This window comes from Magnolia sinica, chromosome 7, assembly GCF_029962835.1.
Source record: "Magnolia sinica isolate HGM2019 chromosome 7, MsV1, whole genome shotgun sequence".
Lineage (NCBI taxonomy): Eukaryota > Viridiplantae > Streptophyta > Magnoliopsida > Magnoliales > Magnoliaceae > Magnolia > Magnolia sinica.
This window is the reverse complement of record NC_080579.1, coordinates 93590154-93734332: the sequence shown is the minus strand read 5'-3', so window position 1 is coordinate 93734332 and position 144179 is coordinate 93590154. Positions and strand designations below refer to the sequence as shown.

Below are 144179 nucleotides of genomic sequence, written 5' to 3'. Positions count from 1 at the left end.
CCACACTAGCCATATTGGTGGTGTGTGGTACACCAGCCAATCCGCTTCCCTGCGAAAGGCTTTCCAGGAACCCCGCGTCCCATCCAAGACTTCTATCAGTCCTATGAAGGTTTTAATGGTCCACATTCAATCCTCATCATGTCCTAAGACATTATGCCTTTTCGAGTTATAGACTACCTTTTAAGCTCATTTCCTAACGTGGGTTGATGAACGACGGACAAAGTAGATGTCACATGGACATCAAAGTGGGCCCAATCAATCTTCATTGTTTCAAAATTGACGGCTTAAACTCAACATGGGTTCATGCATAATTTTAATACATGGCCCTTTGCAAATGAAACAAAATACAAAGATAGTCTCCCATCAGGGAAATGATTAGGCCTACAGCCTTCTCAGCTTCCCTACTAAACCCATGGGAGTGGTTGCCATTTAATGGACGGCTAAAAATAAAAGTAGCCATTTGGTAACCATTGCATGTTTATATAGAATGACCTTCTCACGATTATCACCTAAGGCTTGTTTGGTTCGGGGATTAAATAGTATGGAGTTAAATTAGATGAAATTAACACCATTTTAACCGTTCAATCCAACATTTGAGATCAAGTCTTCTTTAGGAAAAAAATGTGATATTAAATTATGTAACAAACCAGATTTCACATTTGATGCCAGTCGCCTATATATGCATATACAACTCGAATGTTAAGGGTAAATGGCGCATATGGATGGATGGCATGGATAAACATCTGCATCAATATAGGGCAATGGATGTAGTAGATTCGAAAATTTTATAGTCCAATTCCATATTCAGAATCAAATTCTTCCTTTACTAAAAATACCCTATTAAGCGAAGCCCTTGTTTGGTGGACCATAAAATTATAATCAACCTAACTAGTTTCATAACTAATGTCGGTGACCTGCAGGCATATGCAACTTAAATGTCATGTGTAACGGGTGCGCATGGATGACGATGTGGATAAAACACATACATTAATGTGGGATCCACTGATGTAGCAGATTTCAAAATCTATAAGAAATCTCCCCGTATCTACTTTTGGAGCTGAATGACACAATACCTGAATTAATTCAATCATTCCAATCTTAACCAAATGCCAGATGAAATTTGCATGAGACCAAATGCAATTCCATACCACTTAATCCCACATTCTAAGTAGGCACACAAGATTAAATGGTATTTAATTGCATTAATTAGAATTAACTCCATTATTACACAAAGTTTAAATGGTATATTGAGAGTCCAATCCCATGTTTGGGATCAAAATCTTCCTTTGGAAAAAACTATGTATTAAGTGAATCTTACATTTGGTGGATCATGGAATTGTAATCAATGGACTAGATTTCCCAACTGGTGTCGGTCACTTATATGCGTATACAACTCGATTGTTATGTGTAAAGGGCGCATGTGAATAGACCGTGTAAAAAAAAAATATACATGTATCAACGTGGGGCCCACAGATGGAGTGAATTTAGAAATTTATCAAAAATCCCACCGTATCTCCTACTGGGATTAGATGATATGATACCTGAATTAATTTAATCATTCCCATTATTTTCAATCAATATATGAAATTTTCATTGGACCAAATGTAACTCCATACCACCTGATCACACATATCCTAGCAAGGTCAAAGAATTTGATGAATCCCAAATTTTTATGAGTTTGGTACATAGGTTCTAACAAGTCCAACCATGGATGGAAATATCTTGAAAATTTTAAGATTTGGAAGACACTACTGGTGATCTTTGGCATTTTCAAGATTAATATAGATTGTTGCTTCTTTTTAATCTGACTGTATGTTTGTAAGCAATCTATATAATGGTGGCAGGAAATTTTAAATAAGTAGCATCATCAGCTTTGATGCCCCACCTTAGATGCTATCCTTAGATAAAGATTGCACTCTGATTTGTTGTGCTGGCCTATCTCTTTCCCCCCCCCTTGTACTTCTTATGTAGGACATCCCCGGTATATGCCTTGCTGTGAAAAGTACCGATTTAGAAAATTAGCCTTATCTACTTGTTAGATCGGTACACCTCCTAAATGGTACATATGACCCGCATGTACGAATGACAGGTTCAATGGTTACAATGAACTTGTTAAGCATCTAGTCAAACTCACATGATTTTGGTCATACACATGAAACATGGTCTTGGACACTCTTTTTATGCAAAGAATTGCTAAGAAATATTGATTGTTGTTGTTATGGGTAAAAATGGACTGACCTAATAAGACCGGTATAAGAGAATAGCCACCCCATGAAAGGAACTCAGGTTGCATGACCGAGCACGACATCCACGAACAGCTCGACAACATGAGCACAAGCGAAGAGTCCCGCTGCTGCCCAGCTCTCATTGCTACAACCAACGATTTACTGTACGGGTCAATTCAATCTCAGTTGAACACTTAAATTTGTAGAACCAACATTAGGATGACATTAAACCCTTAGACCCACAGCTCGGCCTTAGCTGGTCAGGCTCGACTATCTACTACAGTCCTCTCAGGTCTCGACTACTCACCTTATCCACTAAATTATTCTAAGATCTGTGCCGAGGATCTCGGAAGATAACTACAATACGCACCTGCTAAGTGGAGGAATTTTCCATCTACGGAACTCACCCCATGGCTATAAATAGAGTCCCAATCTAAAGAGAAATGTATGCACTAAAACCCCAACGTAAATAAACCCAAATTCTCTCTCTAACTTTAGCATCGGAGGGTCCCATGTCTTAGCTAGGGTCTCCATTGTCGTTTTACTTGTGCAGGGACTCGAAGGTCTCGTTAGGATGACCAGATATCTGCATCAACAGTTGCTAATACATGCAAGTGTGAAAATGTGAAGTTTTTTAATCCAATAATGGAAAGGATTTTACAAAGATTATATGTATAAGGAGCACAATGTCCCCAACTTGACTTTCAATCTTAGTACCATGGGACTTATTATCAGAGTGGGTAAGGTGCAAGTATTAGGAAAGAAGAACTGAGAACATTTGCTGTTGGAGAATAATTGAGATTCGCTTACCTAAAATGCAATTGAGTTAGTTTAGGACATTTTTCTCTTATAAATAGTTGTTTTAGACATAATCTCTTCATTTCTCTTGTAAAGTAGTTGTCTTACATACAACCTCTCCTTCCAATATGTATATATCTCCTCCTCTTTCAAGAAAATTAATCAGAGTATCTTCTCTTATCTAGGCCCTTTCTGGTGGCCCCCTTTCTCCCCATCACTATTATTGAACCATCATTGCTCAACACATGTGTAATCCAAGTTTGTGATTCTACTAGATAACCATTGTTGATTGTGTGTAAGGTTTATTTGTCGTACATGTGCATACCTGACACGTGTAATTCAGGCCCCACAAGAAGACCTTCCATGAGCATGCTCCAGCCCACAACCTTTGACTACTTTCATTCTAATTGTCCATGGAACTTCTATCAGTAAACTAGTTACAAATTCAAGCAAGTATAGTTTTGGATTTACTAGCCATCAAAATCAAAAGACCTTATATGAACGATTGAATTTGATTATGTTTATGCTACTTATGCAATTTTTTATTGACAATGCATCAACTATCACACCCCACTAGAGTGAAAACAGTACCATACGGTTGAATGAATGTGAGATCTAATGCATTTGAGCCATGTGAGGCCCACAATGATATGTATATGCCATCTAAACATTCATTATATTCACTCCATGTCATATCAAGAGCTAAAAATTTCCAAAACTCATATGAGCCACGCCATGAGAGACAACATGCATGAATGAGGAGGGAGATACCCACTCCAAAAGCTTATATATCGTGTATACAACTGATAAGATTTCACAACTAATTCTAGTCACCTATGTACATATGTAACTCGATTGTCACGTATAAAGGGTGCATATGGATGAACAGCGTAAAAAAAACACATACATCAACATGAGGCCCACAAATGGAGTGAATTTAGAAATCCATCAGAGATCTAGTCATATCTCCTATTAGAATTGGATGATACGTGGCATAGGGAAGAGCTTGAAGGGATAATTAGAAAGATCACCGTTTTCCTTAAGTAATTAAAACCTTGAATCCACAAGGTAACTTCTTGAATCCATAAGAACAAAGAGATAAAACTCGAATAATTTACTTTATGATGTATATTTTTCTCAATTATACCATTAATAAAGAAAAAATAAATAAAAATTCGTAATTACCAAAAATAGCAAAATTCTAACCCAAAGGGCTTGTTTGGGAGCGTGGATTTGGAATCTCCCGGATTTGAAATTCTCCTATTGTATTTGGCGCCCTGGATTTAGAATCCCATAAATCCAAAAGTAGCTATTGACAATGTACTTATACAGGGGTTTGAATTTAATTACTAAATCAACTTTAATATCTTTAATTAGTGTACTTATGTAATGTTTGACACAATAATTGTAATAAGTTCATTGAAATATATACTTTACCCGAAAATGATGAAATTCCAAGTCTCAGATGTGTCACAAGCACAAGATCACATCTGAGTCACTAACCAACGATTTTTAACCATTGATTTACATGGCCAATGTTTGGATGGCATAGATCATCATATTAAAGTAATTATAGTGATACAATTAATAATCTAAATGTTTTGGGATGTCATCAATCCGTCATGTGCCCAATAGATTAATAACCTAATGACACACATGCAACTCTTGGAAGGATTTTAGATGTAATCCAAGCTTTCACCTTGGATTGCAAACTCCTCTTTGAGGGGATTTGAAACCCCCAGACCCCCCCAAAATAAAAAAATAAAATAAAATAAAATAAATAAATTCTAAAGCCTAATTTTCAAAAATAAAAATTCTAGATAAGCTATTTGCTAGAAGAGTCTTAGCTAGCATGATTCCAAGTAATATCTATAATAAAATATGTAAATCTAAAATTCTAAAATTAAGAAAATACTATAAAAAATGGAATTACAAAAAATATTTGATTTTTTTCCCTAAATCTCATTTATTGAGCTGGAATTGTGCATTTTCTTACAAAATGGATTAATGCGGCCCACTTAATGGGTCAGTTCACACCAGATGGCCCATTACGGTAAAGATTGCTAGGTTGTCTATTCCGTAATGATACCTAGATCAAAAGTTATGGCCAATTATAGGCTACACTTCAAACGACAATTTATCTGTATTCGGATTGAATCTCTTTGATCTGGATGTGCTTGGGGGCCAATTACGTCATGGCCTGTGTAAGACTGGGCCTGGATGGGCCTAGATGACAGACTAGTTGTGCTTCCGTTTAGGATTCTTTTGGTATAACTATGCTAAGAGTGCATTTGTTCCACGTCTTACATCAATATGATACTTGGATTAATCCAATCGTTCCCATCGTTTGGATGAAATTTACATTGGACCAAATACAATTTCATACAACGTAATCCCACCTTCTTAACAGGCCCAGAGAATTTGCTAAAGACGGCTCCTATTTTTTATGAGTTGGGTTCATAGGATCCGACAAGCCCAACCACGGCTGGGAATGTCATGAAATTTTTATGATTTTGGAAGATACCACGGGTGATCTTTGGCCTTGTCTAGATGAATATGAAATGTTGCTTTAAAAAATAAAAAATAAAAAATCTAATTGTCCATTTATAAGCAATCTATACGAGGGTAGCTACCAACTTTAAATAAGTAGCATCGTCAAGTTTAATGCCCCAACTTAGATGTTAAGCTTAAATAGAGACTATACTCTAATTTGGCATGTTGGCCCATCTCTCCCCGCCATTCTACTGCTTGTGTAGGACATCCCTACCATTAAAATGGTATATGCCTTGCCATGAAAAGTACTCATTTAGAAAATTAGCCTTATCTACTTATTAAATGGACCACACCATCTAAATGGTACATGTTCCACATGCACGGATGACAGGTTCAATAGTTACAATGGACTTGTCAAGCATCCATTCGAACTCACATGGTTGTGGTCATACGCATTAAATTTGGTGTTAGAGTACTGACACTCTTTTTATGTAGGAAGTTGCTAAGAAATATTGATTGTTGTTAACACATGCAAGTGTGAAAATGTGAAGTTTTTTAATCCAATGATAGAATGGATTCTCCAAAGATTGTATGTATAAGGAGAACCAGGTTCCCAACTTATCTTACAATGTTGGTACCATGGGACCCATTATTAGAGTGGGTAAGGTGGAAGTGCTAACTCTTCTCTCTCAGAACTAGCCTTGTTAGACAGAATCTCTTCATTTCTCCTGTAAAGTAGTTGTGTTGCGTACAACTTGTCATTTCAATGTATAAACATCTCCAGCTCTCTCAAGAAAATTAATCAGAATATCTTATTATTATTATTATTATTAGTATTATTATTATCATCTTAGCCGTCTCCCATCACCATCACTACTCAAACATGTGTAATTCGGGCATGTGATTCCTCTAGATAAACATTGCTGATTGGGTGCAAGGTTTCTTTGCCGCACATGAGCCTACTTGACACACGTGTAATCCAAGCCCACCATGAAGACCTTCCATGAGCATGCATTGGCCTGTAACTTGGGTTAAAGTTTTTGTCTACTTTTATTTCGATCGTCCATTAGAGTTTTTCCAATAAACTGATTACAAAATCAAGCAAGTTTGGGATTTATTGCCCATCAAAATTGAGAGACCTTATGTTTATGCCGCTTGAGTAATTTCTTATTAACAATGTATCAACTGTTGGGACTGGCGGAAACACACAGAGTGAAATCAAGCAAAGTAATTGCAATCGCACAAACAAACTCGATAAGAAGATAATCCAAATTTTACGTGAAAAAACCATTATGAGAAAAAACCACGGCAGAAAGAGATAGATAGTAAATTTTATTGATTCAAACAACCTTCGAATCTCATTTGAAATCCTAATTATGCCCTTGAACCCTTTAAAACATCTTAGAAAGTTATAATCCTCTTAACCCCTTCCCTAATCCTGATCACACCTTGTATATACACTACTTAATAGGAATAGGGAAACAAATCCCAATCTTGTACTTACATAATTTTGCGCGCATGCTCGATGGGGCCTTCAATGGCACTGACCGACATTGAAGACTAGTTGATGACATGAAAGACCATTCGTTGTTATATACTAGCAACTTTCAAAATTGGCCAGCGGTCAAATATGATTTTTTCTGAATTTTCTTAATGGAATCAAGCAGACGGTTGATAACATCGACATCATCCACGTATGCTCGATGGGGTCAAGTGGTTTGTCAATAGCAGCGAAAAACCTTCTTACATACAAATTTAAAACATTACACAACATCAACCATCACGCCCTACCTGAGTGAAAACAGTAACGATTGTGCGGCATATAATGCATTTGAGCCGTGTGAGGCCCACCATGATGTGCGTGTGCCATCCAAACCTTTCATTAGATTCACCCCATGTCGTATTAAGAGACCAAAATTTCTAAAACTAATATGAGCCACGGTATAGGACACAGCATGCATGAACAAGGAGAGAGAAACCCACTCTAGAAACTTCTAAATCACGTATGGGTGGCTTAAATACTCCATCTAATCCATTCATTCTGATGAGCCACTTAAGCATGAAAGTATGTTCCAGATCAGTTGGACCCAATCCCATGAATCCAACGCCTTCAGCTATAACTTCACATTTCCCCTGCAGTGCAGCTTACAGGACTTCCAGATTTATCCAATTTTTCAAATGTACAGTCAAAACAAGACAAATCACCCAACGAATGGTTCAGATTCTCCAAAAAATCAAATGGGCTCCCACATAAGCTCAAACCATCATAGTAACATTTTCCATTACCGCAAGGGTAAATCGGTGATTACAAACAAAACCATGGAAGCTTCGAGGGACCCCAGCTCCACTTTCCTACCTCTTCATTCCGCGGCTGTGGACTCCAAAGCGTCAAAACGCGACACTCTCTTCCAGATAAAAAGTCCGTCAACGAGGTGTCAAATCAAAAAACCCCACTCTACCGCATAAGCTCAAACCATCATACTAACCCCCTCCACGTATCCATCACGGCCGCTATTTCCTCCACGTGTCACCTCCACTCCAAACACAAAGCAATCCACATCTAAGCTACAGCATCACCCCACCTGGCACTTCTCGATACCTTCTGCAATCCACCCACGTTGTCAAACACGCGCTTGTAAGATAGCTAACTGACACCTGGCAGCCACGTGTCAGTATACTACTCAAACGCGCTTCTGTCTTTCTCTTTTTAAAAAACACCAGTATATATAAAAGCCAAAGCACTTCCCGCCATTCTCCATCCAAAAAACACAACCGTTACAAAGAGGGGCAGATGGTGAGACGACCTTCAAAGCAGCGTAGGCCGGAAATAACGGAATATTCCGTTAATAGCCGTTATAAAGGCGTTAGGATGAGGAAATGGGGGAAATGGGTGGCGGAGGTACGGCTTCCGAATAGCAGAGAGAGGATTTGGTTAGGATCGTATGACGAGCCGGAGAAGGCGGCGAGGGCGTACGATGCTGCCGTTTTCTGCTTACGTGGACCGTCGGCGAAGCTTAATTTTCCGGAGACTCCGCCGGAGATACCGTCGGCGGAGAGGCTGACACGGGAGCAGATCCGGGCGGAGGCGGCGAGGTTCGCGCACAGTAGGCCTGCAGCGGCGTCGGAGACGCAGATGCCGGTGGAATCTTCGTGGGCGTCGTCGGCGTCGGAATTTAGGGCGGAGAGTTCGTCTGCGTTGCTGGACGCGACGGCGGCCGCGTTCGATGATATGTCCGTGGAGTGCTTCTTTCCGGCGGGGGAGAGGTTGTTGCAGGATGAGGAGGAGGAGGAGGAGAATTGCGGCGGTGACGCATTTTATCAGTCGCCGGGTCTTTGGAACTTCTGATGCGTACTGCGCACTTTTCAGGTGGTTTTTGTTTTGGAAGCGGATTGGCTGGTGTATCGCACACCACCGACCTGGCTGGTGTGGGTACGTGTCGTGCAAAGACGAGCGTACTCCGAGTTGTACTAACGGTTCAAAGAAATGGGACCCAAAATGATGTATTTATTATATCCACATCGTTCATCCATTTGTAGAGATCATTTTAGGGAATGAGCCCAAAAATGACTCATTTTCAAAGATCAAGTAGACCACACCACAAATAGCAGTGGGATCACCGTTAAAATATTCGTAGGGCCCACCATAACGTTTATTTTCCATCCAACCTGTTCATAAGGTCACACAGACCTGGATGAAGAGGAAAAACAAATATGATATTGATCCAAAACTTCACTGCTTTTTGAAGCGTGGTCCACCAGATCTTTGGATCTATCTTTATTTTAGTCTAAAGCATTACGACAAATGGATGAACGGTTTAGATCTAATACATACCGTGTGATGGAACCCACAGAACTTAGTGATGTCAACACACTAGCCAGGTCAGTGGTGTGTGTACACCAGCCAATCCTTTTTTTGTTTTCTTCACGGTGGGGCCCGCTTTTTCCTTTTTTTTCTTTTTTTTTTCTTTTTTTTTCTTTTTTTCAAGCCCATGAGAGCAGAGCCTTAGCGGAAGATATGAGCGATCATCCTTTCTGGCGGTGAGAATCGTCCGATCGGTACCACCCATCAGGAGTAGGCCCCACTGGATAAACGGTGGCGATCTTGTACTTGTGCGGCAACGTGTACAGGAATAAGGCCCACAATGCCTAAAGAAATAATATATTTTTATAAATCTTACTGTATTTGTAATATGAGATTTGATTAGATACCCAACTGGCAGATACACTCACCCGTCCTTTTTATGTGGGACGCACTATTTGGACGGCTTAGATGCACCCCACACGTCAAGTTTTTCAGTGCATGTGTATGAACCACTATACACAGACAGAGCATAGTGCTCCTAGTTGCACATGGGCACTCTGGATAGTATCATCATCGATCAATCTGGACTGTCCATTAGTTTCACAGCACGTTTCATGGACTAAAGTACAAAAAAACATTCTGAGTTGACGATTTGACAGTCCATTCGTTAATCTAAGAACGGATGGTTAAGATCGTTACTTTATTTGAAAGAGGATGGTTATTTTTCCATATAGTAGATATAGAATGCATGGTGGGATTAATGGACGGTACGGATCAACCGATCAGTCTGTGGGAGGGCCCACATGTAGTCAAGTGTACTATAACTTACATTCCAGTGAGAGCACGGTAGCACAGCCTTTGGGAATCGGATTATGCAGGCTACGTGGCGGAATTTGATTGGTAACGGTTACAGTCGAGTACGTTCTCGACTGTATTACTTCAAAACCTGTTTTGGGTAGCATTCCCGCCGTCGAATCCCGACACGTGGCCGCTGTTTCCGGTGGGTTCGGGCGCGGGCAGTACCAGAACGAGGACATCTCTCTTTCGTGGTTATTTCCACGTGGTCTCATTCTTCACGTGCTATTTTTCACTTTCCTCACGCGCTTAAAACCAGCAAAAAGGCCACGTTTAAATGTCAGTGCATTCCGCTTTCTCAGCTGTTTCTTCGACGCGAGAAAGCGATTCTTACTCGCGGAGTAGAAAACAATCAACGTGACACGCCCGCCATTTGATCGGGGGAACGGATTGGCTACTCCCCCTGACACCAGCCCCGTGGCTGGTGGTCGGTGATCTGTGGGCCCCACCATGACGTACGTATTTCATCCATTCCGTTCATCCATATTTAAAGATGATTTTAGTGTTTTATCCCAAAAATGAGAGGTATATAAATCTCAGGTGGACCACACCACAGGAAAACAATAGTGATTGGATATCCATCATGTAAATCCTACTATGGACCACTATACTGTTTATTTGACATCCAATCTCTTGATTAGGTCATAAAGACCCAGATGAAGGGAAAAAACAAATATCAACTTGATCCAATACTTTTATGGGCCCCAAAAAGTTTTTAATGGTCTACGTTCATTCAACACTCTTTCCTATAACGTTGCCTACTAGAGTTTCACATATACCTATTTTTTGTGCAATACCATAAAATGATCTAGAAAATTAGATGGACGGCTTCGATGAAACACGTACATCATGGTGAGGCCCACAGAGCACTGACCACCAGCCATTGACTGGTGGCAGGGGGAGTAGCCAATCCGTTTCCTTTGATCGGGGACCATCGCCCCTGGGGCCCACACGTCAAAGTAGAGTGTACTTTCCTGCGCGTGTTGACGGCTAGTGCCACGCGAGTCAATCCCTTTTTATTAACTGGTGCAAGTACGATTAGCCGGAGCGCGTTGTGAATGGAAAGGTTGACTAAAACCCGCGTGCGGCGGCTGCGCGTAGTCAGGCGTAAGTGAAATGTGTAACACGTTTATAATTTCAATCTTTGAATGAGGTGGGCCGTTATCACTGAGAAGCCGATTGCGTACTGAGTAACTCAGTGTGATTTACAGTACTAAGGGCCCGTTTGGCCAGGTGGATTGGGAGGGATTGAATGGTATTAGGGTGGATGGCATGGATTTCTAGGTACCGATGGTGTTGTTAGTGGATTGTCTTGAGATCTATGGGTTTGCTCTATCCAGTCTTGCTATATCCAATCTGTTTGGCGCGCCCGGCCAATCCTGGGATTAAACCTTCTCATCCCTTCCAATCCCTCAAACCAAACACGTTCCAGGCAAATTTGAAAGGATTAGGTTGGATTGGATGGGATTTAAAGGTAATGATGGTGTTATCAGTAGATTGTCTTAAGATCCATGGGATTGGGATCAGATCACCGACTCTGTTTGGCACGCCAGGCCAATCCCAGGATTTGACTTTCAATCCCTTCCAATACCATCCAAGCCCTTCCAATCCGACCGGCCAAACAGGCCCTAAGGGCGGCCGGGTGGATTGAATGGTATTAGGGTGGATGGCATGGATTTCTACGTACCGATGGTGTTGTTAGTGGATTGTCTTGAGATCTATGGGTTTGCTCTATCCAGTCTATTTGGCACGCCTGGGCAATCCCGGGATTAAACCTTCCCATCCCTTCCAATCCCTCGAACCAAACACGTCTCGGGCTAATTTAAATAGATTAAGGTGGATTGGATGGGATTTAAAGATAATGATGGTGTTGTCAGTGAATTGTCTTAAGACCTATGGGATTGGGATCAGATCACCGATTATGTTTGGCACGCTCAGCCAATCCCGGGATTTAACTTCCAATCCAACTGGCCAAACGGGCCCTAACTAAATTCTGTTGGGCCCTCCCTGAATGAATGTGACTTATCCTGGCCGTCTATCTATTTTTTCAGCTTATTTTAGGAGTTGAGCCTAAAATTAAAACATATCCAAAAAGTGGACCCACCACAGGAAACAGTGGGGATAATGATGTCATCCCTGGAAACCTTCTTAGGGTCTACAGTAATATTTATTTGTCATCTAACTTATTCACAAGGTCACATTGACATGGTTGAGAGGAAAACACAAATATCAGCTTGATCCAAAAACTTAGCTGCAACCATGTTAAGATTTCAATGGTAAGTGTTCAACTTACATTGCCTCCCATGGTGTGGTCTGCTTGAGCTTTGGATATGCTTCAATTTTGGGCTCATACCCTAAAATAAACTAATAAAATGGCAAGTGTTCAACTTACACGGCCTCCTATGATGTGGTCCGCTTGAGCTATGGATATGCTTCAATTTTGGGCTCATATCCTAAAATAAACTGATAAAATGAGTGGATGGGGTGGATAAGACACATAATTCATTGTGGGCCCTACAGAATTTACTCTTGAGTTACCAATAGCCTAGTGTTGAGGCCATCTAGTGCTTGTTTGGCAACCGTCTATAAATGGCCCACACACACACACACACACACACATGCAAGTAAAAAAGGTTTAATTTTTTTAAGTTAGTTTTTTTTTTTTTTTTGAAGCTAGGTAACTAGGGTTGTCAATGGGCTTGGCTGGGCTGGCCCGACAGGCTTAAAATTTGAGCTTGTTTTTAAGTGGGCCAAGCTTGGAGTTAGCTGTCCAAAAGTCCATCGGCTTGGCCCACCCATTAATTTTGTGAAAGATTCAAAATACTCTCTCCCCTCTTCTCTCTTTTTATGGACCAATGATCTCCAAGCCGTCATGAGGCCCACTCATGATCTCCAAACCCTGAATCAACAAACCAGATCTCTCTCCTCCCCCTTGCATCCACCAATGGTTGGATTTCCTAATCCACCAACGATTTCCGATAGTTGGAAGCTTCTCTTGTGGAGCAAAGCTCCTCTCACTTTACTTCTCTCGTCTCCTAAGGGTGCACATGGAACCACCTAAATTGGACCAGAAATGACCAAACTGCACGGTTTGGTCCAGTTCTAAAGTGCACTAGTTCCAGTTCTGGTTCCAAAATTCAAAGAACTGGTTAGTTCGGTTTGGAGTTGTGTAGAACCAAATTGGACCATGAACCAGACTGTAGAACCGAACTTGAAACCAAACCTGGAATTGGACCATAGAACCAAACTTGGAACCGGACCGTGATTATCATGCTATTATAATGTTTAATTGGATTTGTCTTAAAGCTATTTTATGAGTTTACAATGTATTTTAGTTGCTTATTTGACTCATGATTTATGATTTACAATACGTCCTTTGATTGTTTCTATAAATGTCTTGTTTCCACACCTTACACAATATCTATGACATTCTTCAAATGGACATGGCTGAATTATATATAATGAAAAAAAAAAAAACCCCATCTAATTGAGCTGGATTGTTAAAAACTCAGAACCATAGAACCAAATTGGAACCAAACTAGTTTTTATGGTCCAGTTCCAATTCAATTTTAGGGTGCAAACAGTCTGATTTCAGTTTCAATTTTCCTGAAACCGTTAGGAATGGTTTGGTTCCGATTTCAGCCCAAAACTGAACCGAACCATGTGCACCCCCATTGTCTCCTTCCACTTGCATCCTCAATCTCTTTCTTAAGTTCCTTCCTCTGCTCCTAGGAGAGGCAATTATTGAGCTTTGAAGAGGAAAAGAGAGCCCAAAAAATAAGTAGAATTGGATGCAAGATAAATATGATGGACCCACGCTGAAATTTTCTTTAAAAAAATCGAAATCCAGCATAAGTAGGTTGTGCTCAGGTGGGCCACATCCTCATGTCTATGTGAAATCAAACTGGCCACCAATTATGCAATCCCAAATTAACCATATGGCATAAAAATTATGATGGTACTTGATTCAGGTGGTCTGCGTGATTTCACATATAAATCATGGATGGGTTAGAAATTTGAACCTTGATCCTAATATGAGGTGAAAAACCTAGTGGTCTAAGTGAATTTCACATATAAATCATGGGTGGGCCATTGAAATTGGGAGATGTAGACTCAAGAGACCTGGATTGAATACTATCATTGCTCTATAAGCCCCACTATGATGTATATGTTTTATCCATGCCGTCCATACTTTTTGGATCATTATTTTAGTATATGAAACAAAAAAATGAGGTAAATCCAAATCTCCAGTGGACTACGCCCCCGGAAAACAATGGTGATTGAACTCCCACCACTAAAAACTTCCTAGGGCCCACTGTAATGTTTATCTGCAATCCAACCTATTGATTAGGAAACAGACTTGGATTAAGGGAAAACACAAATATCAACTATATCCAAAACTTCCGTGGCTTCCAAAAAGTTTTTAATAGTGGGCGTTCAATCAACATTATTTCATGTGGTGTGGTCCACTTGAGATTTGGGTCTGCCTTATTTTTGGGCTCATTCATTTAAATGATTTGAAAAAATTGAATTTATATTGCTGTGAATAAAACACAAATATCATGGTGGAGCCCACAAAGCTCCAGTAATGAGTCCCGCACATGCACTCATCAAGCATTGAAATTGGTTCAGATGCTTCTGTACGTTGGAATGTCAGGTTCAGGTCGAGCCCTGTATATATATATTCTAAGTTAGGCTTGGGCTATACTATTTTAACTCATCCCTGGGCATACTTTGAAAATGATCAGTTGGACTTGGACATAACTTGGCCCGACCCTAACCCAGCTCATTGACACCCTATTTATAATCACAATTTCAAGAGTAACTTGATGCATTAAAGTTGCTTATTGTCATAAGTTTTTTTTTTTCCTTGGATTTTTACTTTTCCCCTTTCTTTCTCATCTCTCCATTCATCGGACACTCCGTATCAAAGGTAGTCTTGCATGATGGACGGCCCACATTGAAGGTGGGGCCTACGTGACGGATAATCCACATCAAGGGTGGGATACTAAACATTAAATGTAGGCCTCACATGATGGACAATTAACATTGATAATAGGCCCACACAATGGATGACCCACATCAAGGTGGTACCCACATAATGGGTAGTTCACGACAAAGGTTGGCCCCTAAAGATGAATGACCCACATCTAAGGTGAGCCTCGCATGATGGATGACCCACATTGAAGATGGGATCACATGACGGGTGGTCCACATCAAAGATGGGCTTCCAAGATGGGAAGTGGACATTGAAGGTGGGACCCACATGATTGATGACCCACATCAAGGTGGGCCCCACATAATGACAGTCCACATTGAATGTCAGCCCCTAAAGATGAATTATCCATATCCAAGTTGGGCCCTACATGATGGACGGCCCACATCCAAGGTGGGGCCCACATGATGTACGGTCCACATCAAAGGCAAGGCAATGGATATTGAAGGTGGGCCCCACGTGATGGACAATAACATTAATGGTGGACCCCACATGATAGATGACCCATATCAAGGTGCGCCACATAGAAGGATAGGTCATATTAAGTGCCGGCCCCTAATGATGAATAATCCTCATCCAAGGCAAGCCTTGCATAATGGATAACCCACTTCAAAGTTGGGCCCTACATGGTGGGCAATTCACATTAAAGGCAAGCCCCATGATGGACGGCCCAAATCCAATGTCCAATATGATGGACGTCCAACATCCATGGTCGGCCTTGGATGATGAACGACCCAAATCCAATGTCCAACATGATGGATGGCCCACATCCAAGGTGGGGCCTACGTGATGGAGAGCTCATATCGAAGGTGGACCTTGAAAGGTGGATAGTCCACATTAAAGGTAGGCCCCACACGATGGATGGTTCACATTAAAGACATAACCAAGGTAGGCCAACATAACAGAACAATCAACATGAAAAGTTGGCCCTGGACGATGGACCAAGGATAATTAGGGCGGACCAGACAAACTTAAGGGTTAAGTATTGATGTGATGTTGAAAATCAAATATAGTTTTCTACTTTTTGGCTAATAAGTACGTTATTTACTAAAAAGCCTTGATGCCTTGAGGTATAAGTAACTTATACAAAGTAACTTACAATCCAAACATGCCCTTAATGCATCAAAGGCACTTAGTGCGCAGGGCAGGACAGCTGAAAATATTTCTCTAGACTATCCATTTGTTTACTAATGCTTGGCCACCTTAGGGGTCATGAAACAGCCCATCCATCAAAGGGTCATCGATCAGATAGGATGTTATCACATCAGCATAGTGCAAGTGTAGTCCAGATAATGAAAATAAATGGAGAAAAGATGGGAGATGGGCTGCGACAATTCTCTCGTCTTTCTTTAATTTAAGTTGAACACTTCAATTTTCCCTTTTCATAAAGGCTCATTTAGCTATCAAGGAAGGTTTGTTTAAAGACGTCAGTTTGGACACATGCGCAAATAATGCTCATTTGAATAGGTTTGTATGGATGGATTATATTAATACTCCGATTGATGGTTGTAAAATATCTTATTCAAACAAGCATATGTGACTCTTATATACATTAGGCACATTCACATATGTATACAATGTGAATAGAGTGAAAGTTTGTTAATTAATACTAGCACATGTGATGCATTTAATTCACTTGAAATCCATGGTGACACCTGTGGATCACTTGAACATCATCCATAGTTGTTGAATAAATCTATCAAACTAACGCTTGTATGAACAAGCCTGTATGGATAAATTGCTCTATTGTATAAACTCATAGTTGTCAAACATCTCTTTAATTTTGCTTCATTTCATTTGGGACAACCATATGTGGCACTTGTATATGTTTGGCACATTAGTACATATGGACATGTGGCGAGCTTCTTTGTTAATATTAGTACATGTGGCACATGCACATCGCTTATGGCTTGTTTGATTGTTGGCACCTTAGCTTTTGTTTCGTACAGAATGTTAGAGTTAACTTAGTATTTCTCAGAATGATTAAATTTTATTTGATTGATACACCAAGTTTCCAAAGATACAGGAAAATTTTAAATTTCTATGGCTTGCTTGGTTGTTAGCCAATTTATCATCTAGCATTTATTTTTCCTTGAGGAAGGCTAGATTTAGCTTATTAGTATTTTTTGAGAATGATTAAATTTTGTTTGGTTAATTAATACATCGATGTTTCCGAAGAAATATGAGAAAAGTCTCTTACTTTTAGTTAAATTCTCTAGTTTTTTTCATTGAGCAAGAACTTTAAGGGAAAAAAAAATGAGGAATGAAATTCCTAGAAACATACAGACAATTAAAAAAAGTATGAATTAAAATTTCCTTTTTTAATTAATAAAATACTACGATGAGAAACATAAAAATAAAACTAGCAACCTATCTCCCTTAGCGTATCGCTTAAATATGTACCATGACACATGTTACTAACCCATCAGGTGGACCACACTTTAAATAAATGGCAGGCAAGGGATGGAGGCAATGCAAGCATTATGATGGATGAATTTAATTAAGGTACTCACACCGTGCCATTTATTTTATAAATAGATGATAATTTGATTAGTAGACATATCCAATTTTATTTCATGCCCATTTGGACATCGCTTCCCTTGTGATGGACGGTTTAGATTTCATACCTTTAATCACAATTCAAGTGGCCTCCGTGTACTGCATGCAAGTTAAGGGCTAGACTCCTAATCCTACCTAAATGTGGCACTCATGTACTACCATACAGACTATTTCAAATTGTGAGGCACACTAGATAGAGAATGTGTCCAAAACCAAGAGATCGAAAGTCATAGCCATTTCATCGTTGGGTATTAAAAGGACAGTCAAAAGTAAAATAGCGAGTGGTCCATATTCCAATGGAAAAATCAAATGTTTCTTGTCATTCATGCTGTAAAATTTAGCATTTTAGCTCATATGCAATTTGGAAGGTCTAAGTTGCTAATAACTACACTGTATATGTGGTTGAAGACTTGTTTTCCTTCTACTGCTATTTAACACATGCCAATTCAAAATTACGCGCATTTGTTGTAATGCTTTTAAAGTACGCACATTTGTTCAATATGAACCAATGACAAGCATTTTTAAACCATTCATTCTTTCATACATTGACGGCCCTACTCAATAATTGGACCGGCCAAGGATATGGCTGGGAATTCCTTATTGAGCCAATCTAAATTTAAAGGCCATATTGATGGGCACGGAAGCAACCTCAAATCAAATCAAATAAGTAATAAATAAAGAAAAATTCAAGTAAACTATAGTGAACACAAATTTTATGTGAAAAACTTTTGTAAGAAAAAATCACGATACAAAGTGCTGATTAGTCCACCATAATTAGAAGAAGATTACAAGAGATGAAACAATTTACAATGTAAACCCTAGCTTTCCTTTAAAACCCTCAAGTATTCATGCTAGGCTCCAAAACACTCGTTCTACTTACCCTAATCATGATTGGGAGTCGTATTTATACACTCGTGTAAAACAAGATAGTGTACTCTTCAAGAATCCACCCCTAATTCAATTGAACCGATTGAGACACTCGTTTAACCATAGACTAGATTAGAAGCACTCGACCAACACATACTGTCACGCCCCAAACTCGAAGACCGGGCTCACAAAATTTCTGATTGCCGAATTCGGTGCCTATAACCTCCGTAGTACTCCATTCTTGGTTCCCAGCGTCCATACGCCAAATTCCGATCCTGGAATCCTACAAGAAGGATTTTTGAACGTACATTTAACTCGTAATAAACATAACCACAAATTTACCCAAATCACAAAGGCAATATCATCATCATATATCCATTAATATAAACATTTGAATACAGTGTTGAAAGGGAAATGCATATGACAAAATCAAAGCTCCAAAGGTCCACTTCATGCTCCAAGCTCAACACTGCTGCAACCTAACACCACCTGCACGCATCTATCGTGCATAAGCTTATAGAAAGCTTAGTGGGTGGTAAAAGTCTATGCACAAGGTAAGTGCCAAGTAAGTAATATCAGAGTAAGCGAAAATACTAATAAGCGAATAAATCATACAATATTAGAAATACTAGCAAGATCATAAATCATACGATATCAAAGTAATGCGAAAACATACTGATAGGCCCATAAATACCATCAGCCTTATCCAGGCTATGCGATGTGAAAATATAATAAAAACAATATTATATACTGATGAAGTAATGTAGATCAGATATGCAATGCGGGGACAATAAGCCAAATATCATATGTTGATGATGCAATGCAATATGCGGTGCGAATGAAATGACCAAGCTAGAGTGAAGTCGGGATAATAGTACGAAGTATCGCAGGCTATGGGGTCCATCACAAGGGACTTCTATCCAAACCAGTCTCATACCTAAATTTGGATAGTCAGACTCAATGTAGTAGACTCCTGATCTCAGGTTAATCGCGCGCCCAATCAAAATCCTTATCATTATGAAGGTACACAATAATTAGTTACGCACTACCAACCCGAGTGGATAGTGAATGAATGAATATGCAACTCTTATTCGATAAGTCCATATATCAGTACGGTTTCTCTCTGGGATCATCACCGGGGTCTATTACACTCTACGCCAACTTGTCGCCCCTATCCGAGCACACAACTGGGTAAGTGGAAGAGACCTCACTATTTGCTTGCCAATATCTGGCCCGACCGTCGATAGCGGACCCATTCCTCAAGCTGATCAAACTCAACCTATATATTCCCCTTCACTCAGGCGGGGAAGGTCACACCCCTTCCCAATCGACTACGACACAGTGAGAGACGCGGCCTTCTAGTATTCGGCCCTCATGCGCTCATATATATCCACTCGATCTCAACGTTGGAGTGTCTCCTGACCACGGAGGTTTAGTGATTTCATCCAGGGACATCTATGACGCCCATATGCTAGAACCAAACATTTTCAGTATCCCATCTGGTCATCCACGATATGCCTGTGGAGGCTACGGCCCTAATGTCGGTAGGGCATACAGTAATCACATCACACAATGCAATATGCATGAGTCATACAATCCAGTCATGCATCAATCCTGCACATACCGTGCGCTCATGTGAGATAACCTTCGCCTATCAGGGAGTCTCATAACAACCTGCCCAATGACATATGCAATAGTTAATCACATCTCATAACAAACATGCAGATGATGCATATGGGCATATGTCATGATGTTATGTTGTCACATACTCATAATCGGTATTAATAACTGACATCAATAATCGGCCTCGACAATGTAGATATTTAACCAACATTACCCCCAAAGAATGACCCACATAGAGCCTAACATATAGTGGACTCATGGCCTCGCACAATGGCCTAATATACAACACCATGGGCCTTAATCAAAAGCTTAATACACATCACGATGGGCCTCTCACATGGGCCTAATATACATCACAATGGGCTTCATCGCTTAACCCTCAAATGCATCACAATAGGCCTCATCGCATAGACCTCATATTCATCACATTAGGCCTTAAACATGGGCTGAATACACATCCCAACGGGCCTCAAATGCGGGCCGCATATACATCACATTGGGCCTCAAACACGAGCCGCATATACATCACATTGAGCCTCAAACACAGGACGAATACACATCACAATGGGTCTCAACTACGGGCCGCATATACATCATATAGGTCTTGACAATCGCCTTCAGCAATCGAAATCGGCCTCGACAATCGAAATCAGCCTCGACAATCAGAATCAGTCTCGTCAATCGGAATCGGCCTCGACTAATAGAATCGGCCTCGACAATCGGAATCGGCAATCAGAATCGGCCTCGACTAACGGGATCAACCTCGTTAATCTGACTCAGCCTCGACAATTGGAATTGGCCTCTACAATCGGCCTTGACAATCGGGAATTAGCTTCGTCAATCGGACTCGACCTCGACAATCGGAATTGACAATCGACAATCGACCTCGATAATCGGAATCGACAATCGGCCACAACAATCAGAATCGATTAATAATCGGTCTCGATGATCGGAATCGACAATCGGCCACAACAAATCGGAATCGATCAATAATCGATCTCGATGATCGAAATCGACAATCGACCACAACAATCGGAATTGGCAATCGACATCAATGAGAATGGGCCTAACAAGGCCCAAGGGAATGTCACAATGTACACATTCAACTACCATTGCCCATCAATGTGGACATCTAACCAACATTACTCCCAAGGAGTGGCCCATACAAGTGATTCATACACAATGTAACGAGCCATGTATGCATCACATTGGGCCTCAACCATAAACCTTGAATACATCACATTGGGCCTCCCCCATGGGCCACGAATATGTCATAATGGGCCGCATCACATGGGTCAGAAATACATCATAGTGGGCCTCATAGCATGGGCCGCATTACCTCAAGTGGGCCACATCACATGGGCCACACTAATGGGCCTCAAACACCTCAAGTAGGCCGCATCAATGGGTCACAAATACATCTGGTGGGCCCCATGGATGAGTCATAAATACATCACTGTAAGGCCTACCATATCCTCCATCCAATCTGGTCACAAGGTCATAAGGACCTGGACTACGAGGGTAAACAAATATCATATAGATTCAAAACCTCTGTGACCCAAAAGAGTTTCGATGGTAGACGTTCAATCTCCTACTGTTTATGTCACGCCCCAAACTCAAAAACCGGGTTCACAAAATTTTCGATCGCCGAATCCGGCGCCGACAGCCTCCGTAGAACCCCATTCTCGGCTCCCAGCGCCCATTCGCCAGGTTCCGATCCTGGGATGCTATAAGGAGGATTTTTTTAACATCAGTTTGATTCGTAATAAGCATAACCCACAAACAACAACCAAAAACCTCATCACATTTCCACTATAATCAAAAACTTTACAAGTACAATGAGCATAAGGAAAATACAATGATGAAGACCAAAAGCTCCAAAAAGATCAGCTACGCGTCCAAGCCTTAGCGCTGCTACGATCCAACGTCACCTGCACGCAACGGTCGTGCATAACCTTATAGAAAGCTTAGAGGGTGGTGAAAGTGTATGCTTAAGGTGATAATACAGTTATGCAGTATCAGAGTAATGCGGAACATGCTGATGAATGCTAAGAATACTATAGCCGTACCAAGGCCATGCGGTGCAAAGAATGATGTCGGCCATACCAAGACCATGCAATGCGAAATGCAACTCAAGCATACAAATCCTCATCTAAGTCCACATATCAATACAACTCAAAATCTGGAATATCATCGAGGTCTAGTACACTCCAAGCCAGATTGCCGCCCCATCGCGCACAATAAGGTGAGTGGAAAAGACCTCACTATCCGCCTGCCAAAATCAGGCTCGGCTCGTCAATAGCGGACCCATTCCTCGAGCTGGTCAGACTCAGCCTAGTATTGCCCTCTACTCTCGGGCGGGTAAGGTCGCACCCCCTTCCAACCGACCACGACACGGTGGAAAGCGCAACCGTCTGGTAATCGGCACTCAGCGCTCATGCCTCCACTCGGTCTAAACGTTGGAGCAACCTCCTAGTACCATAAGGGTTTAAGGACTTTCACCCAGGGATATCTATCGCACCCCATATAGAACAGTATTTCCGGTATCCAATCCTGCCAACCACGATACGTCTGTGGAGGCTACGGCCCTGATGTCGCTAGGGCGTACAGTAACCATATCACACAATGCGAATGCATGAATCACACTATTTAGTCATGCAGCAATCTTGCGCGTATCGTGCGCTCATGTAGGGCAACACCCCCTGTACGGGAGCCCCTAAACAATCTGTCCGAAGGCTATGCTATGATCAGTCATTTCTCATATCAAGCATACGTATGATGCATATGATCATGAATCATGGAACTAAACATATTATATAGAATGGATGATGTGCATAACGAAGATGGGCCTAGACGGCCTACACATAACACGTACGAGCTTAACAATGGGCCCTAGGGAAAGTCATAATGCGGACATTTAACCAACACTATACTTGCAATGCGGACGTCAAACCGCCATTGCTCCCAAGGTACAGCCCGATGTAAACATCATTACATAACCCATATTGGGATCGTACATTGCAATGGACCTTAGGTACATCCCATTGGGCCTTAAATAAGTCAAATGGGCCATATCATATGGGCCTTATATTCATCAAGTGGGCCACATCATTGGGTCGCACCAATGGGCCCTATGTGCATTGCAATGGGCCATAACCCGTGGGCCTTAGAATGCATCAAGTGGGCCTGCTCATATGGGCCTTATATGCATCAAATGGGCCTCGCCAATTGGGCCCCATACGTGCATCAAATGGGCCTCGACCCATAGGCCCCAATACATTTTAATGGGCCTCGACCCATGGGCCCCTAATGCATTAAATGGCCTCGACCCATGGGCCTTACATATAAATCAAAGTGGGCCTCAACCATGGGCCACAAGTAATGAGATGGGCCTCCCACGTCAATAAAAATATATATAATATAGTATATAATATATATACAGTACATATAATATTATATATCATATAATATTATATATATATGTGTGTGTGTGTGTGTGTATATATATATATATATATATATATATATATATATATAATATAAATATACACACGCACGCACCACACACGCACGCACTCACGGGCCCACCGTCCCTGGACGGTGGGGATAAGACACTTACATCACTGCTGGCCCCACCGTTCGCCTGGACGTGGCCATTAGAACACATACATCACTCTGGGCTCCATGTGGGGCCCACCATGATGTTTATGCTTCATCCAAACCGTTGATAAGGTCAAGCAGACCTAGATGAAGGGTGACAACACATTTTACCTGGATCCAAGACTTCTGTGGACCCAAAAAGGGTTTCAAAGGTAGAGGCTCAATCCCACTGTTTCCTACGGTGTGGGCCACCTAAGTCTTGGATCAGGCTGATTTTTGGAGGGTGATCCACTGAAGTTAGGGCCCACCGTATGAATGGGTTAGATGACAAATAAACATCAATATGGGGCCCACGGCTACAGCCGTGCTGGGCTGTACGTCGCCCGTCTGGGCGCTGGCGTGCGCAGGCAGCGCTGTTGCATCTGACACAGCAGCAGCAGCTGCTGCTGCTGTTAATATTTTTTTTTTTTTTGTTATTCCATGGTTTTCACAGGTGGGGTCCATCTCCAGATAATCCGCTCCATCCAATAGCCCTCCATGGCCCCTGACAAGCAAAACAAGCCCAATATTGGGCCTGTTTCGGTGTATAGAAGCAATATGGACATTTCAATGGTAAACTCACTGTTTGCCATGTTATGGCCCGCCTGAAAATCTGATCGGTCCCATCTTTGGGCTCAACGCCTAAAAGAAGGATGGGAACGGAATGGGCGGCGTGGATTGAAGACATGCATCAAGATGGAGCCTACACAAGTGGACCACCCCCAAACCAAGCTAATATTTGCATTTCCCATGAAATGTCCAGCGTCCCTGGACGCTGGACTCTGTAAATACACTAGAGGTGGGCCTTGCTTATGTGGGCCACCTCATGGAGGATGGTGTGGATACTACACACAAAGTGGGCCCCACTTGTAGGTGATTTGGATGGAATACATACCCTATGATGGGGTCCATTCAAGTGGGCCACACAACCTCATCATCATACAACAAAATAAAATAAAATAAAATAAAGTAAAAATAAAATAAAAGGGAGAGAGATAGAGAGTGAAACCGTGTGATGGAGGGACCCCGACACTATGGGCCCTCCCTTGCACTAAATCATACATCAAGTGGGTCCCCTTACATGTGGGTCCATTAAAATTAAATCCAACGGTGGAGATCCCTTCTCCACTAAATTAGACGGTCTAGATGACCCTAAACATGCAAAGAAATAAACATCATGATGGGGTCTATGGAGAATGGCCCCATCATGGAATGATCATGATGATCCAAGTGGGCCATCGGCCACAACTTAGGGTCCAAAGCGAGATCCAAACCATTGATCGGTTGGCCTCACTTGGCCCATCTTAAAAATATCAAAATCTACCCTATCAAGACACCCACCACTTGATCTTCTTGCTCCCTTGGCTTCCTTAGCTCCTTGTGCTTCTCTTTGATGGAGGAAGATGAGAAATGGATGGTTGAGATGAGAGATGAAGGGGTAGGAAAGGTGGACCTCACAAATGAAATTTTCTCACCATGGGGGACTCATACGTATGGATTTTGCTTATGGGAGAGTATGAAATGAGAGAGAGAGACTTGTAAGGGAGAGAGAGAGAGAGGGAGTGATGGGTGATGGAGTGATGGATGGGAGAGAGGGATGGGGGTGTAAGAGATTTTTGACTTTTTTGGAAAAAGGTGTAAGAGGAGTTATGGGTTGTGTAAGAGCTTTTTGACTTTGGGGGTTGCTTGGGAAAGAGTGAAAGTTGATGTGTACTTGACATGATGGGGTTGATGGGATTGATTGATTGATGTGACACATCGTAGAGATTCCTTTGGAATTCGCACGCGCGGCGTTTCCTCGCACCGAACGCCAGAGCATCGCATCAGCGCGCGAGTCGTGGCATCGGAACCGCGGCGATGACGCGGTCGTTAAGGTACAAGCCCTGGGTTGAGTCGACTCGAGTTGACGGCATGAGAATCCAGGTCGCGTGCAAATACCGATTAAGGGTCGAAGGTTGTTACCCAAAAGAGTTTCGATGGTAGACGTTGAATCTCCTACTGTTTATGCAATGGGGTCCACTTGGTAGTTGGATGGTGTGGATCACAAATGCATCCCGATGAGCCCCACATAGCCCACTAAATAGATGGCATGGAAATAACACATATATCATGGTAGCCCACAGAGCTGCTGACTACAGCAGCTATATTGCTGGTGAGAGGTACACCAGCCAATCTACTTTATTAAGGTGGTCCACATGTGTGCCCACCGGTCCATTAAAATGGACAGACGGTGTGGATGTATACAGTAAGGTGGGTCTCCACCGTCCTAATCTGATGGACGGTCGGTATAACACATACAGCAAAGGTGGGTCCCACCATCAATGGACAGTGGATATACACATACCGCATGATTGACCTACAGAACTTGTTGGCGTTAATCAGCAAGTAGGTGGGGTCCCAGATGGACGGTGAGGATGGAGTAGATACACGAGGTGGGTCCCACGTGGTGGGCCACGCTCCTTATATTATAAAATAATAATATTATAATACATAATACATGAGGTGGGTCCCACGTGGTGGGCCACCCTTTTTATATTATAAAATAATAATATTATATTACATAATACATGAGGTGGGTCCCACGTGGTGGACCACCCTCTTATATTATAAAATAATAATATTATACTATATATATATATATATATATATATATATATATATATATATATTTATTTTGCTCCAGCGTCCAGGCCTTGGATGGCATCCAGCGTCCTGGACGGACGAGCTGGATGCAAGGCACATGCACGGTGGGTCCGCTGGACCATGGCAAAATAAATGGACGGTCTGGATACAATATATATCAAGGTTGGCCTCACCTGCCCACGTCCTGCCCAGTACGGACGGACAGATTGGATGGCAAATACACCACGGTGGCCCTTGCACAGATGGTGCAGATGAAACTCATACAGCATGGTGGGCTCCACTTCCCCAAACGGATGGACAATGGATGTAAAATACTTACATCAAGGGGGGTCCAACCTGCCACACGTGTCACACGTGTGGGGCAGGCCAGGTCAAAGACAGCTGGACGGAATGTAAAAAAATTACATAGGTCAAAGACAGCTGGACGGAATGTAAAAAAAATACATACATCAAAGAGGACCTGCACGCTGCATGTGGGTGAATCCCACCGTCCCATTGCTGGACAGTGGGGATAATACACATATCACACAAGGTGGGCCCCACACACGGCCATGGTAGGGTCCATGCTTATTCAACAGGTACATCAAGGTGGGATCCGCACAGATGGACAGCTGGGCCAAAACACATGCATCAGGGTGGTTCCCACATGTCCAGTTTCTGGACGGTATAGAGAGGCCCATCCATCATGGTTGGCCCCATAGCATAAATGAAACATATGCATCATTGGTGGGCCACACATAGAGAGAGAGAGAGAGAGAGAGAGAAACGGATGAGGAGGGGCCCCGCCACTTTGGGCCCCTATATACAATGCAATCATCAAAATGGGTCCCACCACAAGTGGGCCCTCAAATCACAAATCACTCACCTATCCTTCTTCTTCCTCCCTAGCCTTCTAATGCACCACAAGTGCTCCTTCAATGGTGGAGATGACGATCCAAGGGTGGAGATGGGAGATAGGGTGGTAGGGAGTGGGTCACACAAAGCTCTCTCATGGAGCTAGCTTGGTCGTTAGGAGTTCTCATGGGATTCCTTGGGAGTAATGAGAGAGAGAGAGGTGTAAGAGAGAGGGATGGGTGAGTGATGGGTGATGGGTGATGGATGTGTACTTGTTGTAAGAGAAAGTTGACTTTGGGGAGGGGTGATTGTACTTAGGGGTGCACATTTAACTGGTAGAACTGTGGAACCAGACTGGAATCGACCAAACGGTCCGGTTTGGTCCGGTTCTAGAGTGCACCGGTTCCGGTTCCGGTTCTAAAAATCAAAGAACCGGTGACATCGGTTCGGTTCTCCGTTTGGGAGTATGTAGAACCGAACCGAACCGTGAATCGAACTGTGAACCGAGCCGTAGAACCAAATCGTGGATCCGATCCGTAGAACCGAACCGTGGAACCAAACCGATGTATTTTTGCACACCTTATAATTATTTTCTCTAGAAAAATTATTTTCGTAAATGTATTTTTGCACACCTTATGCAATATCTAAACCATTCATCAAATGGACCACAACATGGATGGACATGGGTTAAATAATAAAATTAAACATGCAATTGGGCTGGTCCGGTTCCGGTTCCAAATTTCCTAGAACCGTTAGGAACGGTTCGATTCCGGTTTCACCCCAGAACCGGACCAAACCAAACCGTGCGCACCCCTAGTTGTACTTGGGGATGGGTATTGTACTTGACATTTGATTGATGGGTTGATGTGACATATCATAGAGATTTCATCGGTATTTGCAATGCGCGGCGTTTTCCTTGAACAGAACGCGGGTCCACATCTCCTGGCCCAGGTATCACCTCGGCACGCGAGACGCGGCTTCGGAACCGCGGTGATGGCGCGGTTGCTAAAGTACAAGTCTCGGCCTGAGCCGACTCTGGAATATAGGATACAACTCAGGATCGCGCGCAACTGCTATCTATGCGTCGCGAGTCGTCGGAATTCGACCGAAAGGACCGCGGAAGCTTACGGAATGATACGGGCTAGGATACGGGTCTCACAAATACCCTCTTTTTTTCTTTTTCTTTTTTTACACACTTTTTTTCTTTTTACACACAACACACACTCACGCTGTAGTGGGATTTCACCACCTATGGGTACTGGAACCCTTGACCCAGTGTTGAAACTCCTGAGAGTCTACCACCGAAGCAAGAGTATGGGCCCAACCAACACATACCCTACTTGTATATAACATGCAACTAGAGTCAGGCATTGGACTGAATCGGATCGAATTGGGTCCAACTTGAACCGATCTGAAATCTATATGGCCTGATCTAATCTGAGTCCGACTCGATCACGAAAACCGAGTCGGATCGGATTGGGCATGGTTTGGATCGAAGAGGAAGAAAGGAAGATTATTGCGTATCAAGCATCCTATAGGCCAGAGTATCAAAGTAATCATCGAGTCCAGTGGACCACACGGCTAACTAGGGCGAGCGGACTACCAGCGAGCAGCGGGCCATGGTTGGCCGACGAGCCACAACCTCACAGTGAGCCAATGTGGTCCACCGGACCACCATAGCGAGCCATTCAGCTCCTAAAATAAAAAAATAAAATAAACTGGAGTGGCCGAGTTGGTCCTACTTGATGAATGGAGAATGGAGATGATAAATGGTCGAATCTGCTGCGTGGAGACTCGAGTGGCCAGATCGAAATTAGGATCGGTAGATAGATCTGGATCGGGAGTGGTGTGCCGGGTTGCGGAGTGGAGTCTGAAGACTCTGAACTGGCCGGATCGAGATCGAGATGGCTGTTATGTTCCGGTAAAGACAAGATGAGAGGTATTTAGGGATTTAGGGTTTGGCACGGCGAGCGTTCGAGAGCAGGTAGAAAGGGTAGGATAAAAACATAAAAGGGTGTGTGTGGTGTGTGTGGGTGTGTATGTGTGTGTGTGTTAGTTATGGTAAAATAGTAAAAACATACTTACTAATAGTCCGGTCCGGATCAAATATCGGATTGGATCGGTCCGAATTGATATTGATCCGATAAATAGTCGGATCTGCCTAATCCTACTCGAATCACACCGATTCAGGCCTTCAGATCGGGTCAAATCAACCGATCGGGTCAGAAATGCCCAAATCTATATGTAACCCAACCCACTCACACTCATTTTAGCAAAGAAACAAGGTTTGATACTTTATCAGAGTGAAGTAGGCTGAAAATTTATTTATAAATTGAATAAATATAGTACAATTAATTCAAATAGACCGCCTGTTACGGGTCTTAGTTTAGATGTACCATGTACCAAAAATATAATTTAGATGTACCATGTACCAAAAATATCCAACCGTCATTTTTCGCAATCGTGTCACAAATAAGAGGTTAGGATTGTTCATCTAATTTTCGCGAGTTCAAACTAGTGAGTTGGAAGGTTGGAATAATCACATGCCTCCGAACGTGTGTGAATTACCATGCATTCAAGCTGTGTGAGTGGACACATATAAATTACTATGTGAGCCCACCATGATGTATGAGTGCCATCCAACCCGTCCATTGGATTTGCCCTCCTGTTTTAGGCCCTGAAGTCAATCCAGTCTTGATCCCTCACGTGGGCTGCACTAGAGGGAGGGGAGATTGGAGTGGGGATTTCCACCATAGAAACAACTTCCATATGGAATGTGGGGTCCACTGTGTTGTGTGTATCTCATCCAACCCATTCATTAGGTGCACCCCACCAATATTAATGGCTACAGCAGCTAAAAGCATTCCAAATATTTTGGTGAGCGGCGACAAATCAATATATAGGTTGTAGGTATGATTGTGCATTGTTCCAAGTATTTTTTCAACTGAGTTTTTAATATGAATGATTTTTGTGATGTACGGTGGCGATGAGGTGTTTCACCTGATGAACAATTTAGATTCTACATACGCATCATAGGTGAGCCCCACACAGCTCGAGCGTATGGTAATTAGAATTTGGATTTGGTAGTGACCCCTCTGGTTGTACCGGTGGTAAAAGCTTTGTGAGCCCACCATTATGTATGTATTTTATCCATGCCATTCATTCAGCTTGAGAGATCATTTTAGATTATGAACCCAAAAACGAGGCTGATTGGAAGTTCAAGTGGACCACACCAGAGGAAGCAGTGGGGATAGTGGTGCCCACCGTTGAAACCTTCTTAGGGCCACCGCGATGTTTATTTTCCATCCAACCTGTTCATAAAGTCACGTAAGCCTGGATGAAGGGAAAATATAAAAATAAGCTTGATCTAAAACCTCTGTGCCCATAAGAAGTTTTCAACGGTAAGCATCCCCACTGTTTCCTGTGGTGTGGTCCACTTGAGATTTAGATCTGCCTCAATTTTGAGATGATGCCTGAAATGATATGGAAAAATGGATGTACAGCATGGATGAAACATACGAGTCAATCTTTGATGGAGGAAGATGAGAAATGGATGGTTGAGATGAGAGATGAAGGGGTAGGAAAGGTGGACCTCACAAATGAAATTTTTTCACCATGGGGGACTCATACGTATGGATTTTGCTTATGGGAGAGTATGAAATGAGAGAGAGAGACTTGTAAGGGAGAGAGAGAGAGGGAGTGATGGGTGATGGAGTGATGGATGGGAGAGAGGGATGGGGGTGTAAGAGATTTTTGACTTTTTTTGGAAAAAGGTGTAAGAGGAGTTATGGGTTGTGTAAGAGCTTTTTGACTTTGGGGGTTGCTTGGGAAAGGGTGAAAGTTGATGTGTACTTGACATGATGGGATTGATGGGATTGATTGATTGATGTGACACCTCGTAGAGATTCTCTCGAAATTCGCACGCGCGGCGTTTCCTCACACCGAACGCTGGCCCACAACTCCTGACCAGAGCATTGCATCAGCGCGCGAGTCGCGGCATCGGAACCGCGGCGACGACGCGGTCGCTAAGGTACAAGCCCTGGGTTGAGTCGACTCAGGTTGACGGCACGAGAATCCAGGTCGCGCGCAAATACCGATTAAGGGTCGAAGGTTGCCGGAATTCGACCGGGAAGACCGCGGAAGCCTATAGAACGGTACGGTCTAGGATACGGGGCTTACAGTTTATGCAATGGGTCCACTAGGCAGTTGGATGGGGTGGGTCACAAATGCATCCCAATGAGCCCCACATAGCCCACTAAATAGATGGCATAGAAATAACACATATATCATGGTATCCCACAGGGCTGCTGAGTACAGTGGCTATATTGCTGGTGAGAGGTACACCAGCCAATCTACTTTATTAAGGTGGTCCACATGTGTGCCCACCGGTCCATTAAAATGGACAGACGGTGTGGATGTATACAATAAGGTGGGTCTCCACTGTCCTAATCTGATGGACGGTCGGTATAACACATACAGCAAAGGTGGGTCCCACCATCAATGGACGGTGGATATACACATACTACATGATTGACCTACAGAACTTGTTGGCGTTAATCAGCAAGTAGGTGGGGTCCCACCGTCCAGATGGACGGTGAGGATGGAGTAGATACACGAGGTGGGTCCCACGTAGTGGGGCACCCTCCTTATATTATAAAATAATAATATTATAATACATAATACATGAGGTGGGTCCCACGTGGTGGGCCACCGTCTTTATATTATAAAATAATAATATTATATTACATAATACATGAGGTGGGTCCCACGTGGTGTGCCACCCTCTTATATTATAAAATAATATATATATATATATATATATATATATATATATATATATATATTATTTTTATTATTTTAAAACAATTCAGCCCAGCATCCAGCGTCCTGGACGGACGAGCTGGATCCAAGGCTCATGCATGGTGGGTCCGCTGGACCATGGCAAAATAAATGGACGGTCTGGATACACAATATATCAAAGCAGGCCCCACCTGCCCACGTCCTGCCCAGTACGGACGGACAGATTGGATGGCAAATACACCACGGTTGCCCTTGCACAGATGGTGCAGATGAAACTCATACAGCATGCTGGGCTCCACGTCCCCAAACGGATGAACAATGGATGTAAAATACTTACATCAAGGTGGGTCCAACCTGCCACACGTGTCACACGTGTGGGCAGGCCCAGGTCAAAGACAGATGGACGGAATGTAAAAAAAAAATACATACATCAAAGAGGACCTGCACGCTGCATGTGGGTGAATCCCACCGTCCCATTACTGGACGGTGGGGATAATACACATATCACACAAAGTGGGCCCCACGCACTGCCATGGTGGGGTCCATGCTTATTCAACAGGTACATCAAGGTGGGATCCGCACATATGGACAGTTAGGCCAAAACACATGCATCAGGGTGTTCCCACATGTCCAGTTTCTGGACGATATAGACAGGCCCATCCATCATGGTTGGCCCCATAGCATAAATGAAACATATGCATCATTGGTGGGTCACACATAGAGAGAGAGAGAGAGAGAGAGAGAGAAACGGATGAGGAGGGGCCCCGCCACTTTGGGCCTCTCTATACAATGCAATCATCAAAATGGGTTCCACCACAAGTGGGCCCTCAAATCACAAATCACCCACCTATCCTTCTTCTTCCTCCCTAGCCTTCTAATGCACCATAAGTGCTCCTTCAATGGTGAAGATGACGATCCAAGAGTGGAGATGGGAGATAGGGTGGTAGGGAGTGGGCCACACAAAGCTCTCTCATGGAGCTAGCTTGGTCGTTGAGAGTTCTCATGGGGTTGCTTGGGAGTAATGAGAGAGAGAGAGATGAGAGAGAGAGAGAGAGAGAGAGAGAGAGAGGTGTAAGAGAGAGAGGGATGGGTGAGTGATGGGTGATGGGTGATGGATGTGTACTTGTTGTAAGAGAAAGTTGACTTTGGAGAGGGGTGGTTGTACTTAGGGGTGCACATTTAACTGGTAGAACCATGGAACCGGACTGGAACCGACCAAACGGTCCGGTTTGGTCCGGTTCTAGAGTGCACCGGTTCCGGTTCCGGTTCCAAAAATCAAAGAACCAAACCGTGAATCGATCCGTAGAACCAAACCGTGGATCTGATCCATAGAACCGAACCGATGTATTTTTGCACACCTTATAATTATTTTCTCTAGAAAAATTATTTTCGTAAATGTATTTTTGCACACCTTATACAATATCTAAACCATTTATCAAATGGACCACAACATGGATGGACATGGGCTTGCAATTGGGCTGGATTATAAAAAGCCCAGAACCGTGGAACTGATCCGGAACCGAACCGATTTTAACGGTTCGGTTCCGGTTCGGTTCTAGGGTGCCAATGGTCCGGTTCCGATTCCGAATTTCCTAGAACCGTTAGGAACGGTTCGATTCTGGTTTCACCCCAGAACTAGACCAAATCGAACTGTGTGCACCCCTAGTTGTACTTGGGGATGGGTATTGTACTTGACATTTGATTGATGGGTTGATGTAACGTATCGTAGAGATTCCCTAGGTATTTGCAATGCGCGACGTTTTCTTTGAACCGAACGCGGGTCCACATCTGCTGGCCCAGGTATCACCTCGGCACGCGAGACGCGGCTTCGGAACCACGGCGATGGCGCGGTTGCTAGAGTACAAGTCTTAGGCTAAGTCAACTCTGAAATACAGGATACAACTCAGGATCGCGCGCAACTGCTATCTATGCGTCGCAAGTCGTCGGAATTCGACCGAGAGGACCGTGGAAGCCTACGGAACGATACAGGCTAAGATACGGGTCTCACAAATACCCTCTTTTTTTCTTTTTCTTTTTTTTACACATTTTTTCCCTTTTTTTTCTTTTTATACACCCGACTCAGTACTTTTGACCGGGTCAAACTCGGTTCGGATTAGTCTAGGACAAACTCAGACTCAGATCGGATCAAGCATATTGGACTCGGTACCAAGTCAGGTTGAGTTCCAATCAGGCCTATTTCAAAACCGAATCAAATCGAGTCAGCCCTAACTCCGCCCAACTCGACTTGATGCCCAGCTCTATTCATCAGTGTGCCCCATGATGCATGGCATATGACACAAATGCCCTTAAAATCCTAAAAAGGTGGGCCGGGCTAGGCTGATGGGTTCTTGAACAAAACCTGAGCCTGAGCTGGTTACTAAATGGGCTTAATTGTTAGGCCTGGGCCCACACCTTGGGCCCAATGATCTTCTCGCACTGGGTGGATCTCACATCAAGGTTGAATGTTAACTGCTAGTCATTTGGCCTGATTGATCACTAGGCCGATCTACCCAACGAATGGCCCTGATCTCCCACACGTAGGGCATGTGAGTACGAGGATGACCTTAACATACAAATCAAGCCCATCCATTGACATAACTGGCCTAGTTGTGAATGGAAATATTCTAAATTTTCCTTCATGGGACAATCCTAGCCCTTAAATAGGTGTCTTGAAAATAAAATAGTTAAGAGAGAAAGTCAGTAACAGACTGCATTCAATTGTGGACAGGACAGATATTGGATGGATAGGATCTTCTTATCTCGAAGATGTTTGGGTAACGAATCCATCAACCAAAGGTCTGGATCACTTAACTGTGGACCTAACCTTAAACATAAGATATCAATTTCATGCAACGAAACCCATGTAAACCTAAGTTGTGGGGCCACTATGATATCTAGAGGTAGGCATCGAGTCGAGTCGAGTTGGACCCAGATTGGGTCCAACTCGACTCGATCCGATTTTTCCAAGAACCTGACCCCAACTCAATTCGATCCGAGACTGCATCCAGCAGGGCTAACTCGATCCGATCTGAATCCTTGCTAGCCTGACCCGAACTGAGTCCGAAGGGCTAAATCAAGATCGGACTATGTTGAATTAAGATCAGGAGAGAGAGGGAGAGAAAGGAGGAGAGAAAGAAGGAGAGCTAGGAAATCAGGAGAGAAAGAAGGAGAGAAAGAAGGAGAGAAGGGAAATTGGGAGAGAAAGAGGGAAAGAAAGGAGGAGAGATGGGTGGGTGCGGCGCTGTTCGGGTAGAGAAAGAGAATGGAGGGATTAGGGCTTTGTTCGGGTGAGGTGGGTAGTAAAAAAATGAAAATAAAAAAGTAAATATTATTTATATAGTACCCGACCGAATCGGATCGGATCGGTCCGGATTGGCCACTGATCTGAACTCGACTCGATGTACGTTTGGATCTAAGTGGACCTACTCGAACCAACCCGATCTTGGCCAGATCGGATCGGGTCGGATTCTGCCTAGCTCTAATGATGTCTGTGTAATATCCACTCAATATAATTGTTTTGCTAACTTATTTTATAGCATAATTTTTTTTTAAAAAAATAAAAACGAGGTAAATTTAAAACTCGAGTGCGTGCACCATATAAAATAACGGGGTTATAAATGTCTATAGTTAGGAACCTTCGCAAGTCTCGATCTTTAAGACATGCATCTAGATATGTTTGGGTCTAAGTAATCATAGGTACCATTTGGTCTTTGGGCCTTGGTTTCAAGTGGGGTATGAATCAAATAAGGGATTTTACATGGTTGAGACCACTTGATGGATGAAAAAAGAGTGTACAACGCATGTGCAATAAAGATCATGTAATTTCCCATCGTAATTGTTCAATAAAGCACCATTAAATATGTAATTCCCATTAAAACCATTTAAAACAATACCATCCATCACATCCACACCCATTACCCATCAAAGCATCATAGAATGTATAGAACGCATTTTTTTCATATGAATTGGTTGTTAAACTGTATTACGGAATTGACAGATCATATATGCATCAATAGTGGAGATTCAATACCATAATCTTAAAGTGTACTTGATTGGGAAGACATTCACGATGCCTCGATGTAGCTAAAGAGAATCTTGATCTTTCGCACCTCACGCCCTTAGGAGAATCTTTAGCGGTACTAGGGTTTTCTCTCTTATATTGGTGAGGGAACCAAGACATATATTTATAGGAAAGAGGGCTAGACACTTACCCATCACACTTCTCCCCTATAGGGTTTGCATACCGTATGTTTCCATATCCTGCTTAATTACCGTATATAGGGATCGCGGTTGAAGCGTCTCACCCCAAACCTATTTACAATGATTACAATTGTAGTCAGGTCCACTGAATTGCTCAATCTGAATAATTCAACGGTCATATCTAAAACAATGATCATGTGTGGGCCACCTGATAAGAGTCTTACATGTGTTTAGATTGATCATGATTAACAAATGTTTATTATTGATTGTCGGCAAAACATCAAATTGTTAAGAATATTACGATATGATCGATGAGCGAGTAAAATGGACATGATCATCAACACGGAAAAAAAAAAGCAAAAGAAAATAAAAAAATAAAATAAACTGGAGTGGCCGAGTTGGTCCTACCTGATGAATGGAGAATGGAGATGATAAATGGCCGGATCTGCTGTGTGGAGACTCGAGTGGCCGGATCGAAATCAGGATCGGTAGACAGATCCAGATCGGGATCTAGATCGGGAGTGGTGTGCCGGGCTGCGAAGTGGAGTCTGAAGATTCTGAATTGGCCGGATCGAGATCGAGATGGCTGTTATGTTCCGGTAAAGACAAGATGAGAGGTATTTAGGGATTTAGGGTTCGGCACGGCGAGCATTCGGGAGCAGGTAGAAAGGGTAGGGTAAAAACATAAAAGGGTGTGTGTGTGTGTGTGTGTGTGTGTGTGTTAGTTATGGTAAAACAGTAAAAACATACTTACTAATAGTCTGGTCCGGATCAAATATCGGATTGGATCGGTCCGAATTGATATTGATCCGATAAACAGTCGGATCTGCCTAATCCTACTCGAATCGCACCGATTCAGGCCTTCGGATTGGGTCAAATCAACCGGATTAGGTCAGAAATGCCCAAATCTATATGTAACCCAACCCACTCACACCCATTTTAGCAAAGAAACAAGGTTTGATACTTTATCAGAGTGAATAGGCTGAAAATTTACTCATAAATTGAATAAATATAGTACAATTAATTCAAATAGACGGCCTGTTACGGGTCTTAGTTTAGATGTACCATGTACCAAAAATATAATTTAGATGTACCATGTACCAAAAATATCCAACCGTCATTTTTCGCAATCGTGTCACAAATAAGAGGTTAGGATTGTTCATCTAATTTTCGCGAGTTCAAACTAGTGAGTTGGAAGGTTGGAATAATCACATGCCTCCGAACGTGTGTGAATTACCATGCATTCAAGCTGTGTGAGTGGACACATATAAATTACTATGTGAGCCCACCATGATGTATGAGTGCCATCCAACCCGTCCATTGGATTTGCCCTCCTGTTTTAGGCCCTGAAGTCAATCCAGTCTTGATCCCTCACGTGGGCTGCACTAGAGGGAGGGGAGATTGGAGTGGGGATTTCCACCATAGAAACAACTTCCATATGGAATGTGGGGTCCACTGTGTTGTGTGTATCTCATCCAACCCATTCATTAGGTGCACCCCACCAATATTAATGGCTACAGCAGCTAAAAGCATTCCAAATATTTTGGTGAGCGGCGACAAATCAATATATAGGTTGTAGGTATGATTGTGCATTGTTCCAAGTATTTTTTCAACTGAGTTTTTAATATGAATGATTTTTGTGATGTACGGTGGCGATGAGGTGTTTCACCTGATGAACAATTTAGATTCTACATACGCATCATAGGTGAGCCCCACACAGCTCGAGCGTATGGTAATTAGAATTTGGATTTGGTAGTGACCCCTCTAGTTGTACCGGTGGTAAAAGCTTTGTGAGCCCACCATGATGTATGTATTTTATCCATGCCATTCATTCAGCTTGAGAGATCATTTTAGAATATGAACCCAAAAACGAGGCTGATTGGAAGTTCAAGTGGACCACACCAGAGGAAGCAGTGGGGATAGTGGTGCCCACCGTTGAAACCTTCTTAGGGCCACTGCGATGTTTATTTTCCATCCAACCTGTTCATAAAGTCACGTAAGCCTGGATGAAGGGAAAATATAAAAATAAGCTTGATCTAAAACCTCTGTGCCCATAAGAAGTTTTCAACGGTAAGCATCCCCACTGTTTCCTGTGGTGTGGTCCACTTGAGATTTAGATCTGCCTCAATTTTGAGATGATGCCTGAAATGATATGGAAAAATGGATGTACAGCATGGATGAAACATACGAGTCCGGATAATTACTACACTTACTAACGCATGTGTTCAATCGTCCGTACTTTTATTTATTTATTTATTTATTGTTGTTGTTGTTAAAATCTTTTGTGCACATTTGAGGTTTTCTAGGGTAAAAATTCTTCATGAATTCCGAAGTGTTTCATGTGGTGTGGTTCACTTCAACTTTCAATAAGCTTCAATTTTGGGCTGGTGCCTTGAAATGAGCTGGAAAAACAGATGGACGGCCTGGATAAGACACATACATCTACAGTGAGCCGCACGGAGTTTACTCATTAGGCAATCGGCTTCCTTGGTAAAATGAGAATTGAACTGGATAGGGTGGATTTTCCTTTTTTGTACTCGCCTCACACATGCCAACCTGGGCACGTATGTAAGATCCAAGTGTCAACTGATAAAATTCGGTCAAACTTGACTCGATCTGAAACTCGAACTGACTCGGATTCTAGTATATATATAATAAAAAACTATAATGTCTAAGTATCTCGAACTCTACCTGCCACACCCGACCTTGACCCGGTCACAAGCTCTCTCTCTCTCTCTCACCCTCCCTCATCCTCCTCCTCTTCAGCCCAGCAGCCACCCACTACCATCACCACCCTCTCTCTCTCCTCCACTCCCTCACTCCCTCATCTTCCAAGCTTGGCAGCCACCCACCACCATCACCACCCTCCTCTTCCTCTCTCTCTTTCCTCTCCACTCCCTCCCTCTCTCATCTCTTGATCCAATTCGGTGCCAACTTGACCCGACTCAGTACTTTTGACCGGGTCAAACTCGGTTCGGATTAGTCTAGGACAAACTCAGACTCAGATCGGATCAAGCATATTGGACTCGGTACCAAGTCAGGTTGAGTTCCAATCAGGCCTATTTCAAAACCGAATCAAATCGAGTCAGCCCTAACTCCGCCCAACTCGACTTGATGCCCAGCTCTATTCATCAGTGTGCCCCATGATGCATGGCATATGACACAAATGCCCTTAAAATCCTAAAAAGGTGGGCCGGGCTAGGCTGATGGGTTCTTGAACAAAACCTGAGCCTGAGCTGGTTACTAAATGGGCTTAATTGTTAGGCCTGGGCCCACACCTTGGGCCCAATGATCTTCTCGCACTGGGTGGATCTCACATCAAGGTTGAATGTTAACTGCTAGTCATTTGGCCTGATTGATCACTAGGCCGATCTACCCAACGAATGGCCCTGATCTCCCACACGTAGGGCATGTGAGCACGAGGATGACCTTAACATACAAATCAAGCCCATCCATTGACATAACTGGCCTAGTTGTGAATGGAAATATTCTAAATTTTCCTTCATGGGACAATCCTAGCCCTTAAATAGGTGTCTTGAAAATAAAACAGTTAAGAGAGAAAGTCAGTAACAGACTGCATTCAATTGTGGACAGGACAGATATTGGATGGATAGGATCTTCTTATCTCGAAGATGTTTGGGTAACGAATCCATCAACCAAAGGTCTGGATCACTTAACTGTGGACCTAACCTTAAACATAAGATATCAATTTCATGCAACGAAACCCATGTAAACCTAAGTTGTGGGGCCACTATGATATCTAGAGGTAGGCATCGAGTCGAGTCGAGTTGGACCCAGATTGGTTCCAACTCGACTCGATCCGATTTTTCCAAGAACCTGACCCCAACTCAATTCGATCCGAGACTGCGTCCAGCAGGGCTAACTCGATCCGATCTGAATCCTTGCTAGCCTGACTCGAACTGAGTTCGACTCGGTCTGGAAAACCGAATCGAGTTGGATCGAATTGAGTCTGGGGATAGAGAGGGAGAGAAATGAGATGTGGTAAATCGGGAGAGAAAGAAGGAGAGAAAGAAGGAGAGAAGGGAAATTGGGAGAGAAAGAGGGAAAGAAAGGAGGAGAGATGGGTGGGTGCGGCGCTGTTCGGGTAGAGAAAGAGAATGGAGGGATTAGGGCTTTGTTCGGGTGAGGTGGGTAGTAAAAAAATGAAAATAAAAAAGTAAATATTATTTATATAGTACCCGACCGAATCGGATCGGATCGGTCCGGATTGGCCACTGATCTGAACTCGACTCGATGTACGTTTGGATCTAAGTGGACCTACTCGAACCAACCCGATCTTGGCCAGATCGGATCGGGTCGGATTCTGCCTAGCTCTAATGATGTCTGTGTAATATCCACTCAATATAATTGTTTTGCTAACTTATTTTATAGCATAATTTTTTTTAAAAAAAATAAAAACGAGGTAAATTTAAAACTCGAGTGCGTGCACCATATAAAATAACGGGGTTATAAATGTCTATAGTTAGGAACCTTCGCAAGTCTCGATCTTTAAGACATGCATCTAGATATGTTTGGGTCTAAGTAATCATAGGTACCATTTGGTCTTTGGGCCTTGGTTTCAAGTGGGGTATGAATCAAATAAGGGATTTTACATGGTTGAGACCACTTGATGGATGAAAAAAGAGTGTACAACGCATGTGCAATAAAGATCATGTAATTTCCCATCGTAATTGTTCAATAAAGCACCATTAAATATGTAATTCCCATTAAAACCATTTAAAACAATACCATCCATCACATCCACACCCATTACCCATCAAAGCATCATAGAATATATAGAACGCATTTTTTTCATATGAATTGGTTGTTAAACTGTATTACGGAATTGACGGATCATATATGCATCAATAGTGGAGATTCAATACCATAATCTTAAAGTGTACTTGATTGGGAAGACATTCACGATGCCTCGATGTAGCTAAAGAGAATCTTGATCTTTCGCACCTCACGCCCTTAGGAGAATCTTTAGCGGTACTAGGGTTTTCTCTCTTATATTGGTGAGGGAACCAAGACATATATTTATAGGAAAGAGGGCTAGACACTTACCCATCACACTTCTCCCCTATAGGGTTTGCATACCGTATGTTTCCATATCCTGCTTAATTACCGTATATAGGGATCGCGGTTGAAGCGTCTCACCCCAAACCTATTTACAATGATTACAATTGTAGTCAGGTCCACTGACTTGCTCAATCTGAATAATTCAACGGTCATATCTAAAACAATGATCATGTGTGGGCCACCTGATAAGAGTCTTACATGTGTTTAGATTGATCATGATTAACAAATGTTTATTATTGATTGTCGGCAAAACATCAAATTGTTAAGAATATTACGATATGATCGATGAGCGAGTAAAATGGACATGATCATCAACACGGAAAAAAAAAAGCAAAAGAAAAGAAGACAGCAATAATTATGACAAGATGGGACGGCTTTGAAACCATTATGTTGGATTTTTGTAAAATACAGCGGTATTAAAAAAAAGTTGTTTTTTCAAAAGTTATTATTGTTTTTAACCTAAGATCTCCTCTTTGATAATCTCAAGCATTCATAATTTGAATCAAGATATGAATGATTTAGATTTACTTGATAAAAAATGCATGCATGATGTGGATTCCTGAACAATACGAGTGCCAATCTTTAAGTGTAGAAGGTCTCTCCCTGATTTGTCCCAAGTGCGCGGAGAGTGAGAGACCCATGTCAACCTGTGCATGTATTGATTAAGTAGTGGAGTATCGATCCAGACCATCATATTATCATCAAGCATGATTAAATTAGTTTTAACATGTAAAATAACCTTCAATGGTTGAAAACTTTCATAAGGTCATTTAAAGTCTTTCAAGCATCGGGTTTAGTAAAAAAAATAAAATCACTTAATGAATATATGATCTATTAGAACCTTGCCATGAAGATTGTAGGTGTGGGAATCCATGGCGGGGCACATTGATCGAGTGACATGTGCTCTGTGTGTGGTGAAATATGCAGGACCATTTTGGAGTCATCACAAGTTTTTAAAAAAATCTCAGAACCTATGCCATTATCACATGCTGAGATTTTATCTCAAACATAATGGGTTTGGTTAATTAAACTAAAAGAAATATTAGTCTTGCACGTGCTCTTTTTCTAATTTAATTCAAAATTGTTTTGAATTTTATTTTCCCTTCAAAACTTCATTTCAAATAGTGTTTTTAAATTATTATTATTATTTTTAAATATTTAGTCTTGTATTACTTAGAAATAAAGTGGTAAATAAATTTATAAGCTTTGAGTTCTTTAGTATTTTTCTTGGAGAATGGAGAGAAAAAGCTAGCTTATATGTTCTAGTGTGAGTCGCTGGAACATGTGCTTGCGCATGCACGCATGTAGCATGGGCAATGAGTTGTAAGCTATGAGGCAGTGTAGTTGTAAAAGTACTAGTAGCGCACTTTGCACCATTTGGCTATGAAAACAATGATTTCATTTAATTCAAGTTACGTCGTGTCTCTTCGTAAAAACATTTTCGAGCTACGCCGTATCCTTTCATTAAAAAAACACAATTATTGTGAACTGTTTCTGATGCGTCTTTTAGATATGTCTCTTTCCGAAAATGCACGTCCCTTCATTCCCTATGACATCCAATGTAAACAAAGGATCAAATATATTTTACATTATATAGTATATCATAATAATAAACTACATACCAAGTTCCTATTGTGGATTATTCCTGATTGCTGCATGCAGATCCAACAAAGCATGTCATGTTTTGAAAATGGTTCACTACAAATTAACTTGACAACAATATCATATCGATGAGAATGAGTGAATAATGCTTTAAAGAAAGTGCATCCGATTCATGACTAGAGCTTTAATTGTTGGCTTCGATCTTTACATAAATTTTCTCAACATGTCAAACTAAAGAATGCAAAATTGACGATATGAGCCATTCATCACCAACTCCTTACATTGCATCATTTATTTGGCATGTTTTCTAAATAATTGAGTATATTTATGATTTACCCATCCTAGCCATGGAATTATATGGAATCATGATTGCCAATTAGGGGGCATTTGACATTTCTACAAATAAGAGCTTATTGACTTGCTTTTTAAAAAAATAAAATAAGCTCTTAGACATTTTGGTAAAAGTCTAATCAAAGTGCTAATTCGTTTGTAAAGTATCAAATAAACACCAATTTTATGAGTTGAGGATGAGTTACTTTTTGAAACAGAGATTATTTGGCTTAATTAAGCGAGTAGACAATTTGGATTAATTTTTTGATAAGTTTGTCCATAAACTTGTTGAGTAATTCCCATCTTATCATCTTCTCTTCTCTTTACAATTTATTCAATGTGGGCCCACATGATGAATGGTTCATATTGAAGGTAGGCCCCACATGATAAATGATCCATATCAAAGGTGTGGGCCCACATAATGCATAGTCACATATGTTGTTGGTGTCTCAAATATTTTAGCAATGGTGTCTATCAATGCCATTGACAAACCATTCAAATCTATCGACAACTGTTCGATGCCATCGAACAGTTGCTCGATGCCATCGAGAAAATCCGAAAATCTCATGTTGGTTGCTGGACACTTTGTGGTGTCCTACTCGATTCCATTGACATGTTATCGATGTCCTATTGAAGATGCCATTGGAAAAATCCAAAAGTTCCATATTTAGTCGCTAGAATGTTTTTGTGTTCAACTCGATGACATTGAGGGTGTTCGATGCCATTGACAGTTTTGTCGATGCCATCAAAGTGCCATCGAATGTGTCATCCAGTGCACACGCAAAATTGCGTAAGTGCACGATTTGTTTCTGATTTCGATTGTGATTCTCATATAGTGTGTGTGTGTGTGTGTAGTGTGATGAGGATTTGTGAGAGATCATAAAAGTGTGAGGGCTTTATAATTCGTTCATAGGGTTTCAAGGGCATAGCTTGTGGAGATTCGATGCTTGTTTTAATCGGGCAATCTTTGTCTCTTGTAAATTTCTGCTTTCATAGTTCATTATTGCCGCTTTATGTCGTTATTTTTTCACGTTAAATTCGGAGTATTTGTGATTGGACCTAATTATGTGATTGAAGTACTTTGCTTAATTCATCTCTGTGTACCCCTTGCAGCTCCCGATAACTTCAAAGGTGAGCCCCATGTGATGGATGGCTTGGATGGCTGGAATTAAAGTGTGGCCCCATATGATGGACCATCCACATCAAGCAGGCCATGCCTAATGGATGGTCCATATCAAAGGTGGGACCCAAATGATGGATGGTGGATATTGACTGTGGGACCACGTGATAGAAGGTTGACATTAAAGGTGGGCCCACATGATAAATGACCTGTATGGAAGGTTGCGCCCCACACGATGGATGATCCACAACAAAGGTGAGACCTACATGATGGACCGTCCACATGAAGTGGACCCCACATGACAGATGGTCCACAACAAATATGGGACCCACATGATGGATGGTGGAATCAAAGGTGGGCCCTCATGATGAATGAGTCACATTGAACGTGGGGCCCCATATCAAGGTGGGCCCACATAATGGACAACTCACATCAAAGGCGAGCCCCATATGATAGATGGCCTACATTAAAGTATGGCCCAACATAACAGAACATGCACATCGAGTGGGTTCCATTTGAGGGGCAGTCCGCATCAAAGGTGGGACTCACATGATGGATGATGGTCATTGAAAGTGGGTTTGCATGATGATCAATTTTTATCAAAGGTGGGCTTACATGATGAACGACCCATATTGAAGGTGAGGCCTTACACAATGAATGGTCCACATTAAGGTCAGCCCACATGATGGAAAGAGTGAGCTTCACATGATAGATGGCCCACATCAAAGTGTGGCCCCTCATAATGGACAGTCCACATCAAGTGGTAATGGAGGGTCCACATCCAAAATCTTGAATGATGGATGAGCCATCTCCAGAGTGGGCCACATGATGGATGATCCACATATAAAGTGCGCCCTGCATGACGAACGATGGATATTAAAAGTGGGCCCCATACGATGGACAATCCACTTCGAAGGTATGGCTCACACATTGACACATCAAATGTGGACTCTACATGATGGGTGATGGGTAGTGAAAATTGAGAAGCCCCATGTAATGGACAATTAGCATTGATGGTGGGCCCTACATGATGGATGACCCACATTAAGGTGGGCCCCTAATGATGAACGGTCGTCATCCAAGACGGGCCTTGCATGATAGATGACCCACTTTGAAGGTCTGGCTCATACAATGGAAGGTCCACATCAAAGGTGGGCTCCATATGATGGTTGATCCATATCTAATGTAAGGTACAGTGGAGGTCCAAATATCTTAAAATATGAAGATTTTAAACATTCATTCTTTTGTCATTAGGGGCATGGTTCATCCACTAAAATAATCATTTGGATTACTTTTATAATAGAATTGTTGTAGTCTTTAAAAACGAGGTCAATTACCCCTTAAAAAACTCATCTACACGTGCTTATTTTATTTATTTATTTAAAATAAGAGTGTTTATTTTATTTTATTTTTAACTCCAAAAGATAATTTTATCAAACTAGCTATTATCCGGAACAATAAAAAAACAGAAGGTTGTTGGAGTATCTCTTAATGAGAGACGCCAAACAAACCCTCAAGACTCCGAGAAATATTAATAATCGCCGCACGTGCATGTGAACCGCTTTCAGCGCGCCTGCGTATCAAGCGTCATATGCAGCCCGAGGACCCTATTTCTTCTCCTTCCTCCTATGGGCCTCCCATCTCATCCTACATACAAGGAGAAAACGCAACAGAAAACGCCTATTTTCGGCAAACGTTGTCTCCGGAAAATGGCTCCCCCGACACTGTTTCTCTTCGGAAAATCCCATTTTCCCTTCCACTTCTTTCTTCTCCGAACAAACTCTAACCCTAGAAACCAGGGCCCACCCTTTCTAGGAAATCAAGGCCCACCGTTTCTAGGATTAGAGGATTCACAACCGTCGACGAAGAAGAGAAGAAGAAATCTTGGATCATCGATCTCAAACTCCCCTCCGCAATCGCTAGATCCGATCGTTACCTGATCTGAAGACCCGTCTGTCCGTGGAATTTGCGGAAGTTTCTGCTGTGTGGGAGGCTGAGGAGGGATCTTGGAGAATTAGGATTTTTTGGGAGAATAATAACCTCCGGAATCTCGAGAAAGACTCCGCAGCGACTTTGCTCGGTGAATTAGGGCTCGAGATGTGGAGGCCAACTGGACGTCAGAAGAATACGAAGGATGACGGGCAGTTGGTGGCGGTGGCAGTCGATGCAGATAAGAGCAGCCAGCATGCGTTGAAATGGGCCGCGGACCATCTCATCTCCAAGAACCAGATATTTCTACTTATCCATGTTCGGAAGAAGATCACCACCATCCTCACCCCAAGTAAACATCAGATATTATTAATCTTCTTCATACTCTTTTACCGTCTTTTGTTCAGTTCCTGCAATTTTCTTAATTCTATCGATAAGATGGTTATGATCATCCAGTAATGATTGTTACCATCTCGACATGGAATGATCTGCATATTTTCTCTGTTTTATCCCCTGCATTATATATTATGCTATGCCATTTGATTGAATTGATTTTTCATCAGACTTGGGTACTTCTAGAAGAAATAGTAAGAAGTCATTTGGATGCTTGGAAAATTTTAAGTTGCAAACACTTTACATCTGTGAAGAGTTTCACAGGCAAACTTGTTGGACATGGGCCCGCAACACTAGCGGGTGGGTCTCATGAGAGTTTTCCTCTTCTGTGTTTCCTCTCGGTGTTTCAAATTCAACTTCGAACTTAGATTGGATAAAGTTGAGATCAGATGAGTTATCTGGCCTCAACACTTCCCTATAAAATGGGATGGACTTCTCTCATGAAAAGCATTCTATAATTCCAAGAGTGAGAGAAAATAGAGAGGGTGAGTTCCATATCTATATGTCCATCTGGCCGTCCTTATACTATCCAAACCGTAGATCGTAATCCGGGGCCATCTTAACCGTAGAATTAGAGGGGTGATCAGACCTCTTTGCTCCCGTAGTGGTTAGGTGGGCCACTAGACATGCATCATAGATCTTCAGCTTTTGCAAAGGTCTCATATTGTGTAGACCGTCGGATCTTGTGGGCCTACTCTTTCGGGCCGACTTTCAGTTGTATTTGGGAATTGGTATGGCGTATCTCCGATTTAGTGAGGAACAAAATCGCATTGAGGTAAGTAGAAGTGGGCATCGAGTCGAGTCGTCCGACTCGACTCAATCCGGTTTTTGTAAGTACCTGACCCGAACTCGATCCAATTCAGGACTGAGTCTAACAGGGCTGACTCGATCCGAACCGATTACTTGCTGGCCTGACCCGAACTGAGTCCGACTCGGTCAGGGAAATCGAGTCGATCGAGTTGAGTCTGTCCGGTCGATTCGGACTGGGCTGAGTCAAGTTGAGCCGGAGACTCTGGTGCTAGGAAGGAAACAGGAGGGAAATCGAGAGAGAAAGAGGGAGAAAAAGGAGGAGAGAAAGAAGGAGGGCAGGAGGGAAGGAGAGGAAGTCGGCTCGGGCTGTGGTGTCGCGCCATGCCAGGCCGTCTACCGAATTTGAGTCAACAACCCAAACTCTCCTCTCATACCGGGTAGGACCTCAAAACTAGGCCAGGCCTTGTTCGTTGGTCGTGCTTTAACCAGTAGGACGGGAAGATTAGTATGGTTGCAGCAGTTACACACCACAAAGGTTCATCTGGCGGCGCCGGCTTGGGTAGAGTTAGGGTTCGGGTAGAAGAAGGGTAATGGTAAAAAAAAAAAAAGAAAGTAAAATTTGACTTTATACTACCCGATTTCGGTTTGGATCAGATCGGACCGGACTCGACTGGATCGAAGTTCGGATCGGATTGAGTTGCTACATGACCCAAACTCGACTCGGTTTGGCGTCTGATCTAAGTGGGTCTACTCAATCCGACCCGACTCTGGCTTTCGGTTCGGGTACGATCGGATCCGACTGGTTCGGTCGAGTCGGATCCAACGAGTCGGGTCAAATCCTATCCACCTCTAGAGGTAAGTGGTTACTTTCTACTCAATCTTAAATTTTATTTTAATTATGTACTGATCCTTATTTTATTATTATTATTTTACATCCCGTTTATTCTGTATCTCTTGTATAGGATTAATAAAAAAGGGTGTAATATTAGGAAATACTCATTCGATTAAGAGAGATTGAGGGTCAGAATTATAAAGAACTAGGGATTTGGAATCTGTGTTAACATCCTAGTGTGAAAACCTAGCTTTTGTTGAAACCTGAGAAATTAGATTAAAAAAAGGGGAGAAAGACTAGAAACAAACATTGAAAGAAATTTGTGATTAAGAAAAAAAAATTTACAGAATCAGAGAGGGTTTTGAAGTGCCGCTTGGTAGTAGCAACAACATCTAGTCATCGAGGCAACTGCAGTCAATTTTTAAATTATCGGCGATAATATCGAATTATCATCGATATTTTCGGTATCACTGGCCCTTCGAAACCGAAAACCCCATATTTTGTCTCTCTTGGATATTGGCGATATTTTGCTGACTTTTTTCAAAATTTCACCGACAAAATCAAGCCGTAAATACTAGAAAAAAAAATCCAAATTTAGACATACCTCTTTCCGGAAGTTTGAGAAGTGATTGGACTATGGATCAGCAATGCTGGTCTTCAAAAGTATGAAATAACCCAAAAAATCTAGGATTTCGGCAAGCTTTATTCTAATGTTGTTGGGATTTTCGTCAAAAGTTGAATCTATATTGCAGCTTGAAGATGCTTCCGAGATTGTAGGTTATAATACTTGCGGCTATGGCAGCGGCAGCAGCAACTGTTGTGGCTGCGGATAAGTAACTTGTGTCGACTTTAGGGTTTTGGAAGAGGGGTTTTCGAAGCCCTCTTTCGAAGTACTTAACCCCTCTTCCGAAGTACTTTACTTTTAAGCTAACTTTAAGTTTTTCTAAAATGTGTATTTGACACAATAAAAAAGTAGGGGTCACTAACATTTTGCCTTGAAACAAAATTAATCGATTAAGTAACTTTTAAGTTATTTTATAGTGTGAGTTTCACACAACATAATAAGACTAGTTCACCATTGTTTTACATACAAAAATTAATAGTTAAAATAAAACTTAAAAAACAAAGGTGTGGTGGTTTGGGGAGTGGATTAGGTGCGGCCCGTGCCTCACCCAAGATGGTGCGGCCCACCATGATGTATTTGTCCATCCATTTCTCATAACATTTTAGGGCATGAGCCCAAAAATGAAGAAGATCCAAATCTTTGGAGGACCATACAACAATGGTGATTGAATGTCATATCATTAGAAACTTCCTAGGGCCCTCATTAATTTTTCCGTAATGCTTATTTGCCATTCAACCCATTGATAAGGTCACATAAACATGGATGAAGGAAAGCAAATATCAGCTTGATCTAAAACTTTTGCGGCCCATTAATGGTCAATCACCATTGTTTCCTATGATAAGGTCCTCTTGAGAATTGGATCTACTTCATTTTTAAATTCATGCCCCAAAAGGGTCTTACAAAACAGATGGATATGGAATACACCCATCAAGGTGGGGCCCCGACAGTTAGATGGATGGATGGATATATGGGATGGATGTTTGTATGGATAGGTGGGATAGATGGATGGATGGATGTATGTATGTTTTAATCTGATGCTGCACCTAACTAGCTCCCGAAGGTTAGATGGTTGGATGCATGGATGGGATGAGATGGGATGGTTGGTTGGATGGATGTTTGGATGATTGGATGGGATGGATGGATGGACGTTTAGATGATCGGATGGGATGGAGATGTTTGGATGGATTGATGGTTGGATGCATGGATGAGATGATGGATGGATGGTTAGATGGATGGATAGGTGGTATGGATGGATGGCTGATTGGATGGGATAGATGGATGGATGATTGGATGGGATAGATGGATGGATGGGTGTTTGGATGGGATGGATGGATATAGAGGTGGGCAGGATCCAACCTTACTCGACCGAACCGGTCGGATCTGATCCATCCTGAACCGAAAGCTAGGGTCGGATCGGATCGAGTAGACCCACTCGGATTCGACGCCAAATCGAGTCGAGTTCGGTTCATGTAGCAACTCGATCCGATCCAGTTCGGTCCGGTCCGATCTGATCCGGACCGGAATCGGGTAGTATAAAGTTAGATTTTACTTTGTTTTTTTAAAAATTATTTACTTTTACCCTTCTTCTACCCGAATCCTAACTCTACCCGAGCTGGCGCCGCCAGATGAACCTCTGTGGCGTGTAATTGCTACAACCATACTAGCCTTTCCGTCCTGCTGGTTGAAGCACGACCAACGAAAAGGGCCTAACTTGGTTTTGAGGTCCTACCCGGTATGAGAGGAGAGTTTGGGTTGCTGACTCGGGTTCGACGGACGGCCTGGCGTGGTGCGGCACCGCAGCCCGAGCCGACTTCCTCTCCTTCCCTCCTTTCTCTCCTGATTTCCTTCCTGTTTCCTTCCTAGTACCAAAGTCTCTGGCTTGGCTTGACTTAGCCTAGTTTAAATCGATCGGACAGACTCAATTCGATCTGACTCGGTTTCCCTGATTGAGTCGGACTTGGTTCGGGTCTGGTTAGCAAGGAATCGATTTGGATCGAGTCAGCCTTGCTGGACTCGGTCCCGAATCGGATTGAGTTCGGGTCAGGTATTTGCAAAAACTGGATTGAGTCGAGTTGGACCTAATCTGGTCCGACTCGACTCGATGCCCACCTCTAGATGGATAGATGGATGGGATGATTAGATGGATGGATGGATGTTTGGATTATTTGATGCAATGATTGGATGAGTAGATGTTTGGATTATTTAATGTGATGGATGGATAGGTGGATGGGATGGTTGGATGAATAAATGGGATGGATGGGTGGATGTTTGGATGTTTTGATGGGATGGATGGATTGTTGGATAGATGAGATGGATGGTTTGATGGATAAATGGAATGGATGGATGAATGTTTGGATGACTTGATGGGATGGATGGATGGGATGGTTGGATTGATGGATGGCTGGTTGGATGGATGAATGAATGTTTGAATGGTTGGATGGGATAATTGGTTGAATGGGATAGTTGGATGGATGGGATGGGATGGTTGGGTGGTTGGATGGATGGGGTGGTTAGTTGGATGGACAGCGTGGATATACCATACATAAATAAGGGGTTTCCAGAAATGTGGGCTTTTTTTAGTTCATTTATTTTTACATGTCTTAATTATTTTATGTGAACTACATTTGTATTATATAAACTCATTTTAGTTACTATTAAAGTGATTTCTCACGACAACGCATGCTTTTAGGCTTTCATTACATGAAAACTTATTATGTATGCATTCTTTTTGGAAATTTTTTATTCCTAAATATATAAATATGTGTATTTCGGCATGTCTTAAAGTTTCACTGAAAATTTTTGCCTTTTCCCCCATGTTGGCCCCTTTTTCCCTGCATTTCTGGTTATCGGCGATAATGATATTTTATCTTTATCTTTGGCTAGCGAAACTTGTAGTGATACCGACAACTCGAACACCGGCTGCAGTTGTAGCCATCACCCCCCCCCCCCCCCCTTTTTTTTTTTTCTATCTCAACCTTTCTTCCTCATGCGTTAGCCACCCATGGCAACGACCATCATGGCCACCGCTATCCATGGAAGTTGTGGCCGTGGCAACTATCGCAAGCGCCTCTCTCTATTTTCCTTTCTTCCTTAAGCGGCTTTGCCCGCGTTAGGCATGGTTACCGTCGCCGTTGTTGTCCACGGAAGTTGTGGCTGCCATCACTGTGCGCCCCCCCCCCCAGCTTCCACCTCGATTTCAAGGCTGTCAACCGCCGTCGCAGTAGCAGACATGGCCGCTAGCCGTAGCCGACAACGTCGGATGATGTCCCCCCTCTTTCTTCCCTCTGGCTCGGTGGAGTCCATGGAGGCCGGTTTCCATGGCGGCCCTGTTGTATAAATGGTTTTTTTTTTTAAACAAACCCCAAAGATAACATGTCAAGAAGGGGGAGAAAGGCCTGCCACGTTTTGGGTCTGCTAGGGAGGACTATTAGCCCATTGCTTAGTTTAATCATATTTAAAATCATTAGACCAATAATTAAGAGGAGAGGTTGAGAAGAAGAAGAAGAAAAAAAAGGGAAATGGTCTTTTGCTTTTGGGCTTTGTTGTTGGGGCTGACAGGGCCTAACTTGACATTAGGCCTGAATTACTGGGCCTGTTTGTCGGGGCAGCAAAGCTTGCGCATTGCGAAATGATGTAGAGATTTGGGGCTTGAGCTATGGGCCTGTAAATGTGAGAAATTGGCCTGGGTTTGTTTTGGGTTTGTTAAATGGATAAACTGGGCCTAGCTCGTTTTTAGGGTTGCAAGACTGTGTGTGTGGGGCCACTCTATGGCCTTAGTTTGTGGGCCCTGCTCAAAGAAGTCTATGGATGAATTAATAACTGTTTTAATATTGTTCATAAAATTTTTTTTTTCAAGCAGGCCCTATTTTTAGCTTAGGCACATTAACCATTCACATCCCATTAGAAATGGTATTAGTGATAGCAAGTTCTATCCATCATTTGTGCCAAAAAATTCGAGGCCATCATAAGCTATCCACAACAGGATGGACAACCTAAATGGGCCCCACATTTATGCACAAATCACTTCTATTAAAGATTAAGTGTATCTTGTTAAGGGCATTTAATTGGCCATTTAAGCCGATTTAGGCCAAGTTTCGGTAAGTGACTTGGGGTTTTTCGGTGAGATCTAACCGATGGTGCGGTTGTTTTTGGATTAATGGTTCAGATCTCTTACAAGGATGATGGTCGATATATGTACTAAAATAAAATGACATAAAATAATAAAATTTTAGTTTTAGTTAATCTCAGTTATGGTATTTGATATTGTGATCATGTCCATGAATGTGATGTTAGGTGAGTCACACATTTTGGAGCATGATGACCGAAATGTGTAATCCCGCATGTCCCTTGATTATGAAATGTATGTGTGCATGCATTATTGCACGTATGCATGCATGGTAATGTGGATCCCTCTCTATATCCCTCTAATAACTATTGATCATGAGTCTGCTAGTGATCGGAACCATCATCAACCGTGATGATCAATGTTGATGAGAGGATCCATCATCAGCGGTGATCATTAATGTTGATGATGATCGGATTCATCACAAATGGCAACGATCAACGGTGATGATCGGATTCATTATATTTGTTGGCACTTGTTTTCATTATTTTTTTTTGATAAGGTTGTAACATGTATTATAATTAGGCTTGATGTGTTTAGATCAATGCCCAATTTTCATTAGAAAATTGAAGACTTAGTGCTAGGATGATCCCTATGTCTAAAGGTTATGCATAACCTGAGTGGGAGCTAGTCTCCTCGACCAAATGATGCATGCACCCGTAATGGTGGGTTGCTAGTTGTACAAATAGATAGTCATAAAAGCATTCTATTTTATCTTAATTTAGAGAACTCGATTGATCTGCATTGCCTATTCATGCATATGCACTTTCAGATCTCATTTAAGATGGATTGATCACTTTTATAACTTGAAAATTTGAATAACAAGAAGAAATGCCGATGATTAGTGTCAATACCGTAGATCATAGCTATAAGTAGTGATGCTTTATGTAATATAGAGATGACCACCAAGACCTTAATCGTCGAACAACTCTAGGGTGAACAATTCGGTGGCAACAACCATGAACATTGATTCTATGTAGTGAGATGCCTTCTGGACGAGGACGACATTTTGCATACTCTAGACGAGGTTTGAGAAGAACCAATAATGGTTGAGAGCGGAAATTTAGCAGAACGTGGGGCCGTAATAAATTACTACAATAAGTGGCATAAATAAAATCATTTCACCCATGATGTCCTAAGTAGCACAATGCACAAGGAGCTCATACCTACGTATGAGGTGCATGACACTGTTAAAGGGATCTGGTATGCACCTACTAATGCCTATGCGTAAAAGTTAGATGCATGAGTTTGGGCAATGAAACTAGAATTCTAGGAATATATGATGCCAGTCGTTTGCTTCATTTAGGATCATATCTGCAAGATGAAGCAGATGATCGGTGCCCTTAGGAACGTAGGGTGCGAAATAAGCAAAAAAATAAAATAAAAATCGCTCTGCACCATTCTTTTCCCAAATGTGGGCCCTAATCAAAAGGATTTTGAACTATACTGATTCTATCATTACGTTAAGAGATTTTTGTCGCCACTCAGTACACGAGGTTGAATTGAATGTAATTCAGTTAGGTATGGCCAAGGCCTTTGTAGCTAAGACCCACAAGTGGAAAGCCAATAGGAGGCGGCCAAACCTCGTAAGAAGGCGAAGAAGAATGACCAAGAATAGAAGTCCATGACACCTAATCCCAAGAAGAGGAAGGGAAAGAAGAAGCCAAGAAAGTCCTACATAATTTGCTTCGTCTGTGGAAACTTCGGCCATTATGCTTGTCAATGCGCTAACAAAATGATAGTAATTCCTAAATCACAAGATACTTTATTGGCAAGCATTTGTTCTGAAATCTCTTCTGTTGATATTCTATGTAACAAGTGAATTTTGGATTCAGGCACAACAAAGCACTTGACATGAGATTGTCGTGGACTTGAGGAAAGGAGTTGTAAGGTATACATGGGGAATAATGCTGCTGAAGACGTGTTAAGGATTGGCATTTACCATCTTCGTATGTGCGTAGGGTGGATGATAATCCTCCGTGATATTCTTTTTGTATCGAGCATGCGTTGGAGTTTAATTTCTGTTTATAGGTTGTTAGTTGATGGTTTTAATATTTGTTTTTCTAAGACAAGAGTTTCATTAAGACTTAATAACCTCATCTTTGCGTGGGGAAGTTTGATTTCAAATTTATTTATTCTAGACGTAGAAAGTGATGATGTACCTCTTGCTTTATCTATTATGTTGAATGAATCTATAGTATCTGGATCTATAAAATGACACGCGAGGTTAGGACACATTGGAAATGACCATATGATAAGACTAACATGTTTTGGTTTGTTAGGTTCATTATTTAAAGCTGATATGCCATTTCGTGAACACTGTGTCTAGGAAGACTTCTAAGAAACCATTTCTTAAAGCGGATAGGTCCAGGGCCTACTAGAGATAAGCCATTTGGATATCTGTGGACCCTTAAATATACATGCTAGAAGTGGATGTCAATACTTCATTACTTTCATTGATGATTACTCACACTATAGATATGTATATCTCATTTCACACAAATTTGATGTTTTTGACTATTTTCTTAAATACAAAGTTGAAGTAAAGAATTTGCTTAAGAAAAAAATTAAAATCCTTAGATCTGATAGAGGTGGCAAATATACATATGAAACGTTTAAATCATATTGTGAAAATGTTGGCATCATTCGACAGTACAATATAGTTTATACTCTGTAGCAAAATGGAGTTGCAGAGAGAAGGAACATGATACTATTGGACATGGTTTGATCAATGATGACACATACTAATCTCTCTACCATATTATGGGGAGATGCACTGCTAACAATCTTCTAGATCCTTAATGGAGTTCTGTTTAAATCTATTCCTAAGACCCTATATGAGATGTGTACTAGGCAGATTTCTTTTATAACTAACTTATGCCCTTGGGGATCTTTAAGATATGTTTTGCTGCTTGCTTTAGAGGTAAACTCGATAGTAAAATCATTGGGTGTGTATTCATTAGGAACCTTATGCACTCAAAGGGATACGTTCTAGTTTATGAGGACCATGGGTGATGAACCGAGATAGAATTTTGGGATGTGACTAGAGTTGGGCATCGAGTCGAGTCGGACTGAGTTAGGTCTAGCCCAACTTGATCCGGTTTTAAAAAATGCTTGACCTGAACTCGATCCGACTCGGTACTGAGTCCAGCATGCCTGACTCGATCCGAGTCCGGGTCTAGGCTGGGCTGGGCTGATCCAAACTGAGTCCAACTCGGTTAGAAATACCGAGTTAGATCGAGTTGGCACCGATTCGGATCGGGTCATCGGGCTGGACGAAGGGGATAAAATACATAAATCATGGTGGACCTCATAGAGTTTATGTAGTCCGCAACCCGCTTCCTTCCCTCTCCATCCTCTTAACATTAAAAAAAACCAGACACGCACTTGATGGGCCGCTGGTTGCTGCTTGGCGGATGAGAGAGAGAGAGAGAGAGAGAGAGAGAGAGAGGCCGGAGGGTTGCGCCGATGGGTGCCGGATGGGAATGGGTTTTGTTTTTCGGATTGGGGTGTGCAGCGGGGTAGGGTAGAGTGGATTAGAAATTAGGGTTACACACACACACACACACACACACACACACCCACCATACTTGAGTTGAGTTGGGTTTTGAATCGGGTTGAGTCTAACGGATCGAGTTTCGGGTCGAGTCGGGTCGAGTTATTGGGTAACTTGAACTCGACTCGATTTGAGTTCGGATCGGGCGGAGCCTACTCGGTTTGAACCGACTCACCCATTCGGTTCAGGTCGAGTCGGGTCCAAATGAGTCGGACGAGTCGAGTTAGTCGGATCGAGTCGGTTCGTGCCCAGCTCTTAGACGCGACCTTCCTCGAAAGCAGATACCCCAGTCGAAAGAAGCAAAAGGTTGCGAAACTTTTTGAATTTTCTAATGTATGTCAGGAGAGTGGGAGTTCTGCCTCTCAAAATGGAGATGCTCCTATAGTTTGTCAGGACAGTGTGAGTACATCTCAGTAGGCTCCTGAGTTATGTCGTAGTGAAAGATGATTGATTCCTTGAAGATACTTCGATACCGAGGATCCTGCCTTTGCGCTGTGATTGATGAGGATGAACCTGATTCTTATCAATATGCATTGTTGTCTCCAAATTTGGCTTATTGGGTGACTGCCATTGTCACAAGTTTAAACTTAGAATTATATCAGATGGATGTAAAGACCACATTCTTAAATGGTGACCTTAATATACATGCAATAGCCTATAGGATATGTGGACAAGCTGCACCTACAAATAGTTTGTAAATTGTTGAAATCTATGGGTTAAAGCAATCTTCAAGATAGTGGTGCATGAGGTTCCACCTAACCATCACCATTTTCGGGTTTACAATGAGTTGAGAAGATCATTGTGCATGTAGGAAACGGTTTGGAAGATCTTTTTTGGTACCATCTCTATATGTAGACAATATCCTGCTAGCTGGTAATAATGTGCAACTGTTGATGATGATTAAAGATTGACTTTTCTCGAACTTTGAGATGAAAGATCTTGGTGAAGCCAACTTTATTTTCGGAGTAAAAATCATTAGGGATCACTTTAAGAGATTCTTAGGCTTGTCTCAAGCCACCTACATACAGAAGATCTTAGGGCATGTTTCATCGGTGTATTTACATGTATTTTCCTTGAATTAAGCATTTATTAACTACAACGGTAAATGTCATTAACTATTAATTTATGATGTTGACATGTACACCTTTTGATAGATCTTGACTTAGAAAACGAAGCAGACTATGTGAGCCCCACCAAGATGTATGCATTATATCCACACTGTCCATTCACATTTTAAAATTATTTTAAGGCATGAGCCCAAAAATGATGCAGATCCAAAGCTCAAGTGGACCACATCATAGGAAGCAGTGGAAGTAGTTGGAATAATGATGGCACCATTGAACCCATTGTTTTCTTTGGTGTGGTCTGCTTGAGCTTTGGGTTTACTTGATTTTTAGGCTCATGTGCTAAAATGATATGAAAAAATGAATGGACGGCGTGGACATAACTCATACATCGTGGTGGGGGCCACATAGTTTCGATAACGAAATAAGGTTGAGTTTTGCTTGAGTAATTTCACTTTTTCCAAACAGAGAAGGGATCTAATTATTGTGTTTTCACCATGCAATTATAGATATTTACATTGAAACAAACAGGCCCTTAGAGCGGTTCAAGATAGAAAATTCAGAAGATGTTGAAGCCCCTGTGGAGAAAGCTACCAAGTTAGACATGAAATCATGTCCCCAGACTAAAGCTGAGAAATTGGCTATGTCTTCAGTAACTTATGTGAGTGCAGTAGGTAGCTTAATGTATGCCATGTTTTGCATAAGACTGGATATTAGTTATGTAGTTGGCATCGTCAGCTGTTACCAGAGTAATCCAGGACAGTCTCATTGGCAAGCCATTAAATACATATTCCACTATCTCAGAAGAACTAAGGATCCGATGCTGTGTTATGAAGGCACGAATCTTAAGCTCAAAGAATATTTAGATTTCGCCTTAGGTAATGATGCCGATTAGGGAAAGTCTACTTTAGGATGTCTTCTTGCTCGAAAGGGGAGCTATCTCATGGTCGATTAAGAAACAAACATCCAGAGTCCTTTCATCTATGAAGGCTGAGTACATTACATGCTGTGCTATAGTTTAGGAGTGTGTAAGGCTGAGTACATTACATGCTGAGTACGTCTCCCTTGATACTCTCCCTAGGGCCCCAAAAAAAATAGGCCAATTGATTCATCAAGTTGGCTACTTGACATGGAGCAATTGGTATGGGATGCCTCCTGTGATGGGTGCAGGACTGCCCACCTGTTCATCATGTGTGTCCCTTGATGATGTCTTAGGGCCCCAAGAAAACCCATTTTTAATGTTTTTTGAAGATGTTTGGTGGTTTTTACCACTTCAAGCTATGTGTAGTGTGAACACCCACTTTCTACATGGTGACCACTTTACAAGTTAGTTAAACACAGAAAATTGTTTACCTTCAAACACTTTACCACTTAAAGCAAAGCATGACATAATATAAACACTTTAACCTATGAAACACTTTATAGGTGCGAAGCGTTTGCAACTTAAATTGTACTAGCATTATGCCAACCCCTAACTGTTTATATTATTTCATGTTTGGGTAAGTGGTAAAGTGTTATCAGGTAAACAACTTTATGTGCTTGGTTTACCTGTAAAGTGTTTATCGGGTAGAAGGTGGGTGTTCACACTAGGTGAGATTTGGTGTGGTAATTCGTTCCATAATATTCAAATCACATATGAGCGCCTGACATGAGATACATCATTGGGTTGACCCCATCGACAAAGCCTTTGGAGGATCCTTAGGCTAAACCAATAATCAGGTGGACCACAAAAGTGGGTCCACTCATTCAAATGAAGGCTAGGTGGATTGATGATGTTGCAAAATAGGGGTGGCAATGGGCTAGGTGGCCTAATCCTCTAGGACCAGGGCCCTGAACTTGGCTCAAGGATCGAGCTTGGGCTTGAAATCTAGGTCTGGTGGCTAGGCACGGGCGAATGATGGATAGCCAAGCCAGCTTGTTGGTTTGCTTTAATAATTAAGTGGGCCACTATTATATGAAAAGGATGGATGGTTTGAAGACCTTTTTTTTTTTAAAAAAAAATTATAATTTTTTATTTTTTTATTTTTTTTTTTAAATTTATAAATGGCGGTTTAAAGACACTTTTGAGTGGTTCCCTTACATATGTGGTTTAAAGATACTTGTTGGATAGGGCGTCGTGTTCAATGATTCAAACCATGGTTTTAAGCCTCAGATGAGTCTGATGCGGCTTGTTTGGGTCAACTTGGACTTGATCAATCTGATCTAGTTTAATGCCATGAGTCACCCTTCTAGTCACCTTGTCTTCGGTGACTTGGGCCAATTTAGCCCTCACTAGGGTGAGTCGGGCTGATTTAGCCCCGACTAGGGCGAGTCTGTCCAATTTAACCTCGACTAGGGCGAGTCCAAAGTAACCCGATATTTTAACCATGATCAACGTTATATGATGAAACTTTCCCTAGATGGAGGATGCCTTAAAGAAATTCTTTGATTGAACTATTTCAAACCTTTAATCATTTAACTCATTTCCTTAAAGGGCTGGCGCTAGGGACAGGCTAGGGCCAAGGCTTTTAGGGCTTTACCCTATTTGTGCTAGGGTCAGGGTGTAGGGGACTACGTCTAGGCTAGGGCCAACCCTCGCTTGAGCATGGCCTATTGCTACTGCTATTATAGAAGGAACTTGCTGGGAAATCCTAGCCATCCAATATGGCCATTTTATAGATGGCTTAGAAGAAAATATACGCAATGGCCTTTAGATGGCTGGGTTTGTTTGATTAAATAGGTTTTGGTTCACCACGCATATCTAATGTAGGCTAACAGATGAATGGTTGGATTGCCAAAAGATAGGTTACATAAAATGTTAGTCTGCATTAAAATGCTTGTAATTTAGGCCAGACTTGTAGTGCCATATAACTAGTGTTTTGACTACGAAACTACGTAGCGTTGTAGTGTACACTACCCTTAAAAAAATAATAATTATAAATGATAATTATATTTTTTTATTTTGTACTTATACTCTCAACCTGTGGGATTTTAATTTCTTTAAATACTTGTGACTTGTGGTTTCAATTTGACATTATTAATTAAAGTGGTTTGCTTAGAAAGTTGTTGATGGGATAATGATTTGATTTGGTTTATATATGGGGATTGGCTTTTGAGAAATGTTAATTAATAACTTGTTTGAACATGTTTTTACTTTAAAAAAATGAATTATCTTTAAGGCATTTTATTTATTTATTTGTTTTTTTACTAGTTATCATATTTTTCCTATTTTTAAATTAAAAAATAGAAGTATCGTGTATCTTACACCACACTATGCTACTTATGCTACACACTACATGCTACACAGGGCTGAATGCTACGCAACATGCTACCACTATTAAAAACACTGCTTATAACACTTCTTTTTTAGATGGGGGTTCAAGGGGCGCAGGAAGTTTGGATGATGGATTGCCCTTTTGAGTTTAAATGTTGCGAGGGATTGTCTTTGTACTTAAAGGTGAGAGGTTCGCTAAGCCCACACGTGCGTACAACAAAGATAGAATCCAGTTCGTACCATTGGTCCAGCTTAGACAAGAGTTTCTTTTGACCTTTTGAGCTGCCAAATCTTAGAATCAGCAACTGGGTTTGGAAATGGTTGCCAGATAGAATTCAAAATGGGAAAACATCCCATTTTAAATGCCATGTCTTCAACGATGATCACAAATTCTGCACTTGCCTAGGTGGTACACATGGGGACTATAGCCATCGGATATTGAGTCATGTTTCAATGACCCAAACTGTTTATATGATGGGCCTCACTGTGAATGATGCTTGCACAAAAAATCTTCAAGATTGGAAGATCCTAAACTTTTCATCATTGGCCTATAAAACATTGGTTAAGGAGATGGTGCATATTCATATGAAAAGAGAAAGTTGATCAAAGGGTGTATTGAGATTATTTTGGTATATAAGATCCACAGGCCTGGTGATGCAAACCTGAAAGGAAAAGCAAATAATGCAAACCTGAAAGGAAAAGCAAATAAATCTATAAGAAAAGAAAGAGATTGTGGGAAAAGAACTAACAATCCTCTAGCCAAATGCTAGAGATCACAAATACAAGACTGAGCAAGCTCAACAGTCCTCTAATCTTGAACTAGAGACCACTCCTCCTCCCTTCAACACCCACCATAGAGAAAATAAGAGCATTTCATAAAGAGAATATTAATCAGCTTGTCTTATTCCATAGGCCATAGGTCCTATTTATAATCGACCTTACAATCTGTAATAAAGGATATAGAATCTAAAAATCTGCAACAATAGGAAAGCACCTAAATAACAAAGCATTCTAATTAAGGAAATGCCTAAAATAAGAAGATACTTTGATAAGAAAATATTTAAAATTATTTCTTGCCTAAAATAAAGACATGAAAGAAAGAGTAGATTTCTTAATCTAGAGCTTTGAACGAAATGGGAAGTAGTGATGGGCTAAAAAAAGGTGGTCCTTTTTCTTGTACATGTGCGGAGTGTGCACGCGAGAGATGTTGGCATTTTCTTCAAATCTTGATCAATGGGCTTGTGTGACCATTTGGTTGCATCACTTGGTGAGGCCCTTCATGTAAACAGTTTAGATTGTTGAAACATGAGCATAAATCAAATACTATAGTCCCATTATACCCTATAAACAGTTTTGGACATATTTTATTAGACTGCAGACCTCTCAAAGAATTGCACGTGTTTACCATCATTTTTTGGAGAAATTATAGGATCTTCGGCCACCGACTTTTCCCAAGATACTTGGGGTTTCCATTCTGAAAAAATATGGCTGATGGTTCAATAATCTAGACCATCGGTTTGTTACTTACCACATTGGGTGGTATGTGCACCCAAAGTCTCATCAATCGGACAACTGTAACCCCTCCATTAGGTGCTTACAAATAGGTTGTTAAGAAGTGAAAGTTTACCGTTCAACTACAACAATTCCAAATATGGGATGGTCCATCAATGGCGGTATGTACCAGAGTGATGGTGTGGATGGGTGATCCATGGGCTATCAAATAATGTTAGAATGACACGGAATTGGTCCTGTTGATTGATGATAGCCTATTGAGAACTAGCTTTCAACGAGCCGATGATCATGTAGTCCTGATGAGGTTTGAGTGAGTTATGTCCAATTTACATAAGGCCCATATTTCCTATGATGGATTCAAAGGCATTTTGGTAATTTCCTATTATATTAGGGTGTCTTTGGTTCTGAAAGTCTATATAGAGGATCTTATTCGTAACGACAGATCATGATATTATCTTATAAACAAATCAGATTTGCAGTTTTTTTTCCTTTTGTTCCATTCAGCAAAAGAGAGGGGATTGTGATCACTTGCATTTGGCTAGTGTTTGTTGGACTTTTGTCACAATCTTTATTTCTTTCATTTAAAAAAAATCCTTGTTGCATCCATTGGGTTGCATCATATCCTCCTTAACATGTGGCAGTCATGTATAGTTATCCTGATTTCAGAGTTCAGACCATCCAAATTGCAGGGAACATTGTGGACCATGGTTTTTTGACTCATTTGGGTTATCCTCCTTAACATGTGGTAGTCATGTATGGCTATCCTGATTTCAGACCATCCAAATTGCTGGGAACATTGTGGACCATGGTTTTTTGACTCCTTGGGTTCAAGTCAAGTGGACCAACTGAGTTGGAATTGACTCCGATGAGTTCCTAATCCATGTTGTGAATTGTGCATATATCTAAAAGATGATTTCAGACCATCCAAATTGAGGGGAACATTATGGACCATTTTTTATTTTTTGGACTCATTTTGGTTCGAATCGAGTTGCCACTCTCTTGTTTTTTTTTTTTTTTTGGTTTGGGGGTGTGGATTTGACTCCAATGACTTGTGGATGGTGCATAACTCTAAAAGCACACTGATTAATCTAAACAACCAATTGATGGTTAAAAGTAAAATTCTGATTGGTCAAATTTTAAGTGCAAATTTAGATAACCACTATCATCTCTGGGTTGTGCTTTATTCACGTCCCAGCAATTTGGACAGACTTGGTACCGTCCCAGTTGACTTCGATGACTTGGCAATCCATGTTGTGGACGGTGCATCTCTCTAATATCACACTGATCAACCTAACCGTCCAATTGATGGCTTTCAAATGGATGGTTAAAAGTAAAATTCTGATTGGTCAAATTCTAAGTGCAAAATTAGATAACCATTGGCTTTCTTTCAAGTTTTTTGGGACATTTTGAAATAAGAGCTCACTGCTTTCCTTCATGAATTCTACCCCTCGTAACTTTATTGCTAAATCAATGCTTGCCTCCTTTATTGCTCTCATCCCTAAAATCAAAGGGGCTTCAGATCTGAAGGACTTTCGTCCTATTTGTCTGCTTGGAGCTCCTTACAAAATTCTCTCTAAATTGCTAGCTTTCAGAATCGGACCTATTCTTTCTAACATTATTTCGAAAGCTCAAGGGGCGTTTCTGGCAAATAGACAAATTCTGGACTGTGCTCTATTAACTCACGAATGTATTGAGTCTCGTTTTAGAGAAGTTCAAGGGGGGTTTGTCTTTAAGTTGGATATTGAGAAAGCTTTCGACATTATTTCAGAAGCCCAAGGGGTATTTTTGGCAAATAGACAAATTTTGGGCTGTGCTCTACTACGTCACGAATGTATTGATTCTCGTTTTGGAGAAGGTTAGGGGGGGCTTGTTTGTAAGTTGGATATTGGGAAAGCTTTTGACCATGTAGATGGGGGTTACATTCATTACATGCTCGGCAGGTTTGGCTTTGGGTTGAAATGTTGAAGTTGGATTTCTTCTTCCCTTTCCTCTGCCTCATTTCTTTGTGCTTGTTAACGGTTCCCCTAAAGGTTTCTTCCCTTCTTCAAGGGGTTTAAGTCAGGAGGATCCTCTATCTCCCTTTTTGTTTGTGCTAGTTGCTGATGGGCTCAGCTGTATGCTAAAAGAAGGGGAGTCCATTGGCCTATTAAGTGGTTCCAAAATCTCCTTCTAGTTAATCCATATCGCAAATCCAATTCGCTGACGATACTCTTCTCTTTTGTGAAGCCACTGAATCGACAATGGGCAACCTTGGGAAGGTTATTCGCTGCTTCAAGGCGATCTCTGGCCTCAAGATTAATCTCTTTAAACATGAATTGCTTGGTATAAACATCTCTAATTCCTCTCTCTTTCCCCTTGCAGAAGTGTTTGATTGCAAAGCTGGCTCTCTTCCTTCTAAATATTTGGGTCTTCCTCTCTATATTGGAAAGCCTGCTACCCATCTCTGGAACATTGTTATCGAAAGATTAGAAAGGAAAGTAGCCCCCTAGAAATGCCGTTACTTATCTTTGGGTGGTCGCCTCACCTTGATTAAAGCGGTTCTCTCAAATCTCCCCCCTACTTCCTCTCGCCGTTCTGTTGCCCAAAATCAGTCTCCAAGATCGACAAACTCTGGAGAGACTTCCTATGGAGAGGAAGTTCTGCAATCCATAAATTCTGTTTGCTTAGTTCGTTGGAAGTTTGCAAACCCTACATCGAGGGGGGAGCAAGTGTTAGAGACATATCTGACATAAATTCTGCCCTCTTAGGGAAATGACTCTGGCACTTCTGATCAGAGGTTGGAAATTGGTGGAGGGAGATTATAACTGACAAATATGGGTTGGAGGAAGGAGGGTGGTTCACCAAACCTTCCTATTGTGCATCTTTGCTTTGGAAAGCAATCTCCAACCTTAAACAACCTTTCCTGAAAGGTATATATATACATTTTTTGTTCTTTTTTAGTTTAGTCAATGGGATGAGGATTGGCTTCTGGCTTGACCTATGGATCTCTGGCTCCCCCCATTCCTCTAGGTTTCCGAGGTTAGCCAGAATTTCCCCCAACCTCTCAATCTCTGTTTCTGATTGCTTCTGTCTGGATGGCTCAGGGGCATGGTGTCCTCCATGTAAAAGAGCCCTCTTGGAGGAAGAAGCGAAGGAATTTCTGGAGCTTCTGCAGCTGCTCAATGGCGTCCGCCCTATCGTAGGAGAAGCCAATTGCTTATCTTGGACTCTTTCAGCTTCTGGCAGATTCATGACAAAATCATTCTTCAAGCTTATCAGAGGATCTCCTTCCAACCCAAGAATCAAATTTCCAACTCAAGATGCCTCCCAAGATCTCGGCCTTTGCCTGGCTTCTTGTGAGAGGGAGAGTTCTTGCTGTGGACAACCTTCAACATCGAGGCTGCATGCTCCCCAATGTCTGTCTTCTGTGTTTCAGAGACACGGAATCCATTCCTCACATCTTCCTCCACTGTCCTTATACTTCGTAGGTGTGGTCCTCGATCTTCAGCAGATTTCATGTTCCCTGGGTCATGCCTTATTCGATTCCCTCTCTTCTGCTTGCTTCGCATGGAATTGTTCTCGAGAAGAATTAAAAGACGGTGTGGAACATGGTAGTTATGGCCACCCTGTGGGCTATTTGGAAAGAAAGGAACCACTGCTGCTTTCAAGATCAAGCCTCCTCTTCTATTTTGAAGCAGATCATTTGGGATCTGAAGTAGTGGCGGATCAGTCTAAACCTCTTAGACAGATTGCCCATGTCCTCCATCTTTGCTTAGGCACTTTCACGCTTTCTTTCGTCTTGAGTTGTATAGTGTTTTTCAGATTTTTAGGCTTTTAGGTTTTTTCATTTTCTTACGTTTCTGTTTCTTTGGTTCTTATTTCTATTTGTTTTCAATTCTGTTTTGCTTGTTATTTTCTTGGCATTTGCCTTCTTAATGAATTTCTTTGCAATCTTCCAAAAAGAAAAAAAGAAAAAAAGAAAAAGATTACCATTGTCATCTTTGGGTTGTGCTTTATCCCCATGTCCCAGCAATTTGGACGGTCTAGATTACCTTACAACTTCACCATGTGTACAGTAGAAGAGTCACCCCTGTTTCGTCTTGCCTACATTGCGATTGAGGATCAACAACATGTATCACTCCAATGGGTCTACACTTAGAGATGGTGTAATGATCAAAACCGTCCATGTTCTAGGCGCTACCGTATATGACTATATGTACTATAACTACAATAAGGAACTTACATGGAAACGATGATTGTATTCATGGATATACATATCTTATTTGGACCACTTAAAATAACTTTTCAATGGATCACTTCCAACTCGACCAATCAATTGCCTCGTATAGTCCGTTCAGTTTGATCGTTGGACTCCCATACTCATAAGGAGCACTCACAACATGGATGGTTCCAATTGTTTAAGATCATGTCTGATATACTATATCTACATGTTGGCCCCAACAGAGTGACACATGCTGGTTATCCTTGGTCATGAGTTGTGCGAAGCTAACTCTTGCCTAGTTGCTGAAGAGAACTGATCACCTAGACATGGGACTCCCATACTCATAAGGAGCACTCACAACATGGATGGTTCCAATTGTTTAAGATCATGTCTGATATACTATATCTGCATGTTGGCCCCAACAGAGTGACACATGCTGGTTATCCTTGATCATGAGTTGTGCAAAGCTAACTCTTGCCTAGTTGCTGAAGAGAACTGATCACCTAGACATGGGTTCAAGTCCAGCGTACTTCCTTAAAAAAGAAAAGAAAAAGAAGGAACTGATCACTGACCGAGGCGAGGGTGTCATAATTTGTCATGCAGGCCTATTTTACTGCCAACATATCACTTCTGCAGGACATCCATACATGCAAATGGTAGGCCCCACCAAGAAGAACTTATCACTTAGAGGTGGGGCCTACCGTTTGGATGTATGGATGTCCTACGGAGGTGGCTGTCAGTAAAAATAGGCCTGCATGACCAATTATGGTTCCCTCACCTCTAGCTGATCAGTTCTTTTCCTTTTGAGAGGAAAGCTGTGCCACACCTACAGAAAAATAGGCCTGCATGACAAGTTTGAATGTCCTAACCATTTATGCAGTAGTTTGCAAATGTATGCTCAAGATAGGCAACAGTCCACAATCAACACCTTAAATCCATGGGTCAGATGTCAAATGACCAGAACTATTTTTAGGCCATGGAAGCCACACTGGCTGCTGATGTGTGCTTGAATGTGAGTCACAATCGAGATCCATAGATGTTGACAATTTCTTATTATGACTCTGTTTGTCATCTGTTCGTTCTTTATTTTTTGTGTGTGGATGTTACGCAAAAATTAAATTACACTCGGAAGCACGCTATCATATTTTTGCAGTCACTGTCATGGTTCTCTTGCATATTGGTCAAGTTAACTCTGCATGAGTGTTAATTGGTAGTGATTGTTTGTTTGTATTATGATTGTCTTTGTCTGACGTGTAATTATGTTGTGGCAAATATTTTTCTAGGTTAAGTCAAAATTTTCCGGATTTTTTTTGTTTGATCTGCAGCTGGCCAGCAAATTCCAATCTCTGAGGTTGATGAGGAGGTTGCTGCTGCTTTTCTTGAACAGATGGACTTCCAGACTAGGGAACTACTCCTTCCATTCCAATGTTTCTGCAGCAGACGTGGGGTATGCATTTGACCTTGTTTTCCCTCGAGCAATCTTATTTTTTGTTTTGTTTTGTTTTTTTGGTATTGTTGTGATGGTGAAATTTACCTTGACCTTCCCAATTTTGTTGTTGGCTAAATGAGAGAAATGCCAATTATAATTTATAGAGACTGATGAAGATAATGATGAAGCTGGTGATTTAGCCAGGCGAGGTTGCAGCCTCTAAAACCTTAGTGTTGGAGATTCTCCCTTCTCCTTTTGTAATCTCGCACCTTTTCTTTCAATGTAGTTATTCTCTTAAAAAAAAGCGACTGATGCATGCAAATGAGAGGCATGTTCCATTGCTTCTAATCCTTCTACACATCCAATTTGCATAGTAGTCCTTGTGCAACTAGGCACTTAGGGGCTTAGCAAACCTCAAAAGGTCAAATGCGCTATTTACCATCCAAATGAGGGCAAGTTCTCCAATTTCTTAACCATTATAGGGGCCTTTGCTTTTCTTAAAACTTGAAACCTACTTGTCCCTGTTATGGCATTGATGCGGACACAAGTGCATTCAAGGTGTACCAACGAAGAAAGCGCCAACCACAAGTGCCGTCATTGTGGATAGGTGACTATTGAGGAGCTGAAGACCTTTCACATGTGATTGGACATATAGAAGACCCCACTTAGGGAAGACACATGTGAAGGAAGATTGGAGAAAGAAGACCGAGGGCCCAAACTTTCCCATACTTATGTTATTGCGCAATTTTGACTTAGTTAGGGGTCTTTTAGTAATTTTATATCTTTATTTGCTTATCCTAGGGGTATTTTAGTAATTTTACGTCTTTATTTGCTTATTTAAGTGGGATAAAGCCCTAAACTCGAATTTCAACTATTGATTAATGAAAAGCAAACCCTTTGGTTGCCTCCTTCCTCTCTTCTCTCTAATGGTGCTTCTTTTCTCCCCTTGATCTTCTTCTTCTAATTTCTTCTTGTGTCCCTCCAACTTCTTCAAGGTAATAATTTTCTTCCTTTTATTTTCCAGTTTTGGCTAATCCTTCTTCGATCAAAATCTTGAGAACCGATCTAAACCCTAAATCACCAAATTCTCAAATCCCTAATCCGAGAAACTTCTTGGTTCTTCGGACTAGTGAGTATTTTAGTAATTTTACGTCTTTATTTGCTTATTTAAGTGGGGTAAAGCCCTAAACTCGAATTTCAACTATTGATTAATGAAAAGCAAACCCTTTGGTTGCCTCCTTCCTCTCTTCTCTCTAATGGTGCTTCTTTTCTCCCCTTGATCTTCTTCTTCTAATTTCTTCTTGTGTCCCTCCAACTTCTTCAAGGTAATAATTTTCTTCCTTTTATTTTCCAGTTTTGGCTAATCCTTCTTCGATCAAAATCTTGAGAACCGATCTAAACCCTAAATCACCAAATTCTCAAATCCCTAATCCGAGAAACTTCTTGGTTCTTCGGACTAGTGATCTTCATTAATCGATTGGGTGTGACCATGCAAGATCGGGAGGTCTCATCCCTCGCCGGATCCAACCTAAGTAGTAATTGAATTCCATAACCCATGGTTGTAGTGATGGCCCGATCCATTGCATGTTTCTTTTATGATTTTCTCAGTTATGATGATTACTGTTAGAATTTTAGATCATTTATTCCTTTTATTTCCGCTGTTTAATTATTTCCATGAGCATGCATCATGATTAGGGCTGTCCTGCGTCAAATTTGGTATCAAAGCCTAGGCTTGTATGGTTTTTGTCTAGATCGAGTTATCAAATTAGGGTTTTGATTTTTAGGTTTAACTTAGGAAAGTTCCAGGTTTAGAAAGTTTTCAATTTTAGAAACTTTCCAATTTTAGAAAGTTCCTAATCTGGAAAATTTTCAGATTTGAGTTGTTTCCTGTTTCAACTTAATTGTGTCAGTTCATAGTAGTTTTGCATTCATCGCATTCATCTTGAAAGCCATAACACCTAGTAGTCTAGTTAGGTAGAGTTTGGTTCAAGTCTTCATTGTATGCTCACGAGAAGAGGTAGAGGTTTCGGACTTCAACCTACCATGAATAACGAGCAGTTATCTGAGCAACTTGCTCAATTGATACAAAAGATAACCGCTCTAGAAGCGGGTCAAAGGCGTGAGTTTGCCCGCCCTGAGAACCAAATTACCACTACCATGACTAAGGTGGAGCAACTAGAGGCGTCCCAAAAGGAAAACCCCGCTGTAGGGGAAGGTGCGCACTCCCAAGTGGAAGGAATCATTGAAGAACGCGCTGCCACACGTGGTGGTAGTGAGGATAGAGATCGTGGTAATGGTCGTGGTATGGTGCGAGAGGCACGAGCTACATGTGGTCATCAAGACCGTTATGATCCAGATGAGCGTGCGATGAAGAGTGAGAGTTGAGGCCCCGAGTTTTGATGGACGCTTGGATCCTAAGGCGTTCCTTGACTGGGTTGCTGACATGGACCACTACTTTGAGTGGTATGGCATGTCAGAAAACCGTCAAATGCGGTTTGCTAAGATGAAGCTTGTGGGTCAAGCCAAGCTCTTCTGGACTAACACCGAGCGTAGGATAGAGAGAGTTGGTAGAGCCCCTATCACACATTGGTATGAGATGAAAGAGAAGTTAAAGGAGAAGTACCTTCCTCTCATACCGTCAAAAGCTCCTTGACCAATGGCAATCCTTACGCCTAGGGTCAATGTCTGCCGCTGACTACATCGCTAAATTTGAAGAGTATGTGATGCGATGTGATATCCGAGAAGACCCTCTAGTAACGCTCTCGCGTTTCAAGACGGGCCTTTGTGCGGATCTTCAGCGCGAGCTTATTACTCGGCTCTTAACGGACTTAGATGAAGCATATCAAGTCGTGCAGGAGTTAGAGCAATATCTGAAGGCTCCTGCCGTTCGTCGTTTTGAGTCCCGAGACTCCAGTGCTAGATTTAGTTCCCAAGGAACTAGACCTAATATTGGTAGTCAACCTAGGGCACAGGCGACCATTCCGCCTAGGCCTAGGGAGGACAAGGGCAAAGGGGTTCTTGGTGCCGGTCCTAGTAACATGAGCCAAGTGAGGTGCTATGAGTGTGACAACCTTAGCCACATGTCTAATCAGTGTCCTACGAAGAGCCGTGGGAGAGCCTTAGTTATAGGCGAGCCCCACGAGGGTGGAGATGACCAGGGTGATTATGAAGTTGAAGAGTATCACCCTGAAGGAGGACTTACTGATGAAGAAGTGGATGGAGAAGCAACGCTTGCAGTAGTCAGGCGTGTGTTAGCTCAGTCTAGAAGTAGTGCTGACTGGCGTCGAAGCACTATCTTCTACACTATTGCCAAGTATGGTGAAAAGAATTGTAAGGTGATAGTGGACAGTGGAAGTTGTCAGAATGTGATTTCCACTAGCACCTTAGATCACTTAAAACTGAAATCCACACCTCATCCAGACCTGTATAAAGTTTCTTGGGTTGACAAGACATTCCTACCTGTCACCCAGCAATGTCTAGTCCTCATCGAGTTTGTGTCATACAAAGAGTCCCTGTGGTGTGATATTTTACCTATGGATGTGGGACATGTTATCCTAGGTAGACCGTGGCTATTCGATAATGATGTCACGATCTTTGGCCGTTCGAATGCGTGTACTTATGTATGATGGTAAAAAGATCAAACTTAATCCCATGCCACCTGAGAATACACTAGGGAAGATGAAGGATGAGAAGGCAAGTGAGCCTAGAGAAATTGGGAAATCCAAACCTAGGTCTTTACATATAATCAGCGCAAGAGAGTTTGAAAAAGAGGCTAAGGAGGATTCTATGGTGTATGCCCTTGTAGCTAGAGAAATTATACCTGAGGTTCTATCAGAGTTGCCCTGTGAGGTGACCTCGGTCCTGAAGGAATACAGTGATGTATTTCCTGAAGACTTACCGAATGAGTTGCCACCTATGAGGGACATACAGCATGTCATTGATCTTGTCCCAGGGTCTACTCTACTGAACCTTCCTCACTACAGGATGAACCCTGCAACGCATGCAGAGTTGAAGAAGCAAGTTGATGAGCTTCTGCAAAAGGGTTTCATCCAAGAGAGTATGAGCCCGTGTGCCGTGCCTGCGTTGTTGACGCCAAAGAAAGACGGCACGTGGCGCATGTGTGTGGACAGCCGTGCCATAAACAAAATTACTGTCAAGTATAGGTTCCCTATACTTAGACTTGATGATATGCTTGACATGATGGCTAGGTCCACTATATTCTCTAAGATAGACCTCAAGAATGGATATCACCAAATTCATATACGCCCAGGAGATGAGTAGAAGACGGCGTTTAAAACGAAAGATGGGCTGTATGAGTGGTTGGTCATGCCCTTCGGCTTGACTAACGCACCCAGTACTTTCATACGGGTGATGACACAAACTTTGAGGCCGTTCATGGAAAAATTTCTAGTGGTGTACTTTGACGATATTCTTATTTATAGTACCATTAAGGAATCACACCTTGAACATTTAAAGAAGGTCTGTAGTGTCCTTAGGAAGGAAAAGTTGTACGCTAATCTTAAGAAATGTGCATTCATGTCTAACCAAGTTGTGTTCTTAGGATTTATAGTGTCATCTGAAGGGATGCGCGCAGACCTTGAAAAAGTCAGGGCCATAGTTGAGTGGCCAGAACCAAGGAACATTCATGAGGTGCGAAGTTTTCACGGCCTAACAACTTTTTATCGTCGGTTCATTAGGGGTTTTAGCACAATCATGGCTCCCATTACCGAGTGCATAAAAAAGGGAGAGTTCGTGTGGTCTAAAGCCGCCGTAAAGGCTTTTAAAGAAATTAAGGGTAAGATGGTGGAAGCTCCTGTCATGCGTCTACCTGACTTTTCTACAGTCTTTGTAGTAGCGTGTGATGCGTCTGGTGTCGGTATAGGTGGAGTGTTGAGTCAAGAAGGACACCCAGTGGCCTATTTCAGTGAGAAACTGAATGAGGCAAAACAAAAATACTCCACTTACGACAAAGAATTTTATGCGGTAGTGCAATCCCTGAGACATTGGCGACACTACCTCCTACCGCAAGAATTCGTTTTGTTTTCTGACCATGAGGCTTTGAGATATTTGCATTCTCAGAAGAAACTCAACCCAAGGCATGCCAAGTGGGTAGCATTTCTTCAGGAATACCCCAGCAGCGGATGCCCTTAGTAGGAGAGTGGCGTTGCTCAACTCCTTGAGTGTAGAGGTAGTCGGATTTGAGCAACTGAAAGATGAATACCCCATATGTCCTGATTTTGGGGGTACTTACGCGTCGCTCTCTAGTGACCAGCATATTATGGGTGAATATGTTCTTAAAGATGGCTTTCTTTTTAAGGGAGACAGGCTTTGTATTCGCCATATGTCCCTTCGTGAATTCCTTATCTGGGAGCTTCATTCAGGAGGGATAGCTGGCCATTTTGGTCGTGATAAGACCATTGCCCTCGTGGAAGATCGTTTCTATTGGCCAAGCCTCAAGCGAGACGTAGCCAAAGTTTTAGGGCAGTGTCGAACATGTCAGCTGGCAAAGCAAAGAAAGCAAAATACCGGGCTGTACACGCCATTGCCAGTGCCACATGCTCCGTGGCAGGACATTAGTATGGACTTCGTGCTCGGGCTTCCCAAGACTATAAAAAAGCACGATTATGTTTTTATCGTTGTGGACCGTTTTTCTAAAATGGCGCATTTCCTCCCATGTTCGAAGACGTCAGATGCGTCTGATGTTGCTCGTCTTTTTTTGATGGTGTGGTGCGTCTCCATGGGTTACCTAAAACCATAGTGTCTGATCGTGATGTTCGATTTACTAGCTATTTTTGGAAGACACTGTGGCACATTATGGGAACTCGTTTGCAATTTTCTACTGCTTACCACCCACAAACAGATGGTCAAACTGAAGTGGTAAACCGTAGCCTTGGAAATCTTCTACGTTATCTAGTGGGTGAATATGTTAAGACTTGGGACCTAATTTTACCAACTGCTGAACTTGCTTATAATGGGTCAGTTAATAGATCTACAGGGTTGAGTCCTTTTGAAATTGTAAGTAGTTATAAACCTAGATTGCCCATAGATCTCTTACCTATGTCTGTTACCCAAAGGTCTTCTGAGTCAGCCGATGCATTCACACGCCATATTCATGATTTGCATACACATATTAGACAGTGGTTAAATAAGAGCAATGATGATTATAAAGTTTCAGCTGATTCTCATCGTAGAGTGCAAGAATTTCAAGAAGGAGACTATGTAATGGTGCGAATAAGGCCAGAGCGATTCTCTCTAGGATCTGCAAAGAAATTACAAGCGCGTAGTGCTGGACCATTCAAGATATTACAAAAGGTTGGGTCCAACGCGTATCGGGTTGACCTTCCACCTGAAATGAGCATTAATCCAACTTTTAATGTGGAAGATCTAGTCCGTGCCCATATTCCCATTGTTGATACATCGTCCCTTTCATGGCCTTTTTCTGAGTTTGCTACCCAACCCCTTCCACCCCCTCCTCCACCCATTACCCATAAAGAAGCAATTGAGGAAATCTTGGATGACGAGATAGTATCCACGAGAGATGGGGGTTTCCAAAGGTATCTTGTCAAGTGGAAAAACAAACCATCGTCTGAATATACGTGGCTGTCGGGCGACGCATTGCAGGGTATTGATCCAGATTTACTCGAGCGCTACAAAAGTTTCAACTCGTCGGAGTCGAGTTTTTCTCACCTGAGGGGAATTGATGCGGACACAAGTGCATTCAAGGTGTACCAACGAAGAAAGCGCCAACCACAAGTGCCGTCCTTGTGGATAGGCGACTATTGAGGAGCTGAAGACCTTTCACATGTGATTGGACATATAGAAGACCCCACTTAGGGAAGACACATGTGAAGGAAGATTGGAGAAAGAAGACCGAGCGCCCAAACTTTCACATACTTATGTTATTGCGCGTTTTTGACTTAGGGGTCTTTTAGTAATTTTATATCTTTATTTGCTTATCCTAGGGGTATTTTAGTAATTTTACGTCTTTATTTGCTTATTTAAGTGGGGTAAAGCCCTAAACTCGAATTTCAACTATTGATTAATGAAAAGCAAACCCTTTGGTTGCCTCTTTCCTCTCTTTTCTCTAATGGTGCTTCTTTTCTCCCCTTGATCTTCTTCTTCTAATTTCTTCTTGTGTCCCTCCAACTTCTTCAAGGTAATAATTTTCTTCCTTTTATTTTCCAGTTTTGGCTAATCCTTTTTCGATCAAAATCTTGAGAACCGATCTAAACCCTAAATCACCAAATTCTCAAATCCCTAATCCGAAAAACTTCTTGGTTCTTCGGACTAGTGATCTTCATTGATCGATTGGGTGTGACCATGCAAGATCGGGAGGTCTTATCCCTCGCCGGATCCAACCTAAGTAGTAATTGAATTCTATAACCCATGGTTGTAGTGATGGCCCGATCCATTGCATGTTTCTTTTATGATTTTCTCAGTTATGATGATTACTGTTAGAATTTTAGATCATTTATTCCTTTTATTTCCGCTGTTTAATTATCTCCATGAGCATGCATCATAATTAGGGCTGTCCTGCGTCAGGCATACACTCAACTATTTGGATATGGTAAACATGTGTCACATGTGCCTCTACCCATCTTCATGCACCACATTCGACCTTCAAGTACTCTTCATGTATCGTAGCGATGCATGTGCCACATTTGCCGCCATACATCATGAAACACCACACATGTGCCTCTATACATTGTCAAGCGTCCACATGTGCCACGTGCCACTATACATCTTCAAGCACCCTGCATGTGCCTCTTATGATATTCCCCTATACATTTTCAAGCGCTACAATGCATTGCATCTGCCAAGTTATCAAAGTGCATGTACCACATGTACTAAATAAATTTTTTTTTTGAGGGGCAGTGAAAATTTAATGAGAGCCGCAAACAAAGTGGGAAAGAATACAAAAAAGCAGAGAGAGAGAGAGAGAGAGAGAGAGAGAGAGAGAGAGACGCAGGGGCATTTTCACACCGGGCTCGAGTGGGGTAGCCCGTGGGATGCGGGGACACACTCGGGGTGGGTGACCCATGTGATTTGGGGCCCATGGGGGAGGTCTCGTGTTTGAGACTCCTCACCGGGAGTGATTAATGCGTATTCACATCGGGCTCGAGTGGAGTAGCCCGTGGGATGCGGGGACGCACTGGGGGTGGGTAGCCCATGTGAGGCGGTACCCATGTGATTTGGGGCCCACGAGGGGGGTTCGGCCGAGGTCCTAACCCATGCGATGTGGGGCCTGAGCTATGAGATAAAATGATTAATTCACTATGCTCTAACAATTCGAGCTTTTAGAGCAACTGGTTAATTGTCTTGCACCAGAGAGTCCCAAAAGGGCTACAATGATGCAAGGATCGAAATCCTTCAAACCCAAAGCCCACTCGGTAACCTAGGTAAGAGCCCTACGAAAGGTACGATCTACCGCTTCAGAGTTATTTTCAAAGCACCTCCTATTTCTCTCACCCAAAACAACCCAGAGGGTAGCCATAGCCGCCAAGTGCCAAACTGCCTTACCTTCTTTACCCACCCCTCCGTCCCATGAAGCCAAAAGAGATGGGATTGAGGCTGGCATAATCCAATCAACATTGAGAATCACATGGAAAGACTCCCATATGCTCCTCGCAAATGAGCAATGGATGAACATATGATCTACCTATTCCTCATCCCTCATGTAAAGGAGACAAATATTCGGTAGCACCATTCCTCTTGCAAAGATTGTCAATTGTGGGGGTATGTGTGCGTGTGTAAAACAAAAAGAAGAGTTAAAAAAAAAGAAGAAAAAGATTGTCAATTGTGAGCACCCTATTCCTACCCACCAACCACACGAAAGCCGCAAGTTTTGAGGGAGCTCCATACTTCCAAAATCGAAAGTTATAGTTGTGAAGAGAAGAGGAAGTAGATAACTTTCTATAAAAAGACTGAAGTGCAAAGCAACCCGTCTTGTGATCTCTCCAAAACAACGCGTCTGCCACTGAGACATCAAGCACTGTGAATTTTAGCCTCTCCATGAGACTAATTAGAGCCTCCACTTCCTCATCATCAAGACCTCTGGTGGGGGGACCCACACAAATCCTCTCTCGGATCTAGAGAAACATTTGGCTATCAAGACATTCTTATCTGGAGCTAACGCCGCTAAGGACGGGAAGACTTCTTTTAGGAAATAGTCACCCAACCATAAATCTTCCTAGAAACGAACTCGAGATCCATCTCCCACCACATAGGACTAGGAGACTTCTTCTTTAAATTTAGGGGCTATCGAGAAAATTGCTTTCCAAAGACCCAAAACTTTGTAGAGTGAGGAATCTTTAATCCACCACCCCATAAGACTAGTATCATATTTACTAGATATGACCTCTCTCTTTGATCTTCCACAATAAACCTCCTACCATTTAAAATGATGAAATTTCTGCAATATGCCCTTCCCACTCCAAAGGAAATTGTGCCTTAATGCCTCTACCTTATCCAACACTAATTTTGGGCATTTGAAAAGAGACATGAAGTATAAAGGCATATTAGAGAATGTGGCTTTAATAAGAGTTTAGGCGACCCCCAAAAGATAAATGTCTACTCTTCCAAGTAGAGAGCTTTCTTTCAATCCTCTTGATGGCAGTGCCCCACAAATGCTTGGGCGGCTTCCCAATACACAAAGGTAAACCAAGATACGTGGACAGGAAACATCCCACCTTGCACCCAAAAATCTTTGCAAACCTCCTTAGCTCCTCTCGTGCCATGTGCACACCTGGCAATTCACATTTAAGGTCATTCACTTTCAGCCCTGACAACATTTCAAACCAAGCAATAATTTTCTGAAGATTATCAACCATGGCCTTATCCGCATCACAAAAAAATGATAGTATTGTCTTCAAACTAGAGGTGTGTAATAGAAGGACCACCTTGAAGCCCCAAATTAAACCTAAATTGTGTCCTTTTTGAAGCATCTTACCTATGGCGTTGGCCACCACCAAGAACAGAAAATGGGATAACGGACCCCCTTGCTAAGGACCCCTAGAAGCCCCGAAGAAATCCTTTGGTGAGCCGTTAACCAGAATCGAGAAAGAGGTAGAATCCACACATTCTAGCATCCATCTTCTCCATGTTTGACCAAAACCAATACGCCCCAGCATGTAATCCATAAACCCCCTAATTTGTGGTTGTAGGCTTCTTCAATGTCGAACTTGCATACCATTCATGCTTTTTCTTGTTTGAATTGCCAGTTGATGCACTTGTGCGCTATCAAAGCACAATCCAAAATCTGGCGCCTAACAACAAAAGCACTTTGATATCCTAAAGATAATGGAAGTAAGAACTTGATGAAATCTTGGTGTGGAAGGTTTTGCCGGGGGAATCCTTGTGGCTTGGGATTCTCAATTGACAAGTTCAACATTGCTTAAGAATCTTTACCACATTTTAAAAGCTTGGCCAATAAAACTTCCGCTAGTATGATCGTTTTGTGAAGATCATTTTGTCACACCCAAAATGTCCTCTTATGCCTCCTGAGTGTAACTCCCATACAACACGATATCGAAGAGTTCTTGGAAGGCACACATGGGTCTCGAGGAATAAGTACCCGTCAAATATGTGATATTGCGAGTACTCGGAATTTGGGCCTACCATTAATGTCACATATATCTTACCAAAATCTTCATCAAATGCATAATCACATTTAATCTCCTCAAATCCAAGAACTGTTATTGCAATTGTTGTCAGAAGGTGGGACTTATGGCTTAATGCATCTGCAACGTTATTTTTGACCCCTGCCTTATGTTTTAAAAGGAAGGTGAACTTTTGTAGATATGCACTGCAAGCACCGGGCTTCTTCTGAGAATTAAGATATTGCAAAGCTTCATGATCTGAATATAAAATGAACTCTTGTTGGTTGAGATAATGCCTCTAATGCTTTTGGGCTTGGACCCCAACGTAGATATGAACATCATAACTGGAGTACCTTTTCCAAGCATCGTTGAGCTTCTCGCTAAAATATGCCACTGAATATCCCTCTTGACTTAAAATGGTGCCAATTCCCACATGGGAAGCATAGCAAGCAATTTCAAACACCTTACCAAAGTTTGGGAGTCGTAGGGCTGGGGCCGTAGTCATCTTCATTTCTTCAAAAGCTTGAGTTGACGTTGTCCGCCTTCCATGCATTCAGTAATAGGGGCTATGATAGTGTTGAAATTTATGATAAGTTGACGATAAAAGGTAGCTGACCCATGGAATCGTCACACTTCATAGACGTTAGAGGGAAACGACCACTCAATAATGGCTCCGACCCTCTCAGGATCAACTTCAACCACCCTGGAGGATACAACAAAGTCCAAGAAAACAACTCTTGGACTCATAAAAGAACATTTCCTCAAGTTAATGTAGAGTTTCCCGGATCTTAAAACTCTCAGAACTTTATGCAGATTTTCCTCATGGTCTGTATTAGATAAGTTTAAATAAGAATATCATCATAGTAGACTTCAATAAATCTTCCTATAAAAGGTCGAACTACTTGTATCACAATGGTCATGAATGTGCTTGGGCCATTGGTTAGTCCAAATAGCATGACTAACCATATAAACCATCTTTTGTCTTGAATGTTGTTTTCCATTCGTCTCTTGGACAAATCTGAATCTGGTGGTACCTACTACAAAGATTGATCTTTAGAGAATATTGTTGTGCCATAATATCTAGCACGTCGTCATATCTCGGAGTTGGGAACTGTATTTAATCATGATCTTGTTGATGGCCCGACTTTCGACACACCCCCTCCAACTTCCATCACACGTAGGAGTAAGGAGCATATGTATTGCACAAGGACTCATACTTTCCCTAATGAATCCCTTAGTGAGGAGATCATTCGCTTGCCTTTAAGCTTGGCATTCTCTATTGGATTCATGCGATAAGCTGGCAAGTTGGGTAAAATAACTCCATGTACCAAATCAATTGCCGTTGGATATTTCTTATTGGTGGCAACTTGTTTGGAAGTTCTTCCAGAATGAGATCTGAAAGATCTGAGAGAAGCTTCTGAATTTTAGGTGGTTGCATTTTTTGGCGTGTCTTTGGGTTCTTCAACTTCATGAGCTACTAATGCACAAGTCACCCTTTGATCTTGGCTATTCTCCATGAATTCACGCATGCTAAGCACATTAGAGGTCTTCTGTTTCACCTTCTTTGTTGGTGAGGTACCCTTTGTTGGCATAAGGATAGTTTGATGGCCATTGTGTAAAAACGTATAGGTATTGACAAACCCATCACATTGAACCTTTCAATCATATAGTCTTGGTCTTTCTAGTAAGATGTGGTTAACTTTCATTGGAATAACGTCACACCAAACATAATTGCAATAATTGTCCCAAAGAAAAATTAACCAAGCATTGAGGAAGTGTCGCAGACAGCCCTTCCTAGAACAACTTCGGATCACTGCCCGGTGCTGCTTGCGGCCGATGACCAAAATTGGGGCCCGAAACCATTTAAATTCGAGATGTCTTGGTCTAAAATAAATGGTTTTTCGCAGATGGTTGCTGACTGGTGGGACAACTTCTCAATAGAAGGTTTCGCTTGGTATAAATTATGCTACAAGTTGAGGATGCTGAGAGAGAAAATCAAGCTTTGGAAACAATCTGAGCTACGCAATAGGGAGCTGGAATTGGAGGCGTCACTGAAAGAATTACAAGCCCTCAATGTCGAAGCCAAAGCGGGAGTCAAGCCAGCTGATTGCTTGTCCAGACACATCCAGATTATTTAGCCCCTATCTGCCAGAGCTCTTGAGAATGAAGTGGAATGGAAACAAACATACCGGGTCAGATGGATTGAGGGGGATAGCAATACGAAATATTTCCACGCTATTGCCAGCATGAATGCTAGGAGGAATAGAATTAATAGTATTGTGGTTGACTGCAGTCGGCTCGAAGACAGGGTGCAAATTGCTGAAGAGGCGATCCGCCATTTCAAAGCTCAGTTCCAAGTGAGAGTTGGGGCAGACCAAGGTTGGGCAATCTTCAAATGCCGAGTCTTTCAATAGACGAGTCCAACAGTCTAGAATTACCTTTCAGCGTGGTGGAAGTGTGGAGGGCCGTGGCCTCGCTCGGTGGGGATAAGGCCCCGGGCCCAGATGGGTTCCCCATCTATTTCTTTCAAATCTACCGGAACATCATTAAGGAAGATTTGATGGCATTTTTGATGGAATTTCATGATAGAGGCAGACTGTTGAAGGGGCTAGGGGCATCTTTCATTGTGCTCATTCCTAAAGCTTCAGGTGCTGTCGCGCTTAAGGACTTCAGACCCATCAGTCTGCTTGGGGGCCCGTACAAAATTCTGGCTTAAGTGTTAGTTTCCCGGTTAAACAAGGTCATAGGAAAGATTATCTCGGGTAATCAGAGCGCGTTCATCCCAGGAAGATAGATTGTGGATTGTGCCCTCATTGCAAATAAATGTCTAGACTCCGCTCACAAATCTGGCTTCAAAGTTTTAACTTGCAAGTTGGATATTGAGAAGGCCTACGACCACGTCGATTGAGATTTTCTGCAGTACATGCTTAGGAGGATGGGCTTCGGTACAAAATGGAGATAGTGGATAGGGGAATGTATCAGTTTAGCTCACTTTTCCATTCTTCTTAACGGATCCCCCAAAGGGTTCTTTAAAAGCTCTCGTGGCCTCGTCAGGGTGACCCGTTGTCACTCTCTCTGTTCCTCATTATTGGTGAGGACCTTTTTAGAATGTTGCAAAAAGGTGAAGTGGAAGGTCTCTTTAGCGGCGTCAGTGTGAAAGGAATGCCCAATTCAATCTCCCACATACAATATGCGGACGACACACTCATTTTCTGCAACTTAGATCCAGCGCTGGTGGATAATCTGCATTCCGCTATCCGTTGTTTCGAGGTAGCGTCGGGTCTGAAAGTGAATCTGTCCAAGTCAAAATTATTTGGCATCAACATGGAGTACAAGGAGGTATCGGAATACGCCAAGGAGGTATCGGAATACGCTCAGTAGATGGGCTGTGCAGCGGCCACTTTCCCTTCTTCCTTTGTTGGTCTTCCGTTATGTATTGTGGTGCCCCCAAAAGCTGCGTGGGATAAGGTGATTAATCGAGTCAAATCCTATCTCGCCAAATGGAAATGTCGATTTCTCTCGAGAGGTGGTCGACTTACCCTCATAAAAGCAGCCCTTTCAAATCTGCATGTGCACCTCATGTCCCTTTTCAGATGCCCAGTTAGCATTCTGAAGATGATCGATAAGCTGAGGCGGGAGTTCTTTTGGAACAGCAAGACAGACACAAGAAAATTCCATCTTGTCAAGTGGAAGCAGGTGTGCTGCAGCTTTAAAGAAGGGGGTGTAGGTATAAAGGATCTCAAGGTGATGAGTAGTGCTCTCTCGGGAAAGTGGATCTGGAGACTTGGGACTGAAAATGACAGCCTATGGAATTAGATGATCAAATATAAGTACGGTAATTCCATAGGGGGCTAGTGGTCCAAGCCCTCTACTTCCTTTAGGGCCTCTGCCATTTGGAGGGGAATTCTGTCCATGCAAAATCAGGTGCTTAAGGGGGTTGTTTTTACTCCAGGTAAGGGGGACCGTTTTCGATTCTGGGAAGACACTTGGCTGGGCGATGTTCCTCTGAAAGAAGCGTTTCCAAACATCTTCCAGCTAGCCCCAAGCAAAGAAATCATGATTAACAGATGTGTTGCTGTTTCTGGCAGAACGATAGTATGGAATGTGGTCTGTCGAAGACATCTGCAGGACTGGGAGGCCTCTGAATATGTCGAGCTTCTTCAAAGACTGCATAGCATCAACCTAGATCCTCTTTCTGTTGATCACATCATGTGTAGGTGGGAAAAATCTGGCGCATTCTCCATGAAGTTGCTCTATCAGAAGCTGACCTCGTCTCTTGCCACATTCCCCCCCCCCCCTCATCTAGAAATGTGGGGCTCCCCCAAAAATTCTAGTTTTCGGCTGGCTGGTGGGGCAGAAAAAATTCTGACAATTGATAATCTGAAGAAAAGGGGGATGCCTATTGTCAACGTCTGTTTATGCTGCATGAAGGAAGGGGAAACGATCGATCACCTCCTCCTCCACTGCCCGTTCATAGCTTCTATTTGGTCTGATTTTCTGCAATGCTTTAGGATAAGTTGGTGCAATCCGGGCTTGGTCAATCTCCTTCTCTACGCGTGGCACGGTGTCAGTCTGGGCAAGTTATTGAAGCGGCTGTGGAGAACGTCGATTCTAGCAATCTGGTGGGCCATTTGGCTAGAGAGAAACGACAAATGTTTTGATAACATCTCTAATCCAGTGAACAGTATTAGCTCAAATGCTAAACGCATGCTTGTAGAATGGGCAGCTTCTGACGCTAGGTTTAAGGATTCTGATTTCTTCTTTTTAAAGGCGCTGTAACGTCCGATTTCTCAGCGGACCGCCTCTGTTAGTTTTGCTTTTCGCTTCTTCCTTTTCCCTTTTGTTTTCTCTTCTCCTTTGAATGAAATTTTAGTGATCTTTCAAAAAAAAAAAAAAAACCAAGCATTGAGTTCTTATTAGGATCGATATATCATTTATCCAAGCAACTTAGTAAGGTCGCATGTGCTTTTCCATTGTCAGATTCAACTTATCAACGAACTCCTGGGAAGTGAGACGTTCATGCTACTTCTACCTTCAATGACAACCTTGCAAATTGTTCCTTCACATGCTATTTGGGTGAGAATAATATTGGTGCAAAGCCAGTCTTCTTTCCCCTCTTCCTTAGGGATGGTTAAGATTCTTTGAACTATGAGAATAGTCACAAGGAGACCTCGTTCTTCAACATCTGGTTCTTCGAATGACTTAGCATCCCACTCATTAGCTACTGGATCACCTTCAGTTTTTTCTTCACAATTGTGAATGTTCTTTGTTGGACACAATAGCACAATGCTCCACTCTGCCACACTTGTAACATCCAGTGTTTGAGTTATCGGCGAGAAATCGATAATATCGTCGATATTATCGGTGTCGCCAGACCTGCGATACCGAAACCCCAATATTTCGTTTCTCTTCTAGATGTCGCCGATATTTTCGATATTATCGGCGATATTTTCGGATCACTGGCCAAATCAGCCAACTCCCCTATAGATTTCGATAAAATAAGCAAAACAAATGCCGTGTTTTCAGTGACATTAGGCGACGACCCTCTTATTCGGAAAAAAATATAGAAGAAGAAGAAGAAGAAGAAGAAGAAGAAGCTCTCTTACCTTTTTACTCAAGATCTACCTAAGGAGTGGCCTTCGGCTGAATTTGGTTGTCCAGTCGTGGTCAATAGCGCCGGATATTTCACAAGAACGAAAAACCTAAAATCCCCCTTTTCCTTTGAATGGAATAGCTTTGAAAGGAAATTGGATTCTACCTAGGCTTACGGGGATTTGATTTGGGATTTGAAAAAAAAATCGGAATTTGGGGAGAGATTTTTGGGAGCTTTAACAGAAAACCCATCGAAATCGCCATGGTCGGGGTCGGTTTATCAAAAAAAGGGAAGTGGAATGGGTGGTGTACCACATAGTAGCTGTATAGCTGCTGTAGGTACGTGGCTTGTGCAGACGAGCACTAACGCTCCTTGAGCTCCGAGTTGTACGAACGGTTCAAAGGAGATTAAAGTTACGTGGGCCCCACAGTGATGTATTTATTATATCTACACTCTTTTAGGGCATTATCCAGAAAATGAATCATATCCAAAGATCATGTGGACCACACCACAAATAGCAGCGGAGATAATGATTTTCACCATTAAACAATTCGTTGGGCCACCATAACGTTCTGTAGGCCCCACCATGATGTATGTATTGTATCCTTACCGTCCATCTATTTTTCGAGACAATTTTAGAGTATGAGATCAAAAATGAGGTATATCCCAATCTCAAGTGGACCACATTACAGGAAATAGTGTTGAATTAACGTAGATCATTCAAAACCTTTTGGGACCTATAAAAGTATTGGATCAAGCTAATATTTGATTTTTCCCCTCATCTAGGTCTGTATGACGTAATCATACAGATTGAATATCAAATAAATAGTATAGTGGGCCATAGGAGGATTTTAACGGTGGATATCCAATCATTATTGTTTTCATGTGGTGTGGTTCATTAGAGATTTGGATCTGACTCATTCTTTATCTTGTACACTAAAATGATATCTTCGAATGGTTGGACGGTGTGGATATGAAACATAAACCATGGTGGGGCCAGATAACAGCTACACGTCACTACGGTGGCAAGTCTTGCTGCTCAACCCGTCGTAGCTAAGCCCCGTCCCTACCGACTCGAGTACATATGTGTTTGCGTACTGAGTAAATTATGTGGGGTCCACCATGATTTATATATTTTATCCACTCCGTCCATCCATTTTAACAAATAATTTGAGGGCTTTAGCCCAAAAACCAATTATATCCAAATCTCAAGTGGACCTCACCACGGAAACGGTGTGAATTGAAATTATAACGTCTAAAATTCCATGAGGCCTAAGAAAATCTGGATCAATATATTATTTGTGTTTTTCCTTCATCCATGTCTTTGTGACCTTATGGACAGGTTAGATGACAAATAAACATCACTGTAGGCCCTACCAAGGTTTCAACTGTGAAAATCATTATTACCAATGTTTCATGTGGTGTGGTCCACTTGAGCTTTGGACATGCTTCAAATTTTGAAACAACTATTAAAAGGAGCTGAAAAAATGGATGGCCAGCGTGGATAACCCGCGCACATTCATAGTGGGCCACAGTACTACTCTCAACGGCCACGAGATCTGAACAATGATTACGAGTCACCTTGTCATTCTATGTAGGGATGAAATGTGGCCATAAATGTGTATTTTTTTTATAAATGCATTTACTTTTGCATGTCTTAATTATTATAAGCTTACATTTGTATTACATAAACTCATTTTGGTTATTATTTGAGTGATTTCTTACGACAACGTGTGCCTTTTGGCCCCCATTAAATGGAAACTTCTTATTTAATGCATTCTTTTTGTAATTTTTTCATTCCTAAATATGTAAATATGTGTATTTAGACATGTCACGAAGTTTCACTGAAAAATTCCACCATTTTCTCCATGTTTCCCCCTTTTTCCCTGCATTTCCAGTTATCGGCGATAACGATATTATATCTTTATCTCTGGCCAGCGAAACTTGTAGCGATACTGACAACTCGAACACTGGTAACATCTTGCTTCACTATCTCGGGATGATGTGCTATTCATGCGAGCCTTGCCCCGTTGTTTATGTCAAAAGGCTCTTGGTTGCTGATTCTGTTGATTGATGAAAAGTTTGAGACACTTACATTATTACAGGGAGCACTTGAAGCGGTTTGAAAAGTAGGGAATCCCCATACTACCATTCCAGCACGCTTTAGTGCCAGGTGCCTTAATTGGGCCTCAAATCTTTAAGGCCAACTGATAAGCTTCTTCAAGGCTGGTCAAGCATACAGTCGCGAGTTCCTTTTTTAATCTCCATCTTTAATCCCATCCAATACCAGGATATAGCTTGTTTCTCATCTTTTGTTATTCAGCTTCGAATAGTTAACTCGTTGGACTTCTCCATGTATACCTCCACTCTTGACTAGAAGCTCCTTGTTGAAGTAGAATAACTCCTCAAAGATGCTTTCTTTATAATCAGGAGGAGGATACTCCTTCAATTTCAATTTCACTTCCTCCCAATCAGTGATAGGAGGTTGACCAACTTTATAGAGTTGATCTCATGGTATACAAAAACGGTTACGTAACGGCTGTAACGGTTGTTACGTAATGGTAATGGCCATAGCCATTATGCATTACGGGGCCGAAATGACTGTTACAGTAAAAAACCGCCCATAATGGCCCCATAACAGTCCCATAATGGTCCCGAAACAGTGTTTTTCCAAAAAAATAAAAAAGGCCGTAACAGGCTAACAGCCCATATCATAATGGTAATGGTGGTGGCCATTACGGCCAGCGTTACCATTATGGAACACCTTGGTCAATCTTTACATTATGCCACTATATGCGGTCTTGCCCCTTAAGTTTCATCTTCACAAAATGAACCTATCATTCTTTGGACATCTCGAGCCAGTCAAAATAGTCTTTCAAAAACAGTAACTAGTCTTGGAAGGCATACAGATCTAGTTTTCTTAAGAAATCAACAACTTCTACTTTTAACTCCCCTTGATCCATCATCAATTCGATCCCTATAATTCTCACGGTTTTGCTCCAAGATTTTATGAAAATTGCTTGGTGGAATTCTAGGTTCAACACGATGTGAAGGTTGTTGACATACTATAGGAGAATGCAAAGTAGAGCCGACAGGAATCAGAGTATGGGTGGCTAATACCTTGGGCTGATTGTTGCTTGTGCCCTCACCATTGTTATCTGCAACTTCATGCTCTTGAAAAACTTCATCGAGGTTCACATCACCATCTTTGGGTTCTTGTTGAACTTCTTTCGGCTGCTTCGGAAATGCACGAGACCAAAAAATGTCTGTATGTTGGGAGAGGTGCTGCACTTTTTGCACTAACTCCAAATGAAGTTCATCTTGCTGAGATTGTGTTGTTTAGGAGCATATGGTTGCCCACTCTGAGTAGACATCTTTTGAGTAGACATCTTCCGACAAGAATTTCGAGAAATCAGAAACTTGCTCTGATACCAAAATGATGTACAATGGACGGAACAATGACGCTGGAATTTATTATTATTATTATTATTATTATTATTATTATTTAAAAAAAAATTATATTATAAAAGGGATGCAGGGTTTAATGTCATAAGAAAGAAGGGCTGGAATAATATTTGTATGAAAATTCAATTGTAATTTCTTTAACTGATCCCGACCCGAGCAAGCTTATTCCAAACTCGACCCAAACCTGACCCATGTGATAAATGGGTCATGTCTTAGCTCTCTTATACCCGGCCCCAACCTATTAAATAAATGGGTTGGCTATTTTTGGCTTGGATCTGATCCAAACTCGGCCGGAATTTTGATGGGCTGGATGTGGATCCAAAATTCTAACCCAATTCTTTAATGGGTCGTGTCCGGACCTTCCCTTGACCCAAACTGACCCGACCCGACCCGACCCGACCCGACCCATTACCACCCCTAGTAACCATATGGCATACTGGATTAGGTCATTTACCTCTCTCCTCTTCATTTATTATTTCTTGAAAATTTAGTAAATGCAAGATCTTTCAGTGCGAGACATGGCAATTATCGAAGCATTCTTGGACTGCTTTTCCTCCATGCCCAAGCAATACAAAAAGTTTGCGAGGATTTCATCTTATTCACTTTGATGTGTGGGGATCGGCTCCGATTAATTTGACATTCGGCTTCAAATATTTTGTATCTTTTATTGATGATTATTCTTATCATGCATGGATATATTTTTTGAAAAGTAGGGATGGGGTTCCAATGATAACAAAGGCATTTCACAAGATGACTGTCACCGAACATGATACTTTTTTTTTACACACGCCCACACACCCCCACACACTCACTCCGTAGTGGGATTTTACCACCTATGGATACTCGAACCCTTGACCGGGTGTTGAAACTCCTGAGAGTAAGGATCTGCCGAACATGATACTATTGGATCTGATAATGCATATATTCCCCATGATCTATCAAAATATTTTTAGATCTTGGAGTCGAATTCCAATCTTCATGTCCATACACACAGCAACAGAATTATGTTGCCGAACGTAAAAATTGCCATCTGTTGGAGTCAACCCGATTGGGAGATCAGGATATATTTTTCTGTATCTTTTGGATTTCATCTCATGTTATCATTTGTAACCATCTAAGATAATAAAGAAAGTCTCTCTGTAAAGGAGGAGATACAAGTGCTCTCTCTTCTCTCTCATACGAATTTTCCCTTCTCTCCGTATCTTCTCCAAACTACAAGAACAAAAGATAGTTATGGTTGGAATTTATCAAGTATCCAATCATAGGTCAAGATGGACCAATCAATCTTATTTTGGAACCATGCTCCATCTGTAATGGGTCTCACTATTTTGATTATCTGAATTTGCATGCCTCATGTACAACTATTAAGTGCATTTGTATGACTCTCGTGCTCTGCTAGCATCCAAAATAACCCTTGGAATGGGAACTGGATGCCCCCATCTGGTCACTCTTTTCCAATCCTTTGAGGTTACCTGTAAAGCTCTGAACTGCAGTGTGAATGTCAATAGGTTTATACACTTGTGTGGGTTTAGCAAGCGATGTTAATGTTATAAAACTTGGTTACGGAGTGCTACTCATCCAATATCAGACCAAGTCTTCTTATCGGATACTGATACAGCTCATTTGATACAGGATGAATTGCCTGGAAGAAATGAAAGAAAATATTAAAAAATGAGAATGGTCTGACTTGGTCAGTATTGGTTCAACTTGATCTGTATTTTTTTGTATTTATCCGGCGGCCGGCTTGTCCCAGTGAGCAGGACCGAATTGTCTAATTTTAACATAGAGGTGGTCTGACTCTGACTGGTTAACATAAAAACCGATATTGACTCGGGTGGACGATATTTAAAACCATGTTAGTAATGCATGAGATGTAAACATAGAAAATGGTTTACCTATCTCTGAATAATCTTTACACCTATTTTTGCCTATAGAATTAAAAACTTTACGTCAAATTTCTTCATAATACTCACTTCTACCAATCTTATTTTGGTAATTTTTAGTGATTTTCCTTCACGAGTCTCATGTGCATAATGTTTTGCTGCCAATTCAGTTACAATGCCAGGAGGTCATTTTGGATGATGTGGATGTACCAAAGGCCATCATTAGTTACGTTGTGCAGCAGTCTGTTGATAAGCTTGTCCTTGGGGCATCATCTAGAAGTGCATTTGCTAGGTAATGTTTGCTTGTTTTTTTTTTCCCCTCAAAATTTAATCCATTTGGCTATTGTCTTTTTCTTGTTTCCTGCTAATATCAACTTCATTTCAATTTGCAGAGCTTTTAAGCAGGCAGATGTACCCACCTCTGTTTCAAAGATTGCACCCGATTTCTGCTCAGTGTATGTCATATCAAAGGGAAAGATTTCATCGGTTCGGCCTGCTCCTAGCCCCCTTAAGCGTGTTGCTAAAGGACAACCAAACCCAAAGTTTGAAGCCTCCAAAAATTCGTTCCAATCCGTTAGAAGTTCGTTTCAGAATAACTAGTTGGTCCTTTCAATCAGCTCTTTAGAAGAGGTTTGCTAAGCTCACATGTATGCAATGTTCTGCCCATCCACAGCCAATGCATGTTTCAATATGGCAGACATGCAAGATCGGAGTCAGTCCATTAGGTGGGCCACACAAACAAGATGTTCTAGCAAAGAACTTAGGTCAATCCACTCATCAGGTGGGCTGCATGTATGAAGCAAATGGACTGACTGTTAACACAAGTTTGTTTAGCTATCCATTTCTTTCGTACACGGTGTCCCACCTGATGAGTGAATTGATCGAATCTTGCACATGTGCCATATGGGCACTTGCACTGGTGTGTAGATGGTCAGGCTAGACAACTAGAAATAGAAGGAAAAGGATAGAAAGATGAAGAGGAGGGTAAAAGAAGAAGAGTAAGAGGAGAGGAGATGAGAGGAGGGAGAGGAAGAGAGAATAGGGCAACATTAGGTGTTAGTTCCATTGGACCAGCATTCGCTTACTAATGCTAAAAAAGAAACATGACGCCATAAAACCACATAAGAAGAATCACACACTAATATTTCCCTACCCTCCTCCTCAAGTTGGTGCATGAATGTCAATCATGGCCAACTTGCGACGGCTAGTCCTGTTGGTTAAGAAATTAACTATTGATCTTTAGATTTTGGTAGTGCAAACCTCCTTAGATGGCACTTTTTTCATGAATAAAGTTGCAATCGACCTCAATGTGCTCAGTGTGCTCATGGTAGATTGGATGGGAGGATATGTGAATAGCAGCCAAATTGTTGCAATGTAAAGTCATCAGGGAAGATCTGTAAGGAACATGATGGAGGCGTGATATACACTTCTTAAAGATCGCCATGGAGTGGCATTTTTTTTACATCAAGCTGATGTAGTGGCAAGAAAAATTTGCAGCTAGAGAAAGAAGCACACACATGGAATTCAATTTGGCAATAGGTGCAAAGGTCTCATAGAAGTAGACCCCATGGGATTGAAAAGCCTTTTTCTATTAGACGAACTTCGTAGCACTCAACTTCTCCATTAGGCTTATACTTGATTGTGTAGACTACTCACACCCAACAATCTTTTTTTTTTTTTTTTTTCTGGAGGTAAATGCATGATGTCCCTTTTCTGATTTGTTTGAAGGGCAGGCATTTCTTCCAGCATTACATGTTTCCACTTAGGATTAGAGACAGCCTGTCTACAGGACTGGAAGGGATAAGAACAGAAGGACAGAGAACAAGAAGGCATGATATGATGGTGAAAACGAATTATAGGAAATGAAATTAGGGATAGGATGAGCAGTACAGGATCAGTTTCCTTATGCAGAGCTATAAGGAGATCAACTGGGAATCATACCTGGTTCTGACACATTAGACTGAAGGGTGCCACGAAGTGGAAATAAATTCTCTTTTCTTCATACAGACATATGTCGTCAAGTTTCCCGGCCACATAGAAATGGATGCAAGTGGTGGAGGAGCAATCAAGGGATCAACTATGGACAATCGAAGGAGGGGATTTGTGACTTCGAATCAGTAAATGGACAGACGTAGGAGAATAAAATGGAATACTCTCAAAGAATCTGATATCCGTGGAAACAATTTGTTTGCTAGGGGTCCGGGGAGAGTAACACTTGTATTCCTTTTTCTTAATCAACCCAAAGGAAAAAGGAAAAAAGAAAAAGAAAAAGAAAACATTTGATAGCTTTAGCATCCATGATAAATGCCAGGAACATGAATGAAACAGACACATCCAAATACTGTTGTAGGAATTGCAAAAATAACTTTGTTAGGTTGTAACACTTGAATTGGTGCTTTCCCTCCTAGGATCCTAGTACGTATCCTATTGATTGAGTACGTTGCACTATGGAAAACATCACCCTAGAAATACTTCGGAACATTCATCTCTATGAGAAGGGCACATGCCACTTTAATGAGATGCCTGTTCTATCTCTCATCTTCTCCATTTTGCTATGGAGTATACAGTTAGATTGTTTAACACTCAATGCTACATTCTGTCAAATAGGTTTGGAAACTGGACGAACTGCATTCCCTTCTATCATCAGATCACAAAGATTTGATTTTTGCATTGAACTGAGTGGTAAACATCTTATGAAAAATCTGAAAGATGAAAAAACTCCTTTTTCGTATTTAATAAGATAGACCCAAGTAGTTAGAGTGCAATCATCAATTAATGACACATAATATGCTTATATCCAAAAGAAGAAATAATGGCATAGGATCTCAAACATTGGAATGAATAAGAGTGAAAGGAACATCGCATTTGGGGTTACTTCTACTAGGATATGATGTCCTACAATGTTTTGCAATTTGACATGTTTCACATGAGAAATCACTCTCATTGTTCGACAACAGCAGGGGTGGTAACATTTACAAACTACCAGTCGGAATATGTCCAAGCCTCCGAGGCGACAGTGCCAAAACCTCCCCAATAGTCCACTATTTTCAGTTTGTCCTTGAAAGTTGAAAGTGGCCACTTCCTCGTTTGCCCTAACCACCACTCCCTCCACTAAACATGCGGGCCAACTTGGACCACTCCAGATAATTCTCGCCGTTGAAGTTGACTGAGGTAATTGGCTTTCCTGGTCGTCCTGGATCATCAGCTGCTCCAGCCACACTAATACCAGTTGATACTGCTGAAGTGGTAGAAGAATCACTTCTACTTGAAGATCCACTTTCCATCTTGACTCAAGAGCACACCCATCTCTTTCAACAAGACAACCACTTTCTCACAAATGGGTGTAAACTCAGTCCACCACACATACAACTTAAGATTTAGTAATCGATTAAGGAAAAAAATCAGAAAAACGACCCGAAATTAGGACATGCAGCTGACGCATTTCACCAAAATCATCATTACTCCCTCAAAACACTTTGGATCAACGTGATATTAGTCTTGGGAAATTGTGATATATCATGTGTACCAAATGAGTGTGAAAAATCCCCTAAAGAAAACCCCGAATCAAGCACTTCAGGCCACACTGTAAATGAATTTAGGCCAAGAATCTAACAGAAGACCTTGAAAAACTCACCAAGAAAGCTTTGAAAAATGATCATAAATCATGTAAACTCATGATCTACTCAGCTATGAGATTTCTTCCACGATGGGAACCATAGTCTGTACGATGTTGGCATGACATCACTTGTATGGACTGATGAAGTCAGCGCTGATATGAGTGACGACCAGCAGAAAACCTGTTCTGATTCCAAGTAGAAATAGGAGGAAAAAGGAGAGAGATCAAGAGGAGAGAAGGACAGGAAGAGTAGAGTAAGAGAAGAAGGGAGGAGAAGAGAGAAGGGAGAGAGGAGAGGGGAGTGGTACAACAATAGGTGTTAGTCCAATGAGGGGAGTGTATTGTACAACAATAGGTGCTAGTCCCATTGGACTAACATTCTCTTATTAATACTGAGAAAGTAATACTACACTGCACGACTACATGAACGAAATGCACACTACTTATATTTCTCTTAAAGTCGTATGTGTGGGAATAGCAAACCTCTATTTGGAAATTGTTCTTTTTTTTTTTTTTTTTGCCATTTTCATTTTTCTTATTTGGCTTGGGATGTCACTGACAGATTAGTTTATGTAATTTACAGGTGAACCGGATCCTAGGGAACTAGAAGATATTGCCCAGTAAGCAGCCGCATCTTGTTATAAGTGTTTCTGAAGAACTTAAGCTAGTGCTTTCTCTTTTAAGTTGATCTATTTGTAAAATTACAGAATCAAACATTCCATCTTCTTCTAGATGTCACAAATACTACAAGTCCATAAACAATGTATAAAGAGAAATGATCACATACAATCCACTGTCTGTGAAGTTCAGATGCAACTCCATCTTAGCTATCATCATGTCACATGCGTACAAAAAGCGCTGTAAATAGTGGGCCTGGCCATGAAGATCACCTGATGTGACAATCAGGTGGAGAATCGATTTTTTGGGTTGCACCTGTATGTTGAATCTGACAGTTGCTTGCCTGTCCATCGATTTCGATAATGTTACCTTCCTGATGAATGGACCCACCTGATTTTTGCACCAGGTGATCTTCATGGCAGGACTGTAGCATAGTATTGTAAGTAATTATATGCATGTTATCCACACAATCCTTGACAGGGGTTTGGTGGCAGCACCCTCAAAGCGTATAATATATGCTGTAAAAATGGCAATCTATCTGTTTAATATGCACAGTTCAAATGTGTTGGAAATCGGTAAAATGTTTAAAACGTGAAAATTTGGTAATCAACCAAATAGGCCCTAATAGAAGTTATAGAACACAAATCAAGTATGACTTGATGGATTAGGGCCAGTTAGCTTAAGAGACAATCGAAAAAATTAAGCTTAAGAGTAATCTATGAAGAATCTTTTGCTCTTCAAAAAAAAAAAAAAAAAAAGCTTAAGAGATTATCTAAAAAATAATTTAAAAATCATTGTGTTGACTGGCTTGGTTGACATCCCAAGGCACGGGTCAATCAAAGTCAGTGATTGATTAAATGTTGGTGCTTTGGTGGTAAGCTGTGTCCTGAATTTCTCATTCATTCTTGAACAAAAAAAAAAAAAAAACACCCAATGCCTTGAATTTCCTTATATCTGGAAATTTGATGGATTGAAGGCAGAGGGATCTATGAAGAATCTTTTGGTTTTTGTATTAGTAATGTGATACAGGAATTTGCCCTCAATTTTGGAGGAGCCAGTTTCTGTTTTACCATGTCTTAAGAAATGTTGAAAATCATAGGATCCCCGTGCTTATTTATTTGACTTCATTATGCATATTTTCTCAATGTTGCTAAGAGAAACTTTCTGGATTGTGGAATCAGGTCTCCGTTGATGAGAAGCTCAAGAATTATGCACGGTACTGATAGAGGTGTTGGTGGAACAAGCTACGGGAATATGATCAACGGAAGGATCAATAGAGTCGGCCAAGGCCGAGGACATCCCAATATGTCATGTCAGAGTGTGAGTTCATGTCCCAGCCCAAGTAGAAGCAGCACTGACCAATCAAGTAATTATTCCCCAAGAGATCATATTGATGTCAAGGGCCGACATTCAAGGTCATCTTTGCATGATGATAATCCTTATCCTGATGATCAAATGAGAAGCTTTGAGTCAAACAGAAGCAGTGGACAATGTTGGTCAAATGAATCTGGATCTAGTGGGTATTGGCATGTGCCTACATCAACCTCACAAGAGTCTGCTGGAACTTCTGGGTCCTCACACTCAATGGTATGCTCTACCACAGAGAATCTTTCTTTTTTTCTTTTTTCTTTTTTCTTTTTATTTTTTATAAATCACATTGACTAATTTGTATTTCTTATATGAAGTAACTGCATGTAATTATTGGCATCCCCTAAATTACATAGAATTTTCTGAAGTTGCCAAATGCCCACAGCCAAATTTTCCGTGGATTTCCATCATGTTCAAAACCTAGAGCTATGACCTTCTGATAGCCAACCAGCATTCATATTGTATGATGGTGAGTGGTGACAGCAAACCAGTAACTACATGACAGTGGAAAAATGAGAAACCTAGAAACATTCAACTTGAACTTTTAACATTTTTTGAAGATTAAGCTGAATTTATTGAAAAGAATTTGATTTTTTTAATGATTTGTAGTTTTAGTTAGAGAGAATGGAGATACATGCACGGTGGCTGGGAATTTCGAAGGAGATAATGGAGATATCTCGAGAAAAGTGGGAAAATAATTTGACAAAGGAATTCAATTTTTGGTAGGCAAAGGTGATAGATTCGATGCTAAAGAGATGTTTGGTTGGACAAAGTGGCTCTTGAGTCATCTCATCATTTTGTTCAAGCTCACAATTTATGAGGAACAGAAAGTTCAAGCTTGTTACGAGATAGTCGGGTAGAGCATAGTTTGGTTGATTACATTAATAACTTGTGAAGGAATTTGTCCAATGAGGAGGCCAATATGTTTGTTTGCCTTTTGATAAAGCTGAGGTGTCGGCGGTAGATATAAAAGTGTGAAAATGGATGAGTAATAACAAGTTTTTGGTGAAATCTTTCTTTGAAGTGCTTTCAGCAGGAGAAGGAAACTCCCCTCCTTGTGCAGAAGCATGGGAAGCTCCCTTTCTCCGCAAGAGTGAAAGCTTTCACCTGGGTAAGCATAGGGCAAGAAAATGGTAATCGTTTATTTTTTGCATTGTTTGGTGGCAGCTGAGGTCTGGACCTTCTTTCAGGGTTGCATGGACTGTCAATGATGATATAGGGAGTTCATTGGTTGAATGGCAGGCAGGGCCTTTTACTGGTTGTAAGGGATCCTATGATGGAGGATGGTTTATTTTGGGATTCTTTGGGGGCTCTGGAAAGAAAGGAAAGGTAGAATATTTGAATGAAGATCATCCTCTCTAAACGTCATCAAGAATTTTTTTTATCTCTAAACATCATCAAGAAAAGATCATCTCTGATGATTATCAGTTGGTCTGTAGATTGTTAGAGGGATGACCATGGAGGATATTTTGGAGAAATGGTATTCTTTTTTTATCAAGCAGGGACTGGGGAGGGCTTTTAGGGAGTGTCATCGTCTTCTTGCTCAGTTTTGTCAGTGGGGTTCTAGTTTTTGTTTGTTTTTTCAAGTGCGGTGGAGTGATGAGTGGTGCACTCTACTTGCTAGCTTGTTTTGTTTGGTTTCTTGCTTTCCTAGTAAAAGTGTTACCTCTCAAAAAAAAGTTTTAGAGAGATGATCTAGTGGTATCTGTGTATGGAAACCTTTGAATGCATTTAGTTGCATTTAGAATTGTTGGCATATTCCACACCACCTATCTGGACCATCCATTAACTCCAGTTCACTTTTCTTCCACTTTTATGCAAAAATCACATCAATCAGATGATCCTATACATTTGTAACTGGACCTAGCTTCTATGAATGATCTTGACCATCCATTTTTGCATGCCGCTAAAGACGGTGTGGATCATCTCATAAATATGATTTTTATTTTTTTTCTCAAGGCCATCTATGAAGACGGGACTTAGACCTAATGGAAGGTCCTGATAGGTGATGTGGGATCAACGTGATTTTTTCAAGGCTGTCTATGAAGAGTTGACTGGACCTGGACCTAAGGGGGCCGTTTGGATGGGAGTAAATGGAGGTGAATGGGGAATTGGGAGTAAATGGAGGTAAAATGGCATTTGAGTCATGTTTGGATGGGAGGCGATTCATGGAAATGAAATGAAATAGGAGTAAATGGGTTTGTAAATGAAATCCTCTCTTTGTGATAGGATTTGGAAGTAAATGGGGTGAAATGCCTTTTGAGCTCCCTTGGTGATGAGGACATCTGAGTAACATACTAGAGGAGGGCTGAGTCTCCTTATGGCTAGATGACCATTACATGAGGCCCACTTGGCCCAATTTACATTCCTAGTCACGTTGAAGACTCCACATGCATGTTCGCACATCTTTAAAGACCTCACACTGGGAAGATGCATGTGGGCTGCATATAGGAGCTTGATGGACACATCGGACCACTGGATCAAGTAGACATGATGTTTGGACCGTTGGATTTCGACCTTGACCATTCTAACGGTTGGATCATCATTATCATCAGACGTCTTGATTGTGGACCCCTATGGGTCACGAAATAGTTTAGTAGTTTAGTTTATTTACGTGTTTCATTATTTTTATTATAGCTCATATTTGTGTTGTGATTAGGGAGTTGAGTAACTTTTAATTCATTAAGCGTCTTTATGTTGAGAATCTTATCTGAGAGCATTTTTTGTAAATGGTATTTTTTGAAACTATATAGGGTTGGACATCCCCATCCTTAGCCAACATGCATGTTATGAATGAAAGAGATTTTTGTCCTTTTTAAGATTGAGCAAAGTTTCATCTTGTGATTGGATTGGTGGTGCGAAGCCACGGGGAGCGATTCCCTAGTTATCTCTTCTACTTTTCTCTCTTCTCAACAAGGTATCATCTTCTCTCATCTTCTTTTTTTCTTCATTCTTCATCTATTCCTTTTTTTTTCCTTATTCTTTTAAACCTTCATTCTTCTTCTTTCTACAACCCATAATCCATCCAAACCTAGTTTTCAAAACCCTAAATCCCTAAAACCCTAACCATAAATCTCTAAAATCCTAATCCTAATATCCCCAAAATCCTAAACCTACAATTCCCAAATTCCAAATTCCTTGTCGAAATCAGAAATCCCTAATTCCCACAACCTGAAATTCATATTTCCAATTCTAGAAACCCTAAATCCTAAATTCCTTATATGAAATCCTAACCCGAAACCTCACAAAACCTCAACCTTAATGTTCCAAACCTTAATTCCTTTGAGCCTAAATACCCCAAACCCATTTCCCACATTTCATAGCCTTTAAACAGCCCTAACACGTCAAAACTCTTACAAGACACATGATTTCCATTGAATTTAGATTTAAACTTATGCTAGGATGGGGATTCTATCCCCCATAGGTTCTGGTTAATCGGTAATTTATGAGATTCGCATTGTGGGACTATTGTAGGCTTGAATTTGGACATGTCATGAATATGGAAGTTCTGAATTTATGGTAAATTAGCTTTATTTTGTCGTTCCATTGCTTTAGTTAATTTGTCTTTTAATTCCATGGCATCATATTAGGTTAGATCATTCCGTCCTGCATCAAATTTTGGTATCAGAGCAAGGATTTTAGCATAGGTATGCATAAGGTCAACATGTTCATCGCATTGGAGTCTAGGGTTTATATATTGTCATGTTTCGAGCTAGTAGCCTTCCATTCTCATCATATTGTATTTAGGATTTTTAGTGGTTAATTCTCCCCAATCAGCATGTCTAGTGTATGCTCACCTGTAGTAGGTGTGGTTTTGGTCTACACCCCACAATGAACTCGGAATAGCTTAGCGAGACTCTCAACGCCATCAACCACCATCTTGCGGCTATCGAGGCCCAAAGTAGAACCACTAGTCACCAACTGGTAGCCCTTAGGAATGAGATCAATACTCGCATGAACCAGTTGGAAGCTTCTCTCCAGGTAAACCCCAACAATGGGAAAGATGTCCAATCTTAAGTGCGAAGTGAAGTTGAAGGAATTGAGACCGCGCCACTTGCAGTCATTAGACTTGGCTTAGGCCAGACTATAGAAAGTGATGATTGGCGCATGAATTCAATTTTCCACACTTATGCCAAGTGTGGTGACAAAAACTGTAAGGTGATCATTGATAGTGGCAATTACACCAATGTGGTCTCCACTGGCACCGTGGAGCGCTTAGGTTTGATAGTCATTCCTCACCCTTACCCCTATCAAGTTTCATGAGTTGACGCGCTTTTGATTCCAGTTTCTTAGCGTTGTCCCATTCCCATCTAGTTTGGTTACTATACAAACACACCGTGGTGTGATATTTTGCCTATGAATGTAGGCCACATCATTTTGGACAGACCCTGGTTGTATGATCACGATGTGACACTATTCGGTCACTCAAATACGTGTTCATTTATGCATGAGGGTAAGAGGATAAAGTTAAATCCTCTCTCGCCCAAAAGCACCTTGGAAAAGGAGGATGTCAATAACCATGATCCTGAGGATGTGAGGAAATTCCAACTTGAGTCTCTCCCGTTAATAAATGCCAAAGATTTTGAAATGGAGACTAAAGCTAATTTGACGGTGTATGCCCAAGTGGCAAGTGAGGTTACACCTAAGGTTACTATGGAAATGCCACCGGAGGTGAGTCCAATATTGGGGGAGAATAGTGATGTTATCCTAGAGGACATAACGGATGAGCTAACACCCATGCGAGACATTCAATATGCCCTAGATCTTGTTCTCGAGTTGACTCTACCAAACCTTCCTTTCGAACAAACGACTCCCACGGAGGAAGCGGATCTGGAAAGGCAAGTAGATGAGCCTAGGAATCGTATAGATCTTATTCCCAAGTTAGTCTCACATAGGTTGTTAGAGTCCGCAAATGCATTTACAGGTCATATCCATGATTCATATGTTGAAATTAGAAAATGGATTAGCATGAGCAGTGAAATGTACAATATATGTGCCGACTCTCATCACAAGTTCAGAATGTTTTGGGTATGTGATTATGTGATGGTTCATATAAGGCCTAAATGGTGTCCGCAAGGGACCATTAAGAAAGTAGAAGCCTGTAGTGCAGAACCTGATAAGATGCTGAATAATTTGGGACACGATGCGTATGTTGTAAATCTTTCACCTGACGTGAGTATTAAATCTACATTCAATGTGGAAGATCTTGTGTCTTTGAAGGGTCCAACATCTCTACACTTACTAGCCTTTCTTCAGACCATTACCTTGATCCTGATGATAACCCTCTCAACTTGTCCCATGACCCTTGGCCTATACCCAACTATTCTTCCCAGCATCTTCCTTTTTTGCCATACACATGTACCAAGAGATAAAAGATAGAGGATATCTGGGATGAGCAAGTGGTTTCCACATGACATGGAGGTTACCAACAGTACCTCGTCAAGTGGAAGGGCATGCCAAAGTCAGACAGTACGTGGATCACAGAAGCAGAGCTTCAGCAATGAGACTCAGATTTCCTCAAGCGTTATTGCAACTTTATTTCTTTAAAGGCTAAATCTCCTCAGCCGAGGGGAATTGATGAGGACATCCGAGCAACATACCAGAAGAGGGTTGGACTAGTCTCCTTATGGTTAGACGACTGTTACATGGGGCCCACTTAGCGCAATTCACATTGCTAGCCATGTTGAAGACCCCACGTGCCTGTTCGTGCATCTTTGATGACCCCACACTAGGAAGATGCACATGGGCTGCATATAGGAGCTTGTTAGACACATCAGACTAGCAAGCGGACATCCGAGCAACATACCAGAAGAGGGTTGGACTAGTCTCCTTATGGTTAGACGACTGTTACATGGGGCCCACTTGATGCAATTCACATTCCTAGCCACGTTGAAGACCCCACGTGCCTGTTTGTGCATCTTTGAAGACCCCACACTGGGAAGATGCACATGGGCTGCATATAGGAGCTTGCTAGACACATCAGACTATTGGATCAAGTCGACACGATGATTGGACTGATGAATTTCGACCATGGACAATTCTGACGGTTGAATCGGCATCATTGGACATCTTGATTGTGGACCGCTATGGGCCACGAAATAGTTTACTTGTTTAGTTTGTTTATATGTTTTGTTATTTTTGGTATAGCTCATATTTGTGTTGAGATTGGGGAGTTAGGAACAACTTTTAATTCATTAAGCGTCTTTATGTTGAGAATCTTATATGAGAGCGCCTTTTTGTAAATGGTCTTTTCTGATACTATAAATGGTTGGACGTCCCCCACCATAGCCAATATGCATATCATGAATGAAAGAGATTTCTCTCCTTTTGCTTTGACATTGAGCAAAATTTCATCCTGTGATTGGGAGTGATTCCCTAGTTATCTTTTCTACTTCTCTCTTTTCTCAATAAGGTATTACTATCATCTTCTCTCATCTTCTTCTTTTCTTTACTCTTCATCCATTTTTTTTTCTTCTTCTTTCTACAAACCCTAATCCATCCAAACCTAGTTCTCAAAACCTAGTTTAAAAAACCCTAGTTCTTAAAATCCTAAATCCCTAAAACCCTAATCCTACTCTCCCCAAAATCCTAACCCTAAAATTTCCAAATTCCAAATTCCTTGTCTAAATCATAAATCCCTAATTCCCACAACCTAAAGTCCATATTTCCAATTCTAGAAACCTTAAATCCTAAATCCAAAATCTGAAATCCTAACCTGAAACCTCCCAAAACCTCAACCCTAATGTTCCAAACCTTAGGGTCTGTTTGGGCAGCGGGATTAGGTGGAAATAAGTGGGAGAGGGTTTCGAAATCCCACTCTTCCAAGCGCCGACTGTTTGGCGACGGCAACAAGGTGGAATTCAAGGGTTTTCTGGGATATATCGCCGGCATTGAAGAGGATGGACCAATCCCGCCTCGGATTGCAAAGGATTGGAGGGCTGGAAGCAAATCCCTCCCAATCCCGCCTCGGAAATCTGCCATCTCCGTCTCGGGCTGATGGCCGAAGTTATTCTTCCCCGGTGACGCTGGTAGTGAGTAACGACTATAAAAATGGAGGTGGGGTAGAGGGACTTCCGAGGCATATCATCTTCTCTGTCAGGTAACCCTTTTCCTTCTTCTCTCTGATTTTATTTTCAGAATCCCCTTTCCGTCCGTTGATCCTCTTGTGCAAACCCTTCCTACTAATAGGTGGGAAGTGGACGATCGGTAGGTGGTGTGGCCAGCAACCTGAATTCAATCAAGTGAATCCGCAAATCTCGGTATGTTGCATGAATTTCACGGAAATCTCTGATTCAGTATATGCTGATTTCCATTTACCTTAAGCTGCTGCGATTGGGTGCTTGTTTTTGTTGAATTGCAAATATTTAGTATATTCAAAGAGGAGATTGACAGATATCAGGGTTCTCGGTATACATAACAGGGTAGGAGATCTTAAATTGTCTTCATGTTTTTTTTTTTTTTTTCTTTTCTGGATCCAATTCGCAAGTAATGCAATTACAATTTGGAGACAGAGCCTCAATGTTGGTTGTTTACGCTCTTGTATTGGACAAATGCAATTCAATTTGGTACTTAATCCAAACATTAAGTCCTGTTTGAATGTGGGTAGCTCCCATTCAATCTGATTGGATTAGGTCCTATATCAGTTTGGTTCTGAGTGGGAGATGATTGGGTAGAGCATGCTCGAATGGATGGACAGGCAACTTTCAGTAAGAGGGAGCAATGTGGTTCATGACTGGATTCTTTCCACAGTATGTGTGGGTTCTCATTTTTGACTGGTGGGGACCAGGTTTTGAGGCATTGTTTGTTTCTTTGTTGAGATATCTACAATTCACATAACTGAAGGTGGTCTCCAATATGGGTGGGTGGTTCCAATATGGGAGTGTTTTGAGGCATTCTTTGTTTCTTTGTTGTTGTTGTAGTTTTTTCTTTTTCTCTTTCTTTTCTTCTTTTTTTAATGAAAAATAAAAAATAAATTCATGCAGATAGATATGGCTTAACTATTGTCCTGCCGATAGATATGGCTTAACCATATTCCAATTCGTCTCATCTTCCCCCTCATGGATGACAAATCAGTTGGGTCGTAAAATCAGTTTTCATGGTCACAAAGCTATTTTGTTGTTTTGTCTTGCAAAAGCAGCTGTAGGATTTGACCAACATTGTTATGCTTTTCCTTGAAAAATGAGTGAATTGATGTGTTGGTGACTCCATTGCTGTCCCTATTCAAAATAATCCTAAAATTGCCCCTGCTTAAATCGTTAACTCAACCGTATGTCTTATTTTCCAGGCATGGGGCATTATAAATGTGGTTATTAGGCAAGTCTTGCACCTCAGCTCCCAAAGAAGCAAAAGGAAGGTTAAAACAAGTCCTCACCTTGGGCCTATAACTTAGAAGTCTGCAAATCTTATGTAAACTTGAGAAGATGGCTCAAACAGATACACTCTTACTCCAAAGCAACATACGTAGACATGCAGAAATGCTGATGGAAGAATGAACACTCACACCTGAGCCGGAATCATTTCCATTTCAGATAGAATCATACTAGATAGTTTTCCATATGTTTAGAAGTATGTTATATTCCCACTTCAATGTTTATACTTGAAACACCAAATAACACCCCTGCCGTAAAGAGCAGATCAAAAGGCGAAACTGTGATGATCCATGGAACAGTTCAGCTTGATTGCAGCCACAAAGGACATCTTCTACATACAGTCCTCTAGCTTACAGTGGACCCACCAGCACTTTCATCTAGTGTATATCATGCATGGTCAATATACAAACTTTTCGATTAAGAGGTATTATAGAAAGCTCGGGCCAAGAGTTGGACAATATCTGTTAGTGCAAGTTGTGCCTGATGTTTGATCATCAAAACCGATAATATGATGGCCCATCCAGAGTGTGACCCATCATATCAATGGGTGGGATAACTAAACTATTGATTTCACTTGTATAAACCAAAACCAGAGTGTGACCCATCATATCCAGAGTATGGCTATTAATTTGATGGTAGAATATAGTTAACTTTTAATATTCCATATTTTATGATGTTTATATGCCATCCACACTGTTCATAAGTTCATTCCTTCTATGTTGAACTGAAAAAAAAAATATTAGCTTAACCCAAATCTTTTATGGCCCCAAAAAAAAATCTCCTGTCATGTAAAAGTCTCATGAAATTCAAGAAATACAAAAGAAATTAGGAGTTTCCAAGACTAACATCACCCACTTCATAGTTAACTAACGTTGTAGATGAGGAAGATTGATTTCATGTTTGGTGTGAATTTTTAGGAAATGGATAACCTGAACTTGGATGAACTGTGCCGTAATTTCGTGATTATTGTAACGGTTGCTTGCGTCGCTACCATTGGGGAATATTGCCGGACGTATATGTTTAATCGGCCAGCTCGTATAGGAGACGATAATCGGGCGAGGTTCGTCAATTCTATTATTCGTACCTCTGATATGGATTGTATTACACAACTGCGGATGACGCGAGTAAATTTTTTCCGGTTATGTAATGATTTACGTGAGAAGACTTTTTTACGTGATACACGACACGTTAGCTTAGAAGAGCAATTGGTGATATTCCTACACACAGTAGGACATAGCGTGCGTAATCGGGTAATTGGACACCGGTTTATACGTTCAGGTGAAACCATCAGTCGTCACTTCAACCAGGTTCTTGATGCAATTGTGTCTCTCTATCCTACGTACGTTCAACAGGCAACTGTTGAAATCCCTGTCGAGATTCAATCAAATCCATTTTGGTCAACATACTTTCAGGTATAAGTTTAAACTATGTATCTTTGAAAATTGAATAATGGTCATTTAGTTATGTAACATTAACTAATAAAATCAATTTGGACTGTAATTCTAGGATTGCATCGGTGCAATAGATGGTACCCACATTCCTGTCAATGTACGAACGACCCACCAAGCTTGTTTCCGTAACAGAAAAGGTTTCTTATACCAAAACGTGCTTGGTGCATGTGGATTTGATATGAAATTTATATACATTTTAGCCGGCTGGGAGGGTTCTGCTTCAGACGCACGGGTGTTACATAACGCTCTCACACGATCCGATGATCCCTTGAATGTCCCAAACGGTAACCCTTACACTTATGACTAAGCTCTTTTGTATATTTTTCAATGATAATTACTTTCATATACTACAATAACTATTTGTAGGAAAATACTATGTCGTCGATGCGGGATACGCGCATTCTCCGGGCTTTATGGCTCCATACCGTGGTGTAAGATACCACCTCCACGAATATCGTACTGGGAGATCACCCGCAAATTATAAAGAGTTATTCAACTATAAACATGCACAGCTTCGAAATGTGATTGAGCGTACATTTGGAATATTTAAACGTCGTTTTCCAATCTTGAAAGTGGCAGTGCAATATCCTATGGAAACGCAAGTGAAAATTGTAGTTGCATGTGCGGTGCTTCATAACTTCATATTAGGTGAATGTGATTCAGACCAAGATGGAGGTGGTGCTGGTATACATATGGAAGATGTGGAAAGCAATCCAACACCATACGAAGTTTCAGCAAATGACGAGAGGCACTGGGTAGTACACATTACTCAGCAGCAAAAAGATGCATGGTCTACACTACGCGATTCAATCGCCCAACGAATGTGGGCAGACTCCCTTAGCAATAGTAGGAACTAATATTTTTCTTGTATCTCATGTAAAAGCAATGTAGTAGAAGTCTTTCAATTGTGCTCTAATTTTAATGAAATCTTTAATTTTGTAATGTGAAATATGTTTTGAGAATATGAATGAAATCCAAAAATTTCACATCTTAAAGTATTCAAGTGAGTCGTATATCACCTGTTCTCATATTTTTTGTATATTACACATAGGCCAGATGTCGGATATGTGGTCTAGTCCCGCTGCGACTCCTACAAAATCACCCATTAAAACTCCGACTCCTCCAACGCGATGTTCGCCTCGTGCAAAACCCGCTAGATCACTTGCTGAGCCATCTTACCGAGCTCAGAAAATAAAGTGGACCAATGCGATGGATGAAGTTATGTTGAACACGTTGCTGGAGCAGATTGCCCTAGGACGCAAATCAGACAATGGGTTTAAAAGGGAAGCATACCAAGCTGCGGCTGAGCAGGTTTCTAATGAAACTCATGTGTGCGTGAATTGGTCAAACGTCGTGAACCGTATGAAATATCACAAGAAATGCTATAATGATGTGAAAGATATGCTCTCTGCTAGCGGCTTCGGTTGGGATAACGAACGAAAGGTTGTAACCGCACCAGACGAAGTATGGGAAGCGTATCTCAAGGTAAGACATAACTTTGGATTGTTTGATATGTCCTTATTAAAATGTCGTCAATACTTGTATTATCTGTATTAAAATGAGAATGGTGGTTACTCATCTACCCATAAATTTTTTTAGTCTCATCCACGAACTGAAAGACTCCGAGGAAAGCGAATTGAGCGGATGGACGATTTAGCTGTCATCGTCGGTGATGATCAGGCGACTGGTAGATATGCACAAGGCAGTAAGAATTTGGCTACATCCTCATCACGTGTCCAACGAGATTTAAATCAAATATGGTCAGATGGGGATGAGAATCTGGAAGATAGCGTGGATCTATCCGAAGACAATTTAGGGGACTCGGGGATGAATTCGCGATTTTCTAATAGTCAGTCCCGGGAAAATCAGGCTGGTCGAAGTACACCCAAACGTACACCTGATTCTGCGAATAAAAATGGCGGTAGTATTACTTCGAAGCGGCTGCGTCCTACTCGTCCTTGTGATGTACTCGGGATGTCTCTAAATCACGTTGCCGAGGCCATGAGCAATTTTGGTCTTGGAGAAGAAGTGAACCGTACCACTAAAGTGTTGGACATTCTTGAAGAAGTAGAGGGGTTGACCAACGCCGAGTTTATCGAAGTTGGGCAGATCCTCTCAAGGGACAAACAACTCGCTTCTTTCTTTGTTAGTCTCCGAGTAGAACGCCGCATGGAGTGGTTAAAACATATTCTCCACAATTCTCAGAAAAACGTTGGTGATGCAGATCCATGACTTTGGATGTTTTATATATGATGCATGCTTGGTAGATGCTTGTGCTTGTGTCTTTTGATCTTGATAGGTACCTTTTGTGGAGACAGCTTGGAAGATGAAACATTTAAACTATCGACTTTTATATTTGGTTTGATTTTTGAGGACATGTAATAACTATAATCCTTGAAGTATTTATGGTTTGGCTTTATGGTGTGCATGGATGTGTGACATTTGGCTCAATCTGAAAAATCGTTTTAAATATGCATAGAGCGATGTATATTATTTGTTCACGCACATGTCATTGTTTTTTAATGCAACATGTAGGCATTATATCTTTTGCAGGTGTCCCAATTATCATCAGGGAAAGGTATGTTATTAAACAATATGCCAGTGAGTTGTATTGCACATGATCTAATCCATCCATTAGAAGGGCACCAGTGTATTGATGATGCATCCCAAGAATTCGGTTGCTCCACTAGGAAGGTGGACTCATAGTTTGATATACGGCTCTATACACCTTAGTTGAAGTTTTCTTACACATTCACCTGTTTCTGATATCAGGGCCCACCTTCTGAGTGGATCGGATTAATTATAGGGAAAACATGGTTGGACGAACTGATGGATGATGGATTTAATCTCACCCCTACGTGCCATGGTGGCACATGCGTGGTGTAGGGCTCTACACTTCTGTGCTGCTATGAACCTTCCAACAAAATATAGATCCTGCTTTTCATGAATTAGCTGAAGTGGAAACCAGACTGGAGCAGGCTCTATAGAAGAAAAAATAATGCAAAATTGAATTTTTTATTTTTTATTTTTTTAAAAAGAGACAAATCTAAATTCAAGAAAGACAACACTTATTTTAGCAAAGCCAAACAGGCCTTTATTGGGTATGGTGCCAATTCCACTCAATGGGAGTTGTAGAAAACCTCTCATCCAAACATCCTATGGGATAGGAGTTGTAAAAACCTCCCATCCAAACATCATGCGGAATAGGAGTTGTAAAAAACTTTCATTCCCATGCCATCCAAACACTATGGCACAGGAGCCGATGGGATTAGAAAACCCATGGTATTAAGACAATTCCATGGCAACAGCATTTATTACCATTTTTGAATCCCATCCCACCTAATCCCTTCTAATCCCGCTGCCCAAACAGACCCTTAATTCTTCTGAGCCTAGATATCCCAAGCCCATTTCCCACATTTCCTATCCTTTAAACAGCCCTAACATGTCAAATCTATTACAAGGTACATGATTTCCATTGAACTCAGATTTAACCCTATGCTAGGATTGTGGTTCCATCTCCCATAGGTCCTGGTTGATCAATAATTCATGAGGTTCGCATTGCGGGACTGTTGTAGGATTGAATTTGGACATTTCATGAATATGAAATTTCTGAATTGCTTTATTTTGTCATTCCATTGCTCTAGTTAATCTGTCTTTTAATATCATGGCATCATATTAGGTTAGATTATTCTGTCCTGCATCACTTGGAGAGTTGCACGAGTAAACAAAGGTGCCGCTACATACATGTTCCCCAAACACGTGGCACGTTGATGATACTCTGAAACAATCCAATTATCGGCGACATCACTAAAATCACACTGATAGAATGATCCAAACCATCCAGAGGTTGGTCATCTAAATGGACGGTTCAAAAACATTGGCAAGTTGTTTGTTTGTGATCCTTATGTTTGTGGCCCATCCGAGGCTTGAAATTTCCTCATTTTTGGCTAAAGAGTATGTGTCTATGGGCTTATTACCATCATTCTGTTAAATATCACATATATACAATAATTTGGGATATCACTTATGTTCCTATGAATAAATTGAAAATTTTCAATGTATTCCAATTCCTCATATTGACTCCCATCCAAACAGAATATTTATATTTCAAATGCATTTCATTTACTCCCATCCAATCACAACTGAGTAAGGCATTTACTCCCAATTCATTTACCTCCAATTGCATTTCCCAAGCTCCTAAATGGGCCCAAATGTAAGGTCTAGATAGGTGATGTGGACGCCAACAAGTCCAAATGCAACGTGTGTGGGTCTGGAAGGTTTTTATCCACTTGGTTTTCAATGAAATAACGGCTGTCTTTTTGAAGATAATGACCATTATTTGGAAAAAGAAGGATGTTACGTTCTGTTATACAATGGCATTATGTTTGGAAATTTCCTTTGAAAGTGTCCCATATTTACATCCGTTATTCATCACATCACATAAAAACAACATAATGTAACCTGTTACTACCATAAGTTTATAACAGCTCTTATGACTTGTTTACTGAATCACAATGTTCAACATATTGCCAGAGGGCTTATTTGACTTTGGTATTGGTCATTGATGCAAGTTTCTCCCCCTCAACACTGTTTGTATGCACCCTCAGAATCAGATTTTTTTTTTCATGAAAATTTCGTTTGGACTCCTGAGGTCAAGCTGTTGGTACCCAAAATCGTAGAGCCATTACACAAAAGGATGTTATGATTTTCCTTTTTCAGTTCAGGATATTGACAAAAATCCAATGTATTGTAGGACGATACTGAGGCTGAGATGAGAAGGATGAAACTTGAATTGAAGCAGACTTTGGAATTGTACGAAACTGCCTGCAAAGAAATATTGAACGTGAAACAGAAGGTATCCAACTGCCCCTTATATTCATTCATTCTGAATTTGTCCATTTATTGTTGAAGTCTATAGAAATGAATGGTGTATGATGTTTTTTTAGTCCAAGTAAAATATCTGCCAATTTCATTGCGTGTTGCTTGCCCTCTTTTAGGAAGTGTTAAGATGGGTAATCTTGAGAGAGAGAGAGAGAGAGAGAGAGGGAGGGAGGGAGAATTTTAAGCCATTGAATTAGTGTCTTGATCAAATTTATGGATGTGGGTGTCCGGGAGCATATGGCCCAGGCTCAAAAGCAATACAGACACAACATGGGATGCATTGGACCCTATGAAAAATAACCTGGAAAATTTGTAATTTGATGTCTTAAAGGATTGTAATTTTTCTGTTTCTGGGTTTTTGTGCCATCGTAGCACCTTTTTTGAATAAAAATAGCATTATCTCTCAAAAACAAAGGGAAAATAGGAAAAATTGTAAAAACACCAAAGTCATTCATTTTTGTTTGTTTGTTTCTAAAATGTATTTAATGGTGTGTCAGACCACTCTTTGATTAGAGTGATGTTTGTTGGCTTGACCTACTGAAAGCCAACCAAATAGCCCCTAATCCAACATAAATCAAGCATGATTTGGTGGATCATGGCCCATTATATTCGCTTCTGAGCCCTGCCCTAATCCCTATTATTTATGTTTCAAATTATAATTGCTTTCTTCTTCTTCTTCTTCTTCTTCTTCTTTTTTTTTTAAATTTTTTTAATTTCATTTTATGTTTTTTATATTGGTAGGTACAATAAGAATCTTCTAAAACAGGTCAATTATTTTATTTTATTCTCTATGAGAGGTTAAATGGCGAATCTTCTCTTCAACCTTAAATTATGGTGCATTTTCTTATGATTTCTTACTTAATTGGTTGAGATAAATTAATCTATGACTAAGCTGAAATTTTTTATGGACGGTTGTGATCATGTTGACTTATATGTATGGTGGTAATGATGGTTAGGGTTTGATCAATGTTGTCAAATCGCATTAGTGATCATTTACGACTTGGAGTGGTTGTGCACTTACGCGATGTCGTGATCGCATAATCACATGAGCAATCGCACATCCCCTTAACTTTTTTTTTTTTTTTTTGTAAAAAACCCTCAAAATACTTAAAAATCAGGAAAAATTCGAAAAAATTTAACAAAAAAATGTGAAAAAAATACTACAAGTGTAAGGAGGAATTGTTGTTTGTTTTTTTTTTTTTTTTTAAACTTTTTTTTTTCCCAAAGAGTAACTGATCAAACTATTAGAAGGGTGTCGAGAAAGCACAAAAAATTACAGTCCAAGCAAAAAAGAGAAATTACAATCCTGTAAAGATTTTATGCAAGAAGCCCATTCCACTACAAGACTCCTAACTTTGGAGGTAACTGTAACATCTCGAATTTTCAAAGCCAGAGTTCATACTCGTGTCTGAGAAAACTGGGTGTTAATAATTAAATGAATTAGATGCTTTAAAAATCGCACCATAATTTTATTTTATTTTTCATTTATATCACATCCAGTTACATTCATGAAGGTAACCATTCATGAGAATAAAATTGACTGTATATATCATTTCATTAAAGTAAAAGAATTCAACAAATTATCAAATGCCCTCTCAATGAGACCTTATTACATTATCAGGTTTGCAGCGGAAATATAAAACTATCTTCTTATTCATTCAATAAAATCTTCCATTGGGAGATGGTCCTCTGGGTCTTCAATCTGTACATCACCTGCATTATCAATATGCGGAAGCAACCTACATGAGATGTATGCCTATCAAAGTATTTGCGGTTCATCACACTTAGTGATTGCCACAATGTGGAAAATCATTTAGAGTTATCCGGCTCGCCCCGCATCCCATTCTACGGAGATTCGTCGGCGTGTCCCATGTTAATTTGGATTTATGCGGTTTTCCCAAGACGACACAACACATGACTTGGATGAATCAGTGTTCATATTATCGGCGAAAAATCGATAATATCGCCGATATTATCGGTGTCGTTGGAGTTGCGACACCGAAACTCACTTTTTTCGTTTCTCTTCCTAGTATCGGCGAATATTCGGCGATTTTATCGATTTTTAATGTAAAATACAGTTGTCGACCAAAAATCGCGTCTCTGTCAAGGGATAACTGTAGCCGACAACTCTTTTTTGACGATAAAAGGGACGATAATATAGGGAGCTGCGTAAATACCAAAAAAAATCGAGAAAAAAAAGGGAAAAAAGAAACTTTTGGAAGTATGTACCTGTAGAATAGGATCGTTGATCAGAATTAATGGGGCAAAAAATATGGGAAATCTTGAGAAATTTGGAGAGATTTTTCGAGTTTTTAGGGCTCCCTTCCGGAACCTCTTCTATCGGCGGCTTTTGCTCGAGTTTGTTTAGGGTTTCGGGTTTTGAAACCCTTTTACAGAATCGGATTGCGTATGAGTTACTCGGTACGCTTTTATCGTGCTGAGTAAACTCAGTTGGGCCTACTGTGAATGTATGTGGGTTATCCACACCGTCCATACGTTTTTTCAGCTCATTTCAGTGGTTGAGCCAAACATTGAAGAATTCCCAAGACTCAAGTGGACCACACCACAGGAAATAGTGGGAATAATGACTTCCACTGTTGAAACCTCATTAGGGCCCATAGTGATGTTTATTTATCATCCAACCTGTTCATAAGATCACACAGACATGGATGAAGGGAAAATACAAATAAAATATTGATCCAAATGTTCTGTGGCCCCAAGAAATTTTGGACGGTAGAATTTCAATTCACACTGTTTCTAGTGGTGAGGTCCACTTGAGATTTGGATGTACTTAGTTTTTGGTTTAGAGCCCTAAAATTATATGTTAAAAAGGATGGACGGAGTGGATAAAATATTTAAATCATGGTGGGCCCCACAGACTTTACTCAGTGTGCTTAGCGTGCTAAGTTACTCGGTACGCCGTCCCCTTCTATTGCGTCCTACCCCGCTCAGACGGTAATCCGTCCAAGCAGGGCTCTGTGGGGCCCACCATGATGTAAGTATTTTATCCACACCGTTAATTGTTTTTCTTATATTATTTTAAGATCTAATTATGAAAATGAAGCAGGTCCACAACTCCAGTGGACCACACCAAAGGAAGATACAGAGATAATGACATCTACCGTTGAAACCTTCCTAAGGGCCACCGTGATGCTTTTTTACCATCCAACCTATTCATAAGGTCATGTAGACGTTGATGAAGTGAAAAAACAAATATCAGCTTGATCCAAAACTTCTCCAGCTCCATGAAGTTTTTAATGGTGGACGTTCAATCCCCAGTTTGTGGTCCACTTAAGCCCTATACCTGCCTCAGTTTTTGGCTCATATGTTAAAATGATTTGAGAAAAATGATGAACGACGTGATAAAACACTTACATCACGGTGGGCCTCGCAGATCCCTGCCTAGACGGTAATACATCCGGGCAGGGGTAGGCTGCAATCTGCGTCCCTGTGGGTGAAAGCGGGGGGCGTGCTGACCTCGGTGGCTTAGATGTCACCAAGTTCCGTGGACCCCACCATGATGTATGTGTTATATCCACACGGTCCATCCATTTGGCGAGATCACTTTAGGTCATGAACCCAAAAATTAGACAGATCCAAATCTTGGGTGGACCACACCATAGAAAGCAATGGGGACAATGATTCCTATCGTTGAAAACTTGCTAGGGCCCACAATGATCTTTATTTGTCATCCAAGCTGTCCATAAGATCGCATAGTCATCGATGAAGGTAAAAAACAAAAATTACATTGATCCAAAACTTCTATGGCCCCTAAGAAATTTTCAACGATAGACGTTCAAATTCACACTATTTATTGCAGTGTGGTCCACTTAATCATTGGATATGCTTCATCTTTGGAATCAAGCCCTATAATTATAGGGTAAAGTGGATGGACGGAGTAGATAAAAGTATATAAATAAGTGGGCCCCATAGAGTTGACTCGGTCCACAAAGTATTACATGAACTCATTTTAATTACAATTGGAGTGATTTTGATTATAGTGGGCCCCATAAAGTATTATATAAACTCATTTTGATTACAATTGGAGCGATTTCTCATGGCAACGCATGCTTTTTGAGCCCTATTAAATGAAAACTTATTATTTAATGCATTGTTTTGTAATTTTTTTTTATTCCTAAATATGCAAATATGTGTATTTAGGCATGCCCTGAAGTTTTACAGAAAAATTCCATCAATTTCTCCATTTTTCGCCATTTTTCTTTGCATTTCCAGTTATCGGCGATATTATCGGCGATAACGATATTATATCTTTATCTCCGATTAGCGAAACTTGTAACGATACCGACAACTTGAACACTGGGATGAATTACGTGATACGATTTGTTCATGGAGTGATTATTTGCGACATCCAATTCCGGAAGTGATGTAACACGCATTGCGAATTACTTACATCGATTTGTGCACCACTATCCAAAATTCATAGAATTACGTGTCGGCCCAGGGGTCGTTACCTGAACCGCATTACGTCCACGATATTTATTTGATTACTCGAAGTGAGATTTCCAACATAGTACTTGCATCAAAGAGGAAATCAATTGAATCATGAGAGCTTTGGAATTTCAAGACACATGCCCAAGCCATAAAGGTAGATAGCACAAGGCTAACATAATAAAGGAGGAGAGTAGCAATGACTAACTCAATAAAGAGGAGAGTGACAATGACTAACTCAACAAAAGAGGAGAGTAGCAAGGGCTAACTCAACAAAATTGGTAAAGGCATTGGCAAGGCTTGTATCCATCGCCCTGCATAAATTAATAAAGATCACACGTAATTAAATTTACACCTGAACTATAATTCCCAAAGGTTAAATAATTGTTGGTGGTAAATTAAACAATTGCAGGGAGAGAATCTTAGTAACATGAAAGCATAGCATTTAAAAGGCAAGATAAAGCATATCAACTTAAATTATTGTAAGCTTAAAGGAATCCCTTGCCTGTTTCGTTCAAATTGTCTTCAACATTGTTAGATGTTTGTAGACATACTTTAGACTTGATTTCTATGATATATCACAAAAACCTGTACAGTTAGGGTTTGTTGTAGGATGTATTTTGTGACTTAGGGTTAGGTTTGATCTTAACTATAAATCAATCACAAGGATTTAAATCAGTCATTATTTAGATGAGTAACTTACCTTGAATAACAACTATGCTTAATAATGAAACCCGTAGTTTGGCATATACTTCCGCTGAGTCAACTCAATTCGATTTGGCCTTTAGATAATCTACATTGTGCCATTTAAGATGTTGGATTCAACCCAGGGTTGAACATGAAATTCTTTTCGACTAGGTGGATTAGCGCCGATCCCACATTCACTCCTTTCTTCTTCATTACCGGTGGCTGGCCGGAAGGGCTCCAACAAATCCTGGTTACTGCTAAACTTAGTGGATCATAGGTGTCAATTCCAACACCTGATCTCTTCTTCTCTTTCTCTCTCGTTTTCTTTCTTTCCTTTTTTTTTCCCCCTCTTGTTTGCTGTGTACATTCTCCAACATTAGGGAGTGGAGAAATTTATAAGATTACAAGATTTCTAGAGTATTCCTGCGTGTAAAATATGCTGAAACATATTGTGTAATTCCTACTCACGCAACGTAACGGTTTACTGGACGTTCATCTGTCCTTATTACATTGTTGTGCCGTTTTTCTCTCCCTCCTATCTATGCAGGCCATCTGTTGATATCGTGGGCCATGTTGTGATCGATTAGGATCCGAAGATGGTGGTCGGGAAGCTTCCTACAGTCGCCACTCCTCAGCGAAGAAGATAACCATCGTTAATGGCGGATCTGCATTATCACTTCCTTTCTAAATTCCGTTCGTAGTGGAGGGCTCGGATTGGTTGTGGGAAGCTCCGGGGTGCTTCAGATCGGAGTTTCAAAGTTGTTTGCATGGTGGGTATAGCGCCGATGAAGCTTCCGCACTCGAGGTTGCATTTTTCGGAAAGAGTGGAGTGCCGAGCTTCCGAGCTCCTTGCGATTCTATCGGGGGTGTCGGAATTCCCTCCTCTGAGGTTTTAATGGTTCAAATCAGCGGGCAGTTTCGTATCTGGAAGTTACTATAGAGAGTTTTCCTCAAGTGTGGTTCATTCGAACACTGTTACAACGTGCGGAGGCTCGCTGACCATGGTTCGGTCGTTGGAACAGGTGGGGTCCACTGTGCTGGTTGCTGTGGTGTGATCCGTCCCAACCACACATCTCGTGTTGTCTAGTTAAGCTATGACCTCAAATTCGAGGTAGATCCTCTGATCAGGTGGCCCACAAACGAAGTAGGAAGATGGGGTAAAACCATCTTTTAACCCGGTTTCGTCGCCCGCTATTACAACATGCGGAAGGACGCTGTTTCAAACGGTTTGTTCAAAAATAGGTGGGGTCCACGTCTGATGACATTTTGGAAGATCTACTCCGTTCATTTGTTTTGTAGGATAGCGTTAGGTCAAGTTCCAAAACATGGAGTGGATTTGAGTTTTGGATGGACCACACGATCAGTTATGGTACGGGCAGTGTATAAATTGTCAGCGATATTATCGAAATATCGCCGATAATATCGGTGTCGCCGCACTAGCGACACCGAAACCCCATTTTTTTCGTGTCGTTTCCTATTTTCGCCGATTATCTCGCCGATAATATCGGTATTATCGGAATCTCACCGATATTTCACTGTTCTCACTAACCACGGGTGGGAACTGTAGCCAACAACCCACCTTTATCGATAAAAGGGGGTAGTTGTTGGCGATAAAGGGAAAGAAAACACAAAAAATACCTGTTTTTTCGCCCGGATCTGTTTGAAGACGCGAATTTCGGTAAGATTCAACCCCAAAAAAATCTTTTTTTTCTGTCGAAAATTCCTCTGGCAACTTCTCCACGAAAGAATCGGCTTGCGGGCCGAGATCTTGTTGTAAAAGAGAGTTTTTTTTTTTTTTTTTTTTTTAATTTTTATAAATTGGGATGAGGGAGAGGGATTTTCAGGTTGAAAATCTGGAGAAATGGGTGGGAAGGAGATAATTTTTGAAAAATTTGGATCGAGGGAGAGGGATTTTGGGGTTTTAAGGAAATTGGGGATCGGTTCGGGCGGGCGTGAAATGAAATCGGATTGCGTACTTAGTTACGCAGTACGCTCTCATCGTACTGAGTAAACTCTGTTGGTCCACCGCGAATGTATCTGGTCTATCCATGCGGTCCATCCGTTTTTCCATCTTATTTTAGGGGTTGAGACCAAGATTTAAGCATACCAAAAGATCAAGTGGACCATACCATTTGAAACAATTGGAATAATGACTTCCACCGTTAAAACCTTTCTAGGGCCCACAGTTATGTTTATTTCTCATCCAAACTGTTTGTAAGATCACACAGACATGGATGAAGGGAAAACACAGATATAAGTTTGATCCAAAACTTCTGTGGCCCCTAAGAAATTTTCAACGGTAGATGTTCATTTCATAATGTTTCGTATGGTGTGGTCCACTTGTGGTTTGGATATACTTCTTTTTTAGGCTCAAGACTTAAAATTATCTATTAAAATGGATGGACGGAGTGGATAAAATACATAAATCATGGTGGACCCCACAGAGTTTACCCAGTACACTTAGCGTACCGAGTTACTCAGTACGCGGTTGGCTCTGGCCCTTTTGACGGTGCAGGTCGGTGCTCTGTGGGCCCCACCATGATGCATCTGTTGTATCCATGCTGTCCATTAATTTTTAAATATTATTTTAGATCTTGATCCAAAAAATTAGGTAGATCTAAAACTCAGGTGGACCACACCACGGGAAAACAGTAGTGATTGGATATCCACCATTTAAATCCTCCTAAGGCCCACTGTACTGTTTATTTGACATCCAATCTGTTAATTAGGTCATGCAGACCCAGATGAAGGGAAAAAACAAAGATCAGGTTGTTCCAAAACCTTTATGGCCCCCAAAATGTTTTTAATGGTCAAATTTCATTCAACACTGTTTCCTGTAATGTGGTCCAATTGAGATTGGTATATACCTCATTTTTTTTTTCTCATACCATAAAATGATCTATAAAAATAGATGGACATCATAGATGAAACACATACCTCGTGATTGGGCCCACAGAGCACCGACCACCAGCCAGCGGATGGGCCGGATCGGGCATGGATTAGGGATGCGGATTGCATCCTTCCCCCTCCCGTCTCCAGCTGGGAACGGGCAATAGCTTTGAGTGACCACAGTGATGTATGGGTCTTATCCACACCATCCATCCAATATTTTTGTAACATTTTAGTGTACAAGCCCAAAAATAAGTCAGATCCAAGGCTCACAATTATGTCAATAGTTAGCTGATTTCTCATTTGCTGGGCTAATTCAGTTGCTGCCTCTCCGTTTGGCCTCAAGCCTTTGCCTATGTTCTAGTTTTTAGTCTCTTTCAGAGTCCCCATTCAAGTTGTATAGTTATTTTCTAGGTTTTTTTCCTTTCCTTTTCTTTTCCTTTTTTGTTTTTGTTTTGGGGTGTTTCTCTCTGTTTTGTTTTGTCTTGTTTTGTTTTGTTGGGTTGCTGTTGCTCCCATAATAAATTCAATCTAAGGAAAAAAAATAAAATTAAAAAATCCTTGTGTCCTTTCCCCTCAAATAGGCCATAAAGTAGCTAACAACGCCAACTTCCAAAAATCCTGATATTTCCTCTCAAGGTGGACACCATGCCAAAGTAAGAGAAGTTCCTTAACTAATAGAGCTCTATATCTGACTTGCGAATGAACAATGTATGAAGATATGGTTGATTGACTCAGCATTCACCATACACATCTCATCTGGCCCAATAAATACTCCACAAAATCCCAATTGACATTGATCATATGCCTTTTCATTGTCTTACCTAGATACTAAGTCTTTTACTCCTTCATTGAACCTCGAGTCAATACACTCATGGGCGATTAAAGCACCGTCTAGTAGTTGTCTACCCTCGACAAAAGCCCTTAATTCTTGGAAATGATAATAGCCAACATTTCTCTGAATTTGTTCGCCAATGTCTTATCAAGAATCTTATATGGCCTCTTGATTAAACTGATCGGCCTGAAGTCCTTTAAAGTTTATGCTTCAGACACCTTAGGGATGATCTCTATAAAAGATGTGCCCAAGGAAGACAACAAACAACCCCTCTAGAAGAAATCCATCATAAAGTCCATCCAATTGCCCTTGACTACCTCCCCAAAAACCTAAAAGAAGGTCAACAAGAATTCGTTTGGCCCCAGAGCCTTATTCCTCCCCGATGACTCCATTGCCGCTTTTACTTCTATTAACAAGAAGGGTTTCTAAAGAGAAAGACCCTCTTCCTCTGAAAGGCAACTAAAGCTCAGATTATCAAGACGAGGTTGAGTCCATCCGTCATCAGTGAGAAGGGACTTGTAAACCTTAACCACCTCTTAGTGTACCTTGTTTTTCTTCTCAACCCTCCTTCCACTATAACACTCCAAATTTTGTTGTTTTTGGCCCTCGCACTTAAAATACTATGAAAAATCCTCTGAAAGGCAACTAAAGCTCAGATTATCAAGACGAGGTTGAGTCCATCCGTCATTAGTGAGAAGGGACTTGTAAACCTTAACCACCTCTTAGTGTACCTTGTTTTTCTTCTCAACACTCCTTCCACTATAACACTCCAAATTTTGTTGTTTTTGGCCCTCGCACTTAGAATACTATGAAAAATCCTTGTATTTTTGTCCCATTCTTTTAACCAAGTGGCTCTCGATCGTTGTCTTCACTTAATTTCCTCCTTGAGGCAGTTTGAATAATCTTGAGATAACTTTAGGCTTTGGGCTTTTTCTTCTGTCATAAGCATGGTTCTGAATGTTGTTATCGGCCCAGCCGAAAAATGATATGATATGGCGTTGCGTATCTGTATTGGGGTTGTATCCTCCTGTATCGATCATAATTTTTTAAAGCAAAAAAAAAATGGAAAAATAGGAAAAAGTGAGATATCCTAAAATCTATCAAATTTTGTGTGTTTTGATCATGTATTCAATGGTATATCAGACCATTCTTTGGTAAGAATGTTGTCCGGACGGGTTGACCTACTATAAGGTGTGGTGTTGATTTTTTTTTTTTTTAAATTATTTTTTGTATAAATTATTGGTATATATCAGAAATTGATATCATATATTGGTAATAGACTAATATTATTACATATCAACTATTGGACTATTAATTTAAGTATTAACAACTAACTATCAAGGGAGGAGAAAAGATTTTTTTTTTTTTTTTTGTTGAAAAATTAAACAAAAAATTTGATTTTCCCCAAATCGGGTCCCCTCGACTTTAGTTTCCTCCAAAAAAAAACCCAAATCGAGAATAAGATATGGTGTAGATCTGATGGAAAATACTCCCCCAAGCCCAAGCACGAGTTTTGGTTCCATTTTGGAAAAAGTAAAAAAAATGGAAAATCCAAAAAATTCGAGCGAAATTATAAAAAATAAAAAACCAAATCTCCGATCATATCTAGTGTAGATCTAACCGGAAATACCCCCCTATGCATTACATTTCAAAAGATTTGAAAAAAAAAAAAAAAACACTTATGGAAACTCCAGAAAAATCAATAGAAAATTCCAAAAAGAAAAGAAAAGAAAAAACTCAACAAATTTGAAAAAAAAAAAAAAAAAATCTGAAAAATCCATAAAAATCAACAGAAAATTCTAAAAAATAAAAAATGAACTCCAATTAGATCCGATGTAGATTTGATCGGAAATGCCCTCTCATGCATGATCTATGATTAGATTAAAAAATAGTGTTTATGAAAACAAAAAAAAAAGTTGAATGTAAATACTGAAAAAAAAAAAAAAAAAACCCAAATCCTCCCTCATCCAATCTAGAATTTCTTTCTTCAGCAAATTGAGTTTCTGGGACAATCGGAACCCAAAAAACCCCTTTACTTCAAAAGAACAACAATCTCTCTGTCTCAACTGACAAAAGAATAAGATAGTGGTCCGACACCAGTTATGCGATCTCGCAAGTGCCATTGGGAGGTTATGCGATCACATAACCGCATAAAAATGGCTTATGCAATCACATAAGTGCCAACAGTTAAAAAACCGCACATGCCATCATGGCATATGCACCTATCCAAATCCAGATATGCTATCGCATAATTGCTTATGCGATCACATATGACAACACTGGATTTGATTTCAACTAATAAACCTACACTTCTTTTTTTTTTTGGTTGTGCATCTTGAATTCAAAGTTGTTTTTTATTTGTTGTCTGTTTTTGTAGGGTTTCATTATCTGATTTTAAACTTGGAAGTTTATTTAATTCTTCATGTAATAATGGAAAACCAATTAAAAGAATTTTTTGAAAGCCTCATTATAAATTTGCACTTTCCTGACAGGGTTTATGGTTTGTGGGAAATATTATTTGAAATCATCGAATTGGTTGCAATACTTTTGGGTTTAGGTTGATATTTAATTATATAATATATCTATACGGGACTTTACGACCCCAACTCCCTCTAATCATCTCATTCTCTTGATAATGTTACTCTTTGCAGTCAAGTTTTTCAACTGAAAGTTTAGGCAATGTTGTTATCAAAATCTTTTGAAGTAATGAAATGACTATATTTAGCTTGATTTTTATTAAAATAATGTCAAACAATGTGTTATAGTCATGTATTGTATACTTACCTGCCTTCTGATGTGGAATGCTAAAATAATGTCTCTCTCTCTCTCTCTCTCTCTCTCTCTCTCTCTCTCTCTCTATATATATATATATATATATATATATATATATATTGTTCGTATAGAAACAAGACAAAAGTGAAACTCTTTTTCGATTATTCCTCTCTCTCTCTCTCTCTCTCTATATATATATATATATTTATATATATATATTGTTCGTATAGAAACAAGACAAAAGTGAAACTCTTTTTCGATTTATTCCTCTAGTCTTTGGCATGCATATATCTGACACCAGACTGAACCTCCCGAATGCTTTTCTTAGAGCTTTTGAGATGAACAGAATGTTGGCAATGAAGATGCTAAAGTGCCTCCGTTCATCTTTTCCTCGAAACTATCTTCCAATATTCCCCTTGCGTGCTTTCTACATCCTCCATAACAACTTTCCCTTTCTTAATAATCCTTCCATGTGCCATACGTTTAGTTCTAAATACATAATCCTGTAAATCCATGTTGTTAATAGATGCCAAATTCTATCTTGAGGAATTGAACTTACTCTAATACAAAAACTGATGTAGCAAAATTGAAGTATCAAACCAGAGTTGAATAGATTTTAATACATAACATTTGTAAGATGATTGATCAAATCCCTCAATAGCCTACTAGTCTATCCTAGCAACCATGTCAAAGAGACTCACATTCTCATAAAGGAAGGCTTATAAACTTTATTCATAATCAAATAAATACTCCTGTAGTTCAGTAGTTCAATCAAATCTATCATAGTATATACATTAACTTTGTTGGTATAGTGGGCAGTTGAGCTTGTGCCAAGCACTTTGGCCATTATATATGGCTTGTATATTACCTGTCAAAGGGCATTGATTGGACCTGCGGTCCCCACAAGTCAATCAGGCATCAGACGGGCCATCGGGTTAGGGCTGTATCTTCAATTTGAATGGTTATGTGGGCCTGATCTGGGTGTGGTTCAGCAATCAGAACCCCTAGACAAGTGAGTCACACATATGCATTGAATTTAAACTGTTGAGCTTATTTTCTTAGACAAGTGTGATCGCCCCATAAACAGACTGAAATCGTTTTTTTGGTGGGCCACGTTCGCAATGGGCACTATATGATGAATGTCCTGGATCTTTGACATGCACATTCTATCTAACAAAGGTAACTCTAGGATCCCCACATCCTATCAATATCCTAAAACAAAGCTGGAAAATAGAAACTATTTTTCTTAGAAAAAAGTAGGTTTCTTCATAACTCTTTCTCAAATAGGTTAATGATGTTGGAAGGGTCAAGGCCGACTTAATAAAGTACCAGGCTTACACAAATTAGGGCAGAGAAGTCTTGATTGGTAAAAAATGGCTTAAACACGTACTACAGATTCCAACCATTGTAACTTTGCGACAGATTATCCATTTCACGCAGGTTATCTAACGGTTGTATTTATTTTGGACTTTTGCACTTGGTTTGTAATAAGAGAGATGTTTTGCCTGCCTTCCAAAAAATATAATTTGTGGTTGGAAAGCATCAATAAGCTTACGTCCTAGCCAACAAATCCAATCAACTGGCCTTTTTGGATTGCGAATTACGGCCGCGATTTATAAGTGCAGTGATTACAAATTATAAAACCCGCCTCCTAAGGAATAGGTAATTTGATTGACAATTTCCGTGTTTGGATAGACGTGGTAAAATTATAATGATGATACTTTTATATCACTAAAATGTCAAATCAACAGGAAAAATACACTAATGTGCCTGTTTGAATAAGAGGCTTCTACTGCAATACGATGTAAAATTGTAATGCTTATACGTTCCTTTACTTGTTGTCTCTTATTACATTTGTATTTGACTGCTGAATTACATACCAAATTACATTTTAAACAAACATTGTAAAATCATAATGATGGTGCTTTTACATTACATTTTTGTGGTAATTCACAATTCAAATCGGCCCAAAGATCCATTGTCCCGGATGTCTTCACAAAATTTAACCATTTTAAAATCTAGCATACATGTACCCACTAACACATGCCTTGTGAGGCATGATCGGGGGGAGGGATGAGTCAACACCTTTTCAAAATTGTTATTTTGAAAAGCAATCTACATAGGCCATATGCTTCTAGTCTTTATTTCATTTAATAAAGAGAAGCTCATGTAAGAGCATTTAGAAAAAAGAGAATGTTTCAAATCCACCTCATCCTGACTGTAAAACTTCCAACACATCATGTTCACAAGATGTTGAACCTGTCCAATAGGTTGGCCCACCATGTGGATCACCTAGTGCAACCGTAGAAAATGAAGTCTAGCCATTGGTAGATAGAAAAATACAAATTTGGTCCACTTAATGAGTGGTTGTGGGTGATTTTTGCACAAGGTAATCTCCATGATGCCCCATGATGGGGCCAACCTATTAGATGGGTTGGATGTTGCAAAAAAGCGAAAGGTTAGAAGTTATTTGTTGGCTCCTATTTTCATCAGTTGACTTGGACATTTCGACCAATCAACTGAACTGTCCATCAAGTCTGGAACATCTTTCATAGACTCCCATGCTAAAATCATATCAGTATAATGTTTTCATGGTCGCCCATGAAATGTGGATTGGGTTCTCATGAACAGTCTAGATTAATGAATTGGATTATCTGTGTCCAAATAAAACTAGGAGCAATTTAACGTATAGAGCTCAGAGAGCACTGGAGCATTTCTCTAAACTAAAATCTAAGGGTGGCAAACGGCAGGGTGGTTGGTCTGACTAGACAAGCCAAACACAGTTTTAGGCTGGGCTTGGACTTACTAGCTCAGTCTGTGGTCCGAGCTTGGGTCTGGCATCCATGGCCCCATCAATTTTCGGGTTGGGCTTGGGCTCTGCCTCGAGCTCAAGTCGTTTTAGCTCAACCCGACCTGGCCTAGACTGACTTTATAAGTGCATATGTTATATTCTACGAATATGTCATTCCATTTGTCAATTAGGCAATCCATCAATCTTGAACTGTAGGTTTCATTCCTTCAAAATGTCTACTTATTTGTGCATGTGTGGTGCACTTGATCAACTCATTGATTAGGAAAATTCGAGTGGGAAATAGGGATTTTATCAAATTTAAGGTGGAGCTGGGTTGGGGCCTACTGTGTGAGGCCTATGTCGGCTTGGACCGGGCTTGGGCCTTAGGTCTTAAATGTGGGCCGGGCTAAGCTAATTAGGCCAGGCCTAGGCCTAGCCTGGCCGAGCCCAAACTTCACCCATTGCCACCCCTAATAAAAAGTAGAGATTTAACACCTATAAACTAAATTTATAAAAAGGTAGAGATTTAAAACTAATCTAGTGTTAGTCCAGTGGCTAAGAGTATTTGATTTCAAGTAAACGATCATGGGTCCACACTCATGAATGTCTTAGTAAAGGGCTCTAGTGTTCTCAATGGTGGAGATGTGCTACAACTAGGGCTATCGATGGGCAGTGCCTGGGCCAATCATAATAAATTTTTTTGAATTGGACCAGCCGGTCCACTGTTCATAATCTTGGCCCATGCCAAACCCTTGAGTCGGTCCATTGATAGTGATGGAATATATGCAATGGACACTATTATGCAATGCTTGTGCCTATGTTCAATGATCTAAGCTGTTGATTTGATGGCCACACTGTGGATGGGCCAATACTCCAATATCCGCCAGATTGAGTGACCCAAACTGCATAATATTTGTTCTGACCACCTACTGAAGTGTTAGGAAGTAACCATTCTTCCAATCTGAGGGACTTTTGGTGCACGGACCATCAAATGCGGGCTCCCTAGCACCAATTGTATGGCCCAACCAGTTCAAATTTCACACTTGTATCAAGCCTAAAATTCAGCCCAACCAGTCGAACCGGGCATCCAGTGCTCCACTTTAGAATGGTCAGTATCCAAAAAATTTCTACGATTGGAAAATCTTAACGGTGTGATAAATGACCATTGCTTATTATTTACTGTTAAATGGCTAGGATCACCGAAACGTCTCAAGTTTTCGAACATGGCTTATTATTTTCTCATCTTCCTCTCAGCCACGTTGCCCCTGTATGGTCCACTATGATTGGATTGTGTTAAGGTTCATGGCTCAACTAGTGGGCCAAATCAGTAGGCTTAATCTATGGGTCAACTGGTGGGCCAAGCCATTCAGGTCAACAAAGTAGGCCTAGTGGCTCCACTCAAGATTTGCAATAAATTGTCGTAAAGGACTTCATATGGACACTCTCCAGCTCTCAATGCATCGGGACCCAATAATTTCATAAAGAGAATAACGGTGCACCTTTGAAACGAGTCTAGGCAAAACAAATGTTGATGAACTTTGCCAGTCAAGCGGCTAATATTTTCTTGACTCAACAAACACTACTTGAAACTTCTGAATCAACAATTACCCTGCTTTCGCAGTTCGAAAAACATCTGAAAAATGAAAAATAAAAGTTCTCAGACATTACTAAGGTATGATGATATTTGTTAATGCTTTCAAACTCTTATCATATGAACACATTCACCCATTTCTACATTGCTCTTTGATTTTGATGCAAATTCTATTCTGCCATCCAGGATAGAGATCCTTATTCATTACAAACTGAAGAGATTCAGAGGTATGAAGGAGCGAGATTTCCTCGCACATTGATTGGAGCAGTGGAGGAGAAGCCTCAGAGCAGAAGAGCTCTGGAAACCCATGCTACACAAAAGATGGGTGAGTCAGAGGAAACCAAGCGGCGTACAGAGAGAAATCTTCAGGAGGCAGATGAGATGAGGAATATCATGGAGAAATTGTCCATGGACGTCCGTTATAGAAAATATACTGTTGAAGAGATTGAGAAGGCTACAGATAACTTTTCGGAAAAGCTCAAGATTGGTGAAGGGGGTTATGGGCCTGTTTTCAAATCTACTCTGGATCATACACTTGTTGCTATCAAGATTCTACGGTCAGATGCCACTCAAGGAATGAAACAATTTCAACAGGAGGTACATTCAAGCTTCACTTCCTCTCATTTCTCTTTTCCTTCACAAGCTTTGCTAAGTCTGCATACACTTCTAAATGACCCACATGCCAACTTGTGCATTAGGTGGTCTCCATTGAGATCATTTTTTTTTTTTCCTTGTGGATGGTAAAATTTCTAGTGTCCTTGTTAACATTTCGTTCTACAATTATGGAATTACCATCACTATTTGAATTTTCGCAGATTGAAGTGTTAAGCTGCATCCGCCATCCGAATATGGTCCTCCTCATGGGCGCCTGTCCTGAAAACGGGTGTTTGGTATACGAGTACGTGGCCAATGGCAGCCTCGAGGACCGCCTCTTCTGCCGGGACAACACTCCACCACTCTCATGGCAGCTTCGCTTCAAGATTGCCTCTGAGATTGCCACCGGCCTCCTCTTCCTCCACCAGACCAAGCCCGAGCCCCTCGTCCATCGTGACCTCAAGCCCGGCAACATCCTTCTTGACCATAACTTCGTTAGCAAGATTGCCGATGTGGGTCTCGCCCGCCTCATCCCACCAGCTGCTGCTGATGCAACCACCCAATACCGCATGACTGCAGCGGCTGGAACTTTCTGCTACATAGATCCTGAGTACCAGAAGACTGGCATGTTGGGAGTAAAGTCCGACATCTACGCACTCGGGATCATCCTTCTGCAGTTGGTCACAGCTGCTCCGCCAATGGGGCTTGCGCATAATGTTGAGAAGGCGCTGGAGAAGGGGATGCTTGCAAAGATGTTGGACTCCTCAGTGCCAGACTGGCCGATGGAGGAGACCACGGAGTTTGTGAATCTGGCAATGAAGTGCTCCGAGCTGCGGCGTAAGGACCGACCTGATTTAGGGACTGAGGTGCTCCCCAAGTTGAACTGCATTAGGGAGTTTGCTGAACAGTCACAGGCATGGATGGCAGTTTCCCAACATGGGCCAGCACGGGGATATCAGGTGAGTACTGAAGATTCATTGCTTTATGCTAAAAGTGTGCTGTTGTTACCATCCTGTCGTCAGTACCATTTCCAACTTGTGGCCATCCCCACTACTACTAGCAACAGGGATGGTGGTTTTCACAATGATGGTATCGATGATGGCGATGGCAATGGTGGCTGTGGTGGTGATGATGCTGATTCTCTCTCTCTCTCTCTCTCTCTCTCTCTCTCTCACACACACACACACACACACACACACACACAAAATATCTTTTCAGAATAATAAGCACATCATTCAAGATTGTACTTTGAAAAGAATCTTTGCATGTCCAAATAACTTGGAAATAGACAATGCTTGGCCAGAATGGTTATGCACTTCTTCTGTCCAATATTGACTTGGATGGGGCATATGGATGGTTAAAAATAAGATTTCAGTCGGTGGTCCATGTGCAACCAGAGATGGACCAATTGGGTTGGCTGGAATTTTAGGTTGGATGTGATTTTGGCCCTTTGCCTGCCCTTGGTGATACCTCAGATGAACAATCTGGCCACTGAAAGGCGGCCCACCCATACGAGTTTTGTCAAAGCTAAGAAAACCAGTACTTTGTGCCCAGCACTGTATAAATACCCTGTTTGAAATGATTGGGCCACCTGCATTCAATCAACCCTGTAATGCACACTTGTGTTTCCATCATCCACGGGTAGGTCCCATTCATTTCCTCCAATTGCACCTTTCCATACGTACCACATGGTAGTCCGCTTCAGTGCAGTAATGTTTCCTTGTTCTATCTTCTCAATGTCTTTCTGCCTACTGGCAGTAAGCATTGTCCTGATACAGTAAAAATAATGGGAAGGGCAATGTTGTCGTTCTCTGAGCATGCACTCTGTTTTTCTATTTTTAACGTGGGTTTTTCATGGCAATGGTTGCAGGATTTCGTCAACCCCATGTCCAGTGAAGATTTTGGTTCCGACGACAACGACGACGATATTGTCAAGTCACCTTTCATGCGATAAGCCATGTACGTTTTGAAAAAGCAGAAGTCCTTGGTCATGGGCGCCAGTGTTTCCCCCAGTTGAACATTCTGAGTTCCTGGATGATTGTAGAAATGAAGTCCTGACCTGCAGCAATCTGATCATGGGCGGTGGCATCGGGTCGCCTTCTTGATGTTGCAAGCTACATTTGGATTCGTGAAAAGTGGAAGTGTTGTTTGAGATGTGTTTATGGTTCATAATTACCTCTTTTGTTATCCTGTCTGTGAAATCTGTCTGTCAAAAGGAATTTGGACTGTTAGTCCTGCCAGCATCACCATCTATGGGCCATTGCCAAAAAACACCCTGACTAATGAAGCTGAAGTCCTCCAATCAGCTGGTAAGGATCGTCAATGGTGAGGTTAGCTATATTCATGTGCAGATCTAGCTCATTCATGAGCCTGCCACTTTTATGCAGACAGATTCATATAGGAAAAGGAAGGGATATTAAGAAGAGACTGCAAGCTAGATAAATGAAAAACTCCGAATTTTCCCCTGTTTGGCTTGAAGCTTAGTTTTCCATTGCAGATGTCAAAAGATCATCTGTCAAATGGCAAGCGCTGTCTCTCACAACCTTGAAAATCTGCATGTAATAGATATTTTTCCTTTTAAGAAATTGACATCTTTTTTCTTCTTCTTATTCTTCATCTTCTTTCTTGCTTTTTGTTTTTTTTTGGAGTAAAACCTTTGGAAATGGAATTTGATTTCTTTTCCAAAGTTTTCATCATTCATAAACAGGGACATACCCCTAGGGAGGAATAAAATGGGGGCTGTGGATGGGTCCGGTCTGGCAATCCAGATCTGATGTGGACTCATGGGTCTGTGCCTACATTGCCCACCGTGATGTTTGTGAGAAATCCACCCCGTCTATCCATTTTGTGAGCTCATTTCAGGACAAGCCACCAAAAATGTTGGACGTAGTAGTTTCTGCGCTGGGAAGATCATTTTTAGTAATGAGCCTAAAAATGAGGCAGATCCAATGCTCAAGTGGACCACATCACAGATGACTCTTGCATTTAATGTAACCCAAGCTTACTATTTGTTGTGGTCCTCCTCAGCATTGGATCTGCCTCATTTTTTGGCTCATATCTGAAAATGATCCGAGAAAATGGATGGACGGCGTGGATAAACAGATTCATCACGGTGGGCCCCCAACAGATCTGCCCGTTCGTGGCTTGGCCGGGGGTAGGACGCAATCCGCGTCCATTCTGTGGAGGGCATTATCATGGTACCAACACGCGAATCCACTGCCCACTGGAAGCACCGTGCCCTTGTGCCTCTCAAGTGTGCACCATACACGTGGCAGGTGTGTATGATGATCAGAAAACAGGCACCATGTCTGCCGTTGATTTCTACTGAACTGGAATTTCTTTGATTGGACAATCTTAGCCATCTGATAAATGAACATTTTTTCCATTGTGGATTTTTAGACCCTTTATGTCTAATTTATATGCCTCCAAGTAAAGGGCTAGGATTGTCTAAACACTAGGCAATGTCCCACTCACAATTAATCCTCTCCGTCCATCTCACATTACCATCCATCAAGCAGTCAAAGGCCACAAAAGTGGGCCACCCTTGTAGGATTTGAAGATCTATCATCATCAATTGACTAGATTAACTTGAAGAGCACTTGGGTATTGTCTGGCAATGTGAGACTTGCTTTTAGTGAAACAAAGCAGTCTAAAAGTTAACAGTGCTCCTAGTTGCATTGGGACAGTTGGACAGTCCAATCGATCGATCTGAACCGTCCAATAATTTCAGAATGAACTTCATGGGCTACCATGCAAAAAATCGCACTTCTTGGATGATCAAATCCATCCTTGATATGGCCTTATTTTCCATGGCCATCTTTATCTCAAGCCATGGATGTGATTGTTACGGTTGCCTAACAAAGGTGAGTCTTTAGAATCATAAGCAATTCATGATGGTCCCTAACAAATAGATGGATCAACTTGTTGCTTAGTCGTATTTTCTTGTAAATGATCTTGACCATCCATATTTAGGGCCATTGATCAAATTGCTAATAGCGGTCAGATTAGTTTGATGTTTGCATGGTAGCCCATGAAATGTGTGTTTGACCTAATGAACAGTCTGGATCAATGGATTGGACTGTTAAAGTGTCCCAATGAAAACTAAGGATCTCTACAACTCCGTCCCTCTTTACCGAGGGAAAGCCATTTTTTACACCATTAGCCATTTTGCCTGAGAAATTTGCGACTGTACGACCCATTTATGGCCCATTTAGGAAACTAAGCCCACCTCATTTTCCTTTGCGAGAATACGCCCCAGCTGTACGGAAGGCTTGCCAAAGGTCGAAAATGCCCCTGCTTGTTCCTTCAAGCGGATATGTGGTGCTCGAAGACGAGCGCTGACACTCCTCGAACTCCGAGTTGTACGAACGGTTCAAAAGATATCAAAGTTACATGGGCCCCACAGTTACGTATTTATTATATCCACAACGTTCATCCATATTTCGAGATCATTTCGGAGCATTATCAAAAAAAAAAAAAAAAACCTATCCAAAGATCAACTGGACCACACCACAAAGAGCAACGGGAAAATTGATTTTCACCGTTAAAAATTTTGTAGGGCCCACTATAACATTTATTTTCCATCCAATATATTCATAATGTCACAAAGACCTGGATGAAGAGGAAAAAAATTTTTTGTAATGATCCAAAACTTATGGGACCCCTAAAAGGGTTTCAATGGTAGACGTTCAATCTTCCACTGCCTTTTACAGTGTGGTCCACTTGATAGCTAAATCTATTTTATTTTTCTTCCCAAGCGTTAGTACGAGTTCGTACGAGTTCGCCAAATAGATGGACGGTTTGGATATAACACATACCTCATAAAAGGACCCACAAAGGTGTTGGGATTACAACAGGGGAAAAAAAGAGCAGGTATCTATGGCTACGGAATATAACCGTAGAGATAACCGCAGCCAATGCTTTTTCAATATGTCCTCTACTATATATCGAAGGTCTTTTGATATGTACTTCGATATATCGAATGTCTTTCAATTAATCAGAAAAGGTCTAAAACTGTCCAGCAACTTTGCATAAAAAATCCTGCAATTTTCGATTAATCGGAGTGTATTCGATATGTATCGAAGATATAGCTACAGATTATAGCTATAGCCATAACTGTAGTCCGTAAAAGTCTATGGAAATTTTTTTATTTTTTTATTTTTTATTTTTTATTTTTTATTTTTTACATGGAGAACTTTATTCTACCTACAATTTTCTCTAATACATATTTATATAAATATGTATATATAAGCATATAAAAAAAATTCTCTCTTTTTTTTCATTTATTTCTCTATTCATTTAACAAGAATATCTTCTAAACCAAAATTAGTTACTTAATGTACCCTATATGATTTTGGGGTAGGAGAAAATACTTTAGCCAACTAACCTAGTTATTTTCCAAGATTCCATCAGGTCGATGGTCGAAAATCCATTTCATTCACTTTGCGGTCAATTTCAATCAGTTCATGGTCATTTCCATGCATTTCACCGTCAATTCTCTCCACTTCACGGACAATTCCATGCATTTCACGGTCATCCCAAACTATTTTGTGTTGATTCATGGTTATTTCGAGGCATTTCACGGTCAATTCCCTTCACTTCACGATCATTTGCATGCATTTCGCGCTCAAATCGCTTCAAACCATGATCATTCCCATGCATTTCACGGCCATCCCAAACAATTCCGTGTTGATTCATGGTCGTTTCGAGGCATTTCGCGGTCAATTCCCTTCACTTCACGGTCAGTTGCATGACCGTGAAGTGAAGGGAATTGACTGCGAAATGCCTCGAAACGACCGTGAATCAACACGGAATAGTTTGGGATGACCGTTAAGTGCATGGGAATGATCATGAATTGATGCGAATTAACCATGAAATGCATGCAAATGACCGTGAAGTGAAGAGAATTGACCGCGAAATGCCTCGAAACGACCGTGAATCAACACGAAATTGTTTGGGACAATCGCGAAATGCATGGGAATGATCATGGTTTGAAGCGATTTGAGTGCGAAATGCATGCAATTGACCGTGAAGTGAAGGGAATTGACCGCGAAATGCCTCGAAATGACCGTGAATCAACACGGAATTGTTTGGGACGACCGTGAAATGCATGGGAATGATCATGGTTTGAAGTGATTTGACCGTAAAATGCATGCAAATGATCGTGAGGTGAAGGGAATTGACCGCGAAATGCCTCGAAACGACCGTGAATCAACATGGAATTGTTTGGGACGACCGTGAAATGCATGGGAATGATCATGGTTTGAAGCGAATTGACCACGAAATGCATGCAAATGACCGTGAAGTGAAGTGAATTGACTGCGAAATGCCTTGAAACGACCGTGAATCAACACGGAATTGTTTGGGACGACCGTGAAGTGCATGGGAATGATCATGGTTTGAAGCGAATTGACCGCGAAATGCATGCAAATGACCGTGAAGTGAAGCGAATTGATCGCGAAATGCCTCGAAACGACCGTGAATCAACACGGAATTGTTTGGGATGATCGTGAAATGCATGTGAATGATCATGGTTTGAAGCGATTTGACCATGAAATGCATGCAACTGACCGTGGAGTGAAGGGAATTGACCGCGAAATGCCTCGAAACGACCGTGAATCAACACGGAATTGTTTGGGATGACCGCGAAATACATGGGAATGATCATGGTTTGAAGCGATTTGACCGTGAAATGCATGCAATTGACCGTGAAGTGAAGGAAATTGACCGCGAAATGCCTCGAAACGACCGTGAATCAACACGGAATTGTTTGGTATGAGCGCGAAATGCATGCAAATGACCGTGAAGTGAAGGGAATTGACCGCGAAATGCCTCAAAACGACCGTGAATCAACACGGAATTGTTTGGGATGACCGCGAAATACATGGGAATGATCATGGTTTGAAGTGATTTGACTGCGAAATGCATGCAAATGACCGTGAAGTGAAGGGAATTGACCGCGAAATGCCTCGAAACGACCGTGAATCAACACGGAATTGTTTGGGATGACCGCGAAATGCATGGGAATGATCATGGTTTAAAGCGATTTGACTGCGAAATGCATGTAAATGACCGTGAAGTGAAGGGAATTGAACGCGAAATGTCTCGAAACGACCGTGAATCAACACGGAATTGTTTGGAATGACCATGAAATGCATGAGAATGATCATGGTTTGAAGCGAATTGACTGCGAAATGCATGCAAATGACCGTGAAGTGAAGGGAATTGACTGCGAAATGCCTCGAAACGACCATGAATCGACACGGAATTGTTTGGGATGACCGTGAACTGCATAGGAATGATCATGATTTGAAGCGATTTGACCGCGAAATGCATGCAACTGACCGTGGAGTGAAGGGAATTGACCGCGAAATGCCTCGAAACGACCGTGAATCAACATGAAATTGTTTGGGATGACCGCGAAATGCATGGAAATGATCATGGTTTGAAGCGATTTGACCACGAAATGCATGCAAATGACCGTGAAGTGAAGGGAATTGACCTCGAAATGCCTCGAAATGACCGTGAATCAACACGGAATTGTTTGGGATGACCGCGAAATGCATGGGAATGATCATGGTTTGAAGCGATTTGACCACAAAATGCATGCAAATGACCGTGAAGTGAAGGAAATTGACCGTGAAATGCCTCGAAACGACCGTGAATTAACACGGAATTGTTTGGGATGACCGCGAAATGCATGGGAATGATCATGGTTTGAAGCGATTTGACTGCAAAATGCATGCAAATGACCGTGAAGTGAAGGGAATTGACCGCGAAATGCGTCGAAACGACCGTGAATCAACATGAAATTGTTTGGGATGACCGCGAAATGCATGGGAATGATCATGGTTTGAAGCGATTTGACCGCAAAATGCATGCAAATGACCGTGAAGTGAGGGGGATTGACCGCGAAATGCCTCGAAACGACCGTGAATCAACACGGAATTGTTTACCAGATGCAATATCACATCCTCCAGTTCATTATCATATCCTTCTTTGAGCACTTCGATCAATAGAGATTATTTACCAGATGATGATGGACAATCATTCTCAATTGACCCATACAACAACATACCCTCGATTCCATTACCATTTCCTCCCCCTTCTTCATTTAAATCGAGCTTCTCGATTAGCAAATGGTGGCCCACCTCCTCCACTTGAAACCCTTCCCCAGTCAATAAGATTCTGGTTGCTGGACCATTGAGGTACATTTTCGATATATCGATATTTACTCGATATATACTTACTTCGATATATCGAAATATCGGAGATATAATCGATAATTACACTAAAAAAGCAGTTCGACGCTGGACATTTTCTGACAATTTTTGATATATCGAAATCTAGTCGATATATCGATACCTCGATATATCGACATCTACTCGATTATATCGATAATACAATTTAAAAAGTATTTTGTCGCTGGACAGTGTGTGACTATTTTCGATCAATTGAATAATAGTTGATATATCGGTCGGTTGTAAGGATGACTTACTACTATTATATTGACTAGATTTCGATATAATCGACAACTTACTCTACCATTAATCGATTAGGTTTCGATTATATCGAAGAGTTTCGATATATCGTGTTCTATTCGATATATCGAAGTGTAATTTTTTCATTTTTTTTTCTAATGTGTTTTTTTTATTTTTTATATATATTTTTTTTGTTTTGCTTTTTTAGGTTAGCTTGTTAGTACACGCCCATGTCGGTACACACTCCATGTTTTTCAAGTTGTGTTCATAGTGTGCTTCTTCTAGTCTCTTAAGTAGCACGGTCATTTGCATGCATTTTGCTTTCAAATCGCTTCAAACCATGATCATTCCCATGCATTTCACAGTCATCACAAACAATTCCGTGTTGATTCACGGTCGTTTCGAGGCATTTCGCGGTCAATTCCTTTCACTTCATGGTCATTTGCATGCATTTCGCGGTCAATTCGCTTCAAACCATGATCATTCCCATGCATTTCGCGGTTGTCCCAAACAATTCCGTGTTGATTCACGGTCGTTTCGAGGCATTTAGCGGTCAATTTCCTTCACTTCACGGTCATTTGCATGCATTTCGCGGTCAAATCGCTTCAAACCATGATCATTCCCATGCATTTCGCGGTCATCCCAAACAATTCCGTGTTGATTCACGGTCGTTTCGAGGCATTTCGCGGTCAATTCCCTTCACTTCACGGTCATTTGCATGCATTTCGTGGTCAAATCGCTTCAAACCATTATTATTCCCATGCATTTCGCGGTCATCCCAAACAATTCCGTGTTGATTCACGGTCGTTTCGAGGCATTTTGCGGTCAATTCCCTTCACTCCACGGTCAGTTGCATGCATTTCGCGGTCAATTCGCTTCAAACCATGATCATTTCCATGCACTTCATGGTCGTCCCAAACAATTCCGTGTTGATTCATGGTCGTTTCGAGGCATTTCGCGGTCAATTCGCTTCACTTCACGGTCATTTGCATGCATTTCGCGGTCAATTTGCTTCAAACCATGATCATTCCCATGCATTTCACGGTCGTCCCAACACAATTCTGTGTTGATTCATGGTCGTTTCAAGGCATTTCGCGGTCAATTCCCTTCACTTCACGGTCATTTGCGTGCATTTCGTAGTCAAATCGCTTCAAACCATGATCATTCCCATACATTTCGCGGTCATCCCAAACAATTTGATTCACGGTCGTTTTGAGGCATTTCACGGTCAATTCCCTTCACTCCACGATGATTTGCATACATTTCATGGTCAAATCGCTTCAAACCATGATCATTCCTATGCATTTCACGGTCATCCCAAACAATTCCGTGTTGATTCACGGTCGTTTCGAGGCATTTCGCGGTCAATTCCCTTCACTTCACGGTTATTTGCATGCATTTCGCGGTCAACTCGCTTCAAACCATGATCATTTCCATGCATTTCACGGTCATTCCAAACAATTTCGTGTTCATTCACGGTCGTTTCGAGGCATTTCGCGGTCAATTTCCTTCACTTCACGGTCAGTTGCATGCATTTCGCGGTCAAATCGCTTCAAACCATGATCATTCCCATGCATTTCACGGTCATCCCAAACAATTCTATGTTGATTCACGGTCGTTTCGAGGCATTTCGCGGTCAATTCGCTTCAAACCATGATCATTCCCATGCACTTCACTGTCGTCCCAAACAATTCCGTGTTGATTCACGGTCATTTCGAGGCATTTCGCGGTCAATTCACTTCACTTCACGGTATTTGCATGCATTTTCCAGTCAATTCGCTTCAAACCATGATCATTCCCATGCATTTCACGGTCGTCCCAAACAATTCCGTGTTGATTCACGGTCGTTTCAAGGCATTTCGTGGTCAATTCCCTTCACTTCACGATCATTTGCATGCATTTTACGGTCAAATCACTTCAAACCATGATCATTCCCATGCATTTCACGGTCGTCCCAAACAATTCCATGTTGATTCACGATCATTTCGAGGCATTTCGCGGTCAATTCCCTTCACTTCACGGTCAGTTGCATGCATTTCGCGCTCAAATCGCTTCAAACCTTGATCATTCCCATGCATTTTACGGTCGTCCCGAACAATTTCGTATTGATTCACGGTTGTTTTGAGGCATTTCGCGGTCAATTCCCTTCACTTCACGGTCATTTGCATGCATTTCGCGCTCAAATCGCTTCAAACCATGATCATTCTCATGCATTTCACGGTCATCCTAAACAATTCCGTGTTGATTCATGGTCGTTTCGAGGCATTTCGCGGTCAATTCCCTTCACTTCACGGTCAGTTGCATGCACGGAATAGTTTGGGATGACCGTGAAGTGCATGGGAATGATCATGAATTGATGCGAATTAACCGTGAAATGCATGCAAATGATCGTGAAGTGAAGGGAATTGACCGTGAAAAGCCTCGAAATGACCGTGAATCAACACGAAATAGTTTAGATGACCGTGAAATGCATGGAATTGTCTGTGAAGTGGAGGGAATTGACAGTGAAATGCATGGAAATGACCACGAACTAATTGAAATTGACCGCAAAGTGAATGAAATGGATTTTCGACCATCGACCTGATGGAATCTTGGAAAATAACTAGGTTAGTTGGCTAAAGTATCTTCTCCTACCCCAAAATCATATAGGGTACATCAAGTAACTAATTTTGGTTTAGAAGATATTCTTGTTAAATGAATAGAGAAATAAATGAAAAAAAGAGAGAAATTTTTTTTATATGCTTATATTTACATATTTATATAAATATGTATTAGAGAAAATTGTAGGTAGAATAAAGTTCTCCATGTAAAAAATAAAAAATAAAAAATAAAAAAATAAAAAAATAAAAAAATTTCCATAGACTTTTACGGACTACAGTTATGGCTACAGCTATAATCTGTAGCTATATCTTCGATACATATCGAATACACTTCGATTAATTGAAAATTGCAGGATTTTTTATGCAAAGTTGCTGGACAGTTTTGGACCTTTTCCGATTAATCGAAAGACATTCGATATATCGAAATACATATCAAAAGACCTTCGATGTATAGTAGAGGACATATTGAAAAAGCATTGGCTGCGGTTATCTCTACGGTTATAAACCGTGGCCATAGATACCAGTTTTTTTTTTTCCCTGTTGTAATCCCCATCGCCTTTGTGGGTACTTTTATGAGGTATGTGTTATATCCAAACCGTCCATCTATTTGGCGAACTCGTACTAACGCTTGGGAAGAAAAATAAGATAGATTTAGCTATCAAGTGGACCACACTGTAAAAGGCAGTGGAAGATTGAACCTCTACCATTGAAACCCTTTTAGGGGTCCCAGAAGTTTTGGATCATTACAAAATTTGTTTTTTCTCTTCATCCAGGTCTTTGTGACATTATGAATATATTGGATGGAAAATAAATGTTATGGTGGGCCCTACAAAATTTTTAAGGGTGGAAATCAATTTTCCGGTTGCTCTTTGTGGTGTGGTCCAGTTGATCTTTGGATAGGATTTTTTTTTTTTTTTGATAATGCTCCGAAATGATCTCGAAATATGGATGAACGTTGTGGATATAATAAATACGTAACTGTGGGGCCCATGTAACTTTGATATCTTTTGAACCGTTCGTACAACTCGGAGTTCGAGGAGTGTCAGCGCTCGTCTTCGAGCACCACATATCCGCTTGAAGGAACAAGCAGGGCATTTTCGACCTTTGGCCAGCCTTCCGTACAGCTGGGGCGTATTCTCGCATAGGAAAATGAGGTGGGCTTCGTTTCCTAAATGGGCCATAAATGGGTCGTACAGTCGCAAATTTCTCATTTTGCCTTGAGTTCTTTACTTGTATCATTGTCCCTGTTAGTAGTATCCAGAGAGTAACCTTCACAAACACAGAGGTACGTGGATGAATCTTTCATGAGATCCACTCCGTCCATCGGGTACAATGCCCCATTTTAACCATTGAACCTAAAAATCATGATCATCTAAAACTAACATAGGCAACTCTACAAGCAATAGTTGTGATGGAATGCCTCTCCTTATCCATCTAATGCGCCTCATTAAGATGAAAGAATTACGTAACAAAAATCATAGTATTCCAAAACTTAGGTGGACCATACTAGGTGAAATTGGTTATTGAATCATTCTGAATTCTTGGATTGGAGGTTATGGGTGGGAGGGGTATTGAATCATCCTGATTTTTTTAATGAAACTAAAATGGAGTGGTGCATGTGATGGACAGCATGGCTACCATTCCCTTTGTTTTTGGGTTGACATCCTAACATGAGCTACATTACCTGTATAAATGTTGTAAATTCATCACAATAAACACTATGTAACTTTTGTTGCATGGCCTCTCGAAGAGTTGAAAAGACTAAAATGCCCTTAGGTCAACTGGCTACACCAATAAAAAAAATCAAAAGACTATTTTTCCTATAGTTAATTAAAAGGTAAAAATGTCCAACAGTTACTCACATTATATACAATATAGATGAGAATTAACATAGAAGGCATTCCATATGACTAGTTGCATTAGGTCATCTCACTAAGTCATAGTAAATGAATGGTCTTAAACATCTATCATTGGACTTATCTTCATGAATGATCTTGTTTATTCATTTTTTATGCCATTGATTGGATAGGGTTAGATTATAATACCCTGAAAATTTTCACGCTCGTGTAAGTACGCAATGCTTAATCTAGTATACATCCCAATTTGAACCCATACTTTTAGGAAAACGACATTTGAACCTGTGTATATCTACGCATATTTAGATGCTGGTATACCTCGTAACAACATTCAATATCTAATATATTATCATATACTCAATTAGTCATCAAACCAACCATTGAAAATACTACCCATCGCTAGACTTACTCATTCAGCTCTTTACCTTCCTTCTAGACCACTCGATCTTGATAAACCAACTTTGGGATAGTCACATCCACTTATATACCTATCCACCCTATCTAATGACCCTATCCATGAGTATATGTGCGCACGTACGCACACACCCTTTCACATATTTTAAGCCTTCATATCACAATATACTTTATTTATTAGTGATCTAAACCATTTAAAATAATATTCACAGACCCATTAAGTTATCCAACTGTTCATCTCATTTTCAGATTGTCTGATCATAATATACTAACTTTGAACCCCTCATATGTAGGTCCATTCATGAATCTAATCCATTCAAATTAATCATCACCTATATACATGCTTACTCTATCGTCGAGATCATGACCTAAGGACCCATTGGGCCACTTGCCTCACATTTTTAAGATTATCCGACAATTCAATTTGAGATAAGCCCTTTCAACCATCCAACCAAAGAACCATCAATCGAAATTATACCTTCCACAATCTAAACCATTTAATAAATGGACCACTTAATATCATAGCCTATGATTGGCATATAGTCCTGAAACCCAACCGTTCATACATGGAACCCAAATAATTCAGCCCCTTATCTAGCTGTTCAATAACTTAAACCATTCGCTCTTTCAAATCTGATCAATTGTGAAAACATCAATCCATCCTTAGATCCAAGCCATCAAAACCCGATTGTGAAAACTCATTCTCAAAACGCTTACGTAACTGTTCAACGCTTTTCCCTTATATAAATCAACTCCAGAACCTAAGCTCTATAAAACCCTTGTTACATCCAGAAAGACCTAGAAAAAAAAAAGAAGAGAGAGAAAAGAAAGAAATTAATAGAAGGTGAGAGAGATCAGGGAGTCAGTGCTGCTCCAAGTTGCAGATTCCAGTCCATTTCAAGAAGCTAGAGAAGATATGAAAGAAAGAAGAAAGGAAGAGGAAGAAGAAAGAAAAGAAAATGAGTGAGAGAGAGAGAAGATATGTTGCAGATCGAGTCGACTTAGTGAGTGTACTCGCTGGCCATGACTCATTGAGTTGACTCAATGAGTCAACATATTGTTTTGTCGGATTTTGGTATGTGTGTAATCATTTGTATAAAAAATTCACTAAATCACAACAAGTCGCCTCTACTCTGATCGTGTTGAACTGAATATAAGAGGAATTGAACCTTGCTTTCGAGTACTGAATTTCCAGCAATATTTCTAGACCCTCATGCCCTTATATAGATTATATTCAATGTTAATGTGAATTCTTTATAATTTACACATTAGTGATGGATGTTCTATTTGAAGCTTGTGTACATTTTTAAATTGCAGATATGTACATTTTATTTTGAATTAAGTTTGGATGTAATGATGAATTGGATGTGTATTTAAGTTATAAGATTATGTGATGATAAATTGAACACGTGATTACATTATGTTGGAAAGAAAGAATGTCTATGTTAATCATTTACAATCCATTCATGATGTAGAGAGGGTCGCGGACAGTTACATGGCCAAGATGGATTAGAAAAGGACCGGTCGACAACAGAAGTGATCCGGACCATCGGACCTTAAATCAGGCGCCGTATCTCGTAATCCGGAATAAGTTATCAGATGTAAAATATATGATTTTGGGGTAGAACAAGCTACTTTAGCTAACCAACTTAGTTATGCTAGGTTACGCAAGCCGGATTTGCGAAGTACCGCCAGATTGACGGTCATTTCTCTATTTTAATTCTGTTTTTACTATAAATAATAAGTTTTAGTTTGATTATAACTCTTCATCCGTTAGGCTTTAGGAGTTGCGCCCAACGTGAAAAGAGCTTAGAAAAATTAGGATAACAGCTTAGTAAAGCCAAATAGGACACTTAATATTTTTGGCCGAAAACCTTGTGCTTTAGTAAACATCATGGCCGTCTATAAATAGCAAGTTTACCATTTATAGTAAGTTGTGAATTCTACAAGTTTTAGTTGTAGTTTGATTATGATTTCTTTCCCATTGCTTGGTATCCCTATTTAAAGGGTTGTGAACTCTGTTTTTTTCCATTCATTAATCAATTTCAAATTTATTTTTATTTTCTTGCTTTCTTTCCCCGTGGATTTGAGAAGTCTCTGTGAGGAGTTCAGAGAAGTTCCGTGGATTCCCTGTGTCAATTCATGACACCTGAAAATAGCATGGATTGCATTGCCCTAAGATAAAAAAACGAATATGATGCTCTACCTTGGACTTTTTAAAAGTATAAGCATAGATGCTTTGCGTTGAAAGATTCCAAATGAACACAATACTCTGCTTTGGATTCCCTTAAAGGCGCAATGCAAAGTTTTATTTATATTTATATTGAGCACTACATCATTATCATCATCATTATTATTATGTGTGTGTGTTAATTCTAAGTTGATTCACAACTATACTATTTATCTGCTAACTTGAAAAATTTAAGGATTTTAGGGACGTGATCCCATTGGGTCGTCGTGCTCACGCAGTTTTGTTTCTCTATTTCATATGCCATGTTGGTGTGCATCAAGAGAACATTATGTTATTATTAGTTCTTCAATATATTAGGTTTAGTTTAGTTTTTCCTATATTAATATAAAAGAAAAGTTGTATTAATAATTCATCTAGTGTATTAGATTATTTAGATTTTCAGTTATTCATGTATTTAGAAACCTTGGACATTTGATTAGTAAAATGACTTTTGGAATGGAAGTTTAATTATGTAGAAGTTTTATTTTTTATTTTAATTAGATCTGAAGTGGTTATTATTGTTGTATTAATATAATATACTTTAGTTCACATACCGGAATTCGAATTTTGATTAGCTTACTTGGATACCCAAATTTCGGAGTGTGATATAGATCATTCAATTAATATCATTTTTCAAGGCAACAAATTGCAAAGAATGGACTGCAATAATATTTAAACATTATAACTCACACAGAGAGGGTGAGATAACCAAAATGCCCTTCATTTAAAAAAAATAAAATAAAATAAAATAAAATAAAATTTTAAGAAGCAGTGTGTGCATGACATCCAACCTGTTCAATAAGAGTGCCCAAATCATGAAGGGCATTTTGGTCAGTTCACCTCCTGACATTTTGAGTACTAAGGTGTGTTCGTTTCACTAATTAAAAGGGCAATGTATTGATACACCCAGATCCATAGCTCAACTTGTAGACTGAGTCCTCGTAGGGGTGGCTAACATGGAGTGTGTGTACTGACATGTGTGTACTAACAAGCTAAGAGAAAAAAAATAAAAATAAAAATTGATTCCAAACCACTTCTCTCCATTCAAGATCTTCACCAACAAGTGCCATTATTATACATTCATTTACTTCTCTCATACGACATTTGTACTAATGATTCTCATGTTTGCTTTAATTGTGGTAAAATCATAATAATGATATTTTTACTTCACATTACATGTGCATTGACAATAACAAACATACCCTTAAATTGGTAAAAATCATTTTGGTGGTGTATTTTTTTATTTCTAGTAAAAATGGAAGTGTAATGTATGCCAAAACATACAATGGCAATTGCGGGGCCTGTATTCATAAATTTTATCCTGATCCAAAACTTCTGCGGCCCCCACAAAGGTACTAATAATGAATGCTTTCAATATTCACTTTTTTCTATTGTGTGGCCCACTTGAGTTTTGGATATGTCTAATTATTGGAATCCCGTCCTATTGTGATCTTGAGAAACCGATGGATGGAGTGGATTTCTCATGAAAATCTTTGTGGCCCCTATGTAGCTTCTAACCATAGAACTTTCTATTGGGCCCATCCACTATAGTACAGAACCATGATCATGAAAGGGAACAACACATTCCCAATTTGTTAGGACTATAAAATAAATTCAGCAGTTAGATTTTAAGTGTATAGACATCTAGTGGGTCCCACTTTTGTGTGATGATATAACTCCATCAAACATTATAGAATTCCACACAACAACCATGATAATAAGGTGAAAAGGTCCCGTTTTTCTTGTTAAGAATCATAATTACATAGCTTAAATGTGTTGACTAACAACAAATCATAGAAGGCTTTTTATTTTTTCTTTGAACTTTTTTTTTTTTTTTTTTTCAAATTAAAGAGAAATATTATAAATTCCAGTAAAGAGAATGGCTCATGAACAAACAGCCTGCACGGCCAGCCTATTTTCGACGACGCCGCATGTGGTCCAACCCAACGTAGTATCCTCAGCGCTGATCGAGCAGCTTGTTTTTCCCACACATGCCTGGAAATTACAAAAAAAA

At 40.9% G+C, this 144179-nt stretch overlaps 4 protein-coding genes across 5 annotated transcripts in view; 3 read left to right on the top strand and 1 right to left on the bottom strand.

The window, feature by feature from the left end:
• The first annotated feature begins 8256 nt into the window (after nt 1-8256).
• LOC131251757 (ethylene-responsive transcription factor ERF017-like) lies at nt 8257-9244 on the top strand. Its single transcript, XM_058252692.1, has one exon. The coding sequence runs from the start codon at nt 8308-8310 to the stop codon at nt 8860-8862; it is 555 nt and encodes a 184-aa protein (XP_058108675.1). The 5' UTR covers nt 8257-8307; the 3' UTR covers nt 8863-9244.
• Nucleotides 9245-46085: 36841 nt separating this feature from the next.
• Nucleotides 46086-129188, top strand: LOC131251755 (U-box domain-containing protein 35-like). 2 transcript variants are annotated; one of them, XM_058252689.1, is made up of 10 exons: nt 46086-46749; nt 68032-68153; nt 89845-89966; nt 90067-90254; nt 93874-93910; nt 95090-95495; nt 109850-109951; nt 126178-126588; nt 126807-127544; nt 128456-129188. In XM_058252689.1, the coding sequence occupies exons 1-10, from the start codon at nt 46566-46568 to the stop codon at nt 128537-128539; spliced, it is 2394 nt and encodes a 797-aa protein (XP_058108672.1). In that variant the 5' UTR covers nt 46086-46565; the 3' UTR covers nt 128540-129188. The 2 variants fall into 2 exon arrangements, with proteins under 2 accessions (XP_058108672.1, XP_058108673.1); XM_058252690.1 differs by lacking the exon at nt 46086-46749 and adding an exon at nt 54990-55011.
• Nucleotides 106125-107566, top strand: LOC131251756 (uncharacterized protein At2g29880-like). The gene is made up of 3 exons (XM_058252691.1): nt 106125-106581; nt 106696-107359; nt 107423-107566. The coding sequence occupies exons 1-2, from the start codon at nt 106153-106155 to the stop codon at nt 107326-107328; spliced, it is 1062 nt and encodes a 353-aa protein (XP_058108674.1). The 5' UTR covers nt 106125-106152; the 3' UTR covers nt 107329-107359; nt 107423-107566.
• A 14489-nt stretch (nt 129189-143677) lies between the features above and the next one.
• Nucleotides 143678-144179, bottom strand: part of LOC131252181 (beta-galactosidase 15-like) — a 9322-nt gene continuing 8820 nt past the window's right edge. The window contains exon 18 of the mRNA XM_058253045.1: nt 143678-144160. Within this exon, the coding sequence (XP_058109028.1) occupies nt 144050-144160 (111 nt within the window). The 3' untranslated portion in view covers nt 143678-144049. The remainder of the gene's footprint in view (nt 144161-144179) is intronic.

Excerpts from the sequence above, each read along its gene's own strand:
- LOC131251757 (XM_058252692.1), top strand. The coding sequence starts at position 8,308 with ATGGTGAGACGACCTTCAAAGCAGCGTAGGCCGGAAATAACGGAATAT.
- LOC131251755 (XM_058252689.1), top strand. The coding sequence starts at position 46,566 with ATGTGGAGGCCAACTGGACGTCAGAAGAATACGAAGGATGACGGGCAG. Across the intron at positions 93,911-95,089 it reads GAACTAGAAGATATTGCCCA|GTCTCCGTTGATGAGAAGCT; the intron begins GTAAGCAGCCGC and ends TTGTGGAATCAG. Across the intron at positions 95,496-109,849 it reads CTGGGTCCTCACACTCAATG|GACGATACTGAGGCTGAGAT; the intron begins GTATGCTCTACC and ends AATGTATTGTAG.
- LOC131251756 (XM_058252691.1), top strand. The coding sequence starts at position 106,153 with ATGTCGGATATGTGGTCTAGTCCCGCTGCGACTCCTACAAAATCACCC. Across the intron at positions 106,582-106,695 it reads TATGGGAAGCGTATCTCAAG|TCTCATCCACGAACTGAAAG; the intron begins GTAAGACATAAC and ends AAATTTTTTTAG.